Below are 144,179 nucleotides of genomic sequence, written 5' to 3'. Positions count from 1 at the left end.
ATGATTATATTTATTTATTGTTAGGTCCCTCCTCCATACCTATAAATACCCACGTTATTTCCTCATTTTATTCATCAAGCTTTCTTAAGCAACTCTACTCTCTATATACTTCTTCTCAAATATAGTTTTAGTTTTAGTAGTATAAAAATACTACTCCGATAATTCTTATACTCCGGGTAGTACACAAAATGCTCTAGCGAGAAGAAAAGGCTAGGGGTCCAAGAGTGTTCCAATTCGGAGTAAAGCTTCAGATTTAAGGTATGTAAGGCTTTCATAGCATTGGATTGAGTTCGTCCATGCGCCCAATATTTAAATTCATTATAATTGAGTTATAGTTGAGTTTTATCCAAATCTTGAATTCTAAATGAAATAATTCTTCTTCTATTGAGTTTGATATATTTATGCATTAATATTATTATTATTGTTATCTCTCATATTATTGGAATTATTGTTAATGGCTACTTTTCCATAAATCCTAATTGACTTGATGTACATGAATATTTTTACACATGTTTTGAGTAAAGATGTTAGCTTTTTATTATTTTCATTGATAAAAAGAAAGTTATATGAATTAATACTATATATGTATTTTATTGAGTTTTGAAAGAGCAAAAGAGTTGAGTTTGAATAAATTTGAGCAAATGATATTTTGAGCAAGATGTTTTGATGAGATGTAAATAATGTTTTTTGGAAGTATAATGATTGATGAATATGAAATGAGATGAGTTTGATGATTTAAATTAAAGTTCAATGAGACTAGATGATGAGATTAATATGAGCACATATTTTGGGAGTAGTATTGAGCACCGAGTTGGGTAAGAGTTTAATTGACTCAAACCCCAGAACTACGTAGCCAGCGTAGGATGGAGGCTATGCCTCTTAAGTCCCAAAAAGAGGACTTTGATGAGTGGATCCAAATGGTGATGTCCTTTACCCTGGCAAGGTATTAGATGGATGTGACAACGACATCGCTTCGTTGTATCATCGCTAGCTCATAAGTGATGGTTGTCGATTAGAGAAACTCCCAACTAAGTAAGCATTTCTTCTTACTATTATTTTTATTATATTTTAAACTTGCATTACATATTGATGTTGAGATGATGTTGAGTTTTGAGCTGAGTTTTCTTGAGAGGAGTTTGTTGATATCTTTCCTTACCTTCCTACCATTTTACATACTCGTACATTCCACATACTGACGTCATTCGACCTGCATCATTTTATGATGCAGATACAGGTGTTAGAGATCCTCAACAGGTATTTCATTGAAGATCATTATTTTTCAGCTATTTGGTGAGTCCTTCTTGTATTCGGAGGAACTCTTTATCCTTTAATTATTGTTGAGTATTATGTTTCTTTTAAGGTAGCCATGGACATGTCATTGGCACCATCTAAGAGTATTAAAGGCTTCATAGATAGAGTTTGATGAGGTAATCAGAGTAGTTCTCCTTAGAAACTACTTCTTCTAAGAATTATCTATTTTTCCTTTTGATATTAATGATGACAAGACCACATTAGTATTCTTAAGTCTTCCGCTGATGAACAAATGAGTAATGAGACCAAGTGGTTCTCTCGGAAGCCAGAGATGGTTTTTGAGTGCCGGCGACGCCTAGGGTACCCTCTCGGGGCGTGATAAAGCGTTCCTTAGTTTATTTTATAGGTTTGATTAATTCCTTATACTCAGTCGGCTAAAACCTACTAAGTATATGTGAATTGTACTCACCCCTACTTTTCTGTCTCTTTTTGATGTAGATACTAGTCAGGGCACCTCACGTGGCAACTAATATTCTAGCGGATTGTGTATTATTAGATTAGTGGTGAGGTCCCGGAATTTGAATCGTCACTAGTCTATCTTTATTTCTCAGTCTTTTGTATTATTCATAGACTTATGTTGTATCTTCTAACTCGAACCTTGTATTAGATGCTCTTTATACTTATGACACTAGGTGTTGGGATAATTTCTTCATTGTCTTTCTTTTTATTTAAATTGTGGCATGACTTTTTCTTTGGGAGTATCGTATGAGTTTTACTTTTAGGCTTACACATCAGGTTGGGTTTTGGGATGTGTGACATCATGACCTCGATTTTTGGGTCGTGACACCTCACTTCTAACATCAACTTAGGAGAAGTGGAGAAAATAAGAAAATTCGTGACTTAAGTTCTATCCCACGATTTCTCGCTCTGGTGGCCTTATTCCCGCTGTAGATGCACCGTCCTGGCGGGACCATCCCACTTTGATGGGGTGGTGGGACCCAATCAAGTCAAATTCTTGTTATTTTTTTAATCAACTTATTGACGATCCAGGTCGTTACAATATATATATATATATATTATGTATTTATGAATGGTTTGTACTTTAAAAACAACATCAAAGAATTTTTATTTTACATATTAAAGAAAAATGAATAAACTATCATGTCTAGGATAAAAACAAAAATCTATATTGTATTCTCTAACACTAACCTAAATATAAATATTACATAATATTTCATTTAAAATAAGAAACTATCAATATATAGAATTTATATATATAAACAATGCAAAATAGTAATTTATGTTATAAAATAAACTGAACTTAGCAAATTAACAAGAAGGAGAGATAAGAGAAAGAGAGAATTTAGAGAAATTTTCTATTTCTTTCTTTTCATTTTGGGCGGCCTAATTTATAGGCAGACGAAAATGATTGGGAGAGGGGACAACGCATGAAGGGAGAAAGGAAAGAGGAGAAAAGAAAGAAGAAAACGTTATAGGAAGCAAACTTTTTCAAAAGAAAAAGTAAAAGAAGAAAGTGATATCTTGAAAGGGACATCCACTTCTTTTTTAATAATTTTACAACACTCCCCTTTGGATGTTCATAAAAAAATCTAATGAAAGGACAAATATATATATATATATATATATATATATATATATATATATAGTTATCGTGAACATTCATAAATGTTGTGCCTCATTAAAACCTTACTAGGAAAAAACAGTGGGAAAAAGCCTAATGAAGGAAAAAGAGTACACACATCTGGTTATACGCCTTGAGTGCTGCCTCATTACAAACCTTATCAGGAAAACCCAGTGGGACAAAACCTTCGCTAAGAAAAAAAGAGTACAACGCGTATTTTACTCCCCCTGATGAAAATATCACTTAATATCTCAAAGATGATGCATTTCAATTTTGTATCTCAATTTCTCAAAGGTTGAAGTCGGCAATGCCTTGGTAAACATATCTGCTAAATTGTCACTTGAACGAACTTGTTGGACATCTATTTCATCCTTCTTTTAAAGATAATGAGTAAAAAAGAATTTTGGTGAAATATATTTTGTTTTGCCTCCTTTGATGTATCCTCCCTTCAGTTGAGCTATATATGCAACATTGTTTTCATACAATATTATTGGAACGTCTCTTTTCAAAGAAAGGCCACATGTTTCTTGAATGTTGTAACACCCCAAAAATTTCTACACCAAGACCCAAACCATTTTTCATGTACGTATAGGATCGAAATCGATGACTTCTAGTTGTATATATGAGTTAACATCAATTACTAAGTATTTGAAGTGTGTTGTATGTGTTTAGGGGTCATAAGGGATCTCTAACATCAGCCGAGTCCAAAGATTTTCTATCGGCTAAGTTTTCATATGAGATTGTATAAGGGTCAACTTCAAATGACCATATCTCCTATTATATAAGGAATTAGGTGTTCCCTAATGTATAAAATTAAAGTTCTTTAAGTCTTCTTTCCAACGCCACCAAGATTGCAATTTTTGGAGTTCGGAGTCAAAAGTTATGACCATTTTTCTATAGACTATCACTGCATGAATTTCAGGCCTAGGGCTACAGTGGCGCCCGACACCACTATAGTGCCAGAAACTAGTCTCTGAAGTTTGTCACTTGGCACGGCACGCCACTAGCACCAGCAGGGTTTTTAGCCCATTTTCTAGATTTTTTTATGAAGGGCAACTTGGACATTTTCCCTAAATATATATACACGAACTTGGACATGTTTGGGGGTCATTTTTTCAGTCTTTCACCTCCCAAAAACCCTAAACTTCATCCTCCTCTCTCTCAAATCATCCCTTCCAATTTTTCTCTCAAACTCAATGGATTAAAGGCTCCTCATTGAAGATCAAGAATTAAGCTTTCTTAAAGTTTTTCTCTAAGGTATATGGGTTTTCATCCATGGGTTCTTCCACCCATGGAGCCCAAGTATTTTCTCAACTTAGTATTTTAATTTTAGATGATGAAATATTATGGGATTTTACATGATGGTTCCAAATGTATAGATTGTGGTATATTTTAAGTTTATTTACTCCTACTGATATATATATATATATATATATATATATATATATATATATATATATTGACTCTTAATTTCAAGTGATGAGTTTTTTACGGATTGTTCATACTATGATTCCAAATGGATAGAATCTTGATATTTGAAGTTTATTTACCTATATTGACTTATGTTGATTATCATTTACATGAAATGGATGGTTTATCAAGGTTCTTATATGAATGTTTGAAAGGTAGTTTTAAAGTGTATATGGTGGGTTGTTTTTAAGATGTTTGATTTGGTGCATTTTTATCACTCTCATGCATACAAGTATTCCTTAAATGTATTTGAAGGTCTTTATGAAATGAACCCACCTAGTTTCCTATGATAAAATATATTTGAAATGAAGTTTGACTCCAATGAATGTTATGAAGTAAATGTTTATGAAGGAGAGTCTTTATGAAATGATTGATTGATGAAAGGGCTTTTTAGCCAAAGTAAGGTTTCAATGTGAAAGGACAATTCTCACATTGAATCAAATGAAATGTTTAAGGTTATGATATGACATGTATGAAATCCCTATAGGCCGTCAATGCTTTTGAACATTTTTCCAAAAAGGAAGGTCCGATTAGCATGGTACCCGGAATACCATCACTGATGGTAGACCTAATTTTCCTATAAATCAAGCTTCATTAGTAGAACGGTAAATAGGGCATGGCGGCCATGATGATATTATAAACCAAAAGTTTTAATGAGCTATTTGTCACACCCCGAGAGGGTACCCTAGGCGTGGCCGGCACTCAGAAACCATTTTTAGCTTTCGAGAGAACCACTTGGTCTCATTTCTTATTTATTCATCAGTGGAAGACTTAAGAATACTAATGTGGGCTTGTTATAATCAAAGAAAAAATAGATAATTCTTAGAAGAAGTAGTTTCTAAGGAGAACTACTCCGATTACATCATCAAACTCTATCTATGAAGCCTCTAATACTCTTAGATGGTGCCAATGACATGTCCATGGCTACCTTAAAAGAAACATAATACTCAACAATAATTAAAGGATAAAGAGTTCCTCCGAATACAAGAAGGACTCACCAAATAGCTGAAAAATAATAATCTTCAACGAAATGCCTGTTGAGGATCTCTAACACCTGTATCTGCATCATAAAATGATGCAGGTCGAATGACGTCAGTACGTGGAATGTACGAGTATGTAAAATGGCAGGAAGGTAAGCAAAGATATCAACAAACTCCTCTCAAGAAAACTCAGCTCAAAACTCAATATCATCTCAACATCAATATGTAATGCAAGTTTAAAATATAATAAAAATAATAGTAAGAAGCAATGCTTACTTAGTTGGGAGTTTCTCTAACTGACAACCATCACTTATGAGCTAGCAATGATACAATGAAGCGATGTCGTTGCCACATCCATCCAATACCTTGCCAGGGTAAAGAACATCACCATCTTGGATCCACTCATTAAAGTTCTCGTTTTGGGACTTAAGAGGCATAGCCTCCATCCTACGCTGGCTACGTAGTTCTAAGGTTTAAGTCAATTAAACTCTTACCCAACTCGGTGCTCAATACTACTCCCAAAATATTTGCTCATATTAAACTCATTATCTAGTCTCATTGGAATTTAATTTAAATCATCAAACTCATCTCATTTCATGTTCATCAATCATTATACTTCCTAAAACATCAATTACATCTCATCAAAACATCTTGTTCAAAATATCATTTTCTCAAATTCATTCAAACTCAACTCTTTTGCTCTTTCAAAACTTAATAAAATACATATATAGTATTAATTTACATAACTTACTTTTTATCAATGAAAATAATAAAAAGCCAACATCTTTACTCAAAATATGTGTAAAAATATCCATGAACATCAAATCAATTAGAATTAATGGGAAAGTAGCCATGAACAATAATTCCAATAATATGAGAGATAACAATAATAATAATAATATTAATGCATAAATATATCAAACTCAATAGAAGAAGAATTATTTCATTTAGAATTCAAGATTTGGATAAAACTCAACTATAACTCAAATATAATGAATTTAAATATTGGACGCATGGACGAACTCAATCAAATGCTATGAAAGCCTTACATACCTTAAATCCGAAGCTTTACTCCGAATTAGAACACTTTTGGACTCCTAGCCTTTTCTTCTCGCTGGAGCATTTTGTGTACTATCCTAAGTATAAGAATTACTGGAGTAGTATTTTTATACTACTAAAACTAAAACTATATTTGAGAAGAAGTATATAGAGAGAAGAGTTGCTTAAGAAAACTTGATGAATAAAATGAGCAAATAAGGTGGGTATTTATAAGTGTGGAGGAGGGACCTAACAATAAATAAACATAATCATAAAAGATGATCTTGAAAATTCAATGGAAAATTTTGATGTCATGGATGATCTCAAATGGTTCTAGATCTTTCTATAATAGGTGAGATGAGATCTCTTTTAACGGAAAATCCATTTTTGAAACTGCGTTTGAACAAGATAAATTCCTTATTAGGATTTGGTGTCTTCATAAGAATTATAGATATAGAAGTCTAGTTTCATGTAGTTTAAGAATCAACCAATTTGGAGAAACGTACAGTGAGATATGAATTTTCTTCTATAAATACTCAATTCCATCAAAGCACTATATCTTGCAAAGATTAATTTATTTGATCTACTTATACTCTAAATCTTAAGATATGTTCTTTATAAAAGTTGTAGGTAATGATGTTGTGGTTACTCGAAAATTTGAATCACCTAATTTGGACCAACTTAGGAAAAGTTATACCCAAAATACAGAGGCTATATTATTTTCATCGAGAATTGAAATACCGACATACAACATTTTAAGGGTTGTTATAATATCTCCCCCTTGGGATCATTCGTCCTCGAATGAAGATGAAAATAGGAGACATGAAGAATGAATACCATCAATACATCAATTTCTCAAAAACTCCGATACTCAAATGGTCAATGACTCAAACTCAAGAATAACCATCGACTCAAAGGTAGAAGTAAGGAATATTACCTTGAATATCGTTATCAGAAGGCACAAATAGATGAGGATAGTTAGCCTTCATATATTTTTCAGCTTCCCATGTAGCCTCTTCAATAAATTGATTTCGCCATAGGACTTTGACAGATGCCACTTCCTTAGTTCTTAATTTGCGAACCTGATGATCAAGAATTTGAACTGAAATCTCTTCATAACTCAAACTCTCTTTCACCCCAATGCTCTAGGCCCTAGGCTTGGATCGTGACAAATGTGTTGAGTTATTGATCTTAACCAAACACATTTTTAACTTGCTTCATGTATGACTATTATCTCTGCATGATTTGAGGAAGTGACAATCATAGTTTGCTTTGTTGAACGTCATGGTATAGTTGTATCACCACATGTAAATAAATAGACTCTCTCGATCGATAGATAAATATTTCACATCTGCGTAACAATCAATTGTGATGTGGTTTCATTTGAGTAAAATAATCCCATATCAATGGTCCCTCGGAGGTATCTGAATATATACTGAATTTCATTCCAATGTCTTCGTATTGGAGAAGAACTAAATCTTGGTAACAAGCTTATAGAGAAAGCTATATCTGGTCTAGAATTATTGGCAAGATACATTAATGCACCAATTGCACTAAGATATAGTATTTTAGCACCAATAAACTCTTCATCATTTTCATGAGGTCGAAACAGATCTTTATTAATATCAAGAGATCTTACAACTATTGGTGTACTCAATGGATGTGCTTTATCCATATAAATCCTCTTTAAAATAGTTTTTGTATATGTTGATTGATAGAAAAATATCTCATTTGCAAAATATTCAATTTGTAGACAAGACAAATTTTGTCTTTTTGAGGTCTTTCATTTCGAATTTCTTTTTTAGACATTTTACTGCTTTTGAAAGTTTTTCAGGAGTTCTGATAATATTTAAATCATCAACATATACGACTATTATGACAAATTCAGATCCAGACCTTTTCATAAAGACACAAGGGAAATTAAATCATTTTTATATCCTTCCTTTAGCAAATATTCACTAAGACGATTGTACCATATTCACCCTAATTATTTCAGTTCATATAAAGATTTTTGAAGTTTATTTAACAAGTTTCACGGGAATTTTTATATATTTTAGGCATTTTAAATTCTTCAGGAATTTTAATAAAAATATCGTTATCTAGAGAACTATATAAATAGGCTGTAACGACATCCATCAGATGCATGCCAAGTTTTTCATGAACTGCCAGATTTATAAGATACTTGAAAGTGATTGCATCCACCACAGAAGAATATGTTTCCATATAATCAATGTCGGGTCTTTACGAAAAACCTTGTGCCACAAGTCGTGCTTTATGTCTTACGACTTCATTTTTCTCATTTCTTTTTCATACAAAGACCCATTTGTACCCCACTAATTTTATACCTTCAGGTGTTTGGACTATCGGTCCAAAAACTTTGCGGTTTTCAAGCGAAGCTAATTCAACTTGAAATTGCATCTTTCCATTTTGGCCAATCATTCCTCTATCTATATTCATCGACAGATTTTGGTTCAAGATCCTCATTTTGTTGCATTATTTTCATAACAACATTATAAGCAAAACTATTATCGACAATTATATTATTTTGGTTCCATATTTTCCCTGATGAGACATAATTTATCAGAATTTCATTATCATTTTCAAGCTCCTTAACCTCTTTCAAGGTTTTATCAATTATTATGTCTCCTTGCTCTTCTTGAGCAGGTTCTGTCATATCATCATCATTTTTATTATTTGCTCCTTTTTTGAGGATTTTTATCTTTGGAACCGATCGGTGTACCGCGTTTTAAATATGGTTTAGACTCATTTGCATTAATTAATTGTCCTACTGGTACATCAACTCGAATTAGAGCATTAACATCTGGATATGAGATTTAATAACTTTTAATAGGTCGGTGAATACATCTGGCAGTTGATTTATAATATTTTGCAAATAAATTATCTTTTGAACTTCCAGTTCACATTTATTTGTACGAGAATCTAAATGAGATAGTGATTATGCATTCTAATCTATTTCCCCTTTTAGCTGCTTATTTTGTCCCCCTAATGCTGGGTATACTGATTCATCAAAATGATAATCAGAAAATCTTGCGGTGAATAAATCTCCAATCATAGGTTCTGAATATTTTATGATAGAAGGAGATTCATACCCAACATATATCCCCAATATTCTTTGGAGTCCCATCTTTGTGTGTTGTGGTGGAGCAATTGAAATATATACCGCACATTCAAATATTCTAAGATGGGAAATGTTCGGCTCCTAACCAAAAGCCAATTGTAATGGGGAGACTTTATGATAACTTGTGGGTCTGATCAGTACAAGACTTGTTGCATGCAAAATAGTATGACCCCATAATGAAATGAGAAGTTTTGTTCTCATAAGCATTGGTCTAGCAATTAATTGGAGACGTTTAATCAATGATTCTGCTAGACCATTTTAAATATGAACATGAGCAACCGGATGCTCAATTTTATCCCAGTGGACAAACAATAATTTAAATGCTTGAGATGTAAACTCGTCAGCATTATCAAGACGAATTATATTTATTGCATAATCTGGAAATTGTACTCTCAACTTGATTATTTGAGCAAGTAATCTCGCAAATGCCATATTACGAGTTGATAATAAGCATGCATGTGACCATCTTGTAGATGCATCTAATAAACCATATAATATTTAAATGGTCCACATTATGGGTGAATGTACCCATATATATCACCCTGTATACGTTCCAGAAATGCTGGGGATTTATTTCTCACTTTGATTACTGATGGTCTAGTAATCAATTTGCCTTTAGAACATGCATCACAAGAGAATTCTTTAAATTGAAGAATCTTTTAGTTCTTCAAAGAGTGTCCATGTGAACTCTCAATTATTTTGCGCATCATATTAGAGTCGGGATGACCTAGCCGATCATTCCAAATAATAAAATCATTTGAGTTAGTAAACCTTTGGTTTACTATGGCATGTGTTTCAATCATGCTAATACTTGTGAAGTATAAGCCGGATGAAAGAGCGGGTAACTTTTCAAGTATAAACCTTTTGCCCAACATCATTATAGTAATGTAAAGATATTTATTCTTTTCATCATTTGTAATCTCAATACGATAACCATTTTGACGAATGTCCTTGAAGCTTAATAAGTTTCTTTTATACTTACTACAATATCATGCTTCATTAATTGTTAAATTTGTTCCTCCGACAAGTACAACTTTAGCTTTTCCGAATCCTTTAATTAATCTTGTACTACCAGATATTGTATTAACATTAGCTTCTTTCATAAGTAAATAAGAGAAATATTTCTTATCTCTTAAAATAGTGTGTGTTGTGGCACTATCAATAAGACACATATTATCATAATTGATGTTGGATCCAACTGATGACTGGGGAATTTTTATATTCTTCATAAATAAAAAGATACATTATAAGAACGTGAAAAACTAACAACATAAGAAACTTTTAAGAAATTGCATTGCCTTAAAAAACATTTTACGAAGGACAACATAATATCAAATATAATAAAAAAATAATAACTATTTTTATCCCCAGTTAGATGATCAATTCTTTAGTCTACATTCATAAAATCTTCAGCTTCCAAATGAGTAATATTTGATAGATCTTCGAAAGCATCATCTTTATAAGTAAGATTCACCCCAATATCTTCATATTTATTTGAGGGGGTTGCTTCAGTATCATCATTCCAAAAATTTAAGTGTGCCTCTACATTATTATCTCTTCCTTTGAGAGAGGCTTGATAAAATTTCATAAAATGATCAGGCATACGACATTCATGTGCCCAATGACCCTTCATACTACACCGGTGGAAAATATTGAATTTACCTCTCGAAAGATTATTTTGAGAAATTTTATTTTTCTCATGTTTATTTCCATCATGATGAAGATAATTATTTCGTCCTCTACCATATACTCGCCCACGTCCACGACCACTGCTACGGTCGTGGCCGCGATAATTATTTTGTCTTGATTCAGACTGATTATCTGCTGCTACAACATTCACTTTAGGAAATGGAGCAGAACCAGTGGGACAGACTTCATGATTTTTTATCACCAAAGTATTATTTTGCTCAGTCATAAGTAGGCATATAATTAATTTAGAATACTTCTTAAATATTTTTTCACAATATTATTGTTGTAGCAACATATTTGAAGTATGAAAAGTGAAAAGAGTTTTCTCAAGTAAGTCATCATCAGTGATAGATCTCCACATAATTTTAACATGGAACTTACCTTGTGGATAGCAGAATTATGCTCTGTCACAGTTTTAAAATCTTGAAATCGAAGGTGTATCCAGTCATATCGGGCTTTTGATAACACCGTAAGTTTTAGGTGGTGATATCGATCCTTCAAATTAGTCCATAATTCAAAAGGGTCTTTCACAGTTAAATATTAAGTTTTTGATCCTTTATGAATATGATGATGGAGAAAAATCATGGTCTTTGCTTTATCTTAGCTTAATTCTTTATTTTCTTGTTTAATAGTATCACCAAAACCTTTAGCGTCAAGGTAAATTTCAGTATCAAGGATCCATGATAAATAATTTTTTTTAGAATCTCAAGTGCCACAAACTCAAAGTTTTGATAAATTTGACATGATGACAACTGGTATAGAAATTAATTTAGAAATAACAATGACAACTAAAATAAAATTTCTTCAGTAGATACACCTGATATAGAAGTTAATTTATCTGGAGAAAATTAGAGCTTCGTATTGATAACGTGTTATAAAATACACTAGCTTAACAAAATAAGGAGGAGAGAGTAAGAGAAAAAAAAGAGAACAGAAGAGAATTTCGTATGTCTCGCATTTTACATTTGAGAAGAGAAGGCATTTTTATAGCCATCAAAGTAGAGAAGACCAAGGGGGCAACTTGCCCACTTTTAAGTGTGCCCCACATGATAAGAATAATCTACTTGCTCCATAACAAAATTGTCAATTTTCTAATTCTATTCTTTGTTTGGGAATCTAAAATAGAATTGGGGGAGGTAATTGTCACAAAATATTTTCAATTTATCGTGGACATGATATAAGATATGAATGTTTATGTAATAGCATTTACTTTGTTTTCTATTGTCACTTAAGGTTGCTTCATTGCGATATATCTTACCACTTTGTTGTTGGTTTTTTTAGTCTTTTTTGGTAATGTGTTATTGACTTGTTGTGTGACGGGTTTTTCGAAAATAACTTTTATCTCATAAAAATAGGAGATAAGGTCTATATACATTTTAATACCCTTATTAAATTTCACTACTAAATATATTATTGTTATTATTGTCGTTGCTTACCAATCTAAATGACTCTAGAAATATTTTTGTCATTCATTTTTACTTATTGATATATATTTATTTACATTTAATATTTGCATCGAATCAAAAAACGAAATACATGTATTTACACATAAAAGTTTGATATCTTTATCATGGTTTAAGTATTACTATACTTATTCCCACCTCATTTTATCGATCAACTATGATATAATTAATAATATTATTTAGTGTAAATGTCAACAATAATAGCATATATATTTAGTGTAATCATATGATATCTTAAGAAATTCAATGCACACAATTTTCTTCAAAATTTATTTATGAAATTAAATAGAATATGTTGGGGATAATTTCAGAGATTTCTCTTTAGGTTTCATTCTATAATATTCATCTATCCAGTGGTTTATGATATTACACCTATCTCCCTTATTTTGAATTTTTTGTACCATTCTTTAAACCTATTAAAATAAATATAAATTAATTACAATTTAACAAGTTTTTCCTTCTTTAAATTAATTTCTTCGTATTAATGCATGATCTTGGGCACATTTATGAGCCCATGTACCATGTTTGGCCATCCTTTGGTAGGCTTTTGAGAAGATATTGGAGCTAAATTATGTATTTTGAATGGAATATCAATCAAGTGTGCACTAAGGTATATGTTCCAGTATATGCAGGAATTTGGATAACATAAGCAGAGTAATTGTTCTGGGCGCTATAGTGGCGCCCAGCCCCACTGCAGCGCCAATCCCTGCAAAGATTATAGTGGCACGCCGCGTCAGGATGCAAACTACTGAGGCATGTTTTGGGTGCTATAGTGGCGCCCAGCCCCACTATAGCGCCAAACCCTGCAAACCTTCTAGGGGCGCGCCGTGCCAAGTGCAAAACTACAGAGGCGTATTCTGGGCGTGATATGGCGCGATACCCCACTGCAGAGCCATCAACTTTTCAATTGTTTATTATTCTTCCCATCAATAATTGAAAAGGGGGAAGCACTTTAAATAGTTTTTGTACTAGGGTTAGAAGGAGGGCTATGTTTTTGGAGGCTGAAGAATAAGAAGCAAGAAGGGAAGAACAAAAGCATCTTAGGTTCCTTCTCTTCTTTTGTTGTATTTCCTAATTTGTTTGAATTTAATTACTTGGTTTTGTATTTGAATATGAGTAGCTAAACACCCAAATTCTGGGGCTATAGCTACAAAGTCATGGTTTAATAGTATTTGAACTTGGTTGAAGATGGGTTATTGACTTTAATTACTCTTTCATTCTCGTGGTTATGATTTGATGTTTGGCCAACATTAAGATATATGTGTTGTCTATCTTGAAATCGGAAGAGGACAAGTAGATAGAACAAAGAATGGAAGGAATGTGTTCACACTAAATATTTTGGGATGATTAGTATATAGGATGCTTGTGACACATACCTATATACCACATTTGGTTATGATAAAGGATGATAGTTAAATACGTCTTTATTGTTCCATGCCTATCCCCGCTCAACGATATAGTTAGGTTGACAATGAAGATAAGAAATTATAGGTTGGGAGACCATAATTGTATTATTAACCCTTTTTGATCAGTAATTGAATAGCCCATCGAAAACTGAGATTAAATAATAGTAAGCTTGACTTCATATTATTCTATAGCCCTGGAATTTCTCAAAAAATTGATTAATAGACGTGACTACTGTATTGTTTTCATTTGTAGAAGGTTTTCCTTCTTCCAAAGCCATTAACAAATCATCTTAAACCCATTCCACAATTACAATCATTGTAGTCATTTGAAAGAAACTATTTGCCTTATCAAGGTCCTTGTGGGTTCGATATCTGGCTTGATAGAGCTGTTTACTACTTGAGAGACTACGTCTACTTGTGTGTGCAATTATAGACACAACAATGAATATCATAAAAAATAACTTATTTAATAAATATTTTAAAAATAAATCAACATAAATAAATGTTATTCTCATCCTTAAGAATCGAAATTTCTCTTCTATCCAAACTTTCACGTTTCCGTTCAATTTCTCTTAATTTTTCTTGTTAAAAATGGTGGGTTATCGTGAATGAAATCACTAGTGAATTAGTTCACTTTACTTTGCAAAAACTTTTAATTTTTGTTTGGTAATTAAAAGAACATGTGAATATATATATAATATATTATGATACTAACTTATTTGTGTTGATTTATTTTTAAAGTATTTATTAAATAAGTTATCTTTTAATAATATGCATTAATATGAAAAAAATTAATTTAAATAAAAATAAACTGGTCAAATGGTAATTAATTTATATTTATTTTAAATAGATTTAAAGAATGAATACAAAAAAAAATAAGCATAATATTATAAATGAATGTTATAAAGCAAAACCTGTATTGATGATATTTATCTCAACTATCTTTCTTTTTAAAGTTGTAATTAATGACACGATAAAAGTATACATGTGGAAACATGTATATCATAGTGTTTATCATGTGGAAAATACCCAATTAATGTCCAACAAATCAATAATAATTATCGAGATTTTAATTAATAGAGATGGAAACCACTAGCTAGTTCTACTGGACTAAATTGGCATCATTGCCCCCTCTTTCTCTCTCTCTCTCTATATGATTAAGTTCAGAGTTTTATTTTATCTATATATTTAAACTACTTATTTTTCAAGGAGAAAACGTAATATTAATAATATATTTAGTATAATTCTTCAATTAAGATTAGAAAAAGGTAATGTGTATGTCGATCTTATCTCTATTTTGTGAAAATAAAAATATTATTTTTGATAGACCTTATCTCTATTAAAAGTGTAATGCTATTGGTATTTTTTGATAAAAATTTTTTAGTAGCGTAATACTAAAATTGAAGGTTTATAGCTCAAATTCAAATCTAAATACCCTATTGAAAAGACACAATGAAATAGGTTCCTATATAATGTGAACAAGTAAAGGAGATGAAATAAACTAAGTGAAAAAAGTTTTTTTTCACAATATATCTTTTGCATTAATTTTATTTGAATTCCACATTTTGAAAGCCTTTTTCTTTTTAGTATTCATTTAATATTTGGTATTTAATAATTTTAATTAATTTGAATTTGAATTGCATATTAATTCTATTAAAGAGAAAACAATCTTTATTAAATTTTATTTTTATTTTAGAACTTGAAATCAAAACTTCTAATTAATAATAAGAATCTCATTCCTTTCCCAATAATTCTTGATAGTTAAAAGTATTTTTGGATGTATCTGTAATAAACTATTTTTTATTTAAAAAAAAAAAGAAGAAGAACTTTGCTACATTTGTCATTCTCATTGCTTTCTAGTTGGGTCTCTCAACCTTGTTGAGTAGTTATTTGCATTAATTACCTCTTCAAATTCATTTTACGAGTCATTGTCATGTTCTCGCATGATTTTTTTTAAAAAATATTAGTAATTTTTTAAAAGGGAATGAGGAGGTTTACTCTTAATCCTATGAGCTTACAAAAGTTAAGAAGATTCATTCAGGATTAAAAATAAAATTATTCTTCTTTACTTGAATTTTAATGTTAGGCTTGTCAATTATATTATTCTTTAACGCGAATATAATCTTAGAAGGAAAATTTATAACCTCAGGAAAGAAGATAGTTATTTTGGAATGCTCCCCAAAGTTAGCAAGCATATCAACCATGATGTTTTCTAAAGACAAGAGTTATGAGTGAAAGTAAAATAGCATAATTTAATCAAATTATTTTTATTTATTCATAATAAATAATAATAAGGGCTAGAGGCCGACCTTCGAGATACTCGGAGGCACCCCAAGTGCCAGCTACTCCACCTGCACCCACATTAGAGGCAGAATTTCGAGGGGCAATTGCAATGCTCACACAACTAATGGCTGCCCGAAGTGGTAATCAGGGTTCGCCGGCTCTTAGCTCTAGCTCCCAAGAGTCATCTGCTGCCACTAGAATTAAAGACTTTCTGAGAATGAATCCACCGGCATTCACGGGTTCTAAAGTTGATGAAGATCCCCAAAACGTTATTGATGAGATGTGGAAAATTCTAAAAACTATGCACGCTACGGAAATTGAGGGGGTTGAGTTGGTGTCTTATCAACTCAAAGATGTGGCAAACATTTGGTATAACCAATGGGAACAGGGTAGGGGTGAGGATGCTGAACCTGCTAGATGGGATGAATTTGAGGGAGCCTTCCTTGACCACTTCTTTCCCCGAGAATTAAGGGAAGCGAAAGTGGAGGAATTTTTGAATCTGAAACAAGAAGGCATGACCGTTAAGGAGTATAGCCTGAAGTTCATTAGCTGTCCAGGTATTCTCCCGAAATGACCCAAGATATGAGGTCAAAGATGAGGAAGTTTGTCTCCGGTTTGGGGAGACATGTGAAGAAGGAATGCAAAGCGACGTTGTTAATCTCCGATATGGATATTTCAAGGTTAATGGTGTACGCCCAACAGGTGGAGGAGGAGAAGAGAAAGGACAGAGAAGAGCACCTGAGCAAGAAGGCAAAATCAGCGGGCCATGAGAATGAACAGGGGCAAAACAAGGGCAACAGGTCCTTCTTTCAGAAGAGACCTTCCAACTATGCCTCATCTACTGCCAGTTCACCGATGCTGCAGAACAGGTATGATCGGCAGGGACAAGGTTGCTAGAATTTCAAACCCCAGGGTTCTCAATTCCAGGCCAGTATAACTCAAGGTACGAGGGGGAAGCCACCATGCAGCAAGTGTGGTAAGCTCCACTTGGGAGAATGCAGAGCGGGAAGGGTTGGTTGTTATAAATGCGGCCAAATGGACCATTTTCTGAAGGAGTGTCCAATATAGGGGAACAGGACCCAGTCCTCTACCACTGCACAACCAGCTAGGGGTAATCAAAGGGGCACTACTTCAGGTACGAGTGGAGGTACAAACCGCCTATATGCCATGGGTAGTGTCCAAGATCAGGAGAACTCTCCAAACGTCGTGACGGGTATGATTCGAGTCTCTTCTTTTGATTATTATATATTGATGGATCCGGGTGCCACCCTATCTTTTGTGACTCCTTATGTGGCTAGTAAATTCAATAAAATTCCTGAACGTCTTCTTGAGCCTTTTAGTGTGGCCACTCCTGTCGGTGATTTTGTCTTAGCTGAGAGAGTCTATAGAGATTGCACTGTGTCCATTTATCACAGAGATACCTTGGCCGACCTAGTTGAGTTGGATATGGTTGACTTTGACGTGATCCTTGGCATGGACTGGCTCTATGTCTGTTATGCCTCTATTGATTGTAGAACTCAAATTGTCACATTCAAATTCCCGAATGAGGCTGTCATAGAGTGGAAGGGTAGTCTTATTGCGCCTAAGGGTAAGTTTATTTCATACGTTAGGGCCAGGAAGCTAATCATAAAAGGGTGTGTTTATCACATTGTCCGAGTGAAAGATGACAGCATTGAGTCTCCATCCCTTGAGTCGGTTCCGATTATCAACGAGTTTCCGTATGTCTTTCCTGAAGATCTGCCTGGAGTCCCTCTTGATAGGGAGATCGACTTCGGGATTGATGTTCTTCCTGATACCCAGCCTATCTCAATACCTCCATATAGAATGGCCCCAACTGAGTTGAGAGAGTTGAAAGAGCAGTTGAAGGACTTATTAAATAAGGGATTTATTAGGCCGAGTGTCTCACTATGGAGAGCTCCGGTCCTATTTGTTCGAAAGAAAGATGGGTCCCTTAGAATGTGTATCGACTACAGACAGCTGAATAAGGTCATCGTAAAGAACAAATACCCTCTCCCCAGAATAGATGACTTATTCGATCAACTTCAAGGTGCCACTTGTTTTTCAAAGATAGACTTGAGATCTGGCTACCACCAGTTGAAGGTGAGAGAATGTGATATTTCGAAGACTACTTTCTGGACTCGTTATGGCCACTTCGAATTTTTGGTCATGTCCTTTGGGTTGACTAATGCCCCCGCAGCTTTCATGGATCTCATGAACCGAGTGTTTAAACCATATCTTGATATGTTTGTGATTGTATTCATAGATGATATTCTGGTCTACTTCAAGAATGAAGAGGAGCACGCCTATCATCTTAGAGTTGTTTTACAAACTTTGAGAGACCAGTTACTGTATGCAAAGTTCTCTAAATGTGAATTTTGGCTTGCATCAGTGGCCTTCTTAGGCCACATTGTGTCTGGAGATGGTATTCAAGTTGACGCCCAGAAGATTGAAGCTGTAAAGAATTGACTCAGACCCACATCTCCGATAGAGATAAGGAGCTTTTTGGGTTTGGCTGGCTATTATCGAAGGTTTGTAGAGGGATTCTCATCCATATCATCACCATTGACTAAGCTGACCCAAGAGAAGGCTACGTTTCAATGGTCCGATGCTTGTGAGGAGAGTTTCCAGAAATTGAAGACCAAGCTAACCACTGCTCCTATTCTAACTCTGCCCGATGGGACAGAGGGCTTTGTGGTCTATTGTGATGCATCTAGAATTGGGTTGGGTTGTGTACTGATGCAGAGGGGAAAGGTGATAGCCTATGCTTCGAGAAAGCTTAAGGTTCATGAGAAGGCTCCACTACTTGTATGGAGTGCATGTCAACGTATTCACCGATCACAAGAGCTTGCAATATGTCTTCAGCCAGAAGTAACTCAACTTAAGGCAAAGGAAATGGTTTGAGCTACTCAAGGACTATGACATGAGCATCCTCTACCACCCAGGTAAAGCTAATGTTGTTGCTGATGCTCTTAGCAGGTTGTCTATGGGTAACACTGCCCACGTGGAGGAAGCAAAGAGAGAATTGGCGAAGGAGGTACACAGATTAGCCCGATTGGGAGTTTATGTGGAAGAGAACAATGAAGGCGGAGTTACAGTTCAGATGGGTCTACATCCTCACTTATGGCAGAACTGAAGGAGAAGCAAGACTAATATCTCGTCCTTCTCCAATTGAAGGGAGTCGTTCACAAACAAGAGGTTATGGTTTTTACCCAAGGGGGAGATGGTGTATTGTAGTACCAAAATAGATTGTGTGTGCCAGATGTCGATGATGTTCGAGAGAGGATTATAGTCGAAGCGCATAGTTCTATATACTCTATTCATCTGAGCTCTACAAAAATGTACCATAACTTGAGGGAAATCTATTGGTGGAGTGGGATGAAGAGAGATATTGCGGAATTCGTTTCCAAATGCCCAAATTGTCAACAAGTGAAGATTGAGCATCAAAGGCCATGTGGTTTAGCCCAAAACATAGAAATTCCAGAATGGAAGTGGGAGATGATCAACATAGACTTTATTACGGGCTTGCCGAAGTCCCGAAAGCAACATGATTCTATTTGGGTGATTGTGGATAGAGTGACGAAATCAACTCACATCTTGGCGGTTAAGACTACTGATACCGCAGAAGATTATGCAAAGTTGTATATATAGGAGGTCGTCAGATTGCATGGGGTCTCTTTCTCTATCATCTCAGACAGAGGAGCTCAATTCACTTCCCAATTTTGGAAATCCTTTCAGAAGGGATTAGGTTCGAGGGTGAACTTGAGTACAGCCTTCTATCCCCAGACAGATGGCCAAGCAGAGCGCACCATTCAGACATTGGAAGATATGTTGAGGGCGTGTGTGCTTGACTTCAAGGGAAATTAGGATGATCACTTGCTTCTCATAAAGTTTGCATATAACAATAACTATCATGTAAGCATTCAAATGGCTCCTTATGAAGCCTTGTATGGGAGGAGGTGTAGATCACCCATTAGGTGGTTTGAAGTTGGTGAAGCCGAGTTGATTGGGCTTAATTTTTTTCATCAAGCCATGGAGAAGGTACGAGTTATCCGAGAGAGGCTAAAAACAGCCCAAAGCCGCCAAAAATCTTACACCGATGTGAGGAGGAGAGACTTAGACTTTGAGGTGGATGATTGGGTGTATTTGAAAGTGTCACCCATGAAGGGTGTTATGAGGTTTGGAAAGAAGGGGAAACTTAGTCCTCGATATATTGGTCCGTACCAAATTTTGAGGCGGATCAGGAGTGTTGCTTATGAGTTGGACTTACCCTCAGAGCTAGCTTCTATTCATTCGGTGTTCCATGTTTCAATGTTGAAAAAGTGCTTGGGCGATCCCTCGTTAGGAGTCCCCATTGATAGCGTTGGAATTAAGGATAGCTTGTCTTATGAAGAGGCCCCAGTCCAAATTCTTGATCGCAAGATTCGCAAACTGAGGAACAAAAAGATCGCCTCGGTCAAAGTTTTGTGGAGGAATCAACTTGTTGAGGAAGCCACATGGGAAGCGGAGGAATCCATGAAATCTAAATATCCACATATATTCGTGCCTACCGAGGAGAATATTGAAGGTAATGACCATTTCCTCGACTTGAATTTATTTGTGCCTTTTGAGTTTTGATTGATATTTGTTTGAGAATGTGAATGGTTGAATGACTGAAATTTCGAGTGTGATTTGTACCCCGAGTCCATTCTTGGTTGCTCGTCATTCGAGGATGAATGATCCCAAGGGGGAGATAATGTAACACCCCTCAAAAAATTTCCCCTAAGATTCGGGCCTTCTTTGTACACGTGTGGGGACCGTCGTATTTAGTTCGAAGTATGTGCTCGAGTTAAGAAGAGTCCTTGAGAAACTAAAGAGCGTTGGGGGTGATGTGGGGTCATAGAGGACCCCTAGGACCGAGCTAAGCCCAAGAGATCCGTCGTGGCTAAGTTTAGGATGAGTTCATATAAGGGTCGGCTTTTAACGACCCTATCTTTTGAAGGACGTCAATCTGGGTGGCCCACGACCTATCAAATTAAAGGTCATCAAGTCTTCTTTCCAACGCCACCAAGAATATGAATTTTGGAGTTCGGATTCAAAAGATATGATGATCCTAAGACGAACTAGCACGATAGGAATTTCATTTTTGGCCTGGGTTGCAACTGCTGGGGAAATGGCCTTGGCGCTATAAGGGCGCGACGTGCCACTATCGCGCCAGAAACATACTTCAGTAGTTTGGTCCTTGGCGCGACGCGCCACTAAAAGTTGTGCAGGGTTTTTCAGGCCAAATTTCCAAAACCCAGAAAGTTTGGCCTTGGCGCTGTAAGGGCGCGACGCGCAACTATCATGCCAGAAACATGCCTCAGTAGTTTGGTCTCTGGCATGGCGCGCCATTATGAGGTGTACAGGTTTTAGGCATATTCAGCCTGGCGCTGCAATGGCGCGACACGCCACTATCGCGCCAGGTGCATTTTTAGCCTATGTTCAGAACTTTTGAGAAGGGGAAATTTGGGAATTGCCCCAAATTATATATGTATCACCCTAGACTATTTTGGGATCATTTCCTCAGCCCCCACTCTCTCTCTAAAAGCCCTAGAAACCTATCTCTCTCTTTTCTTCTTCTTCTTCTCCATTTCCAACAAAAAAAAAAGAGTCCAAGAGCTTCAAGATTTGAGTCCTCCATTGAAGACCCAACCACAAGGTTTTCTTCAAGTCTTCACTAAGGTATGTAAGGCTATCTAAAAACATGGTTTGAGTCCACCCATGTGCCCTATTCTTGCTTGAGGTTAAATGTTAAAAAAAATAGAGTTCCTTGGTATGGGTTATGATTGAATGAGTTTTGTTTCCTATTTATTTGATTCTATATGTGTCAATTTTGTTGAGCTAAGAGTTTCCAAAAATGAGCCCTTATGTGAGTATGAGTTGATGAAGAAATGAGTTGTAAAATATGTTTTATTTATCTTCTTAACTATGTAGATTATGATAAAGGATGTTACTTTCTTGAAAATGTTGCTCAATATGGAATGTTAATTTAAAGTCTTGAAATTGTGATGAGCCTCAAAGATTTCTCAAATGGATGAAAGAAATGATTGATTATATCTAAATGATGCTACATGTATGCATTTAAATTTCTTTTGGAGATGTGATTGAGAGTGATTGTGATAGAGTTGATGAGTTGACAAGGTTGTAATGAGACTTGTCGACATGATTTGATTGAGTTGATTGGATGGAGTTTTATGAGCATTGAGTCTTGGGAGGAGTATCGAGCACCGAATTGGGCAAGAGTATAGTCCATACTCGAACCCAATACCTATGTTGCCAAACGTAAGGGGGATTGAACCGTTAAAGTCGGATGCTTCCCCGAGAGATTTGTCCTGACATTATAGGACTTTGTTGGATTGGATCCATGAGTGTTTGATTCGTTCATACCCTGGAAAAGTATGGACGGGCGCGGCAACAACGTCATTTTGTTGTACCTTCACTGGCTCATGAGTGATGGTTGTCGGATAAGAGAAACTCCCAAATAGGCCTTGATAGTACTCTGAGTCAGATTGAGTTGAATTGTATGTGATTGGTCCCGTCTAAATCATATTCTTGTTTAGACTTAGGACATTTGATTGAGTTGTTATTCCTCTTGAGTTGAGCTCCCGAGTTGATAAATTCTTCCTTGATGTTCATTGTATTCGGCCATTTTACATACTCGTACATTCCATGTACTAACGCCATTTGGCCTGCATTGTTTTATGATGCAGAGACAGGTACTAGAGATCATCAACCGGCGCTCCTTTGAAGATCCACATACACTTCCAGCCAGTTGATGAGTCCTCCTAGTTCTCGGAGGATATTGAGCCTTCTTGTACAGTTTTGTTGTCCTTTCTTTTATTTAGATTGTTGGTAGCCATGGATTTGTCATTGGCACCTTTTAGACTTGGATAGAGGCTTCATAGACTGGAGTTTGGGGAGGTTGAACGGTTAATTTGAGGAGTCTTATTATTTTTGTTGTTGAGTTGATGAATGTTTGCCTTCGGCCCTCATATTGCGGATAGTATTTCATTAATTGAATTTCCGCTAAGAAAACGTGATTGAATGAATGTGTGACTGGACTAGGTGGTTCGCTCGGAGGTCAGAAATGGCCTTCGGGTGCCGGTTACATCTAGGGTACCCTCCCGGGGCGTGACAGTCCTCTATGGGATCTGGACTGTGACCGATATGACAGACGTGCATCATTCCATTGCATTGCATCACATTTTTTATTGATATTTGTGAATTCGTGTTTACCACTTATTGCTCTGTATATGTTGAACTGAACTTGATATGATTCACTTGATGAGACTATTGATGAGTATTCGTGGACTGTATTATTATTATTGTGCAAAGTGTAGAGTTGGGCTGATTTTTTGCAAGTTGTAGTTAAGGAGGTTCGGTTGGGATGACAAGGGTACTTGTACCTATTGAGTTTTGCTTAGTTTTAGTTGTACACTTGTTGAGTACCGTGTTGTTTGGTACTCAATCCTTGCTTCTACACTTATGTAAATGCATATATAGAATACTTTTAAAAGTGATTAGTTTGATGCTAAATTATACAAAATAATTGCTTGTTGTTTAGTTTATTAAAGAGGAGATACAATATCTTAGAGCTGTAATTGAAGGTTACATATTTTTACTGGATACAAACAAGAATACTATCAATCATGTGTGAAGAGAGCCTAACAAATGTAACTAGGGTTAAAGCTTTTATCGACATTAGTTAATTGTCATTGGATCCAATGTTGCTATATGCTTTAAGTACATTTACAAAAAATAATAATTGCTGCTAAAAATACGTATTTTTAACGATAATTAAACTATTGCCGCTAATTAATTATTGCTAAAAATTATTTTTGATATAGTGTGTACAGATTTTTTGGCGACTAAAACCTACAAATACGAGTATGATTCAATTATTTGAGAGAACTCACCAAAAGAAATGGAGTTTCTTCTCTTTATTGATTTAAGTGGCTTATGAAAGAATTTTTTTAAAACATATTTAGTTGATTTTCTAATGTACCAAAAAAAAGACATTTAAAAAAAAAGAAGGAAAATGTGGAAATGGTTTGGGAGCCAAAGGGGTTGGTTGTTCACCTCTTGCTAAAAGCTTCTTAAATATAAAAACATTATCCCATTTTAAATCTATTTAAGTTTTTGAAAAATTAATTTGTTACAACCCCTCCCCTATCCCCTACGTTTTTCTTTTAGATTTCTCATTCAGTGTCAATATTCGGTTTGATTGAAGCTTTCTGAGAATGAAGAATCCCGGACGGCCGTGGAGGCCTGAAAACAAGACAGGTTCAATTGATGTGAATTCACGTTGAAAGATTTTTTGGGGAGGGGTAAATGTTACCTATTAAAGACGATTCTATATTTAGAACTTAAATTCAAAATCTGTAATTAAAAATGAAGAAGTATTTAATCCTTCAGCACAAACTTCAGTGGCGGGGGCGGAGCCACCTTACAGTCAGGGGGTTCATTCGAATTCCCTTCGATAAAAAATTATATTATTTATATATGATTAAAATAATTTTGTATGAGTATATAATAAATGTCAAATCTCATTTGACTAGTTCATTAATCTACTTTTTCAGTTATTAAACTCTGTTACTAAATATTTGGCTCCGCCGAATATTCGTACTTATCCCTTTTAGTTCTTCTTGGCAATCATTGCTCAACTACTAGAACCAATATTGTATATAACCATAACAACATATTTAAATATTTTGCGTGCTTTAATTATGTTTTTCTATTGAAGTTGAGGCCAACTTGCCAACTTTAAATTCATATCTTGTTTTTGCTGTTTGTAAATTATAAGAGTTCATAATCTCCTTTCTGACTTTTAAATCACATAATTAATACAAAGATTTATTACAATCTCAATGTATATAACTTACTTAATTGCAAAGTAAATAAAAATTAGCTAGGTTGGCATGAGTTGATTATTCGAGTATGTCCTACATGGGGTACTAAATAAGCTAGGCCATTATAATTAATTATGGCAAACTCCTCTAAATTAGCAAGTCAATAATTAATGATCTGTTATAAATTAACTAACTTGACAATTTTATAAAGGAAGAAGAACAAGAGAATATGTATATAGAAAGTGTTAATAGAGAGAGTAGTAATATAGAGAGAGTAATAGCAATTCTTTCTCTTATGTGTTTTGTGTGTTTTTACATTGAAGTTTAAGGCTATATTTATAGCCATATTTACAAGTGGAGGAAAATATTAATGGGCATTTTACCCACTTAAAAAGTAAATGGACTATCCACCATTTTAAGTGGACAACCATTTTACTTGGTTGATATTACTTGGTTGATAATACTTGGTTGATAATACTCCCCCTTGGATGTCCACGAGAAATGTGCCTCGTTAAAACCTTATTAGGAAAAACCCAGTGGGAAAAAGCCTAATGAAGGAAAAAGAGTACACATATCTGATAATACGCCTTGAGTGCTGCCTCATTAAAAACCTTATCAGGAAAACCCAGTGGGACAAAACCTTGACTAAGGGAAAAAGAGTACAGCGCGTATTTTGCTCCCCCTGATGAAAATATCACTTAATATCTCGAAGACGACGCATTCCAATTTTGTATCTCATTTTCTTAAAGGTTGATGTTGGCAATGCTTTGGTGAACATATCCGCCAAATTGTCACTTGAACGAATTTGTTGGACATCTATTTCACCCTTCTTTTAAAGATCATGAGTGAAAAAGAATTTTGGTGAAATATGTTTTGTTCTGTCTCCTTTGATGTATCCTCCCTTCAGTTGAGCTATACATGCAGCATTGTCTTCATACAATATTGTTGGAGCGTCTTTTGTCAAAGAAAGACCACATGTTTCTTGAATGTGTTCAGTTATTGATCTTAACCAAACACATTCTCGACTTGCTTCATGAATGGCTATTATCTCTGCATGATTTGAGGAAGTGGCAACCATAGTTTGCTTTGTTGAACGCCATGATATAGCTGTACCACCACATGTAAATAAATAGCCTGTTTGCGATCGACCTTTATGGGGATCAGATAAATATCCCGCATCTGCATAACCAATCAATTGTGACGTGGAATCATTTGAGTAAAACAATCCCATATCAATGGTACCTCGAAGGTATCTGAATATATGCTTAATTCCATTCCAGTGTCTGCGTGTTGGTGAAGAACTAAATCTTGCTAACAAGTTTACTGAGAAAGCTATATCTGGTCTAGAATTGTTGGCAAGATACATTAATGCACCAATTGCACTAAGGTATGGTATTTCAGCACCAATAAGCTCTTCATCATTTTCATAAGGCCGAAATGGATCTGTATTAATATCAAGAGATCTCACAACCATTGGAGTACTCAATGGGTGTGCTTTATCCATATAAAATCTCTTTAAAATATTTTCAGTATATGTTGACTGATGGACAAATATCCCATTTGTAAAATGTTCAATTTGTAGACCAAGACAAAATTTTGTCTTTCCAAGATCTTTCATTTCAAACTCCTTTTTCAGGCATTTTACTGCCTTTGAAAGTTCTTCTGGAGTTCCAATAATATTTAAATCATCAACATATACTGCTATTATGACAAATTCAGATCTAGACCTTCTCATAAAGACACAAGGGCAAATTGGATCATTTTTATATCCTTCTTTTAGCAAATATTCGCTAAGACGATTGTACCACATTCGCCCTGATTGTTTCAACCCGTACAAGGATTTTTGAAGTTTTATTGAGCAATTTTCTCGAGAATCCTTGTATGCTTCAGGCACTTTGAACCCTTCGGGAATTTTCATAAAAATGTCGTGGTCCAATGAGCCATATAAATAGGCAGTGACCACGTCCATTAACTGCATTTCAAGCTTTTCATGAACTGCCAAATTCATTAGATACATGAAAGTAATTGCATCCACCACAGGGGAATATGTTTCCATATAGTCAATGCCAGGTCTTTGCGAAAAACCTTGGGCTACAAGTCGTGCTTTATATCTTACGACTTCACCCTTTTCATTTCGTTTACACACAAAAACCCATTTGTGCCCTACTGGCTTGACACCTTCAGGTGTTCGAACTATTGATCCGAAAACTTCACGTTTTTCAAGTGAAGTTAACTCTGCTTGAATTGCATCCTTCCATCTTGGCCAATCATTTCTCTGTCTGCATTCATCGACAGATTTTGGTTCAAGATCCTTATCTTGTTGCATTATTTCAATGGCAACATTATAAGCAAAAATATTATCGACCACAATATTATTTCGGTTCCACCGTTTTCCTGTCGACACATAACTTATTGAGATTTCTTCATTCTCATTATTTTCAGGTACTTGGACCTCCTCGGTGGTATCACCATTTGTTGTGTCTCTGGGCTCTTCTTGAGCACTCGCCTCCAAATTATGATCATCTTGATCATTCATTCCTTTCCTTTTTCGAGGATTTTTATCTTTGGAACCAAATGGTCTTCCACGTTTTAAGCGTGGTCTAGATTCATTTGCCTGAATAAGTTGTCCTACCGGGACATCAACTCGAACTTGAGCATTAGCAGCTGGGATATGCGATTTAGTAACCCGTGGAAGGTTAGTAAATGCATCCGGCAGTTGATTTGCAATATTCTGCAAATAAATCATCTTTTGAACTTCTTGCTCACATTGATTTGTTCGAGGATCTAAATGAGATAGTGACAATGAATTCCAATCTATCTCATTTTTCATCTGCTTATGTTCTCCCCCTAATATTGGGTATACTGATTCATCAAAATGACAATCAGCAAATCTTGCCGTAAATAAATCTCCAGTCATAGGTTCCAGATATTTTATAATAGAAGGAGATTCATACCCAACATATATTCCCAACCTTCTTTGGGGACCCATCTTTGTGCGATGTGGTGGAGCAATTGGGACATATACCGCACACCCAAATATTCTAAGATGGGATATATTTGGCTCCCTTCCAAACGCCAACTGTAATGGGGAAAATTCATGATAATTTGTTGGCCTTACGCGCACAAGTGCTGCTGCATGCAAAATAGCATGCTCCCATACTGAAATAGGAAGTTTTGTCCTCATTAGCAATGGTCTAGCTATCCATTGGAGGCGTTTAATCAATGATTCCGCTAGACCATTTTATGTATGTACATGAGCGACCGGATGCTCAACTTTTATTCCAATCGACATACAATAATCATTAAATGATTGAGATGTGAATTCACCAGCATTATCAAGACGAATTGTCTTTATTGCATAATCTGGAAATTGTGCTCTTAACCTTATAATTTGAGCTAACAATCTCGCAAAAGCCATGTTGCGAGTTGATAATAAGCACACATGTGACCATCTTGTAGATGCATCTATCAAAACCATATAATATTTAAATGGTCCACATGAAGGGTGAATTGGCCCACATATATCACCCTGTATACGTTCCAGAAACGTAGGGGATTCAATCCCAACCTTAGTTGCTGATGGTTTGATAATCAGTTTTCCTTGGGAACAAGCAACACAAGAGAATTCCTTAGATTGAAGAATTTTCTGATTCTTCAAAGTGTGCCCATGTGAATTCTCAATAATTCTGCGCATCATATTATAACCGGGATGGCCCAACCGGTCATGCCAAATGATAAAATCATCAGAATCAGTAAACCTTTTGTTTACAATGGCATGTGATTCAACAGTACCAATATTTGTATGGTACAACCCAGAAGAAAGTGCAAGTAATTTTTCGTGCACAATTTTCTTCTCCATATTTATTGTAGTAATATAAAGGTATTCAACCTTTCCTTCATTTGCAGTCTCAATATGATAGCCATTTTGGCGAATAACCTTGAAACTTAGCAAGTTTCTTTGAGACTTACTACAATATAATGCATTATCAATTACCAATATCGTTCCTCCAGGTAGTAATAAGGTTGCTTTTCCAGAGCCTTCAATTAATTTTGTACTACCAGATATTGTATTGACATAGTCCTTTTTCATAATCAAATGACAAAAATATTTCTTTTCTTTTAATATCGTATGAGTTGTGGCACTATCCAAAATGCACATATCTCCATTATTCATCTTGAATCCAATTGAAGACTGATAAATTTATTTATCTTCATAAAATAAAAATGCATTGTAAGAAATAAAATAAGTAACAATTTTGCTAGAAAAACATAAGTCCCTTTTTTTTAAAGTTAAATTATGGTTATTTAGAATTTAAAAAATTATATGATTCAATTATGATGAATGTTACAATAATTTAGTTTATGGAATTATATACTTATTAACCTTAAATAAATATTATACACAAGTATTAAAAACAAATATAAAATATTATAAAACATTAATATAATATTATTCATCATGTATAGATAATTTGTTTATTGACAAAAATAATACAATCATTATATATTATTAATGTCTAAAACATTAACAAGAATAAATAGTTATTATAATGACATTAAATAAGGCGAATATTATTTTTAGTAACAATATGATATTAAGATTAAATAATAGCACACTAATAGTAATTAATTACAACATTGTAAAATAGCACAATGTAATAAATAATATACAATTATCATAAAAATATAACCTTGATTATTATTATTTTTTTCTTCAAATACATAAACATAAAAACACAATAATTCGAAGTACATGATAACATATTAAAAAACATGAAATTAAACATCAATTAAGATCCTTAAAAAAATCTTCAACCTCCAAATGAGTAATATCATTGAGGTCATTAAAATCATCATCCCTTAAGGCCAGATTTGTTTCAATATTATCATTATTCAAAGGCCTTGCCTCAACATTATTTTCGAACGCCAAGTGTGACTCTATCCGAGCATTAGAAGAAGAGGCACCACCTCTATTTGCCTTTCTTTTAAAAGAATTTTGATAAAGTCTTACAAAATACTCAGGCGTCCGACATTCATTTTTCCAGTGGCCTTTCATGCCACAACGATGACAGTTACTTTTTGAAGGGCCATTTTGAGAACTGATATTGTTCTCCCTTTTATGTTGACCACCACCACGACGATTATTATATCGTCCTCTGCCATTGCCACGCCCACGCACATTATTGTGACCTTGATATTTATTATGTCTTCTTTCAGACTGGCCATGTGCTTTTACCATATTTGCCTCCGGTAACGGAGCAGTTCCAGTGGGACAGGCTTCATGATTTTTCATTAAAAGGGCATTATGTTGTTCAGCCACCAGAAGGCATGATATCAATTCAGAGTATTTTTTAAAACCCTTTTCACGATATTGCTGCTGTAATATTACATTAGAGGCATGAAAAGTAGTTAGTGTCTTTTCTAACATGTCCTCATCATTTATATTTTCCCCACATAATTTTAATTGGGAAGTTATTCTAAATACAGCAGAATTATACTCAATTACGGTTTTAAAATCTTGAAACCGTAAGTGCATCCACTCATAACGAGCCCTTGGCAATACCGTTGCCCTGAGGTGGTCATACCTCCCTTTTAAGTCTTTCCACAATTCAAGTGGATCTTTCACTGTCAAGTATTCCATTTTTAGGCTTTCATCTAGATGATGACGAAGGAAAATCATAGCCTTTGCTTTATCCTGACTTGATGCTGTATTTCCTTCAATTATAGCATCACCAAGACCCTTAGCGGTAAGGTGAATTTCAGCATCAAGTACCCATGACAAATAATTTTTACCAGAAATATCAAGTGCCACAAATTCCAATTTTGACAAGTTTGACATGATGAAAATTAATTTGAAAGTAACAAAGATAACTTAAAAATTAAATTTCTTTAGTAGATATACCTGATATAGAAGTTAACTTTCTGAAAAATTAGAGCTTCGTGCTGATAACGTGTTATAAATTAACTAACTTGACAATTTTATAAAGGAAGAAGAACAAGAGAATATGTATATAGAAAGTGTTAATAGAGAGAGTAGTAATATAGAGAGAGTAATAGCAATTCTTTCTCTTATGTGTTTTGTGTGTTTTTACATTGAAGTTTAAGGCTATATTTATAGCCATATTTACAAGTGGTGGAAAATATTAATGGGCATTTTACCCACTTAAAAAGTAAATGGACTATCCACCATTTTAAGTGGACAACCATTTTACTTGGTTGATATTACTTGGTTGATAATACTTGGTTGATAATATGATCTTAATTAACTCCTTATTGTACTTTATAGTATACCACACGAGAGACTAATTTCAAGTGCTTACTCAAGTTTTGGCAAGAAAGTACTATCGATGTAGGTGTTTGGCTTTTATTACCATTAATTTTGATTTTTATAGTTACTAAAAATAATTAGTTCAAAATAAGTAGTTATTATTTTAGAAAATTAAGATTGAATTAATTTTTTTCTTTCCCACCTGTATCCTTACTATACTATAATAAGTGTGATGAGAGATCAATGTGGTGAAATGAAGAGTGATATAATTTAAATTTTAAATAATAAATAAGAGTAATTAGTCAAATTATCTTACATAATATTTCATCCGTTTTAATTTGTTTATCTTTTTTTTTCTTTTACCCCATTTAAAAAAGAATGTCTTTTTACTTTTTTGAAAACTCCTTATTCTAACTTTTCATATTACATATTTAACATCACAAGATTCAACTTTTTTTTTTAAACTTCGTATCAAATCAAAATCAGACAAACAAATTGAAACAAATACAAAGGTGGCCTAGTGATTTGGACTTGAGACTTCCATGTTGGAGATCTCAAGTTCGAAACCCTTTGCCAGCGAAAGCAAGGGGTTTGCTTTCTGGATCGAGCTCATCGTACCGGGCTTGCCTAGTGTGAGTCACTTCTCCTGATTTGCGAGTTATTATATAGAAGCGGAAATTTTATCTTAGGCGCACCCAAAGAATAGTTGCAACGAATTTGCCTTTGTCATAAAAAAACAACAAAAAAGTCCAACTATACTATTACTTTGTTAAGCATTTACTACGGAATGGATGTTTAGCAAATTTTCGTATTAGCTACACAGTAGTTGTGTTATTAGGGGGACCTCCTACTTTACTTTTTTTTTGATTAACTCATTAATCATTTAGACTACTTTAATAGTCTATATTTGTTGGGGGAGGAAGCACCACAACTAAAGTTTGATATGATGCAAATATTGAAAATAAATTGGACACGAGAATTTTACGTGGAAACCCCTCTAAATGATAGAAGGGAAAAACCACGGGGTAGAAGGATCTCACTATATTTTTATGGAGTGCACAGCTCTCAAATACAAGGAGAAAACAACAATTAACACTTCTCTCTTGTAAAAGGAACAACTACTAAAGAGGACAATCAAGACTACAATATTTATCTTGGTGTATAACTCCTTTTGTATTCTTACTCTCTCTTTCTGGGATGATTTTAAATGAGGGCAAGAGACCCTATTTATAGGAGAAAGAAAACGCGTATACGCGTTTTCTTACCGTGTCAAAAAAATTTGCAGCCAACTTTGTCAAAAAAAGTTGCTGCCAACCTTGACCCCTTTTTTTGACTTGCTGCCAACCTTGGCCCCTTTTTTTGACTTTTACATTCTCCCACTTGAAGATTTAATTGAGAATCAATTAAGTCTTCACATCATCCTTTCTACCCAATTACTGCGATGTTACGTTTCTGCTAGGCCAATAGAAGATCGACACCATATGAACTTGTTACTGTTGATCGGCTTCGTAAACATATCTGCCAGGTTGTCATTAGTGTGAATTTTCTGAATATCCACACTGCCTTCTTCCACTTCTCACGAACAAAGTGATACTGAACTCGTATGTGCTTTGTCCTTGAATGAAATGCCAGATTCTTTACAAGATGCAAAGCGCTCTGACTGTCATAAAATAGAGCAACCTTCTCTTGTTTGTGCCCGAGCTCCTCCAGTAACATCTGCATCCATATTGCCTCTTTGCTAGCTTGTGTAGCTGCTACATATTCTGCTTCCGTCGTAGATGTAGCCACGATAGATTGTAGTTTTGAAACCCAGCTTACAGCTCCTCCATCAAGAGTAAACACATAACCTGTGGTGGACTTGCTTTTATCAAGATCACCTATATAATCTGAATCAACATAACCTTTAACAGTAAAGTCTGATCCTCTATAACACATTGTAACATCTGAGGTACCCTTGATGTATCTCAGGATCCTCTTAACAGTATTCCAATGCTCTCTTCCAGGATTAGCCATGTACCGACTAACCACTCCCACTGCTTGTGCAATGTCAGGTCTTGTACATACCATGGCGAACATTAAACTTCCCACTGCTGATGCATACGGTACTCTAGACATCTCCATCCTCTCTGCTTTATTGCTAGGACACATACTTGAGGATAACTTGAAATTAATAGAAAGTAGGGTAGAAATTGACTTACAGTCTTGCATCTTGAAACGTCTCAAGATTTTCTTCAAGTAGTTCTTTTGAGAAAGCCAAATCTTCCTATTATTTCTGTCTCGGTGAATTTGCATCCCTAGAATCTTATTTGCTGGTCCCAAGTCCTTCATTTCAAACTCCCTAGCCAAGTGTGCCTTTAAATTTGTGAGACGATCTTTGTTGGGGCCTGCTACCAACATGTCGTCAACATACAACAACAAAATAACAAAGTCTTCATCACCAAATCTCTTGTAATAAACACAAGGATCTGAACTATGTCTGTTGTATCCAAGGCTTATAATGAAGGAATCAAATCTCTTATACCAACATATCGGCACCTGTTTGAGACCGTATAGAGATTTGTTCAACCTGCAAACCAAGTTCTCTTTTCCCTGTTCTTCAAAACCTTCTGGTTGGAGCATATAAATTTCTTCTTCAAGTTCTCCATGAAGAAATGCAGTTTTGACATCTAACTGCTCCAAGTACAAGTCAAATGTAGCACACATCGCCAGGACCACTCAAATTATTGTGAGTCGAACCACTGGAGAAAATATCTCATTAAAGTCGATACCTTCTTTCTGAGCGAATCCTTTCACCACCAATCTTGTACGATATTTCTCCACTTGATCATTACCATTGCGTTTGATCTTGTAGACCCATTTGTTTCCAATGGCCTTCCTTCCTTGTGGTAATTGAACAAGATCCCATGTTTTATTTTTATGAAGAGCTTCAATTTCTTCTTGCATTGCTGCCACCCACAGAGATGATTCTTGGCCTTTCATAGCTTCTTGAAAGGTTGAAGGCTCTCCATCTTCTGTTAATAGACAGTATGCAATATTACTCTCCATAGAATAATCTGAGTGCCAAGCTGGTTCTCTTCTCTCCCTAGTTGACCGTCGAACTTCTGGAGTTTCGATCTTAGCTTTCTCTTGTTCTTCGTGCTCTGGTGCTGCTTCAGAAGAAACTAGAACTTCTTCTATTTCTTCAACTTCAACTGTAGTAGTCTCTGATTTTTCTTTTGAAGTGCTACCTTCTTTTGTATGTATCTTGTTTTCAACAAATACAACATCCCTGCTGATTACCACCTTGCGGGCTGTGGGATCCCACAAGCGATACCCCTTGACTCCATCAGCATACCCTAAGAAAATGCATTCCCTGGATTTTAGATCCAACTTCGATTTTTCTTGGGTGTTGTACATAACATAAGCAGGACTTCCGAATATATGTAAGCGAGAATAATCAGCTGGTTTTCTTGTCCACATCTCCATTGGCGTTTTCAGATCAATTACGGTTGATGGTGACCGATTGATCACATAACAGGCGGTTTTGACTGCTTCTGCCCAGAATGGTTTTTTCAACCCTGCAGTTGCCAATATAGCTCTTGTCCGTTCCAACAAGGTTCTGTTCATCCGCTCTGCTACTCCATTTTGTTGTGGAGTATATGCCACCGTGAACTGCCGTTTAATACCTTCTTATTTACAGAAGTTATTAAATTCATCACCAGTGTATTCTCCTCCATTATCTGTCCTCAAATACTTGATCTTTTTCTCAGATTCAAGTTCCACCCGCGCTTTGAATTCTTTAAAAACTAAAAAAAATATCTGTCTTCCTCTTGATTGTATACACCCAACTTCTCCTAGAGTAATTGTCGATAAATGACACAAAATATTTCGCTCCTCCTAGAGACTCCATCGGTGCTTGCCAGACATCAGAGTGAACCAGATCTAGTATTTCCTTGCTTTTAGCAGAGGAACTGCTAAACTTCAGTCTATTTTTCTTACTGGTAACACAATGCTCACAAAAGGGTAGTGAAACCTTTTTGAGCCCTGGAAGAAGTTTTTGCTCAGCAAGAATCTTCAAACCTCGTTCCGACATATGGCCAAGTTTACGATGCCACATCATTGTTGATTCTTCAAATGAACTTGCTGACGCGGTTGATGCTTCTCATTCTTGGTGTGTTTCACCTTTAAGCACATATAGATTTGCAGCAAGTTTTTCTGCTTTCATCACTACAAGTGCTACTTTGGATATTCTCATGACTCCACCATAAGTCTTATATGAACATCCATTATCATCTAGTTGTCCTAAAGACAATAGATTTTTCTTCAAGTCTTTTATATGTCGTACCTCCTGGATGGTGCGAATCGTGCCATCATACATCTTTATTTTGATGGACCCAATACCAATAACATCCAAAGCATGATCGTTTCCCATGAACACAGACCCTCCTGAGATAGGATTATATTGATGGAACCATTCTCTCCTGGAAGTCATGTGCCATGTTGCTCCTGTGTCCATGATCCAGACATCAGTGAAACGTTTTCTGCCTTCATTATTTGATATTGCCTCACTACATAAAATATCGCCATCATCCGAGGTATATGCAATATTCCCTTGAGCATTTGATGGCTCAGGATTTTCACTCTTCTTCTTGAACCGACAATCTTTCTTGAAGTTCCCTTTCTTGCCACAGTTGTAGCACTTGATATTCTTCTTACTTCTTGATTGAGATCTGCCATGATTGTGACTTCCACTGGGGCCACGTTCCGTTGGTCTTCCTCTCACCATTATCAAAGCTTCAGCTTGCTGTGAACTTGCTTGTCTGTCTTCCTTATTTTGCTCATATTTTCTTCTTCCAAGACAGCGGCTGCAATTTCATCGAAAACTAGACTGTCTGTATTGTTCGTCAGGTTGATGATGAGTTGATCATACGAGTCAGGCAGACTTTGAAGTAGAAGCTCCGCACGTTCAGTACCCTCTATTTTGCAACCCATTATTGTAAGTTGCAAAAATAGAGTATTCAAAGTATTGATGTGTTCAGTAACTGACATGGACTCTGCCATTCGAAGAGTATACAATCTTCTTTTTAAGAAGATTTTATTATGCAAAGACTTGGCCTCATACAACCCTGTAAGGGTATCCCACATTTCCTTCGCCGTCCGCTTTTCCGCTAGTGCCAAGTGTAGATCAGCAACTGCGTTGCTATCTATGTCGTTCCACTTGCTGTCATCAACAAAGTCTATGGGCCTGCCATCAAATGCAGCTAAGCAATTGTCTTTTCTCAATATCGCTTTTATTTTCATTTTCCACAATGAGAAATTAGTCCCATTGAATTTTTCAACATCAAACTTTGTTATACTCGACATTGTTATTTGCTTCACACCCTTCTAGATCGTTTATGAATATTTTTGCGAACAGTCGTGACAAACTGTACCGTCACCGAAATTTACTATTCACGTGAATAGTACTATTCACCAAATTTTACTATTCACGAAAAGTTACTATTCACAGATAGTATCTTCGCATAAAATAGACAGAATAACCGAGGGCTCTGATACCACTGTTGGGGGGAGGAAGCACCACAACGAAAGTTTGATATGATGCAAATATTGAAAATAAATTGGACACGAGAATTTTACGTGGAAACCCCTCTAAATGATAGAAGGGAAAAACCACGGGGTAGAAGGATCTCACTATATTTTTATGGAGTACACAACTCTCAAATACAACGAGAAAACAGCAATTAACACTTCTCTCTTGTAAAAGGAACAACTACTAAAGAGGACACTCAAGACTACAATATTTATCTTGGTGTATAACTCTCTTTGTATTCTTACTCTCTCTTTCTGGGATGATTTCAAATGAGGGCAAGAGACCCTATTTATAGGAGAAAGAAAACGCGTATACGCGTTTTCTTACCCTGTCAAAAAAATTTGCAGCCAACTTTGTCGAACAAAGTTGCTGCCAACCTTGGCCCCTTTTTTTGACTTGCTGCCAACATTGGCCCCTTTTTTTGACTTTTACAATATTAAGTTAATTATTGATTAGATCGAGTATCGACATATTCTTTTAGAAAAATAAGTTCTTGATAATTAGCTTTTCTAATAAAAATTGAAAAAATAAATATTACGAGTGAGTGAGTGACATTCTATATTGATCTTATCATTCTCAACCTCCAACAATGCAACACGTCTCAATTTCACTTGCCTCTATAACCCTACCCCTACCACCTCATCATTAACCACGACTTTAATATATAGCATATGTCTAAATTAAATATAAATATGATTTAAATAATAATTTTTTATTTACTTATCAAAAATAAATAAATATAAAAGAAAATTTTAGTTTTCTGTAACATATTTCAAGAAAACAATTCCTTCGTATCGAACACTCCCATAATTCTATTTCTTGTTTCTAATGTGTTTTTTTTTTCATTTTTTGTTGTTTGAACAAAGACTGAATTGAATAGCAAAACATGAAAATTTAATTGAGACAATTCAATTCGAACAATAATTGTGCAACAAAAAAAGAAAATTGCTAAGTTAACTCCATAGCCAAATGATTGAAATTGATTGTTAAATTCTCCAAAAAAAAATTATTTTATATATTTGTTTTTACTATTTAATGCGATAAATACGTTTTGCTAGAGTTGGTATCTCCGGTTTCCATATCTTTTATCTTTTTCATATCTATTCTTTGTTCATACACTTGTAGTTACATTTTGCTGACTTTAGACCTTTGAATAATCTATTTGAATAATTTATTAGTCCATACGCGTTTTCGTGGCTTTGGATAGTGATGGTAGACTATGGTCATGTTCTCGCTCGGGGACAGAAATGGGGATGGGGACAGGGCCGAGGGTAAGGAGGGGTAAGTGGGTTAAAGAAGCGTCTAGACTGAGAGTAGGTTCTTGAAACATTAGGAAGTTAACGGAAAAATTCATAGAGCTAGTTAAAATTCTAAAGAAGAGAAAGATTAATATAGCTTGTGTCCAAGAGACCAAATGGGTAGGCTCTAAAGCTAAGGAGGTAGACGGGTATAAGCTTTGGTTCTCTGGTAGATCAAAGTATAGGAATGGGGTAGGCATTTTAGTAGACATTGATTTAAGGGACCAGGTGGTGGAGGTTAGGAGAGTCACTAATAGGATGATGTCGATTAAGGTGGTCATTGAAGGGATCACGTTGAATATTATTAGTGCTTATGCCTGCAAGCGGGCTTAAGCGAGGAGGATAAGAGGCGTTTTTGAAAGGATTTGGATGAGTTAGTGGGAGGCATACCGCCTACTGAGAAGCTTTTCTAGGAGGGGATTTCAATGGGCGCATTGAGTCTACTTCGGGAGGATATGATAATGTGGATGGAGGCTTTGGCTTCGGGGACAGAAATAGAAGAGGAGTTTCACTTTTGAATTTTGCAAGAGTTTTTGGGTTGGTGATAGCTAATTCGAGTTTCTCAAAAAAGGAGGACCACTTGGTAAACTTCCGTAGTTTGGTGACTAAGACTCAGATAGATTATTTACTCCTTAGAAAGAATAATAAAGGTCTGTACAAAGACTGTAAGGTCATTCCGATCGACAACCTTACAACCCGACATAAGCTCTTGGGGATGAATTTAGGAATCAAGATGACTAGGAAGATGAGGGTCGGGGATGATCGACCTAGGATCAGATGGGAGAGTTTGACCACGGTTAGTGCCCTGTAGATGAGAGAGAAATTGAATGATATGGGGGCCTAGGATAGTAGCGAGGATGTGAACAATATGTGGGATATGATGGATAGTTGTATTAGAGTTATAGCAAGGGAAGTATTCGGAGTCTCAACGGATAGTCGTAGTCGGCATCGAGGGGACTGGTGGTGGAATAGAGAAGTGCAGGGGAAGGTGGAAGCAAAGAAGATGACGTATGCAAAGTTGATAGAAAGCAAGGATGAGGTGGAGAAGTGGATAAATGGGGAACTTTATAAAATAGCGAGGAAGGAGGCGAAGTCGGCGGTTTCGACAGCAAAAATGGCAGCTTTTGAACGCCTTTATGCTGAACTAGAAGAGAAAAATGGGGATAGGAAATTGTTCAGGCTAGCCAGGGTGAGTGAAGTGCATTAAGGACGAGCATGGAAAAGTATTGATAGACGAGACCCTCAATAAACAAAGATGACAATCCTACTTCCATAAACTCTTGAATGAAGAAGGGGACAGAGAGATTGTGTTGAGAAATTTGGAACATACAGGGAGGCATCACAATTTTAGGTATTGCGAGAGTATTACGATCGAGGAGGTTAAGGGTGCTGTTCGTAGGATGCGCTGGGGAAGAGTGACCAGACCTGACGAGGTTCCTGTGGAATTCTGGAAGAGCGCGACCTCGGTAGGTTTGGAGTGGCTGACTAGGTTATTTAATGTCATCTTTAGGATGGCAATGATGTCCGAAGAATGGAGGTCGAGCGTAATGATTTTTTATACAAAAATAAGGGGGATATGCACAGTTGCAACAATTATAGAGGTATCAAGCTTCTAGGCCATATTATGAAAGTGTGGGAAAGAGTGGTGGAGATGAGGGTAAGGAGAGGGGTGTCTATTTCAGAGAACCATTTTGGATTTATGCCGGGACGCTCAACTACAAAAGCCATCCATCTTATGAGGAGACTGGTGGAGCAGTATGAGGAGAGGAAGAGGGACTTGCATATGATATTCACCGACCTAGAAAAGGCTTACGATAAAGTGCCACGAGAGATACTATGGAGATGTCACACCTGTGACATACATTAGGGTGATCAAGGACATGTATGAGGGTGCCAAAACTAGGGTAAGGACAGTCAGAGGTGACTCAGAGCACTTCCTAGTTGTGATGGGGTTGCATCAAGGATCAGCTCTTAGTCCTTTTTTATTTGCCTTGGTGATGGATGGATTGACGCGATAAATTCAAGGTGAGGTGCCATAGTGTATGCTTTTCACGGATGACATAGTCTTGATCGTGAGACTCGTAGCAGAGTTAACTCTAAGTTGGAGGATTGGAGACAGACCATGGATTCTAAAGGGTTTAAGCTGAGTAGGACCAAGACAAAGTACTTAGAGTGCAAATTCAGTGAGAAACCTTAGGAGTTTGGCACGGAAGTTAGGCTTGGTGACCAGGCCATCCTAAAAATATTAGTTTTAAGTACCTTGGGTCTATTATGCAAGGCATCGGGGAGATTGGCGATGATGTCACACATCATATTGGGGCAGGGTGGATGAAATGAAGGCTCGCTTCTGGTGTGCTATGTGATAACAAGGTGCCACCACAACTTAAGGACAAGTTCTATAAAGTGGTGGTTAGACCGACTATGTTATATGGGGCGGAGTGTTGGTCAGTTAAGGTATCTCACATTCAAAAAATGAAGTTGCTGAAATAAAAATATTGAGATGGATGTGTGGGCATACCAGGAGCGACATGATTAGAAGTGAGGCTATTCGGGACAAGGTGTGAGTGGCCTCGGTGGAATACAAGATGAAGGAAATGTGACTGAGATGGTTTGGGCACGTGAAGAGGAGAGACACAGATGCCCCAGTACGAAGGTGTGAGAGGTTGGCTATGAATGGTTTCAGAAGAGGTAGGGGTAGGCCAAGAAATATTGGGGAGAGGTGATTAGACAAGACATGACGCGGTTACAACTTACTGAGGACATGACCTTTCACGACCCGAGAGGGTACCCTAGACGTGACCGGCACTTGAAGACCATTGCTAGTCCCCAAGCGAACCACTTGGTCCAATCACACATCCATTCAATATCAATCAACCAATGGAAGTTTAAAATAAAGAAATAATTTAGTGGGTAACTCAAATCATCAATCTAACTCAAAGAATAAAGGCCACGGACCAATAAATCGAACTCCAATCTATGTCGTTAAAAATAGTTTGACAAGAATAATTCAAAGAAACAAAATACTCAATTGACCCATCACTATCTAGTCTATGAAGCCTCTATCACTACTATCTAATTGGTGCCAATGACATGTTCATGGCTACGTCAAATCAAAATGAAAAGGGCTAACTCGATGCAAGAATAACATAAGAGGTGTCCTCTGAATGTAGGGGAGGACTCACCAATACGCTGAGTGTGTATAGATCTTCAATGGTGCTCCTATTGACGATCTCTTAAACCTGTCTCTGCATCATGAAATGATGCAGGTCCAAATGGATATCAGTACATGGAATGTACGAGTATGTAATATGGCAGAATGAAACATACCTCAAGGAAGAGTAACGTTGGTTCAAATATCTCAAATCAGAAAGATAAGAGAGACTCAATCAAAGCGTCATAAGTCTAAAGTAAGAATACATTTTAGACAAAGACCAATCATATACCATACAATCCAATCCAATCATGTACAATACAGTTCAATCAAATTATTTACAATTCAATCCCATCCAATCATGTACAATCCGATCCAATCCAATCATATATCATCCGATTCAATCTAATCATATACAATCAGTTCAATCCGATCATATACTATCCGATCCAATCCAATCATATATCATCCAATTCAATCCAATCATATACAATCACTTCAATCCGATCATATATGATCCGATCCAATCCAATCGTACACTATCCGATCACATATTATTTAATCCAATCCATCACATATCACCTAATCCAATCCAATCATACACAATCCAATCATATATCCTACAATCCAATCATATGCAATTAACTCCACCATAAAGTCAAAGGACTCAACTCAATAGCTATGCAAATTAAATTATGCAATGTTTTACAATACAACTCAATCATCTACAATCGCAATCAAACCAATCATATCAAGCACAATCCATTCAATTGGGAGTTTCTCTAACCAATAACTATCACCATATGAGCAAGTGATAGTATAATAAGCCGACATTATTGCCACGTCCGTTCATACCTTGCCAGGGTAAGAACGAATCAACAATCATGGATCCATAACCAATCAAGTCCTATCATGTCAGAATAATAAAATGGGAAACATCCGACTTTAACGGTTTGATCCCATAGGAAGCATCCGACTTTAACGATTCAATCCTCTCCTACATTTGGAGACGTAGTTTATTGGTTCGAGTATGGACTATAATCTTACCCAATTCAATGCTCGATGCTCGATACTCCTCCCAAGACTCAATATGCTCATATCTATCAAGTGAGTAAAATATTCAAAATACTCATTTAGTCTCATTGGACTCTTTTCAAATCAACTCATTTAGTCTCATTGGACTCTTTTCAAAACTCAAATCAAATCTGGCCTCGTTGAACCTTCTTTCAAATCGACTCACCTCAAATCATCAAACTCTTCTCTTTAAAATTGATACAATCTCAACTCAATCTCAAAATTGACATTTTAAGGTAAAAATGCTCAACTCATTTATACTCAAAATTCTCGTTTTCAAAAATGAGAATTTAAGAGATTTTTTCAAACTCCATTTATGCTTAAACTCTTTCTAAATCAAGAATGAAAATAATCACTCTTTAAACTCAAAATAGTGTATAAATAGTTTATGCAAAAATGTTCACAAATCATTTATTTAAAACTCCTTCTCAAAAGATCATTTATTTTCAAAATGTTCATAAGACTCCAATCAAATTAAATTATGCAAATCACATGTCACATAATCACATTAGACTCCAATCCATTTCATCACACAACATCCTCATCAACATAACCTCTTCATTCATATCATCATCAAATATCATCATTAACATCATCATCAAATATTATCATCACATCATCATCAAATATCATCATTCACATCATCATCAAACATCATCATCATCATCACATCATCATCAAACATCATCATCATCACATCATCATCAAACATCATCATCATCACATCATCATCAAACATCATCATCACATCATCATCAAACATCATCATCATCACATCATTATCAAACATCATGATCATCATCAAACATCTACTCCAAAATCCTTATTTAATTCTATATTCAATTTATAGAGACAAAAGGACATTCTAACTCTACCAATGTTTCATTTCTTTTTATGTCCTTCACATTCATAACTATCCCAAAATTCTCATATAACTAAAAAATCAATTTCATCAAACTCATGTAAAAGAATACCTTATTTTACTATGAAAAATAATTTTGTTTTTATTATACATAAAAACCATCAATCTCATCCTCAAGACAAATTATGACCAAAAAGAAATCTTATCTTGGGTTCATGTGAATGAATACATGAATCCATACTCTCAACAAAGTCAACTCAAGAACATCATTAACACATTTTAGTAATATTCTATAGTTTAGAAAATTTCAAAAAAAATCTTCATAAAAGGTTCAAATCTTTCACAACTTCTATCCAACACATCTATGGGCATATGGAAGAACTCAATCTATATTTTAGGTTAGCCTTACATACTTGGAAATGAAGAACATCCCATCGAAAACCAAAGACATGACTTGAAGATCTTGAATCCTTGAGCTTTGAAGAGGATTTCTTGTTGGAGATGTTTGGAAGAGAAGAGGGGATGAAGAGTAGGGTTTTTGGGAGGTGAGGGGACTGAAAAATGGTCTCAAACGTTCCAAGTGAGGGTATATATAATTAGAGAAAAAGTCCAAGTTGCCCCTCTTCAAAAATATGGAAAACTGGGCAAAAATCTTGCTGGCGCTATAGTGGCGCATCGCGCAAAGCCAAAATAGGCTCAAAACCCTGCACATCTAATAGTGGCACATCGCGCCAAGGACCAAACTACTGAGGTTGTTTTCTGGCGCTATAGTGGCGCTGGGCGCCACTGGAGCGCCAAGCCTAAATTTCCTGCAGTGGTCGCCCAGGCCTGAAATTCCTGCAGTACTAGTCTATAGTAAAATGATCATAACTTTTGACTCCAAACTACAAAAATTGCAATCTTGGTGGTGTTGGAAAGAAGACTCAATGACCTTTAATTTGGTAGGTCGTGGGCCACCCAGTTCACTATATTCTAGGAGATATGCTCGTTTGAAGTTGACCCTTATACTAACTCATCCGAAAACTTAATCGATTGGAATTCTTTGGACTCGGTTTGGTTTTAGAGATCCCTTATGACCCCTAAACACATCTAACACACTTCAAATACTTAGGAATTGATCCTAACCCACATATAAAATTATAAGTCCTTTGGTTCGAGTCTACACACACGTGATGAAATGTTAGAGTCTTTGTGAAAAAGTTTCTGGGGTGTTACATGACCTTAGATAAGAGGGTGTGGAGCACCCATATTAGGGTAGAAAGCTAGTTCATAGTCTCGTTATTCTTCTTTTTTAGTAGACGTATTAGCGCATTATAATTCCTTTTGGTCTGATTTTTGTTATTATCTATTACTTTCTGTTCTTTGATTACTCTATTTTATCTGGGTTGCTTTCGTTATTTGCTTTGTCATATCGCTTTGAACTTTTTATCCTTATCTGACTTCTTTTTATGATTTTACTGAGCCGAAGGTCTTTCGGAAACAGCTGTCCTACCTTGGTAGGAGTCAGGTCTGCGTACACTTTACCCTCCCCAAACCCCACGTTGTGGAACTTCAGTGGGTTGTTGTTGTTGTAATGCGATAAATACGTACAAGGCACATAAATTAAACTAGTCTTTATAATGAGGTGACAATGAATAAAGTTAATTACTACGAAATGATCCATCACGGATCACACATTTAATTCAATTGATCCATCTAATATAAATAATATAACATTATATACATTTTTAATAACAATGTATATATAGACAAATATGTAACACTTTTGAAGATGTATGTACTAATTACATAACAAAGTAAATCCCACCTTTAAAAATCACTAGAAAATGCTTTCAAAGTTTGGTATTTCTAATTACAATGTATTCGTCTCGAAAATGGTACAAATTGTTTCCATCATGTTAGACAATACTAAGCTTCTACATACACCTTTTTTGATATTGCCTCAAAATTATTTGTAACTAATTCACATTATTTTGTGCAGTGAAGATCATAGTCGAGGTGCTCTAATTTATATGAATATCAACAAAAATCATTATTTTGAAATAGGGGTACAAGTCTTACAAGCTTTTCATGATTTAAACCTATATTTAACACATTGATTTCTATCGTACAAATGTTGTAACCCATCATGTCTTTCTAAATTTTATTTTCCAATTCGGAAAGAAGAAATTAAACATAAATTTGTATGGGCAAGATCTGAACAAACTCAGTAAAAACTAAAAAAGTGAAAAATGAAGATTTTGCAATTTTGATCAGTTCCATTGTATGTGCTTTAACTTAATATGATAATAATTGACGTGAACATTAAACTTCCACGAAATTCTGACTTGTGACTTGCAAGTTGCCATTACAAATAGAAGAAAGAAAAACGGGTGTGAACACATTTTCATCACACACACAGAGGGAGATTCACAATTAAAAATACAAAAACACGCAAAACAATAATAATAATTTAGTATAAGATATATTTTTTTAAATCCTCAAGGGCAAGTTTCATTAATATATGATTATTAATGTGAGCATCCAATGCATTTAAGTGTTCACATGTGTAGAGGGAGATAAATATATATACCAATTTTTTTCAAGAGTTAACATGTGCACTTGCACCTCCTACCCTCAACTGATTATAAGCAAAGTTAAAGGTTCAAAATTAAGCAACTAGTTGTCAGAGGCGACTCTACAAGTTTAAAAAAAAAGGCAATTGCCTTACGCCATTAATTTTGAGGGCCTCATTTTTTATAAAAATAATAGGTTTACAAGTATTATTTTTTCTAAATATTGAGTATAATTTGTAGAAAATATAAACTTTCCATATAAGAGGAAAGAAGTAATAGAAGTTTGACAGATCTTGAATACTATATCTCAAGAAAGATTAAATAATTGACTATAATAAACTTCATAAAAAATATATATATTAGAATTTAAGTCCTCCATTCAGATTTGGCTTTAGGCCATCAATTTATTTGAGCCTCTCCTACTAATTGTCCAAAAAATATTTCGACCAAATTGGAAAGAAATGTTATGTGAGTGCATTATTGTTTCACATGAAGATCCAGATGATGGGTATGCTCTTTAATATCCTCAAAGTCAACTGTCATTAATTGACGTATGATTAGTTAATTTATAGTGTTCACAAGTGTAGGGGCAGATAAACAAATTAAATACAAAAAAAAAAAAAGAAGAAGGAAGAAATCATTTGAGTTTCAAGTAATAAGTCTATTAATTCCCTAACACAACCATTTAGAAACCAAAAGAGTAGAAAGAAAATTGAACACCTTCAGCTAAATTTCCGAGTTGATGGCTTCTTCATATGAGTATTTTTCTACAGGGATATATTATGACCTTTCTCGTTTGGAAAAGCTTGGTCATGAATGGGATTTAGGTAACCGAAGCAATATAGATTATACAATTGATGTCATCTATATCAATCTTAAATTCGTAGATATGTTTCTCAGCTTGCAGAGTTTCACAACTGTATGCTACGATGTTACACAGCAAGTCCAAGCTCTTTTTCCTTATGCTGAAGCTGAATTCAAAAGAATCAACTATCCCAACGATGTATTTAATTTAATTACGTTGGAAGAAAAGATTTTGGAGACTAAGTTGGAATTGAGAGGTAAATACTCCTGGCCCGAAGCATCACTACCACTTTCCTCCAACGTTGCTACTCCCGAATTTATAAAGAAATTCAGTGATACTGTTGTAAGAAATATCAGTTATTTATCACAGTTGTCTGATACTTATCCTTTTTGCTTTCCTTCAATTCCTCCCTCCAGATCGGAACAAATAGTAGCGATTGTAGAGGAGTTGAAGTTATTGAGAAATTTTGTCTACTTCATTTCAGACAGATGCACGGATCCTCAAAGCCAACATACCTTCTTCACTCATGTTTTAGTTGTGGCTGGTCATGCAGCAATGATTTCCTGGTTGGGTTTGCCAAGCCATTGGAAAGAAGAATACTCGGCTTCAGCTAAAATGAATGCTTCATTTTCTGACCTTCAAATGAGGATTCAGCCGAGTCAACCATGTATCCGCAAGATCTATGTTGATGTCCTGCAAGCTCTTAAATCAGGATGCCATCCAAATAACCAAGCTGAGCATGTTGCTGATTATAAATATGGCTTTTTGGAGACTCTCGTACACCATTTGGAAGAGCTACCTATTACTTTCAAGGATCAAATGCCAATGCTCAACGATTTGAGAGTCAGTCTCATCAATTTACCAAGAGAGGCCCTTAAAGATCTTGATACAGCAATTATCGATGCAGGGCTTCTAATTTACTCGTTGTATGACAACGTGGAGGAGAAGGAAGACATGGCTGTTGGGGAGTTAAACCAAGTGCCAGTCCTTCACTTCTCAGGTGATATTCAGAGTATACAAGCACTTATCTACCTCATCACACGGAAGTCATTTCAATCCAAATTACCTAAGATTGATGGGCTGGGATCTATTGATATCATTTTAGATCACCTGAAGGAGTTGCTAAGCCGCAACTCAGACGTACTTTCTTCTATAAGGAGCCAACTTCGGACAACTCAGCAGCAACTGGAGCACTTTCAGAAGCAGCATGTTGGATTTGGATCTTTTGCGATGCAGATGATTGCTAAAGCATATGAGGTGGAACATTTGGCTGTTAAGAACAAAGACATTCCTGAGTGGTGTCTTCTTCTCTGGACCGGGGACATCATAGAGGAGATTACACTACTCATAAGGGAAGTAGCGGAGATTCATGAAAATAAACTCTCTGACTTGATATTGCATAATACCACAGATGTTGCCAGTGCTCATACTTCAGAATTTGCTAGGACTACAAGCATAAGAGAAGAGATGGTTGGATTTCAGGAGGTGATGGATACTCTAAGACGGCAGCTAATCAGAGGATCATCACACTTGGATGTCATCTCAATCGTGGGCATGCCTGGATTGGGTAAGACATTTCTAGCTAACAAACTATTTTTTGATCAATTAGTCGTTTCTCATTTTGATGTCCGTGCACAATGTTGTGTATCTCAAGTTTATACACGCAAGGACTTGTTACTAACCATTCTTCGTGGTATTAAGAAGGATACAATTATAAGTGATAAACTACCAGAGAATGAATTAGCAGATAGGTTGCGCAAACTTCTATTGGTTCAGAGGTACCTTATCCTCATTGATGATGTCTGGGAAACTGATGCATGGGATGATCTATACCCTAGCTTCTGGGATGCCAATAATGGAAGTAGAATTATCCTGACAACTCGGCTTGGTGATGTTGCCTCCCATGCAAAACTCGTCAGTGATCCTCATTTTCTTCGATTGCTTACACCGGAAGAAAGTTGGATGTTATTGAAGGATAAGGTGTTCAATACAAGAAGTTGCCCCCCTGTCTTAGAAGATGTTGGCCGAAAGATAGCACAAAAGTGTGGAGGGCTACCTCTTTCAGTTGTCCTAGTAGCAGGTATTCTCGAAGGAAGGGAGAAGGAGAAACATTGTTGGGAACAGGTTGCAATAAATTTAGGTTCACATATCCAGTCTAAGTCAGAGGATTTAATAAATCTTAGTTACCAAGATTTACCATTTCATTTGAAACCCTGTTTTTTGTATTTTGGAGTATTTCTAGAGGATGAAGAGATACAGGTTTCAAAGTTGACATGGTTGTGGACAGCAGAAGGTTTGGTAAAAACTCATAGAGAGAAGCTTTCCGAGGATATAGCAGAGTTTTACTTAAAGAACCTTATTGGAAGAAACCTCGTGATGGTTTCCAAGAAGAGTTCTGATGGTAAGACTAAGGCATGTCGCATTCATGACTTGTTGCTTGATTTTTGTAAGAAGAAAGCCAAGGTGGAGAACTTTCTACAATGCATAAAAGGGTAATACGATCTGATATTCCTCTATTTAGAATCAATTTTATCTTTTAAACATATTCTGATCATACTAATTTCTCTATTAACAGGGACAATGATAATATGTGTCCTCCTTCAATTTCCTATCAGAAGTGTAGCATTCTACAGCGCTTATGCCTTCACTCTCAAGGTAATAATCTTGCAGAATGGAGTTCGATTTGTTCAGATGTACAATCTTTCCACTTGATGAAGGGAAGGCAAATTGGATTATCTTCAATAGGCTATGCATCTCACACTTTTAACAGTTTCAAGTTCCTCTGGGTGTTAAATTTGGAATTCACTGTAATTGATTCTTTCCCAGAAGCGTTAACCTGCTTGAGATATGTTGCTGTTAAGGTCGCTGAAGATTCTTCATTGTCATTCTCGGACAATCTTTGGAACCTTGAAACTTTAATAGTTAAAGGACTTGGAGGACGTGTAACTTTACCAGATACCCTCTGGAAGATGGTCAAGTTGCGCCATTTACACATATACAACCGCGTTGTTTTCAATATAAACAATGCTCTGCGAAAAATGGATGGCTTGAGAACTCTTTCCTCAGCATGGTTTTCTTGTGTGGAGGACACGAACAGGGTCTTCACAAAGATACCAAATCTTCAAAAACTGAGATGTGAAGTTTTGACATGTGATTCCTCTTTCCCTGCATTTAACAATCTTACTAAGCTTGATATGCTCAAGTTTTCTTGGGGTCGTGCAGGGGCATGGACCACCGAGCTGAACTTGCCACCAAGTCTCAAGAAATTAACACTATCCAATGGTCGCCTAGTTAGTTTGGGTCAAGTCGCAACCCTCTCCAGGCTTGTGGTACTCAAACTGCTAAACGTTTCCATTAATAGCGAAGTATGGGAAGTGACTGATGAGCAGTTCCCTCGCCTCAAATTCTTGAAACTACAAAATCCTTCCTTTTTTGAATGGAATGTTTCAGATGATGCTTTTCCATGCCTTGAGCACTTGGTGTTAAGAAGATGGCGACATCTAGAGGAGATCCCTTCTCGCTTTGCAGACATGCCAACTCTAAAATCTATTGAGGTGATGGCATGCAAAAAATCACTTGTTGAATCAGCCAAGGATATCCGGGAAACACAAGTTGAAGAAATGCAAAATTGTGGTTTCAAGCTCTTTATCCAGAAGTAGAACAATCATCATACCTTAGCTTGACCTTCAAATGCCAGCTCGATTTGGTTATCAGGTACGTACCCTGCTGAGCCACTGCAACTGAAGTTAAATGTGTGTCTTTATGTATGTACTAGCTTATGGAGTTCTTCTTTCCTTGACACTTTACGCGTAGCTTAAAAACATTTCTGTAACAATCATTCACTCTTGATCATGAAATGGAAGTACTATAAGCTAAGAAGCACACATTTCTGATAACTGTTCAGCTTTACCAATATCGAAGTTGGACTAAGAACTACGTCTTTTTGCCAATCCATCTAGGAAGCACACATTGCTGGTAACTGTTCTCTGCTAGCGACAGTTCACAGATAAATTATACTAGCATATAATTGGCAAAACATAGTTGTTTGTTTAGTTTACTAATTCCAAATAGAGAACTAACGGGGGGAAGCTGAATGTTATTGTTACATCTCAATTCTCAGCTTCACTGAAATTACTGAATCAATGTTAGATAATACCTAATACAGTGAAGATTAAGCAACATCAGTTGTTAGCAATGTTAAGCTTTCGTGAATGATTGTATTTTTGTCTAAACCATTACCACCAAGGTTTCAGCACACTAATATTTTCGTTCATTTTTTATTTACAGATATTAAGGGGTTATATTAGTGGAAGCAGTTTGGATAATCATGAAGTCTTTGAGGATTGATGTTTTATAAGATGTACGACATGTTAGTTGAATTCCTGACAGATTGTTATTTTGACAAGTATTTATGGATTGCTTGTGGTATTCTGCTTCTAGGGTAGTGCTTTCCTTTACTTTTATGGATTGAGATTGTGTAAAAGCATTGTATTTTCATCTGTCAATGCTTTTACAACATGTTTTTGTTGGAATGTATGCTTCCACTACAGGTCAAGGACCAGGTCCCTTGACAGAACAACAATATAAGAACAGATAATGCACGTAAAGTACACACTATTTTTACATGAAAATCCTCCTTGCTCAAGGAAGGAAAAACCACGACCTGTTTATGGATTGCTTGTGGTATTCTGCTTCTAGGGTAGTGCTTTCCTTTACTTTTATGGATTGAGATTGTGTAAAAGCATTGTATTTTCATCTGTCAATGCTTTTACAACATGTTTTTGTTGGAATGTATGCTTCCACTATGTCACGCCCCGGGAGGGTACCCTAGACGTAACCGGCACTCTGGAACCATTTCTGGCTCCCAAGCGAACCACATAGCCTGATCACACATCCGTTCATTCATTCATTCAGCGGAAAGTTTAAAAATAAAGAATAAATTAGTGGGCAACTCAAATCACCCATCCAACTCAAAGAATAAAGGCCATGGGCCGACAAATCAACTAAAATATTTGTCATTTAAAAGTAGTTTGACAAGAATAACTCAAGGATAAAAATACTCAATCGACTCATCACTATCTAGTCTATGAAGCCTCTATTACTACTATCTAATTGGTGACGATGACAAGTTCATGGCTACCTCAAATAAAAATGGAAAAGAGCTAACTCGATGCAAGATTACATAAGCGGTGTCCTCTGAATGTAGGGGAGGACTCAACAATACGCTGAGTGTGTATAGATCCTCAATGGTGCTCCTATTGATGATCTCTTAAACCTGTCTCTGCATCATGAAACGATGCAGGTCCAAATGGACGTCAGTACGTGGAATGTACGAGTATGTAATATGGCAGAATAAAACATACCTCAAGGAAGAATAACATTGGATCAACTATCTCGAATCAGAAAGGTAGGAGAGACTCACATAAGACGTCATAAGTCTAAAGTAAGAATACATTTCTAGACAAAGACCAATCACACATCATACAATCCAATCCAATCATACACGATACAGTTCAATCAAATCATATATTATCCGATTCAATCCAATCGTATACCATCGGTTCAACCCGGTCATATACGATCCGATCCAATCCAATCATATATCCTTCCATTCATCCCAATCAACCTATCATCTACTCCAATCCAGTCCAATCGTACACTATCAAATCACAATTCATCTAATCAAATGCAATCAACCCGCAATCAACTCAAAGGGCTCAACTCAATAAATATGCAAATTAAGTTATGCAATGTCTTACAATTCAACTCAATCATCTACAATCACAATCAAACCAATCATATCAAGCACAATCCATTCAATTGGGAGTTTCTCTAACCGACAACCATCACCATATGAGCGAGTGATAGTACAACAAGCCGACGTTGTTGCCGCGTTCGTTCATACCTTGCCAGGGTATGAACACATCAACCAATCATGGATCCAATCCAACCGAGTCCTATAATGTCAGGAAAAACATTTTTGGGGAAGCATCCGACTTTAACGGTTCAATCCCCTCCTACGTTTGGCGACGTAGTTTATTGGTTCGAGTATGGACTATACCCTTACCCAATTCGGTGCTCGATACTCCTCCCAAGACTCAATATGCTCATATCTATCAAATGAGTAAAATACTCAAAATGCTCATTCAGTCTCATCGGACTCTTTCAAATCAACTCATTTAGTCTCATTGGACTCTTTTCAAAACTCAATCAAATCTGGCCTCGTTGGACCTTCTTTCAAATCGACTCATCTCAAATCATCAAACTCTTCTCTTTAAAATCTATACAATCTCAAAAGAAAATCGACATTTTAAAGTAAAAATACTCAACTCACTTATACTCAAAATACTCGTGTTCAAAATAATTAAAAGACTTCTCAAACTCAACTCATGCTTAAACTCTTTTCAAATCATAGATGAAAATAATTACTCTTTAAACTCAAAATAGTGTATAAATAGTTTATGCAAAAATGGTTTCAAAATCATTTATTTTCAAAATGCTCATAAGACTCCAACCACATCAAATTAGGTAAATCACATATCACATAATCACATTAGGCTCCAATCCACTTCATCACATAACATCCTCATCAATATACCTCTACATCAATTATTCTACACATATTAAATAAGCACCATTCACGTCATCACTCACATCGTCATCAAAACATCATCATCACATCATCATCATATATTATCATCACATCATTATCAAACATTATCATCACATCATTGTCAAGTATCATCATCACATCAATCATCAAACATCTACTCCAAAAATCCTTATTTTTTTGTCCTATGTTCATTTTATAGAAGCAAAGGGACATTCTTAACTAATCAATTCATTCTTTTCATTCCAATCAATACATATATATACACACAACTATCCATCTCAACCTCAAGACATTTATGATAAGAAATCTCATCTTGAGTTCATGTGAATGAAACATGAACACATACTCTCAAAAAAACTCAACTCAAGAATATCGTCAATACCTATAAATCTATATACAAAGATACATTTGTAGCCAAAAATATGAAAGATAACTATTTAGTAACTCAAGTCATTAAAATCACCAATCAACCATTTATATCTAAAACATTCCATAGTTTAGGAAAAACTTTCAAGAAAACCTTCTAAGAAGGTTCAACTCTTTCACAACTTCTATCCACACATATATATGGGCATATGGAAGAACTAAATCCATATTTTAGGTTAGCCTTACATACCTTGTTTGAAGACTTTGAAGGAACTTGATGTTAGGTCTTCAATGGAAGACTTGGATCCTTGAAACTCTTGAAGGCACCCTTTGTTGGAGATGGATTTGGAGAAGAAGAGGAAGAAGAGAGGGAAAAATATTTAGGGCTTTTTAGAGAGAGAGAGAGGACTGAAAAATGGTCCAAAAACGTCCAAGAATGGTGTATATATAATTTGGAAAAAAGTCCAAGTTGCCCCTCTTTAAAAATCTGAAAATTGGGCAAAAAATCTTGTTGGCGCTATAGTGGCACGTCGCGCCACTGCAGCGCCAAGCCAAAATAGGCCTAAAACCCTGCACATCTAATAGTGGCGCGTCGCGCCAAGGATCAAACTACTGAGGCTGTTTTCTGGCGCTATAGTGGCGCGTCGCGCCACTGGGGCGCCAAGCCTATATTTCGCCCAGGCCTGAATATTCCTGCAGTGCTAGTTCGTAGTAAAATAGCCATAACTTTTGACTCCGAACTCCATAAATTGCAATCTTGGTGGCGTTGGAAAGAAGACTCAAAGACCTTTAATTTGGTAGGTCGTGGGACACCCAGTTCTTTATATCCAAGGAGATATGGTCGTTTGAAGTTGACCCTTAAACTAACTCGTCCGAAAACTTAATCAATTGGAGTTCTTTGGACTCGACTTGGTGTTAGAGATCCCTTATGACCCCTAAACACATCTAACACACTTCAAATACTTAGGAATTAATCCTAACTCATGTACAGAATTACAAGTCCTCCGGTCCGGGTCTACCCACACGGGAAGAAATGTTCGAATCTTAGCGAAAAGTTTTGGGGGGTGTTACAATATCTCCTCCTTGGGATCATTCATCCTTGAATGATGAGTAAACCAATAGTGGACTCGAGGCACGAATAAGAATCGAGACTCAATCAAATCAACCAATCGACCACATCAAACAATCTAGACAATCAACTATTTCGACTCAAGAATAGGCAAACTACTTCAAGTCAAGAATAGGAACATCACCCTCAACATTCTCATCATTAGGCACGAATAGAACATCGAAACTCTATCAACCAAATCATTCAAATATCTACATCCTCAACCGTCGAATTCCAATTCACGAGTGACATTTCCAATCCTCTTCACCATTTCATGAGGTCAATATATTGGTGTCCAAACCTCCCCTCCTTTCCAAGCCTCATAACACCCTTCACGTACCTCCAATCATTTCCCCCAAATGTGATCATTAACCTACTACCATCACTCTCACACTGACAACCATACACTCAAGCTTATCACTCTAACTACCTCACTCATATCTAAGAGTTCCCTAGCTTACTTCAACACTTATACCCTCATCATCGTATGAGCTCTTTCTCGGAGACATAATAACATACTCTTACTTACCTATTGCTCATCACAAGGTCTCATCTCACTCCTCCTCCACACATCTATCCTCAACTAGACAAGTACAACACAACTATCACCATCGGGAAGCACTCACTCTTCCTCATCTACTCTCGCTCAACTCCGTCCACTATCATCTTGGCCAACTCATCACTATCGGAAGCTCAAGACTTACTTTGGCTCATTACCCTATCATCTCCCCCTTAGCTTAAAAGCATCAACTAAAGGATACTAACTAGTCACCCAAAGCAACTCATAAAATTAGAGCCTCATTTAAATCTACACTAGTTCATATACACATCCTAACCCTCTTCTTACCAAATGACTTAGCCTCAACTCACTACTTACATTTGAGGGTCACATACCCCTCCTTTCATGACGCATACTCCTCACAAGTTAATATCTTAATCTCCTGCATATGTCATGTCAAGCCTACTGAATCAAGCCTTAAAATTAGCACTATCACAATCATTCTCTACACCTCGTTATTCACCTTATAGATATTTTACCCTAGTTACCGGCCTCAATCAACCATCATTCTCACTATTTGAGCTTTACTCCTCCAACTCCCTCTTTCTAACTCTCGAATCATCCTGTGAATCATAACTCACCTTTTCCTCGTATCACACTCCATCGAATGGCGATACTAATCACTTAGAGACATAACCTCCCTCTCAAAGATAACGTTTGAATCAAGATTTAGAGATAAGATTCTAGGATACAACTCGCTCTGGCTTAACGCACGATCAATTATGAAATAGAGTACATTCTTCCCAGATCAATAAAGTTAAGTATAACAATCGGCTCCTCTCAAGCCTTGTGCAGTCTCTTCACTTCCTCAAGACTTTATCTTAACTCATCAACAAGAATCTCATATCTACCATTTCAACTACCTTGAGTATGAGGGGTAGTCAAATGGATTTGAGCAACGCACGAATTGGAAGGGAATATTTATAGAGTTAAACTCTATCGCACGAATCTAGAATATGAAAGAAGGGAAACAATTCCTAATGTCCTATAGCCTCCTGATTATAAGTGTGGTGCACAACACACCCATAAGCAAGACTCTACTAGACACGGCTTCATAGACTCCCTAAGACACTTGAACTCTGTGCTCTGATACCATGTTTGTCACGCCCCGGAAGGGTACCCTAGACGTAACCGGCACTCAGGAACCATTTCTGGCTCCCAAGCGAACCACATAGCCTGATCACACATCCGTTCATTCATTCATTCAGCGGAAAGTTTAAAAATAAAGAATAAATTAGTGGGCAACTCAAATCACCCATCTAACTCAAAGAATAAAGGCCATGGGCCGACAGATCAACTAAAATATTTGTCATTTAAAAGTAGTTTGACAAGAATAACTCAAGGATAAAAATACTCAATCGACTCATCACTATCTAGTCTATGAAGCCTCTATCACTACTATCTAATTGGTGACGATGACAAGTTCATGGCTACCTCAAATAAAAATGGAAAAAAGCTAACTCGATGCAAGATTACATAAGCGGTGTCCTCCGAATGTAGGGGAGGACTCAACAATACGCTGAGTGTGTATAGATCCTCAATGGTGCTCCTATTGACGATCTCTTAAACCTGTCTATGCATCATGAAACGATGTAGGTCCAAATGGACGTCAGTACGTGGAATGTACGAGTATGTAATATGGCAGAATAAAACATACCTCAAGGAAGAATAACATTGGATCAACTATCTCGAATCAGAAAGGTAGGAGAGACTCACATAAGACGTCATAAGTCTAAAGTAAGAATACATTTCTAAACAAAGACCAATCACACATCATACAATCCAATCCAATCATACACGATACAGTTTAATCAAATCATATATTATCCGATTCAATCCAATCGTATACCATCGGTTCAACCCGGTCATATACGATCCGATCCAATCCAATCATATATCCTTCCATTCATCCCAATCAACCTATCATCTACTCCAATCCAGTCCAATCGTACACTATCAAATCACAATTCATCTAATCAAATGCAATCAACCCGCAATCAACTCAAAGGGCTCAACTCAATAAATATGCAAATTAAGTTATGCAATGTCTTACAATTCAACTCAATCATCTACAATCACAATCAAACCAATCATATCAAGCACAATCCATTCAATTGGGAGTTTCTCTAACCGACAACCATCACCATATGAGCGAGTGATAGTACAACAAGCCGACGTTGTTGCCGCGTCCGTTCATACCTTGCCAGGGTATGAACACATCAACCAATCATGGATCCAATCCAACCGAGTCCTATAATGTCAGGAAAAACATTTTTGGGGAAGCATCCGACTTTAACGGTTCAATACCCTCCTACGTTTGGCGACGTAGTTTATTGGTTCGAGTATGGACTATACCCTTACCCAATTCGGTGCTCGATACTCCTCCCAAGACTCAATATGCTCATATCTATCAAATGAGTAAAATACTCAAAATGCTCATTCAGTCTCATCGGACTCTTTCAAATCAACTCATTTAGTCTCATTGGACTCTTTTCAAAACTCAATCAAATCTGGCCTCGTTGGACCTTCTTTCAAATCGACTCATCTCAAATCATCAAACTCTTCTCTTTAAAATCTATACAATCTCAAAAGAAAATCGACATTTTAAAGTAAAAATACTCAACTCACTTATACTCAAAATACTCGTGTTCAAAATAATTAAAAGACTTCTCAAACTCAACTCATGCTTAAACTCTTTTCAAATCATAGATGAAAATAATTACTCTTTAAACTCAAAATAGTGTATAAATAGTTTATGCAAAAATGGTTTCAAAATCATTTATTTTCAAAATGCTCATAAGACTCCAACCACATCAAATTAGGTAAATCACATATCACATAATCACATTAGGCTCCAATCCACTTCATCACATAACATCCTCATCAATATACCTCTACATCAATTATTCTACACATATTAAATAAGCACCATTCACGTCATCACTCACATCGTCATCAAAACATCATCATCACATCATCATCATATATTATCATCACATCATTATCAAACATTATCATCACATCATTGTCAAGTATCATCATCACATCAATCATCAAATATCTACTCCAAAAATCCTTATTTTTTGTCCTATGTTCATTTTATAGAAGCAAAGGGACATTCTTAACTAATCAATTCATTCTTTTCATTCCAATCAATACATATATATACACACAACTATCCATCTCAACCTCAAGACATTTATGACAAGAAATCTCATCTTGAGTTCATGTGAATGAAACATGAACACATACTCTCAAAAAAACTCAACTCAAGAATATCGTCAATACCTATAAATCTATATACAAAGATACATTTGTAGCCAAAAATATGAAAGATAACTATTTAGTAACTCAAGTCATTAAAATCACCAATCAACCATTTATATCTAAAACATTCCATAGTTTAGGAAAAACTTTCAAGAAAACCTTCTAAGAAGGTTCAACTCTTTCACAACTTCTGTCCACACATATATATGGGCATATGGAAGAACTAAATCCATATTTTAGGTTAGCCATACATACCTTGTTTGAAGACTTTGAAGGAACTTGATGTTAGGTCTTCAATGGAAGACTTGGATCCTTGAAACTCTTGAAGGAACCCTTTGTTGGAGATGGATTTGGAGAAGAAGAGGAAGAAGAGAGGGAAAAATATTTAGGGCTTTTTAGAGAGAGAGAGAGGACTGAAAAATGGTCCAAAAATGTCCAAGAACGGTGTATATATAATTTGGAAAAAGTCCAAGTTGCCCCTCTTTAAAAATCTGAAAATTGGGCAAAAAATCTTGTTGGCGCTATAGTGGCGCGTCGCGCCACTGCAGCGCCAAGCCAAAAATAGGCCTAAAACCCTACACATCTAATAGTGGCGCGTCGCGCCAAGGATCAAACTACTGAGGCTGTTTTCTGGCGCTATAGTGGCGCGTCGCGCCACTGGGGCGCCAAGCCTATATTTCGCCCAGGCCTGAATATTCCTGCAGTGCTAGTTCGTAGTAAAATGGCCATAACTTTTGACTCCGAACTCCAAAAATTGCAATCTTGGTGGCATTGGAAAGAAGACTCAAAGACCTTTAATTTGGTATGTCGTGGGACATCCAGTTCTTTATATCCAAGGAGATATGGTTGTTTGAAGTTGACCCTTAAACTAACTCGTCCGAAAACTTAATCAATTGGAGTTCTTTGGACTCGACTTGGTGTTAGAGATCCCTTATGACCCCTAAACACATCTAACACACTTCAAATACTTAGGAATTAATTCTAACTCATGTACAGAATTACAAGTCCTCCGGTCCGGGTCTACCCACACGGGAAGAAATGTTCGAATCTTAGCGAAAATTTTTGGGGGGTGTTACAATATCTCCCCCTTGGGATCATTCGTCCTCGAATGATAAGTAAAACAATAGTGGACTCGAGGCACGAATAAGAATTGAGACTCAATCAAATCAACCAATCGACCACATCAAACAATCTAGATAATCAACTATTTCGACTCAAGAATAGGCAAACTACTTCAAGTCAAGAATAGGAACATCACCCTCAACATTCTCATCATTAGGCACGAATAGAACATCGAAACTCTATCAACCAAATCATTCAAATATCTACATCCTCAACCGTCGAATTCCAATTCACGAGTGACATTTCCAATCCTCTTCACCATTTCATGAGGTCAATATATTGGTGTCCAAACCTCCCCTCCTTTCCAATCCTCATAACACCCTTCACGTACCTCCAATCATTTCCCCCAAATGTGATCATTAGCCTACTACCATCACTCTCACACTGACAACCATACACTCAAGCTTATCACTCTAACTACCTCACTCATATCTAAGAGTTCCCTAGCTTACTTCAACACTTATACCCTCATCATCGTATGAGCTCTTTCTCGGAGACATAATAACATACTCTTACTTACCTATTGCTCATCACAAGGTTTCATCTCACTCCTCCTCCACACATCTATCCTCAACTAGACAAGTACAACACAACTATCACCATCGGGAAGCACTCACTTTTCCTCATCTACTCTCGCTCAACTCCGTCCACTATCATCTTGGCCAACTCATCACTATCGGAAGCTCAAGACTTACTTTGGCTCATTACCCTATCATCTCCCGCTTAGCTTAAAAGCATCAACTAAAGGATACTAACTAGTCACCCAAAGCAACTCATAAAATTAGAGCCTCATTTAAATCTACACTAGCTCATATACACATCCTAACCCTCTTCTTACCAAATGACTTAGCCTCAACTCACTACTTACATTTGAGGGTCACATACCCCTCCTTTCATGATGCATACTCCTCACAAGTTAATATCTTAATCTCCTGCATATGTCATGTCAAGCCTACTGAATCAAGCCTTAAAATTAGCACTATCACAATCATTCTCTACACCTCGTTACTCACCTTATAGATATTTCACCCTAGTTACCGGCCTCAATCAACCATCTTTCTCACTATTTGAGCTTTACTCCTCCAACTCCCTCTTTCTAACTCTCGAATCATCCTGTGAATCATAACTCACCTTTTCCTCAAATCACACTCCATCGAATGGCGATACTAATCACTTAGAGACATAACCTCCCTCTCAAAGATAACGTTTGAATCAAGATTTAGAGATAAGATTCTAGGATACAACTCGCTCTGGCTTAACGCATGATCAATTATGAAATAGAGTACATTCTTCCCAGATCAATAAAGTTAAGTATAACAATCGGCTCTTCTCAAGCCTTGTGCAGTCTCTTCACTTCCTCAAGACTTTATCTTAACTCATCAACAAGAATCTCATATCTACCATTTCAACTACCTTGAGTATGAGGGGTAGTCAAATGGATTTGAGCAACGCACGAATTGGAAGGGAATATTTATAGAGTTAAACTCTATCGCACGAATCTAGAATATGAAAAAAGGGAAACAATTCCTAATGTCCTATAGCCTCCTGATTATAAGTGTGGTGCACAACACACCCATAAGCAAGACTCTACTAGACACGGCTTCATAGACTCCCTAGGACACTTGAACTCTATGCTCTGATACCATGTTTGTCACGCCCCGGGAGGGTACCCTAGACGTAACCGGCACTCAGGAACCATTTCTGGCTCCCAAGCGAACCACATAGCCTGATCACACATCCGTTCATTCATTCATTCAGCGGAAAGTTTAAAAATAAAGAATAAATTAGTGGGCAACTCAAATCACCCATCCAACTCAAAGAATAAAGGCCATGGGCCGACAGATCAACTAAAATATTTGTCATTTAAAAGTAGTTTGACAAGAATAACTCAAGGATAAAAATACTCAATCGACTCATCACTATCTAGTCTATGAAGCCTCTATCACTACTATCTAATTGGTGACGATGACAAGTTCATGGCTACCTCAAATAAAAATGGAAAAAAGCTAACTCGATGCAAGATTACATAAGCGGTGTCCTCCGAATGTAGGGGAGGACTCAACAATACGCTGAGTGTGTATAGATCCTTAATGGTGCTCCTAATGATGATCTCTTAAACCTGTCTCTGCATCATGAAACGATGCAGGTCCAAATGGACGTCAGTACGTGGAATGTACGAGTATGTAATATGGCAGAATAAAACATACCTCAAGGAAGAATAACATTGGATCAACTATCTCGAATCAGAAAGGTAGGAGAGACTCACATAAGACGTCATAAGTCTAAAGTAAGAATACATTTCTAAACAAAGACCAATCACACATCATACAATCCAATCCAATCATACACGATACAGTTCAATCAAATCATATATTATCCGATTCAATCCAATCGTATACCATCGGTTCAACCCGGTCATATACGATCCGATCCAATCCAATCATATATCCTTCCATTCATCCCAATCAACCTATCATCTACTCCAATCCAGTCCAATCGTACACTATCAAATCACAATTCATCTAATCAAATGCAATCAACCCGCAATCAACTCAAAGGGCTCAACTCAATAAATATGCAAATTAAGTTATGCAATGTCATACAATTCAACTCAATCATCTACAATCATAATCAAACCAATCATATCAAGCACAATCCATTCAATTGGGAGTTTCTCTAACCGACAACCATCACCATATGAGCGAGTGATAGTACAACAAGCCGACGTTGTTGCCGCGTCCGTTCATACCTTGCCAGGGTATGAACACATCAACCAATCATGGATCCAATCCAACCGAGTCCTATAATGTCAGGAAAAACATTTTTGGGGAAGCATCCGACTTTAACGGTTCAATCCCCTCCTACGTTTGGCGACGTAGTTTATTGGTTCGAGTATGGACTATACCCTTACCCAATTCGGTGCTCGATACTCCTCCCAAGACTCAATATGCTCATATCTATCAAATGAGTAAAATACTCAAAATGCTCATTCAGTCTCATCGGACTCTTTCAAATCAACTCATTTAGTCTCATTGGACTCTTTTCAAAACTCAATCAAATCTGGCCTCGTTGGACCTTCTTTCAAATCGACTCATCTCAAATCATCAAACTCTTCTCTTTAAAATCTATACAATCTCAAAAGAAAATCGACATTTTAAAGTAAAAATACTCAACTCACTTATACTCAAAATACTCGTGTTCAAAATAATTAAAAGACTTCTCAAACTCAACTCATGCTTAAACTCTTTTCAAATCATAGATGAAAATAATTACTCTTTAAACTCAAAATAGTGTATAAATAGTTTATGCAAAAATGGTTTCAAAATCATTTATTTTCAAAATGCTCATAAGACTCCAACCACATCAAATTAGGTAAATCACATATCACATAATCACATTAGGCTCCAATCCACTTCATCACATAACATCCTCATCAATATACCTCTACATCAATTATTCTACACATATTAAATAAGCACCATTCACGTCATCACTCACATCATCATCAAAACATCATCATCACATCATCATCATCATATATTATCATCACATCATTATCAAACATTATCATCACATCATTGTCAAGTATCATCATCACATCAATCATCAAACATCTACTCCAAAAATCCTTATTTTTTTGTCCTATGTTCATTTTATAGAAGCAAAGGGACATTCTTAACTAATCAATTCATTCTTTTCATTCCAATCAATACATATATATATACACAACTATCCATCTCAACCTCAAGACATTTATGACAAGAAATCTCATCTTGAGTTCATGTGAATGAAACATGAACACATACTCTCAAAAAAACTCAACTCAAGAATATCGTCAATACCTATAAATCTATATACAAAGATACATTTGTAGCCAAAAATATGAAAGATAACTATTTAGTAACTCAAGTCATTAAAATCACCAATCAACCATTTATATCTAAAACATTCCATAGTTTAGGAAAAACTTTCAAGAAAACCTTCTAAGAAGGTTCAACTCTTTCATAACTTCTATCCACACATATATATGGGCATATGGAAGAACTAAATCCATATTTTAGGTTAGCCTTACATACCTTGTTTGAATACTTTGAAGGAACTTGATGTTAGGTCTTCAATGGAAGACTTGGATCCTTGAAACTCTTGAAGGCACCCTTTGTTGGAGATGGATTTGGAGAAGAAGAGGAAGAAGAGAGGGAAAAATATTTAGGGCTTTTTAGAGAGAGAGAGAGGACTGAAAAATGGTCCAAAAACGTCCAAGAATGGTGTATATATAATTTGGAAAAAAGTCCAAGTTGCCCCTCTTTAAAAATCTGAAAATTGGGCAAAAAATCTTGTTGGCGCTATAGTGGCGCGTCGCGCCACTGCAGCGCCAAGCCAAAATAGGCCTAAAACCCTGCACATCTAATAGTGGCGCATCGCGCCAAGGATCAAACTACTGAGGCTGTTTTCTGGCGCTATAGTGGCGCGTCGCGCCACTGGGGCGCCAAGCCTATATTTCGCCCAGGCCTGAATATTCCTGCAGTGCTAGTTCGTAGTAAAATGGCCATAACGTTTGACTCCGAACTCCAAAAATTGCAATCGTGGTGGCGTTGGAAAGAAGACTCAAAGACCTTTAATTTGGTAGGTCGTGGGCCACCCAGTTCTTTATATATAAGGAGATATGGTCGTTTGAAGTTGACCCTTAAACTAACTCGTCCGAAATCTTAATCAATTGGAGTTCTTTGGACTCGACTTGGTGTTAGAGATCCCTTATGACCCCTAAACACATCTAACACACTTCAAATACTTAGGAATTAATCCTAACTCATGTGCAGAATTACAAGTCCTCCGGTCTGGGTCTACCCACACGGGAAGAAATGTTCGAATCTTAGCGAAAAATTTTGGGGGGTGTTACACACTACAGGTCAAGGACCAGGTCCCTTGACAGAACAACAATATAAGAACAGATAATGCACGTAAAGTACACACTATTTTTACATGGAAATCCTCCTTGCTCAAGGAAGGAAAAACCACGACCTGTCCCACATGGTTTAGCAACCAACTTCACTAAAGATGCAAGAGTAAAGTAGTCTATTACAACCTGTTGTAATTAGACACTAACCCTCTCCACCCCTTGGCTTGCAATACCTCTATTGCAAGACTTTAAGTCTAAGCAATACAACTATTGTCCACTACCCCAACTAACTCTAGCTGAAGTGGATTTTTAACACTTCGATCAAGGCTAACTCTAGGAAGGACTCGGAAACTAAGCAATAAATTTATTGCCCACTATACAACTATCCCTTAGTTAATGTAGGCTTCAAATCACTGATTCAAGGTCAACACTTAACCAATAACCCAACATATAAAAACAAACTGATCAATGTTCCTTTATAGTGTAGGAACTGATCTTACAATATGTAGCACACTAGACTCAACATTACAACAAAGCAACAACCTAAAAACTATTCTTCAAAAGTAGCTCAATTAGTTCCCTTGCTGCCTTGATGAAGTTGTTTTTTCTTGTGAGCACCTCCTTCATCCTTTTGCCTTGAAAATATGATGTGTAGAACTAAGTTGTTTCATGTCCTAAAGATAGTTTTTAACATATGGACGAAACAACCTAGTTACCTTTGATTGGTTGGACGCCTGCTGTCTTTCAGCTACTGCCCACCAATCACAGCAAGTGGTGGCAGCTTTTACAGCTGGTCCCTATTTGGTCTGTGAGACACATTGTTCATGGGACCAGGTCCGCCAATCAGGTCCCATGATTTGTTGATGTATCAAAATCTGAATTATATTCACTTTTGAATTAACTACACATTGTAAAAGCATTGTATTTTCATCTGTCTGGTTGCTTCCTCAGGATAATTGATAGAAAAAAACATTTTCTCTTGAAATTATCGATCTCTGTCTTCCTCTTGCCATCTGCATGTAACTTATTGTTCCTCTTGTATGCGTAATTTTGTTCTTTATCCACATTGGAGCTTTTTTTTCGAAAGACCTAAGACAATAGGATGAACGTCCAAATGAATAGTAGGTTCACATTTCATCTCCAAATGAAATCATTGAACCAAGACATGAAGAAGTGCAATGCAAAAGAACGCCTTCTTTCTGGAGTCTTCTTACGGTAAGGCCAATGCACCGGCTAGCCAGTGTGGTGGCGAACACGCCATGAGGAGTCAGTCAATGCACAATGAGGAACTACCAACCGGTAACCAATTGACGTCGGATTCTGGTGAAGCGAAAAATGCCACGCACCTCATTAAGATCATATTGACATACTCTTCCAAAAAAAGAAAGAGCAGACCCCATTGAAGAGGAGAGTGAGTTACAACAAGGCCATTTCTGTCCTTTGATTGCGTATAGATCCATGTCTTTCTTGTTCTACTAGCTAAGAAGAAATTCTCACATGTCCCTTTCGTTATTACAACCTTCCTTGGATTGTAATAATGCATACGGAAGATTGATAGAGCTAGCGATGACAACGTTATTGTATCAACGATGTCTATTTTGTACAGATTCCAATAGATCTCTCCAGGGTTCCATGGGCAAGACCAGATTGAATTCCGCGAGTTGAAGTCTTCTAAAAGCTAAGATTCCTTCCCCTCATCTTCTTCATTGAGGAGCAACCTTTTTGGAGGGTTTTGCAGAACGCCTCTAACGTCAACTTGGGAGAAGTGGAGAAAATAAGAAAATTCGCGACTTAAGTTCTATCCCACGATTTCCCCTCTGGCGGCCTTATTCCCGCTCTGGCTGCACCGCCCTGGCGGGGTGGTGGGACCCATTCAAGTTAAATTCTTGTGATTTCTGTATTGCTATTGAATTTGTTCAAGTCTCAAAGAGATATTAATAATGCTGTTTGATTCACCATTAGCTTCATGAAATAGGGAGAATACTAAATAGTAGTACTCGATTTTGAAAACATGGTGAACAAATAAATAGATTACCAAATAAATCTCAAATATTAGCTCTTTTTCAAATGTGAACTATTTTATGAATAGGATGGAGGCCAAGTATTCGAGCTTTCACAAAGTAATTTTTCATTGGAGTTGTTGACAGTGTCTTTTTTCTTGGTTTGTTTTAGGGAACAAGGAAGCAGAAGAAGAAAATTTTGAGTCAATTCTCTATTATGTTATATTTTCTGTGTGCAATCTTTTCTGTGTTTTTGTTCTCCAAAACACATATTCTACTGTGTTGGAGTTCAGAATTTTTATATTGTTATTTAGTAGTGATTAATATATTCCTGTACTGTGATCCAATTTTTGAAGATGACTATATTCTACTGTAATATACAACATTGTATGTGTCTATTCAAATCTCTCTCACATGTTCTGTGCCGTTGTTTTTCAAATTATCATCTATGTCATAAACATCATTTAATGAACGAAACTCTTTCTTCTGTGTATAAATTAACATAGAATTAATGAATAAATATTATACGCAAAAAGGAAGTCAACAAATCAAGGGGGAAAAATGAGTAAATCTGGAGGTGCAACTTGATCCTACCAAGGTTTTAGATCACCAACTGTACCAGCAGTCCAGTTTAAGGCGCTGTTGTCTCCGTATATGGTCTTGTGATGATGGGGTAATTTACGAGCAAGTCCATTCAAGATTTGGTGGAAAGCGTCACCTGGTTGAGCAGGTTGTAGAAATAACATTGCCTGCTTCATTGAAGGATTGGCAAGCAATCTCTGCTTCCTCAGTATTTCTTGTGGTGGAACAGAAGTGAGAATGTTATCCAAATATGGAACATCCTTCTCCGCTACGAACAATCCAATATCTTCCCATGGAATCGCATCAGCAAATGGCAAGACAATGTCATCTGCTATTATAACGGGGATGCATCCGAATACAACGGCTTCAACCAATCTCGGACTCCATGGAGCCCATCCGAGAGGGCACAAGCAAAAGATAGCTCGCTGCATGTCTTCGTAGTATGTAGTTGGATGATCTGTAGAAATATCAAAGAGTGGATTGTCCTTAAAGTTCTCCCACACTGTTGCTCGAGCGCCTCTTGCATAGTACCCGCCTTCAGGATCATTTCTTTTGTCATAAAACAATCCTCGGAAATAGACAAATATGGATCTTGGAGTATCAGGAGAGATCAAGTGGGATTGAATTTTCTTTGGAGGAGCATATGGAGGAATAGTTATCGATCCATCCTTCAAACAAACATGATTCCGTTGTCCAAAAGTTTGAACCAAGGTTGCACGTTGGAGCAACGGAAGAATCCCCCTTTCAATAGCTTTCTCTTCTTGAAAATGGAAACATGCACCAAAATCATGTGGTAGAATGAAGAAGTGATCATCACCCTCTGTCCTGTTCCAGTATGGCCAACTAGAAGCAATATGATGAATCGCGCTTCTCATCATACGCGGTGAGTTGAAAGGTAAAGGATGACCATGTGGCGTCAAGTACTCACAAGTTGTATAAACTGGAGTGTAAAACCAATCTGCCTCCTCTGGATTAAGTGTTCGAACAGGGCTGGATAACAGAAAATGATTCATATATATCTCAGCAGCAAACATGTGATTGAGGCATCGTGAGTCCCTCTGCACCGTTTTCTTGTTATATTTGCCTGGAAGCTCATATACAAAAACTTTCAACCTGCCTGTAGGATCATCCTCCAACACATCGCCAGCACTTCCGGAGATTCTTTCAACGTGTTGATCAATCCTATGAAATTTGAAGGATTCAACTCTCAATATGAAAGCAAGATAGAGAAATCCAAGAAAGTTCCAATTTCTCATCTTGTACTATAGGCTATAGCAGAAAAAATATTGATTCAAAAGAAGAAAAGATGAGTAACTTTAAAAGATGTGTGCTTTACAAATGAACTGCAAAAGTACGATGAGGAGTCAATATATAGTTGCAAATGTGAATAGATAAGTTAGAAGGAATCAATCCGTTGGAGTGTCAGTAGACAAAGTTAGTAGGAATCAACAGTTGAAGTGTCACTAGACAGGGTAGTTAATCCTTATTTTAGTGTAAAATCTTGATCTTAATTAGGGCCGACTAATAAAGAACAGATGAAAAACAAAGATTACAACTCAGGTCAACACTTGTAATGCTTGACAATAAACACTGTAGAATATTTGTCCGAAAAAATGTTTTTCATGACAAGTTTAGGTGACAACTTAAGTATTTTTTTTGGACAAGTTTAGGTGGCAACTTATTTATCTTTCCCTTAATTATTTTGGTTTCTATCATTTCATTCATTTTGTGTTCCAAGATTCTCCCTGATAGTGTGAGATTGGATTACGAATAAAAAATGGACAATGGGTCCACCTGTCTACCTTTCTCCACTTACTCATGACATGCACCTAACCCACACGTGTTGCGCTTTTAACACTACCAAAACCATGGGGGAAGCCTTTTGTAGTAGGATTATTTCTTTGTAATTTATCAGAATTACTTACAATTATTTGGGTGCTTAGTACAAATACTAAACTTCGTTACAAATTTACAATCATTGCTCTGAATAATATGACTATATGCTTCTCTCCAAGGTAAACTTTAAAGAATATGTTGAAAGGTCATATTGAATATTTAGAATTACTAATATCGTACAACGTTTCAAAGAATAATCAATACTGGTTGCTTAATTTTTCTTTAACATAACTAATATTTTGCATTAGATATATTTTTTCTTTTCTTTTGATGGTACTCAGGTGATATAACTAAAAAAATAATCAAATCACAATAGTGATATTTTTGAAGAAAAAATGCAAGGAAAAAAAGGGCCTCTATTTAAAGAAATATTTCAAGCTCTTCAAAGTTTTCCTTTGGATGCATACCTCAAAGATGGTAAAGGTTTATTAGAACCTCAACAAAGCTAAAGAACATAACTTATGATCCTTGAAGGTCACTTCACATTAGCCATGTGAGGATTTAAAATATATTAAGATTCATCTAAAATTAATCAATTTGACAAAAACTAGGCTCAAATCAATCAATTTAACAAGAGATATTGGTATGAGCACTTCCTTTCACTGTTGATGAAAAATTAAATTCGAAAATACATTCCACTCTGCAAACAATATGCTAGACACCGATACATCAACTGGACAAGACATTACATCAGTGTGAAAATTCTACATTCCGGTGTCCAATTTTCTGTTGAGTCCTTGCCTTGTAATCTCAGTAAGAATCAGATAGCTACCAGAGAAGGTGAACCAGGAAAAGCCAACTTGTGCGCAGGTACCAGCAGAATTTGCTGGTAAAGAGCTCACTTACACTAGAAAATAATGAGGGGGAGCAGAATTTGTGATCAGTGACCAAATATTATAAAGGGTTGGTAAGTACAGTATCTCGTAAACAAGATGACTTACACAAGGAAAGACGAGCAACATCTATAATCTGAGTTGTGTATTAGCAGTCATTTTTTGTTTGAAGCTCCAGAAGAAGGCGACGTAAGATCACAGTTCCCCATTTCATGTATAAATATCTGAGGTGGCTCTTCTCTGTTAAATCCAGTAGAACATTTTAAAGGCGTTATACAAGGGAGGATGACGAAGAACATGACCCAATTTTCACAAAATAAGAAAATGATTAAACAAGTTTGCCTTACATTTCGTTAGCTTCTTGGTATGAATAACTGGATGCAACTGCTAAAAGTAATCCATCATGGCTATATGATAGAGAGATGACACTGTTGGGATATCTTGACATCTAAAGAGAGAAACACCGTACAAATTGACTGAGATCCATGAATTGGTTAAAACAAGCAAATAGCTATACAGCAAATCTCAAATGGAAAATAAACAGAAGCAGTAGCTTAAGCGGAATGTGTGATAAAAGTGGATTTAGACATTAACTGACAAGTTTTGCTTTATGTTACTCATGTAAATGATGAGATTTTTTCATTCGATTTCAGAAGCACAAGATTTAACTCAACACCATGACGTCAACCAAGTGATATCAAAACTGCAATTACAAGTTTATAACTCTATTATCACTTTTTGGGGATCTTATGCAATATCTGATTGACAAACGAACAAGAGTACCTCAAATATCCGTTTCCTTCCTCGAGCATCCCAAGGGGTGGCATAGCCATCATTGTCACCAGTAACAAATGAACCTATAATGCTGGGAAAAGAAAAGTTACTATGAATATAACTTCTATTCTAACACTAACAGAAGGCACAAACTGGAAAATCACATACGATGGATTAAATGCAATGTCGCTAACTGTTACAAGATGATGCCTCCCATCTTTAACCTTTGGATGACATCTAAATGCATACCTGTTGGGTTTAATTAATAGGTTAAATGGAAAATGAAGGGAAAAAGAAGTGGAGGAAAAAATGTGTTGCACCCTCTTGCTTTATAAAATAAGCATTTGTCCCACATAGGTGGTGGAAAGAAAAGTTCTCCTACTTAAAAGTAGAAGCACTCCTTCATGTTGCTAAAGGGTCAAGAAAATGGTCTCCCCTCGCGCCATCGTCGTCGCTTGCCTCGGTTTTAAAATATTTTTTTTTGAAAGGTTGCAACCTTTTCTGAAAAGTTACAAACAGGCTATATATTTTTGTTGATCCTCAGAATTGTTCCGTACGAAAAATTTCTGATAATCATCCTCTTCTTCTTTTCTGCACTTCTTTAAAAAAAAACTCATGTGATATACTGCCTTCGAGTGGTTTGCAGTCACCTTAATTTGTTGTACCGTTATTCTGGTGAGTAAATCGTTCTATCGAAAGATTCCAAAACATCGGGTACATTGAGGGGGATAATTTCCTTGAGGACACACTGTGTATTCAGTGGGATCGATTTCTGTTCTTACATATTTTTTCAGACACTGTTCTTATTTATCAGTTTCTGTCCAGTTTCTGTCTTTTAATTCCAGAAATTGTTGTTGTTGTTGTTTCAACATTTGTTTTCGATACAGAATATTAACAATCTTAAGGAAATTATTATTTTGTTTTTTTTCATATTAAACTATATTCTATTTTGGAGACTAAAATCTGTGTGATTTTCTACTCCGTATGAAATGAATATTCTGACTTAAAGAGTATAAAAACTTGGTTGAAATATTAAAGTTCATACTTGTACAATGATTTGAAGAATATAAAAACTCCATTGTTGTTGTTGTAAAATGTTTGATATTCTGAAGTATTAAGACGGTTTGTCTATTTCGATAGTGAAAAGAAATGGTAAGTGAAACTGCTACTACTTCTGCGACTGTTGCTGCAACAAGTCGCACTACTGTGCCACTGGCGGAAAAAACAGGGAAATTTTCTGGATCCAACTTCAAAAGATGTAGCAAAGAGTGTTCTTTTGGCTTACCACTCTTGGTATGAAGAAATTCACCAACGAAGACCCTCCTGTTCCTGCTACTGATATGCCGGTGAATGAAAAATTTATGATTTCTGAGGCATGGACACATGCGGATTTTCTATGCAAGGGCTATATCCTAAGTGTTTTGGATGATGATTTGTACAATGTCTACAGTGCTATGAAAACTTCAAAAGAATTGTGGGATGCACTTGAGAAGAAGTATAAGACTGAAGACGCATGCTTGAAAAAATTTGTGGTTGCTAAGTTTCTAGACTATAAAATGATAGATAACAGAACCGTTGGAACCCAAGTTCAAGAGCTTCAACTTATTTTTCATGACCTTATTACTGAAGGCATGGTAGTTAATGAAGCATTTCAAGTGGATGCATGATAGAAAAGTTTCCTTCTTTGTAGAGAGATTTCAAAAATTATCTAAAGCACAAGCGCAAGGAAATGAAGTTGGAAGATCTTGTGATTCGCCTCAAGATTGAGGAAGATAACAAAAAACATTGTTGAAGAAGCTTCTCCAAAGAATCAGAAAAGGAAGAAATCTTTTAGAAAAAGTAAGGAGCAGAACAAGAAAAAATTCAAGGGCAACTGCTATAATTATGGGAAAGCTGGCCACAAAGCCCCAGATTGTCGTCTCTCGAAAAAGGACAAGGAAAGGGACAAGCCAATATGGTGGAGAAAAATGATGGCATGGATGATCTGTGTGCAATGCTATCGGAATGCAATTTGGTTGGAAATCCAAATGAGTGGTGGCTTGATTCTGGTGCCACTCTACATGTATGCTCTGTAAAAGAAGCATTTGCAACCTATGCTCCCGCTGGACCCGAAGAGAAATTGTTTATGGGAAATACTGCAACAGCCAAGGTTGAAGGATATGGGAAGATACTTCTGAAGATGACTTCTGGCAAGGTGCTGACTCTCAATAATGTTCTGCACATTCCAACAATTAGAAAGAATTTAGTTTCAGCAGGACTACTCATCAAAATGGGTTTAAGTGTGTGCTGGTTAGTGAGAAAATTGTAATAAGTAAGAATGATATGTTCATAGGAAAGGGCTACCTCACTGAGGGCCTTTTCAAATTCAATGTAATGGTTGTTGACAGTATTAATAGGAATTCAGCTTCGTCTTACTTATTGGAGTCAAATGATTTATGGCACGTTCGTTTAGGACATGTTAACTACAAAACCTTGTGAAAATTGATTAATTTAGAAGTATTGCCTAAATTCGAGTGTAATAAATCAAAATGTGAAATTTGTGTTGAATCTAAGTTTGTTAAACATCCATATAAGTCTATTTATAGGAGTTCAAATCCTTTAAACTTAATCCACACAAATATATGTGATATGAATTCAATACCATCTCGCGGTGGGAAAAAGTATTTTATAACTTTTATTGATGATTGCTCTTGATATTGTTATACATATTTACTTAATAGTAAGGATGAAGCAATTGATTCATTTAAGCAATACAAGAACGAAGTGGAAAATCAATTGAACAAAAAGATAAAAATGATTAGAAGTGATAAGGGTAGAGAATATGAATCTCCTTTTGCAGAGATATGTTTAGAATATGGAATTATTCATCAAACTACTACCCCCTACACACCACAATCAAATGGAATTGTGGAAAGGAAAAATCGAACATTAAAATAAATGATGAATGCTTTATTAATAAGTTTCAGTTTACCGCAGAACTTGCGGGGGGGGAAGCAATCCTTACAGCTAATCGAATACTCAATAGGGTGCCCCAAATCAAAACACAATGTATTCCATATGAACTATGAAAAAAAAGAAAACCCAACTTGAAATATTTCAAAATATGGGGTGTTTAGCAAAGGTCCAAGTTCCTTTGCCCAAAGGGGTAAAAATCGAACCAAAGTATCACGACCCAGCCCCGTGGGCCGCGACTGGCAACCTATTTGGATACCCAAATGAACTCATATACCAAATCGTCATACTGCAGAATAATTCAAATTTAATATTTGTTCCAATCAGAACAATAGATGATCATTATGTTAACGAGTTGCGCGTGCAAAAAATAACATATCAAACCAAAAAGGGGCGACGGAAGGCGCGTAACTGGATACGTATATATATACAAACATATGGGACATTTTGGCCTTATAACAAAAGGGACCGCATTAAGATACAAGTCATAAATGAACGAATATACATGACCCATGACCCACACCTATGTCTGCGGGTCTCTACCAAAATGGAACACAAAGCCCAAAACATATATACATAACCCACATCACAAGTCTACAGACCTCTACAGAATGATAGCATAATCATATGATGGGATAGGTCCGTCCTCGCCATACCCAAATGGTCAGATATACAAGAATATGTACATAGGTAAGCCATATAGCGAAGTGAGACTCCGAGTCAAAGGAGCACTCTATAGTAGCAGAAGGTGAGTAGCCTACACTGACGGGTCACGAACGTCTGTACCTGTGGACATGAAATGCAGCCTCCGAAGAAAGGGGGTCAGTACGAACTTTGTACTGAGTTTGTAAAGCACAAACATAAAGAATATAGATCGTAACTGAAAGGAAAGGTACAAGTAGGGGTGCTCACGGTTCGGTTTGGATCGGTTTTTATTTAAAAAATAACCAAACCAATTGAGTCGGTTATTCAAATTGTCAAACCAAACCAAACCAAACTATATCGGTTTTTACTATTTGGTTTTTGTCGGTTTTTATCAGTTTTTTTGGTTTTTGTCGATTTTTAAATCACCTTGTAGACACTAGTCACTATTTTAATTTAAACTTATTTGAAATAGTATTGCCAAGAATAGTCACTCCTAAAACTAAACTCAGGAGCATAATTATTCTTAGCAATGATGATATGAAGTCCACATTTTGTTTACTTTTACTTTGGGTCCAACCATGCAAGATGAACTCATTTCATTAGAAGTCCATCAAAATATTTTGACCCAATCTAGTATAATTCAAAAGCATGGCCAAGATTAAGAATATAAAAATTCAATATAAATTATATTTTTTTTCATAAAAAAATTAAAATACACACACATATATATACAAATTTAATTTTTAAAATATATATATATAAAGTCGGTTTGGTTCGGTTTTTTCGGTTTTTTTAGAGTTGAAACCAAAACCAAACCAAATATAGTCGGTTTTTAAATTTAAAAACCAAACCAAATCAAACAAAATAAATGTCAGGTTTTTTTTCCAGATTGGTTTGGTTATCGATTTGGTTCAGTTTTTCGATTTTTCGTGTTCAGCCCTAGGTACAAGGACTACATACCAAACCAGGACATCAAAATCTGTATTGAAAACATATGTACATAATGCAAATAAAAATCATGAATAAGGCTCGGGAACGTGGTCACCACCCTGACGCTAGTACCACAACACATCATACTCCGAAAGGTTTCAAATCTTCATACAAACCCCAAACACATCATATCATCACAATATGTCATATCATCAGAACATCTTATATGTCATATCACATCATAACACCATAAATAATACCCGGCCCTATGGCGAGGTCTCAGGACCCGTAACACATTATACTATCGAGTATATTATAAGGCGCACGATTATAAAGTCGACTCGGGTTCCAGCGAATGAAGTCATAGTGGTATGCACTAGCGGAGTAGTGAGAAACTAATGCAACACATATAGATACAAAGCATTCTAAAATCATATTGGTGGCCCCAAAATGGGTATTAGATCATAATAGAACGATTTGGACATTATTCTTTAGTAGGGAAAATCGTAGACAAAAGTTACCCCTTTATGTTATACAAGAATAAACTAAATAGGACAACATAGGTGAGTTTCCGAGTTAGTAGGCCCACCTCCGGCCAAGCCGAGGTGGCATACATGAATTTCAAACATTTGGCTTTATGGAGTCATCTATCAAGGGTATAGGATGATCCAGTCTCATAAGTAGAAGTTATGGATATTTGCACATTTCTTTCCAACATAGATGAGTTTTTAACTCAATTTCACTGAATGGATTTATAGGAAATTCAAGCTCGGATTCCTATGAGCAGAATTTTTCTCGAGACTCAAATTACAACCTACTACACTTAGGATATGCCAAAAGAAGAAAAGAAAGAGCTTTACATACCTTATCCGCTTCTTACGCTCACTCAAAGTCAAATCCCATTTCCTCTAAAATCTACAAATGGTCACAATTACCAAATGTAAATTATAAGACTTTAAGAGTTCAATTTTTTTCCCTTTACTTGCCTACAAAAATTTGGGCAGGACCTTCCCTATAAATTCAACATCCCCGAGAATTTAACTCGGCTAGAATATCAACAACAACACCCACAAGCATACCAACAACATCAACAATTACTACAAAGCACAATTTACACTAATAATCTTTCTTCTTCTTCTCTTTTGTCACATAAAGCCACAAGTTCTACTCCACCTCACCTTCAAACTAATATCAATATTTCATATTCATTTACTAGATCAAGACCACGTAATCATAATTCGAAAGAAATTAACATTATTCCATACAATATACAAAAATTCCACCAAAATCATAATCCACCCAAAACTTCTATGAATGTAACAAAACTACCAAATTGCATTGTCTCCTTCTAAATTCATTAAGAATAACAATAATTCACATACTAGAATTCTATTTCCATAATTACACAAAAACTATACTAAAATCACATAATTCTGTATAACAACATATAACCAATTTTAATGCGGTCTCGAATTATTAAACTTTTAGTTACACCATAATCGCCATAACGACACCACTAAAAGGCTAAATAAATTTCAATTCCTCTTCTCCCATCCATCACCCCACACGGCCTGTCACGCCCCGGGAGGGTACCCTAGACGTGGCCGGCACTCGAAAACCATTTCTGACCTTCAAGCGAACCACTTGGTCCAATCACACTTTCATTTAGTTACATTCTATCAGCGGAAGACTCAAATCATAAGAATACTATTCATAATAAGCCTCTATTAATAATATAGAAAAAAATAAAACTAGTCATAACGAAACACTTCAGCATCATCCACACTCTAGTCTATGAAGCCTCTATCAATAATATAAGAAGTTCCAATGATAGGTTCATGTCTACCACAAATCAAAATAAAGGAAAACTAACTCAAAGCTGAAAAGATAATTGCGGTATCCTCCGGAAACAAAAGGACTCACCAACTAGCTAGAAGTGAATAGATCTTTAACGGTGCGCCTGTTGATGATCTCTAGTACTTGTATCTGTATCATGAAATGATGCAGGCCAAATGGCGTCAGTACGTGGAATATACGAGTATGTAAAATGGTCGAATGAAACATGCATCAAGGTGGGATCAAATCAACTCAGAATCTCAACTCAGAAGAAGGTACAACTCAATCCAGATGTTCTGAGTCTAAACAAAATATAATTTAGATAGGACCAATCACATACAATCCAACCCAATCCATCCCAATCCGACTCAGAGTACTATCAAGACCTATATGGGAGTTTCTGTTATCCGAAAACCATCACTTATGAGCCAGTGATAGTACAACAAGCCGACGTTTTTGCCACATCCGTTCATATATTGTCAGGGTAAGAATGAATCAACAAATCATGGATTCATAACCAATCAAGTCCTATTATATCAAGATAGTAATTTGGAAAACATCCGACTTTAACGGTTCAATCCCTTCCTACATTTGGCGACGTAGTTATTGGATTCGAGTTATTACTTACTCTTACCCAATTTGGTGGTCGATACTCCTCTCAAGACTCAATGCTTATAAAACTCTATCCAATCAATTTAATCTAATCATATCGACCAGTCTCGTTTGGACCTTTGTCAATTCATCAATTCTATCCCAAATCAAGCCTCTTGACCAATCATATTATCCAATCAACCCTAATCTTATATATTTTTTAAAGGCATGTAAAAGACAATGGCCTAGTCTATATCTCTTTTTTTTTTATTTTTAGGAAATCTCAAGAATATTGCTTACTTTACTTTCTGTCATCACCTTTGACTAGAAAGAATGTCTTTCCATAGTGTTCTTTTGCCAAACATTATTATTTAATAACTATCCAAGTTGTCCCAAACCAAACCAAACACTTCACATGAAATTAGAAAATAAATGATAAAGTTTAGCTTTTGCTTTCTATATTATTAGAATATATCAAAGTGGAAGTATTGTATGAATATACAAATAGAAATATAGTTTTTTCTTAAATATAATTTAATTTCATAATGCTAATGGAATTCCATTGAGGCATCAACTCACAGAAATTGGATTCATGTTATATAACTAAAAGGGTAATCAAATATTGTCCCCATCTTGTTTCAAGCAATTTGGATTTGTGAAGGTGTTAAACTAATGAAAACATCCTAACCAACATTTTAGTATTCTTTCTATGTTCCATCATTTGGTAATTGAATTAAACTGTAACGTACCAACGGATTCCAAGTTACTGCAAGCTAATTATCTATTGCTAATATAACAAAAATATGTCTAACAACTCATATCAATCAACTCTTAGACATAACAAAATATGTATAACAACTCATATCAATTAACTCTTAGACATAACAAAATATGTATAACAACTCATATCAAACATAAAGCATTTATCAATTTCTCAACTTATCAATATCAATATAACAAAATCAAGTTAATAGATGTATTAACTCATTAGGACATAAATCTATCAAGAAAACCCAATTCCTATGAAAATTCAATCTCAAAGAAGATGTAGGGCATATGGTGAATTTAATCTATGTTTTTAGTAGCCTTACATACCTTAGTGTAGATTTTGAAGAAACCTTGATGTTAGGTCTTCAAAGGGAAACTTGAATCTTTGAGTTTGAGAGGATTTTATTGGAGAGAATTTGAGAGAGAAGGAGATAAAGACTAGGGTTGTTTGGAGAGGCAAGAGACTGAAATTATGATCCAAAATACGTCCAGTTCTGTATATAGATATTAGGTAATTTTACCAAAATATCCCTACAAAATCTTAAAAATTGGCCAAAATTTCCTGCAGGTCCTCTCTGTTCAACCAAGCATAACGTTTGACTCCGAATTCGAAAAATACAATCTTGGTGGCGTTGGAAAGAAAACTCAAAGACCTTTAATTTTATAAGTTATGGGACACACAATTCGTTATATTTTAGGAGATATGGTCGTTTCAAATTGACTTTTATACTAACTCATTCGGAAACTTAGCAAAAGGAATTCTTTGGACTTGACTTGATTTTTTTGGGATACGTTATGACCCTAAATCACATCTAATATACTTTAAATACTTATGAATCAATCATAGATCATATATACAATTTGAAGCCTTCGAGTTCGATCTTATACGTATATGAAGAATGGTCCGAATATTAGTGGAAAAAAAAGTTAGGGTGTTACATTATCTCCCCCTTGGGATCATTCGCCCTCGAATGATAAGTAAACCAAGGATGGACTCGAGGTACAAATAAAAATCAGAACTCAATCATTTAACCAATCAAATTCTCAAAATAATTTACTATTCAAATTCAAAAATAGACATACTAATTCAAATCAAGAAAATGGGCATTACCTTCAACATTCTCATCGATAGGCACGAATAGATGCAGATATTTGGATTTTATATCTTCCTCAGCTTCCCGTGTGGCTTCATCCATAAATTGATTTCTCCACAAGACTTTGACTGAGACAATCTCCTTGGTCCTCAATTTGCGAACCTGACGATCAAGAATTTGGACCAAAATTTCTTCATAGTACAAGCTATCCTTAACTCCAATACTATCAATGGGGAATACCAATGAAGGATCGCCCAAGAACTTCTTCAACATTGATATGTGAAATACCGGATGAATGGCGGCTAGCTCAGAAGGTAACTCCAATTCATAAGCGACACTCCCAATCCTCCTCACAATCTGGTAAGGACCAATATATCGAGGACTAAGCTTTCATTTTCTTCCAAACCTCATGATGCCCTTCATGGGTGACACTTTTAAGTACACCCAATCATCTACCTCAAACTCTAAGTCTCTTCTTCTCACATCGGTGTAAGATTTCTGGCGACTTTGGGCTGTCTTTAGCCTATCTCGAATAACCTTCACCTTCTCCATAGCTTGGTGAACAAAATCAGGCCCAATCAACTCAACTTCGCCAACTTCAAACCACCCAATTGGTGATCTACACCTCCTCCCATACAAAGCTTCATAGGGAGCCATTTGAATACTTGCATTGTAACTGTTATTGTATGCAAACTCTATGAGAGGTAAATGATCATCCTAATTTCCTTTGAAGTCAAGTATATATATGCCCTCAACATATCCTCTAATTTCTGGATGGTGCGCTCCGCTTGGCCATCTGTTTGGGGATGAAAGGTTGTACTAAGATTCACCCTTGAACCTAGTCCTTTCTGAAAGGATCTCCAAAATTGGAAAGTGAATTGAGCTCTTCTGTCTGAGATGATGGACAAGGGAACCCTATGCAATTTGACAATCTCCTGAATATATAATTTTGCATAATTTTCTGCAGTGTCAGTAGTCTTAACTGCCAAGAAGTGAGCTAATTTAGTCATTCTATCCACAATTATCCAAATCGAATCATGTTGTTTTCGATACCTCGGCAAACCTGTAATAAAGTCCATATTGATCATCTCCTATTTCCATTCTAGAATCTCTATATTTTGAGCTAAACCACATGGCCTTTGATGCTCAGCTTTAACCTGTTGGCAATTCGGGCACTTGGAAACAAATTCAGCAATATCTCTCTTCATTCCACTCCACCAATAGACTTCCCTCAAGTCATGATACATCTTTGTAGAACCAGGATGAATAGAGTATCTAGAACTATGCACTTCGGCCATAATCATTTCTCAAACATCATCAACATTAGGGACACACAATCTATTTTGGTACCTTAACACACCATCTCCCCCTTTGGTGAAAACCATCACCTTTTGTTTGTGAACAACCTATTTCAACTGAAGGAGGACAGAATCTTGGTATTGCTTCTCTTTCACCTCTTCCATAAGGAAGGATGTAGACCCATTCTAAACATTAAGTCCACCTTCATTATTTTCCTCAAGCTAAACTCTCAATCTAGCTAATCTATGCACCTCTTTAGCTAGTTCTTTCTTTCCCTCCTTTATATGGGAAATGCTACCCATAGACAACCTACTAAGAGCATCTGCAACAACATTAGCTTTACCTGGGTGGTAGAGAATACTCATGTCATAATTCTTGAGTAACTCTAGCTATCTTCTCTGCCTTAGGTTGAGTTCTTTCTGGCTGAAGACGTATTGGAAACTCTTATGATTAGTGAACACATCAACATGCACTCTATACAAGTAGTGACGTTAAATTTTAAGAGCAAATACCATAGCTGCCAACTCAAGGTCATGAGTTAGGTAATTTCTCTTATGAATCTTAAGTTGTCTTGAAGCATAGGCTATTACTTTTCCCCTCTGCATCAACACACAGCCTAAACTAACACTAGACACATCACAATAGATTACAAAATCCTCTGTTCCATCGGGCAAAGTCAAAACAGGAGCAGTGGTCAGCTTGATCTTTAATTTCTGGAAACTCTCCTCACAAGCATCAGACCATTAGAACTTAGCCTTCTTTTGGGTTAGCTTGGTCAATGGTGATGATATGGATGAAAATCCTTCTACAAACCTTCGATAATAGCCAGCCAAACCCAAGAAGCTTCGTATATCTATTGGGGACGTAGGTCTGGGCCAATTTTTTACTGCCTCAATCTTTTGAGTATCAACCTGAATACCGTCTCTTGATATAATGTGGCCTAGGAAAGCCACTGATGCAAGCCAAAATTCACATTTGGAGAACTTTTCATACAATACTTGGTCTTTTAGAACTTGCAAAATGACTCTAAGATGATAGGCGTGCTCCTCCTCATTCTTAGAGTAAACCAAAATATCATCAATGAAGACAATCATAACCATATCAAGATACGGCTTAAATACTCGATTCATGAGATCCATAAAGGCTGTAGGGGCATTAGTTAACCCAAATGACATAACCAAAAATTCAAAATGGTCGTAACGGGTCCAAAAAGTTATCTTTGGGATATCACACTCCCTCACCTTCAACTGATGGTAACCTAATCTTAGTCTATTTTTGGAAAACAAGTGACACCCTGAAGTTGGTCAAATAAATCATCTATTCTGGGAAGAGGGTATTTTTTTTATGGTGACCTTATTTAGTTGCATGTAATCAATACACATTCTAAGAGACCCATCTTTCTTTCGCATGAATAGGACAGGAGCTGTAACACCCCCTAAATATTATTGATTCATGGATCCTTTCTTTCATGAAGTTCAAATGAATTATCAAAGTTTTTTATTTAATTTAAGGATGAAATTTTATGGATTTTTCATATCATGATTCCAAATGCATAGATTATTAAATATTTAAAATTTAATTACCTATCTTATATTAACTTATATTGGCTTTTAAATGCATTAAATTGTTGATTTATCAAAAGTCTTTATATGAAGGCATGAAAAGTTTTTGATCATGTTCTAAAGTATTTTGATCATGTTCTAAAAGTATTTTGATCATATTCTCTCATGCCTAAAGATTTGGATCATGTTCTAAAGTATTTTGATCATATTCTAAAAGTATTTTGATCATGTTCTCTCATGCCTAAAGATTTTGATCATGTTTTAAAAGTATTTTGATCATATTCTCTCATGCCTAAAGTAATTTGGGCATAACTTTTTATAGGATAGTCCAAATTAGGTGATTCAAATTTCTGAGTAACCGCAACATCATTACCTGTAACTTTCATGAAGAACATATCTTAAGATTCGGAGTTTAAATAGATCAAATAAATTAATCTTTGTAAGACATAGTGTTGTGATGGAATGGAGTATTTGTAGAATAAAATTCATATCTCGATGTAGAATGCTCCAAATTAGATGATTCTTGAACTAACTGAAACTAGAATTCTATATCTACAATTCTTATGAAAACACCAAATCCTAATAAGGAATTTATCTTATTCAAACGCAGCTTCGAAAATGAATATTCCGTTAAAAGAGATTTCATCTCACCTACCATAGAAAGATCTAGAACCATTTGACATCATCCATGACATCAAAATCCTCCATTGAATTTTCAAGATCATCCTTTATGATTATGTTTATTTATTGTTAGGTCCCTTCTCCACACCTATAAATACTCACCTTATTTCCTCATTTTATTCACCAAGCTTTCTTAAGCAACTCTTCTCTCTATATACTTCTTTACTCCTTCTTAAATATAGTTTTAGTTTTAGTAGTATAAAAATACTACTCTGGTGATTCTTATACTCCGGATAGTACACAAAACAAACCGGCGAGAAGAAAAGGCTAGGGGTCCAAGAGTGTTCCAATTCGAAGTAAAGCTTCTGATTTAAGGTATGTAAGGCTTTCATAGCATTGGATTGAGTTCGTCCATGCTCCCAATATTTAAATTCATTATAATTGAGTTATAGTTGAGTTTTATCAAAATCTTGAATTCTAAATAAATTAATTCTTCTATTGAGTTTGATATATTTATGCATTAATATTATTATTGTTATCTCTCATATTATTGGAATTATTATTCATGGCTACTTTCCCATGAATCCTAATTGATTTGATGTTCATGAATATTTTTATACATATTTTGAGTAAAGATGTTGGCTTTTTATTATTTTCATTTATAAAAAGAAAGTTATATGAATTAATACAATATATGTATTTTATTGAGTTTTGAAAGAGCAAAAGAGTTGAGTTTGAATGAATTTGAGCAAATGATATTTTGAGCAAGATGTTTTGATGAGATATAAATGATGTTTTTGAAAGTATAATGATTGATGAACATGAAATGAGATGCGTTTGATGATTTAAATTAAAGTCCAATGAGACTAGATGATGAGTTTAATATGAGCACATATTTTGGGAGTAGTATTGAGCACTGAGTTGGGTAAGAGTTTAATTGACTCAAACCCCAGAACTACGTAGTCAGTGTAGGATGGAGGCTATACCTCTTAAGACCCTAAAAGAGGACTTTGATGAGTGGATCCAAGATGGTGATGTCATTTACCCTGGCAAGGTATTGGATAGATGTGGCAACGACATCACTTCGCTGTATCATCGCTAGCTCATAAGTGATGGTTGTCGGTTAGAGAAACTCTCAATTGAGTAAGCATTGCTTGTTACTATTATTTTTATTATTATATTTTAAACTTGCATTACATATTGATGTTGAGATGATGTTGATTTTTGAGCTGAGTTTTCTTGAGAGGAGTTTCTTGATATTTGTCCTTACCTTCCTGCCATTTTACATACTCGTACATTCTATGTATTGACGTTATTCGACCTGCATCTTTTTATGATGCAGATACATGTGTTAGAGATCCTCAACAAGCGTTTTATTGAAGATCATTATTTTTCAGCTATTTGGTAAGTCCTTATATTCGGAGGAACTCTTTATCCTTTAATTATTGTTGAGTATTATGTTTCTTTTAAGGTAGCCATGGATATGTCATTGGCACCATCTAAGAGTATTAGAGGCTTCATAGACAGAGTTTAATGATGTAATTGGAGTAGTTCTCCTTTGAAACTAGTTCTTCTAAAAAAGTTTCTTCTTTCATTAGATATTGTTAATGGAGAGCCCATATAAGTATTCTTATTAAGTCTTCTGCTGATAAATGAATAAGTGATGAGACCAAGTGGTTCTCTCAGAGGCCAGAGATGGTTTCTGAGTGCCGGCCACGCCTAGAGTACCCTCTCGAGGCGTGACAAACTTGGTATCAGAGCACAGAGTTCAAGAGTCCTAGGGTGTCTATGAAGCCGTGTCTAGTAGAGTCTTGCTTATAGGTGTGTCGTGCACCACACTTATAATCAGGAGGTTATAGGACATTAGGAATTATTTCACTTCTTTCATAATCTGAGTTCGTGCGATAGAGTTTAACTCTATAAAAGCTTCCTTTCTAATTCGTGCGTTTACACATTTCAGACATACCTCCTAAACATTCAGCTAGTCAGAGGAACGCTGCCAGCACTGAGGTTCCATAGTCAGTGATGCCTCCATGGAGAACTAGGGGTCGACCTGCAAGGTTTACTGAGGTACCCCAAGTACCTACTGTTCAGACCACTCCTACTTTTGAGGAATATTTTCGAGGAGCGATTGTTATGCTCACCCAGTTGGTGGTTGTTCGAAATAGTAGCCAGAGTTCACCAACTCCTAGCTCTAGTTATCAAGAGTCGTTTACTGCCACGAGGATCAGAGATTTTCTGAGAATGAATCCGCCGGTCTTCACGGGTTCCAACGTTGATGAAGACCCCCAAATTTTCATTGATGAGATGTGGAAAATACTAAAAGAAATGCATGCTACAGAGATTGAGGGGGTTGAATTGGTGTCTTATCAACTCAAAGATGTGGCAAATGTCTGGTATAACTAGTGGGAAGAAATTAGAGGTGAGGATGCAGAGCCTGCTCTTTGGGATGAGTTTGAAAGAGCATTTCTTGATAACTTCTTTCCCCAAGAGCTACGTGAAGCAAAAATTGAGGAGTTTGTGAACCTCAAGTAAGAGAGTATGACTGTGAAAGAGTATAGTTTGTAGTTTATTCAGTTGTCCAAATATGCCCCAGAAATGATTCTTCATATGAGGTCTAAGATGAGGAAGTTGGTCTCTAGCCTAGGCAAACATGTAAAGAAAGAATGTAAGGCAATCTTAATGATTTCTAACATGAATTTTTCTAGATTGATGATGTATGCTCAGCAGGTTGAGGATGACAAGAAAAAGGACCGAGAGGAACACCTAAGCAAGAAGGCTAAGTCTGCTGGGCATGAGAACGAGCAGAAGCAAGGGAAGGGTAACAAGTCCTTCTTTCAAAAGAGGTCTTCTAATTATGTACCTTCCCCAACAAATGCTTTTACACCTAATACCAGGTATGATCAGAGGTCGCTGAGTCACCAAAACTTCCGAGCTCAAGGTTCTCAGTCGTAATTAAGTGTGGCTCAAGGTTCTAGAGGGAAACCACCATGTTCTAGATGTGGGAGGCTCCATTTGGGAGAGTGTCGTGTGGGCACCAATACTTGCTACAGATGTGGAAAGACAGGTCACTTCCAGAATGAGTGTCCTTCAAAGAGACAGGGAGATGGAAGTAGTAGAGCTCAGTTTTCTTCTACAGCTCCACAGAATAGAGGTAATCATAGAGGTGCAGCTTCAAGTGCAGGTGGGGGAACCAACCGTCTGTATGCTATGGGTAGTCGCCAAGACCAAGATAATGCACCCGATATTGTTACTGGTATGCTCCGAGTCCTTTCTTTTGATGTGTATGCATTACTTGATCTAGGTGCTACATTATCTTTTGTGACTCCTTACTTGGCTAGTAAATTTGAGATCCTTTCTAAGTGTCTTCTTGAGCCTTTTAGCGTGTCTACTCCTGTTGGTAAGTCTATCTTAGCTGAGAGGATCTATAGAAATTATACTATGTCAATCTATCACAAGGATACCATGGCTGACTTAATTGAGTTGGACATGGTTGATTTTGATGTGATTCTTAGCATGGACTGACTTTATTCTTGTTATGCTTCAGTTGATTGTAGGACCCAAATTGTCAAGTTTCAATTTCCAAACGAGCCTATCTTAGAATGGAAGGGGAGTTCTGTAGTGCCTAGGGGTAAATTTATTTCCTACCTTAAGGCCAGAAAATTAATCTCCAAGGGATGTATATATCATATAGTCTGAGTCAAAAATATTAAGGATCAGGATCCATCTCTTGAGTCAGTTCCCATTGTGAATGAGTTTCCTGAAGTTTTTCCTGAGGATCTCCCCGGAATCCCTCCTGATAGAGAAATAGACTTTGGTATTGATATCCTTCCTGATATACAACTTATCTCCATTCCTTCTTATAGGATGGCTCCTTCTGAGTTGAAAGAGTTGAAAGAACAACTGAAAGACCTCCTAGATAAGGGGTTTATTAGGCCAAGTGTCTCACCTTAAGGCGCTCTTGTCCTATTCGTGCGAAAGAAAGATGGGTCCCTTAGAATGTGCATTGATTACCGACAACTAAACAAGGTCACCATTAAAAACAAGTACCCTCTCCCCAGAATAGATGATTTATTTGACCAACTTCAGGGTGCCACATGCTTCTCTAAGATAGACCTCATATCAGGCTATCACCAGTTGAAAGTGAGAGAATGTGACATCCCGAAGATGGCTTTTGGAAGATATTCCATTTTGGCCCAAACCTTTGGCACCTATATGTATACATTGTGATAGCCAAGCGACAATATGTAGGGCAAGGAGCGCTATGTATAACGAAAAATCAGATCACATTCGACGGTGACACAATATTGTTAGACAACTACTCTTTAGTGGTATTATCACTATTGACTACGTATAGTCAAGAGATAATGTATCGGATCCACTAACAAAAGGCGTATCTAGAGAAGCTGTTGAAAGATCATCGAGGGGAATGGGGTTAAGGCCTAGGACAAGTCAACATGGCGGTAACTCTACCTAGTAGACTGGAGATCCCAAGAACTACATTCAAAGAGATCAAACAAAGTTATGATTGACGGTTCAACATTGTCAAATAACTCAACCCATTCTCGTGATGATGACAATGTTCAGAAACAAAGGATAAAGCTTTAAAGGTTTTTTAATGATTATCTAAATCTGACGGAAAATGACTAGATAGTGTGTCTATAGGACTACACGTTTAGAAATCACCTATGTGAATGTGAAGTATAAGCCGCTTCTAGGGGAATGACGGTAAAGGCCCATTCTCTATGCATTCACGAAACCAGGCGGTGTTCATGGCTGAAACAAACACAACCGTGAGAACTATAGATGGTTGATGATTAATTGTGTGACTTATGTTGTCTAGTTATACAACAAAGTTCGACGGTTCAAAGATATCGCATCTACCGATTGATTGAGTATATCCTATATAAGTTCACTATGGAAAGTTCAAAGGGAAACCTACTTATCCAGATGCAATTAATCTTCGCTTGTATATCACACACTTATCCGTGCATTCCTTTATCTTGTAGACATTCCCCATTCATGTGGGGGATTATTGGGTTTAATTGATAGTTTGAATGGGAAATTGAGGGAAAAAGAAGTGGAGAGGAAAATGATATGTTCTCTCTTGCTTTATTAAATAAGTTTTGGTCCCACATAGGTGGTGGAAATGAAAAGTCTCCTACTTAAAAGTAGAAGAACTCTTTCATGTTGCTAAAGGGTCAAGAAGAGGGTCTCCCCTCGCGCCGTCGCCGTCGTCGCTCGCTCGGCTTGGCTCGGCTTCGGCTAAGGCTTCGGCTAAGGCTTCGGCTTTGGATTTGGATTTGGATTTGGTCAATTGATATGATTGATTGATAATCTTTTTGGACCAAATTTTCTTTAAATTTTTAATTAATTAATATTATTTATTTATTTAATTAATTAAGTGAAAAAATCCTGACCCGCGACCCGTTTCTTTCCCGGATTAATTTAAAATTTCCCTCCGTTTTTTCCAACGGATTTTTGAAAGGTTGCAACCTTGTCCGAAAAGTTGCAAATCTTTTCTCAACAGGCAAACCTTTTCCCAACAGGTGCCTTTTCTTAAAAGGTGTAAACAGTCTATATATATCTGTTAATTCTCAGAATGTTCCATACGAAATTCTGAATATATCATTGTCTTCTTCTTTCTGCACTTCCTAAAATTCGTGTGAAATACAGCCATCAAGTGGTTCGCAGTCACCAAAAATTAGCAGTACCTCTACTTTGGTGAGTAAATCGTTCTATCCTGGGAGGAAAGATTCTAAAACCTCGCGTACTTTGAGGGGAATAATTTCCTTAAGGACACACTGTGCAATTAGTGGGCTCGATTTTGTTATTGCATTAATTTTCCAGATTCTGTATTTTATTACTTTTAGTTGTTGTTACTGTTTTAATATTTTCCAATACAGTTTACTAACACTACAAACTTTCATCTTTTCAAACAAGAAACAGTATTAGAAACATTTACTGACCCCTCATTTGAGTTGGATAAGCAGATGTACTCTAGAAGAACTCGCCCTTCAATTGATCCAATAAGCAATCCTGCACAAAGAGGTTATCCAGAAGGAAGTTGATGAATTAATTGAAATAAGGTAAGATAAAATATAAGCAGGAGATAGAAACATGCGATGGAGGAATATTTTTGCCTGTTGTCAAGCCAATATAAGATGGATAATACAGAACACTGAAAAAACAAGATAAGTATACCCTTCTGCAGTCATTTATATTCTAATTTGTTAAAATTGACAAAATTCTAAATAGTCTTAATGTAGTAACTTGGTAGGTGAAAGTTTGGTAAACTGTGACATCTTGACAAAATGTGATGTCATGAATGACATCAAGAGCAAGAATTTATTCCTATAAATAGGTAGTTCTTGATTCATTTGAAACACACCTTAAAAACATTTCTCTCCTGTCTTCTCATATTCTAAGGCATTTGCAAAATACATTAGAAGTGTAGAGAATTAATGGAGCAATTCTCTAAGTTGTATTTGGGATCTCTCCCATTTCTTTGTTAATATAAAGGCAGTTGTTTTCTGGTGGACGTAGGATCATTCTGATTCGAACCACATTAAATATTGTTGTTCTTCCTTGTTCTTTATATTTTCACGTTTTCGCTAACAATTGGTATTAGAGCCAAGGTTCTATTTAAGTATGCTCTATGGTTACAACATAGTCTGAACTTCCACATCATAAAAGAATTACTTTGATTTTCTGTATTTCTAACTAATTTGTAGTAGAAGAGGAAGAACAAGTAAAAATGAGTTCCATGAAGTTAGAAATTGATAGATTTAGTGGGCGCAACAACTTCAATATCTGGAAAATCTAGATGATGGTGTTACTGCAGAGGGAAGGTTCAATCCACGCTATTGACAAAAAGTACCCCGATAACACATCAGTTTTCGACAAGGCAAAGATTGAATGAGATGCATTAAGTGTAATCCAATTATCCCTTGCACCGAACGTGCTCTGTAAAGTGAATACAAGTACTGAGGAGATGACCAAACAATTATGGGATAGGCTGAAAGGGCTTTACCAGGACTGGTTGGTTACAACAAGGATGTTGTTACAATGGCATCTTCACACATTTAAGATGGAGTCGGGTACTTTGTTTCAAGACTATCTAGATGCATTCAATAAACTTGTGATTGACTTACAGATTACAGAAATTAAGAAGGATGAGGAGACGCTTGCATGTGCTTTGCTATTTTCATTGACTTCAAAATACCATGATATTGAGAATTCAATGATGTATAGCAAGGCGCATATCACTCTTGAGCAAGTACAGCAAGCACTTTACTCTTGTGATGTGTGGAGGCATTTTGAAGAAGACAAAGATGATGAAACTAGTGGGCTCTTTGTAAGAGGTCGTACTAGCTAATAGGGAAGAAGAAAATCAAAGCACAGATCAAAATTTTATGTGAACAAGAATAATGCGGAGTGTGGTTGTACAAGAAGGGACACTTTGAATGAGATTGTCCTATGTCAAAGTCCAAAGAAAAGGCGAATGCATCCATTGTTGAGAAGGTACATAATTTTGATGATGAATATGTACTAACAACATCATGCAATAGTGGAGTCTATGACAATAAATGGATGTTAGAATTTGGTTGTACTCTGCATATGATATTTCGAAGAGATTGGTTCAGCAGCTATGAGAAAAGTGGAGGAACTATAGTAATGGGCAATAATGCAACTTGTAAAATAGTTGGCATTGGTTCAATTCGGGTTCGCTACCATGATGGAATCATGATGACTATTACAGAAGTCTGTCATGTTCCTGATCTGAAGAAGAATTTGATATCCCTGGGTACTCTAGATAATCAAGGTTACAAGTACTCAGTGAAGGAGGTACAATGACTCTTTAGTCATGTTGAAGGCCAAGCTGGAAGATGGCCTCTACACACTAGCAAGAAGCACCATTGTTGGCTTTGTTAATACATCTACAGTACAGCAGTTATCTAATGAAGACAAGGCAAGATTATGGCATATGAGATTGGGCAATATGAGCGCACGAGGGCTGGAGATGTTGAGCATTGCATCCTAAGGAAGTAGAAAAAGGTCAGTTTTAGCACTGGCAAGCATAAGATGGGAGGAGTGCTAGTCTATGTTCATTCAGATTTATGAGGTCCCTCTCAGCTTCCATCGAAGGGAGGAAAGAGGTATCTTCTCACATTCATTGACGATTTTTCACAAAAGGTTTGGGTGTGTTTCTTAAAGGCAAAAAGTGATACTTTTGAAGCATTTAAAGAATGGAAAATTTTGGTTGAGAATCAAATGGAGAGAAAAATCAAGTATCTTCGCACAAATAATGGCTTGAAGTATTGCAGTGAAAAGTTCAATAATTTCTGCAAGGTTCATGGGATCGCAAGACATAAGACGGTCAGGCACACACCACAGTAGAATGAAGTTGCTGAGAGAATGAACAAAACTCTTTTTGTGAAGGATCATTATATGCTCTTACAAGCCAAAATATCCAAAGTGTTTTGGGCTGAAGTAGTTCACACTACTTCTCATATTGTCAATCAATCTCCATCATCAGCGATTGACTTTAAGACTCTGAATAAGGTATGGTCAGGTGAACCCTATAACTATTCATACCTACAAATATTTGGGTGTCCGGCTTATTATCATGTTAATGAAGGAAAGCTTAAACCAAAGTCTAAAAAGGCTATATTCGTAGGGTATGTAGATAGAGTAAAAGGGTACAAACTTTGGTGTTTATCTTTACTCAAATTTGTAGTTAGTAGAGATGTTACCTTTGATGAATCCTCTAAACTTCATCCTCATAAAGTTTTTGTGGAGTTATCAAGAAATAAGAACAATGAGCAGGTGGAGCTACCGGTGGAGCATATCAAGGAAAAAGATTAAGAGACTCAATTTGAAGAGTCAAAAGATGCAGATCTTGAAGAACATGCTATCAATAAACCATATGCAATTGTGAAGGGAAGGGACAAAACAAAGATACGGAAATCGGAACGTCTTATAGAGCAAGAAAATTTGATTGCATACGCGCTTTTAGCTGCAGAAGAAGTGATTAAAAACCTCGATCCCTCTTCGTATGTTGAAACAACTTCTTGTAAAGATGCTGCACAATGGAAGTTCTCCATGATGGAAGAGGTGGAGTTTCTTCAAAAAATGAGACATGGGTCTTACTTGAAAGGCCAAAAGGGAAGAAGACAGTTGGATGCAAATGGATCTATAGAAATAAAGAAGGTATTCCATAAGTGGAAAATGCTAGGTTCAAGGCGAAATTGGTTGCAAAGGGTTTCAGTCAGAAGGAGGGAATTAACTATAATGAGATCTTCTCTCCCGTCTTGAAACATAGCACAATTCACGTGCTACTTGCATTGGTTGCACAATTTGATTTAGAGCTTCAACAGCTTGATGTCAAAATTGCTTTCTTACACTGTAATCTAGAAGAGACAATCTATATGGAACATCCGGAAGGTTTTTTAGTTAAGGAAAAAGAAGATCATGTATGCCAACTGAAGAAGTCTTTATATGGTTTGAAGCAATCCTCTAGACAGTGGTACAAAAGGTTTGATGCATTCATGACTACACATGGATTCTCGAGGAATGCATTTGATAGTTGTGTGTATCACAAGAAAATGTCTAGTAACTCTATGATTTATTTACTATTGTATGTTGATGATATGCATATTGTTGTTAACAACATCACAGTGATAAATATTTTGAAGAAATTGTTAAGCAAGGAATTTGACATGAAGGATTTGGGAGATGCAAAGAAAATTCTTGGAATGGAGATTTCAAGAGAATATGGTGTTGTACATCTTTCTCAGAAGAGATACATCGAAAAGGTTCTTGAGAGATTCAATATGCAATGAGCAAGCCTGTAAGTATACTATTAGCTTCTCATTTTAATCTTTCAGAGTTACAAATGCCTCAGTCTGGGGATGAGGTAGAGCAATGGTTAAAATTTCCTTATACTAGGACAGTTGGTAGCATTATGTATGCTATGGTGTGCACACGTCCAGATATTGCTCATTCTGTAAGTGTGATAAGTAGGTAGATGGCCAATCTAGGAAAAAGGCATTGGGAAGCTGTCAAGTGGATATTGGGATATCTCAAAGGATCTTCTGATGTTGGCCTAACCTTTCAAAAAAGTGAAGGTATTTCAGTTCTCGGTTATGTGGATTCTGACTATGCAGGGGATCTTGATAGAAGAAGGTTTATAACTAGATACATCTTTACTCTCGTTGGCGGTGCCGTTAGTTGGAAATTAACTTTACAATCGATTGTCGCTTTGTCAACAGCAGAGGCAGAATATATGGCAGTCAAAGAAGCTATCTGGTTGAAAGGTTTGGTGGCAGAATTGAGTTTGATTCAGCTGGAATCAACTCTAAGATGTGATAGTCAAAGTGATATTCATTTGATTAAAAATCAAATATTTTATGAGTGCACCAAACATATTGATGTCAGATTCCATTTCATTTGAGATTTCATTGAAGAGAGAGCTATCAAGATCGAGAAGGTTATCACAGACGATAACATTGCAGACATGCTGACCACGATAGTCCCGCTTGCCAAGTTTGCACACTGCAAGGACTTGGCAGAAGTATGCATCAGCTAATGCAAACTCTGGAAAAACAACTGCTAGGTGAAGCTAGTGTGTTCAACAAAGGTTTGATTCTTCTTGTTTCTTACAACGGGTCATGTTTTCTGAAAACAAACAAAGGTTCAAAAAAAAAAGGATAGGTGCAGAGACTCAATGGAAGCTATTCTAACAAATGGAGTTAAATGCGTTGGTAGATGACTCTTTACATCCAAAATTCAGAAAGAAAAAGAATGAAGTGAAGGATAAACGTATATACAAACGTATTGAATACTATATCAAATGATTAATGACGACCCAAATCCGTAGTTTTTCTATAGGTTTGATTCTTCTTGTTTCTTACAACGGGATTGCCCAGTAAGCTTAGAAGTTTTGGCCGGAGTTGTTCATACGCATGCTCGGAACGCAAACCATAGTGGAGATTGAAAGAGTTGAGGTTGAAGACACATTCAAAAGTTGCTGAAAGAAAGTTGAAAATGGAGAATCTTGCCAAGGTGGAGATTTGTTAAAATTGACAAGATACTAGATAGTTTTAATGTAGCAACTTGGTAGTGAAAGTTTAGTAAACTTGGTGGGTGAAAGTTTGATAAACTTTGACATCTAGACAAAATGTGATGTCATGGATGACATCAAGAGCAAGAATTTATTCCTATAAATAGGTAGCTCTTGATTCATTTGAAACACACCTCAAAAATATTTCTCTCTTGTCTTTTCATATTCTAAGGCATTTGCAAAATATATTAGAAGAGTAGATATTTGATAGAGCAATTTTCCTAGTTGTATTTGAGATTTTTCCCCTTTCTTTGTTAATATAAGGCAGTTGTTTTCTGATGGACGTAAGATCATTCTGATCCGAACCACATTAAATATTGTTGTTTTTCTTTGTTCTTTATATTTTCACGTTTCCACTAACATACTTTAAACACAACCAACCATTTCAACATAAAACAAATTTTTGTGTTGTCCATTGAATCTTAGAAGAGTCAAATAGCCATCACTGTCTCATCCATTGTGAACATAAACTAAATAACTACTAGTAAGGTATTCATAATTAACTAGCACATATGATAAATCATATGACTAACATCTCATGAGGTGGCTATTATTATTTGTTAAAAGAAAAAAAAGTAAAACAATATTATCCCAAGAGCAACGAATGAGTTGGTAGAAGATGAGTATGTTCTTTATATCCTCAAAGTCAACTGTCATTAATTAATGTATATGATTAATTAATGTTAATGCATTTAGTGTTCACGTGTGTAGGGGCATATTAACAATTTAAATACAAAAAAAATTGAGTTCCACATGATGATCCAGATGAATATGCTCTTTGTCCTCAAAGTCAACTGTTATTATTGTATGATTAATTAATGTTAATGCATTTAGTGTTCGGGCAGATTAACAATTTAAATACAAAATATTATTCGAGTTCACATGGGAGAAATTAGTAAAGAGTTGACTTGCTGGTTCAATGTACTAAACCGAAAGCACTATTAATTCCCTAACACACCATCCTACTCATTCATTTTCTAACTGTTATCACAAACTTGTGTAAAAAAAAAAAAAAAAGAGTGATGCCTTCTTCAAATGAGAATTTGTCTACAGGGAGATATTGTGATCTTTCTCGTTTGGAAAAGTTTCGTCATAAATGTGATTTAGACATCCCAAAGAAGTCTACAATTGATCACCTTTATATAGATTTTCAATTCCTAGACATGTTTCTCAGCTTGCAGAGCTTCACAACTGAATGCTGGGATGCTACACAGAAAGTACAAGCTCTTTGGGATGCAGCTGAATTCGAAAGAATCAACTGTCTCGACGATGTTAAATCCGTGAACGATAAGTTGGACGAACAGATCTGGGAGACTAAGTTGGAACTCAAAGCTAAATACTCCTTTCCCAAAGCACTTTCTTCCAACATTGCTACTCCCGAATTTGTAAAGAGATTCATTGATACTGTTGTAATGAATCTCACTGATTTACCGAAGATATCTCATAGTTATCTTTGGTTTAAATTTGTTCCTTGGCAACAAATAGAAGAGATTGTAAAGGAGTTGAAGTTATTGAGAAATTTTGTCTACTTTATTTCAGACAGATGCACTGATCCTCAAAGCCAACATACTTTCTTCACTCATGTTATAGTTGTGGCTGGTCATGCAGCAATGACTTCCTGGTTTTGTGTACCAAGCAATTGGAGGGATCCCTTCCGTTCAATTAAAATGAAGGCTGCATTTTCTGACTTTCAAATGAATATTCAGCCCATTCAACCATGTATCCGCAAGATCTATATTGATGTCCTGCATGCTCTAAAATCAGTATGCCATCCGAAAATCCAAGCTGAACATGTTGCTGATTATAAAGCTGGATTTGTGGAGACTCTCGTACACCATATGGAAGAGCTACGTCCCATTACTGATAAGCACAAAGAGAGAGTTTCTTTCAAGGATCGAATTACAATGCTCAATTTCTTGAGAACCAATCTCATCAATCTACCAAGAGAGGCCCTTGAAGATTTTGATACAGCAATTATTAATGTAGGGCTTCTAGTTTACTCGACATTTGACATCGTGGCTGTTAGGGAGTTAAACCAAGTGCCAGTTCTTGATTTCTCAGGCGATACTCAGAGTATACAAGCACTGATCTACTTCCTCACTCGGAAGTCATTTTGCTCCAATTTACCTAAGATTGATGGACTGGGATCTATTGATATCATTTTAGACGACCTGAAGGATTTTCTAAGCCGCTACTCAAACTTACTTCCTTCTATAAGGAGCCAACTTTGGACAATTCAGCAGCAACTGGAGCACTTTCAGAAGCAGCATGACGGATTCAAATATTTTCGGATGCAGGTGATTGACATATTATATGAGGTGGATCATTTGGTTGTTGGTTTTATAAACAAAGAGATTCCTGAGTGGTGTCTTATTCTCTGGACAGCGGACATCATAGAGGAGATCACAAAACTAATGAGGGAGGTAGCGGAGATTCCTGAAAAGAAAGTCTCTGAATTAGTATTGCATAATACCACTGATGTTGGCAGTGCTCATACTCCAGAATTTGCTAGGATTACAAGCATGAGAGAAGAGATGGTGGGATTTCAGGAGGTGATGCACACTCTAAGACGGCAGCTAATCAGAGGATCATCAGAATTGGATGTCATCTCAATCGTTGGCATGCCTGGATTGGGTAAGACATTTCTAGCTAACAAACTAATTTTTGATCAGTTAGTCGTTTCTCATTTTGATGTCCGTGCACAATGTTGTGTATCTCAAGTTTATACACGCAAAGACTTGTTACTAACCATTCTTCGTGGTATTAAGAAGGATACAATTATAAGTGATAAACTACCAGAGAATGAATTAGCAGATAGGTTGCGCAAACTTCTATTGGTTCAGAGGTACCTTATCCTCATTGATGATATCTGGGAAACTGCTGCATGGGATGATCTATACCCATGCTTCTGTGATGCCAATAATGGAAGTAGAATTATCCTGACAACTCGGCTTGGTGATGTTGCCTCGTATGCTAAACTTGTCAGTGATCCTCATTTTCTTCGATTACTTACACCCGAAGAAAGTTGGATGTTATTGAAGGATAAGGTGTTCAATACAAAAAGTTGCCCCCCTGTCTTAGAAGATATTGGCCAAAAGATAGCACAAAAGTGTGGAGGGCTACCTCTTTCAGTTGTCCTAGTAGCAGGTATTCTTGAAGGAATGGAGAAGGAAAAACATTGTTGGGAACAGGTTGCAATAAATTTAGGTTCACACATCCAGTCTAAGTCAGAGGATATAATAAATCTTAGTTACCAAGATTTACCATTTCATTTGAAACCTTGTTTTTTGTATTTTGGAGTATTTCTAGAGGATGAAGAGATACAGGTTTCAAAATTAACATGGTTGTGGACAGCAGAAGGTTTGGTAAAAACTCATAAAGAGAAAATTTCCGAGGATATAGCAGAGTATTACTTAAAGAACCTTATTGGAAGAAACCTCGTGATGGTTTCCAAGAAGAGTTCTGATGGTAAGACTAAGGCATGTCGCATTCATGACTTGTTGCTTGAGTTTTGTAAAAAGAAAGCCAAGGTGGAGAACTTTCTACAATGCATTAAAGGGTAATACAATCTAACTTTTTTATTTGTTGAAGCAATATATATTTTAATCGTATTCTTATCATACCGATTTCTCTATTAACAGGGACAATGATCATATGAATTCTTCTTCTATTTCCCATCAGAAGCATAGCATTCTACGGCGCTTATGCCTCTACTCTCAATTTGATAATCTTTCAAAATGGATTTCAATTTGTTCAGATGTACAATCATTCCACTTGATGAAGGGTACACAAATTGCAGCATCATCAATACACAATGCATCATACACTTTTAACAGCTTCAAGCTTCTGAGGGTGTTAAATTTGGAATTCACTGTAATTGATTCTTTCCCAGAAGCGTTAACCTGCTTGAGATATGTTGCTGTTAGAATTTCTGAAGATTCTTCATTATCATTCTCGTCCAATCTTTGGAACCTTGAAACTTTGATAGTTAAAGGAATGGGAAGACGAGTATCATTACCAGACACACTTTGGAAGATGGTCAAGCTGCGCCATCTACATGTATATAACAGTGCTATTATCCCTATATCCAATGTTCATGAAGAGCTCCTTAAGAGTCCCCCAAAAATGAACGAGTTGAGAACTCTTGCCTCAGCATGGTTTTCTTGTGAGGAGGACGCGAATAACATATTGGTAAAGACACCAAATCTTCAAAAACTGAGATGTGAAGTTTTGAGATGTCATGACTATTCCCCTGCATTTAACAATCTTACTAAGCTTGAAGTGCTCAAGTTTTCTTGGGGTTGTTTGGGGACCTGGGCCACCCATCTGAACTTTCCATCAAGTCTTAAGAAATTAACACTACTCAATGGTCCTGTATTTAGACCTGATCAGGTTTCAACCCTCCCCAGCCTTGTGGTACTCAAACTGCTAAACGTTTCCATTAAAAGCGAAGTATGGGAAGTGACTGATGAGCAGTTCCCTCGCCTCAAATTCTTGAAACTACAAAATCCTTCTTTTTTTGAATGGAATGTTTCAGATGATGCTTTTCCATGCCTGGAACACTTGGTGATAAGAAGATTGCGACATCTTGAGCAGATCCCTCCTCGCTTTGCAGACATGCTGACTCTAAAATCTATTGAGGTGATATCATGCAAAGAATCACTTGTTGAATCAGCCAAGGATATCCAGGAAAAACAAGTTGAAGAAATGCAAAATTGTGGTTTCAAACTCTTTATCCAGAAGTAGAACAATCATCATACCTTGACCCTCAAATTCAAGCTCGATTTGGTTATCAGGTACGTACACAGTTGATCCACTGCAACTACAGTTAAACGTGTGTATTTATATATGTAATGTTAGGTTTAATTGATAGGTTAAATGGGAAATGGAGGGAAAAGAAGCGGAGAGAAAAATGATTTGTTATCTCTTGCTTTATGAAATAAGCATTTATCCACATTGGTGGTGGAAAGAAAAAGTCTCCTACTTAAAAGTAGAAGCACTCCTTCATGTTGCTAAATGGTCAAGAAGAGTGTCTCCCCTTGCGCTATTGTCGTCGTCACTCGGCTTTGGAATTGATTGATAATCTTTTTGGACCAAATTTCCTTTAATTTTTTAATTAATTAATATTATTTATTTATTTAATTAATTAATTGAAAATCCTGACCCGTGACCCGACCCGTTTCTTTCTTTCCTGGATTAATTTAAAATATTTCCCTCCGTTTTCCCAAAGGTTGCAACCTTGTCTGAAAAGTGACAAACTTTTTCCCAACAGGTACCTTTTCAAAAGACTGCAAACATGCTATATATATCTGTTAATCCTCAGAATTGTTCCTAGAAAATTTCTGTGAGACATCTTCTTCTTCTTTTCTGCACTTCTTAAAACTCGTGTGATATATTGTCTTCGAGTGGTTCGCAGTCACCATAATTTGCTGTATCGCTATTCTGGTGAGTAAATCGTTCTATCCTGGAAGGAAAGATTCCAAAACCTTAGGTACATTAAGGGGAATAATTTCCTTAAGGACACACTGTGCAATCAGTGGGCTCGATTTCTTTTCTTTACATTATTTTTCAGACAATGTTCGTACTTTCAGTTTCTGTTCTGGTTCTGTCTTTTATTTCAGAATTATTGTTACTGTTTCATTATTTGTTTTTCACTACAGTTTAATAACATGTAATACCTTCTAGAGTTCTTTTTCCTTGACACTTTCCGTATTAGCTTAAAAACATTTCTATCCATTGTTAGAACTTAGCTTAAAAACTTTTCATTCACTCTTGGATTGATTAGTAATTTGACAGTTTTTACCACACACTAATAGAATCATGAAGGACCAAATTTTGACAGGATTATTTTCCGTTCTTTCTTCTTCTTTTCTTTTTTATGCTTTAGTTTCTTTTAGATCACTACTAAGTTTTGAACTTTCTGTATTTCTATTGAATCTGTTCTCGTCTCAAAGAGATATTAATAATGCCGTTTGATTCACCATTAGCTTCATGGAATAGGGAGAATACTAAATAGTAGTACTCGATTTTGAAAACATGGCGAACACATAAATAGATTACCAAATAAATCTCAAATATTAGCTCTTTTTCAAATGTGAACTATTTTATGAATAGGATGGAGGCCAAATATTCGAGCTTTCACAAAGTAATTGTTCAATGGAGTTGTTGACAGTTTTTTTTTTCTTGGATTGTTTTAGGGAACAAGGAAGCAGAAGAAGAAAATTTTGAGTCAATTCTCTATTATGTTATATTTTCTGTGTTCAATCTTTTCTGTGTTTTTGTTCTCCAAAACACATATTCTACTGTGTTGGAGTTCAGAATCTTTATATTGTTATTTAGTAGTTATTATATATATTCCTGTACTGTGATCCAATTTTTGAAGATGACTATATTCTACTGTAATATACAACATTGTGTGTGTCTATTCAAATCTCTCTCACATGTTCTGTGCCGGTGTTTTTCAAATTATCATCTATGTCATAAACATCATTTAATGAACGAAACTCTTTCTTCTGTGTATAAATTAACATAGAATTAATGAATAAATATTATACGCAAAAAGGAAGTTAACAAATCAAGGGGAAAAAAAGAGTAAATCTGGAGGTGCAACTTGATCCTACCAAGGTTTTACATCACCAACTGGACCAGCAGTCCAGTTTAAGACATTGTTGTCTCCGTATATGGTCTTGTGATGATGGGGTAATTTACGAGCAAGTCCATTCAAGATTTGGTGGAAAGCATCACCTGGTTGAGCAGGTTGTAGAAATAACATTGCCTGCTTCATTGAAGGATTGGCAAGCAATCTCTGCTTCCTCAGTATTTCTTGTGGTGGAACAGAAGTGAGAATGTTATCCAAATATGGAACATCCTTCTCCGCTACGAACAATCCAATATCTTCCCATGGAATCGCATCAGTAAATGGCAAGACAATGTCATCTGCTATTATAACGGGGATGCATCCGAATACAACAGCTTCAACCAATCTCGGACTCCATGGAGCCCATCCGAGAGGGCACAAGCAAAAGATAGCTCGCTGCATGTCTTCGTAGTATGTAGTTGGATGATCTGTAGAAATATCAAAGAGTGGATTGTCCTTAAAGTTCTCCCACACTGCTGCTCGAGCGCCTCTTGCATAGTACCCGCCTTCAGGATCATTTCTTTTGTCATAAAACAATCCTCGGAAATAGACAAATATGGATCTTGGAGTATCAGGAGAGATCAAGTGGGATTGAATTTTCTGTGGAGGAGCATACGGAGGAATAGTTATCGATCCATCCTTCAAACAAACATGATTCCGTTGTCCAAAAGTTTGAACCAAAGTTGCACGCTGGAGCAACGGAAGAATTCCCCTTTCAATAGCTTTCTCTTCTTGAAAATGGAAACATGCACCAAAATCATGTGGTACAATGAAGAAGTGATCAGCACCCTCTGTCCTGTTCCAGTATGGCCAACTAGAAGCAATATGATGAATCGCGCTTCTCATCATACGCGGTGAGTTGAAAGGTAAAGGATGACCATGTGGCGTCAAGTACTCACAAGTTGTATAAACTGGAGTGTAAAACCAATCTGCCTCCTCTGGATTAAGTGTTCGAACAGGGCTGGATGACAGAAAATGATTCATATATATCTCAGCAGCAAACATGTGATTGAGGCATCGTGAGTCCCTCTGCACAGTTTTCTTGTTATATTTGCTTGGAAGCTCATATACAAAAACTTTCAACCTGCTTGTAGGATCATCCTCCAACACATCGCCAGCACTTCCGGAGATTCTTTCAACGTGTTGATCAATCCTATGAAATTTGAAGGATTCAACTCTCAATATGAAAGCAAGATAGAGAAATCCAAGAAAGTTCCAATTTCTCATCTTGTACTATAGGCTATAGCAGAAAAAATATTGATTCAAAAGAAGAAAAGATGAGTAACTTTAAAAGATGTGTGCTTTACAAATGAACTGCAAAAGTACGATGAGGAGTCAATAGATAGTTGCAAATGTGAATAGATAAGTTAGAAGGAATCAATCCGTTGGAGTGTCAGTAGACAAAGTTAGTAGGAATCAACAGTTGAAGTGTCACTAGACAGGGTAGTTAATCCTTATTTTAGTGTAAAATCTTGATCTTAATTAGGGCCTACTAATAAAGAACAGATGAAAAACAAAGATTACAACTCAGGTCAACACTTGTAATGCTTGACAATAAACACTGTAGAATATTTGTCCGAAAAATTGTTTTTCATGACAAGTTTAAGTGACAACTTTAAGTATTTTTTTCGGACAAGTTTAGGTGGCAACTTATTTATCTTTCCCTTAATTATTTTGGTTTCTATCATTTCATTCATTTTGTGTTCCAAGATTCTCCCTGATAGTGTGAGAGATTGGATTACCAATAAAAAATGGACAATGGGTCCACCTGTCTATCTTTCTCCAATTACTCATGACATGCACCTAACCCACACGTCACGTGTTGCGCTTTTAACACTACCATACCAAAACCATGGGGGAAGCCTTTTGTGGTAGGATTATTTCTTTGTAATTTATCAGAATTACTTACAATTATTTGGGTGCTTAGTACAAATACTAAACTTCTTACAAATTTACAATCATTGCTCTGAATAATATGACTATATGCTTCTCTCCAAGGTAAACTTTAAAGAATATGTTGAAAGGTCATATTGAATATTTAGAATTACTAATATCGTACAACGTTTCAAAGAATAATCAATACTGGTTGCTTAATTTTTTTTTAACATAACTAATATTTTGCATTAGATATATTTTTTCTTTTCTTTTGATGGTACTCAGGTGATATAACTAAAAAAATAATCAAATCACAATAGTGATATTTTTGAAGAAAAAATGCAAGAAAAAAAAGGGCCTCTATTTAAAGAAATATTTCAAGCTCTTCAAAGTTTTCCTTTGGATGCATACCTCAAAGATGGTAAAGGTTTATTAGAACCTCAACCAAGCTAAAGAACATAACTTATGATTCTTGAAGAAAGGAACATATGGGTTGTTGACACCCAATTTTGACCATCCACAACGCAAATTAGCTATCGAGTTTCTTTGAATTCGAACATTTTGAAATAATTAGCTTTTATAAAAATAAAAATAAATATATATATATATATATATATATTATTCTTAACTATTTTTATCTTTATATAAATTTTAGTATAACATACATATTTCTATATAACTATATCTTTGATTACTATTTATGTGATTATTCGAAAATTATCTCAAAAGATTTTATTTTTTTACTAAATACAATTTTAGTTAGGTTAGTTCAATTATGGTTTGTATTTTTGAAATTTTTAATTTTTTTTTAAAAAAAAATAATAAAAATAAAAAATAAAAAAAAACCTAAAACTAATCTCTTCTTTTCTCTTTCCATTATCAAACAACTATCCCTCTCTCAAAACTCTCTTCTTCACTATCTCTCTCAAAAAACTCTCTTCTTCACTATCTCTCTCTAAACTCTCTTCTTCAGGATCTCTCTCAAAAATTCTCTTCTTCACTATCTCTCTCTCTCTACACTCTCTTCATCTTCTCAAAAACAAAAAAAGAGAAAACAAGACAAGTTACCCTCCTCACCATTCTCTCCCCTCATCTCTCAAGCTCTCTCCTCTTACTTCTCCGGCGAGAGCTCCGACGAACCACGCAGGAAAAGCCACCAAGCCGCCGCTAGACTAACAAGACGAGAGGTTTAAGACGGATCTTTACAAATCCGTCTTGGTATGGTTTCGTTTAACTTTATTTTACTATATATGTTGTGTTCTTTTAGATCTAAAAGTTCATTCTTTTTTTTTACGATTATTGTGTATATGTTGGGTTGATTACATCTTGTGTTTGGTGTTCTTGATAAGTTTTCTTGCTTGGAAGATTTAGATCTTTCTCATGTTAGACTCCTTTTACTGATTTTGTTTTCATAACAAATGTTGGGCTGATTAATTACTCTAACCATTATTGTTATTTTCTTGCTTATAAGATTCATATTGTTCACATATTACTACACCACTTTAGTTCTTTATTTTTGCTACAAATGATTTGATAAACTCGAGATTCAAAGATTTTTATTCATTCATAATTGATTAAGATTGCAAAGCATATTTATGTTATTTTTGTTTTTGTTGTTGTTGTTGTTGTTGTTTTTCATGTTCATGTTCATGTTTATGTTCATATTCATGTTCTTACATTTTAATTATGTTCATGTTTATATTCTTGTATTTAATTAAGGTTTCATGTTCATATTCATGTTCTTACATTTTAATTATATTCATGTTTATATTCTTGTATTTAATTAAGTTTTTTTACGGTGAGATTGTTATTATTTGCTATTGTCTAAATGCATATCTTTTAATTTGGGTATCTATTTGATTAGCTAATTGATAACCGATATTTTATTTTCTTGATTTAGATTTAGAAAATGTTTAATATTTTGTTAATCGAGCATAATTTGTTGATTGAAATATTTGACTGTTAGGAAATAATTATAGTATATTTTTTATAAAATTTGCTAGCATGTAGTAATTATTTTGGCATTTATCACAATTAATCTTGTCTCCCTTTATTAAATTTGAAATAAAGTTATTACCCTACTACTTTAAATAAAGTTATTACCCCACTACTTTAAATAAAGTTGTTACCCTACTACTTTAAATAAAGTTATTACCCCACTACTTTAAATAAAGTTGTTACCCTACTACTTTAAATAAAGTTATTACCCCACTACTTTAAATAAAGTTATTTCACCACTACTTTAAATAAAGTTATTACCCTACTACTTTAAATAAAGTTATTACCCTACTATTTTAAATAAAGTTAGTACCCACTTCTTTCAAATAAGTTTTAAAATAGTTTTTATTATTTGGAGGAATGATTACATGTCTACTACTTATGTAACAGACTTTATTTTGGCCAATGAAAAAATCTCTCCGTCGGGTTTCGAGGCCTCTCCATTTTAAAGACAGAAATTTTAATTTTAGTTTACATTATATATTATATGTTACATGTTGAAATGGCCGATGAAGAAATTATCGTTGCTTTCCAAGGTCTCTCATGTTCATAAGATGGTTTTTATTTTTGTATTATTATTATTATTATTGTTATTATTTTATTTATTACTATTCATATTATTTATTATTAACATGTTTACTAAGTATTTCTATAGGCGCTGGAGCAAAATTGACTGATATGCAATTTTATGTATATCTGATATACAAGAAAATTGTTGGTTGTATGCACCAATATACAGTGTATATACGGTTGTGATATACATCAGAATTGGCCCAAAAGTCCAAAACGCAGGTGGTCCAATAGCTTAGTCCAGGCGTACAGAAACTAAGTGTCGGGCCATATTTTTATATATTCATTACTTTTTTTTATTTATTGTTATTTTATTAATTCAGTTTGTAATAATTATTTTATTTATGTCGTTCATGATTGCTTAGATATCAATTTTTTTATTTTTTTTCTAAAAAATAATTTCAAAGTCTTCGTTTTCTTTTAAATTAATATTTTTCAAAGTTAGTCAAATAAATTTCAAATCATTGGATAACCGCATGTTAGCGGCTATTTTAAGTGCTAAAACCTTCTTAAAATAATAATATGAACCTCGTACCCTTTTTCTCTAAATTTTTAAGACTTAAATCTATTAGAGTCTTTTGAATTAAGTTTTCTTAATTTCTTTAAAAAATTAAGTGGCGACTCCTTTTTTACTAAAATTGATTTTTTCTTATAAAGATGAAATTAATTTTGCACTTAAACCGTCTTTTTTCGATATAACATGGGTCACTTCACATTAGCCATGTGAGGACCTAAAATATATTAAGATTCATCTAAAATCAATCAATTTGACAAAAGCTAGGCTCAAATCAATCAATTTGACAAGAGATATTGGTATGAGCACTAACTTTCACTGTTGATGAAAAATTAAATTCGAAAATACATTCCACTCTGCAAACAATATGCTAGACACCGATACATCAACTGGACAAGACGTTACATCAGTCTGAAAATTCTACATTCCGGTGTCCAATTTTCTGTTGAGTCCTTGCCTTGTAATCTCAGTAAGAGTCAGATAGCTACCAGAGAAGGTGAGCCAGGAAAAGCCAACTTGTGCGCAGGTACCAGCAGAATTTTCTGGTTAAGAGCTCACTTACACTAGAAAATAATGAGGGGGAGCAGAATTTGTGATCAGTGACTAAATATTATAAAGGGTTGGTAAGTACAGTATCTCGTAAACAAGATGACTTACATAAGGAAAGACGAGCAACAACCATAATCTGAGTTGTGTATTAGCAGTCATTTTTGGTTTGAAGCTCCAGAAGAAGGTGACGTAAGATCACAGTTCCCCATTTCATGTATAAATATCTGAGGTGGCTCTTCTCTGTTAAAGGCAGTAGAACATTTTAAAGGGGTTATACAAGGGAGGATGACGAAGAACATGCCCAATTTTCACAAAATAAGAAAATGATTAAACAAGTTTGCCTTACATTTCGTTAGCTTCTTGGTATGAATAACTGGATGCAACTGCTAAAAGTAATCCATCATGGCTATATGATAGAGAGATGACACTGTTGGGATATCTTGACATCTAAAGAGAGAAACACCGTACAAATTGACTGAGATCCATGAATTGGTTAAAACAAGCAAATAGCTATACAGCAAATCTCAAATGGAAAATAAACAGAAGCAGTAGCTTAAGCGGAATGTGTGATAAAAGTGGATTTAGACATTAACTGACAAGTTTTGCTTTATGTTACTCATGTAAATGATGAGATTTTTTCATTCGATTTCAGAAGCACAAGATTTAACTCAACACCATGACGTCAACCAAGTGATATCAAAACTGCGATTACAAGTTTATAACTCTAATATCACTTTTTGGGGATCTTATGCAATATCTGATTGACAAACGAACAAGAGTACCTCAAATATCCGTTTCCTTCCTCGAGCATCCCACAAGGTGGCATAGCCATCATTGTCACCAGTAACAAATGAACCTATAATGCTGGGAAAGGAAAAGTTACTACGAATATAACTTCTATTCTAACAATAACAGAAGGCACAAACTGGAAAATCACATACGATGGATTAAATGCAATGTCGTTAACTGTTACAAGATGACGCCTCCCATCTTTAACCTTTGGATGACATCTAAATGCATACCTACAAAAGTAGAAACAAAACTAATTAAGAGATCTACAAAACGGGAATTTTTAGGATGAGAAATCCATAGTAACCATATACAGAGAAATTTCAGTCCCTGAATTATTTCATTCTTCTACAGAATGTCTGATTTGTCACTTAAAAGAGAAGTTATAGTTTCACCAATGTGCAACCCTACCCATAAACCAAAATAGACAAGTGTAAAAGAATTATGGAAATATGAAGGCTTAAACCAAAAGATACATGGCCAGGGAAGACGATTCCCACTGCTTTTACATTTGCATTGATTAATTGTCAATCTTTCTTTTTGTTTTAATCAGATTTGGTTTCCAACAAGTGCCTTTTTTTTATCTAAATTAAAGATACGAAACCAAAATCATCTTATGTTGGCCTACTGTTGACTGATACAAGGACCTAAGAAGAAGCCCTTTTAAACTTTCCATTTCTTCTAAATTCTCAACTAATGTTCAGAATCATCATCCTTCCCGCACAACTTCCCTTTTATAGAATGCTAAACTATTTTCTATGGTGGAACTTGGAAGTCTAGAAACGGTCCGTCAAACTTAAAAATGGCTTAGCAATAATGATTTTGCTATGTATAAGCAGCAGCATCAAACATCTACCTACATCTCTTACATAGTGATTGCACTTCAGATGAGATCATTCTTAAGCTACGAGTAAATTATTACTCCCCCGTCCCAATTCGGAAAGAAGAAATTAAACAGAAATGTGTGTGGGCAAGATTTGAACAAACTCAATAAAAACTAAAATAGTGAAAAATGAAGGTTTTGCAATTTTGCTCAATTTCATATTTCTCTTTTTTTTCCTCAATCTTTTTTTATTTAAAATGACCATATAGGTCACGATGTATTTTTTTCTTTTTATTCAGATATAATCTATCATATATAAGTTGAACACTCATAAATAAGTATAGCGGGAGGTCACGAGTAACTGGTAAAGTTACTGCCATGTGACCAGGAGGTCACGGATTCAAGCCTTGGAAACAGCCTCTGGCAGAAATGCAAGGTAAGGCTGCGTACAATAAACCCCTTGTGTCGGGCCCTTCCCCGGACCTGTGCATAGCGGGAGCTTAAGTGCACCGGACTGCCCTTTTACTCATAAATAAGTACATTATTTATTTTTGATTTTTCATCCATAATTTAATATTCAAAGCTTTATGAATGTGCAGAGAACATAATCAATATTGTTTGCCACTAACTAACTTATTTCCTTAAAAAAGGAAAACATATGAGTATTTGTCCACAGGGAAAAATTATGACCTTTCTCGTTTGGAAAAGCTTGGTCATGAATGGGATTTAGGTAACCGAAGCAATATAGAGTATGAAATTGATTAATTAATTTTCAGCTTTTCCAACATATCAAAAAAAATATTTTTATATATATTTTACCCTCATCAACATTAATTTGTTTCTCAGCTTGCAGAGTTTCAGAACTGTATGCTACGATGTTACACAGCAAGTCCAAGCTCCTTTTCCTTATGCTGAAGCTGAATTCAAAAGAATCAACTATCCCAGCGATGCTTTTCTCGTGTACTATAGTCTATAGGTTGGTAGAAAAGATTTTGGAGACTAAGTTGGAATTCAGAGGTAAATACTCCTTTCCCGAAGCATCATTACCACTTTCCTCCAACGTTGCTACTCCTGAATTTATAAAGAGATTCATTGATACTGTTGTAAGAAATCTCACTGATTTATTAGAGATGTTTGAACCTTTTACTGGATCTCCTTTAGTTCCTCACTCCAGCCGGCAACAAATGAAAGTGGTTGTAAAACAGTTGAAGTTGTTGAGAAATTTTGTCTACTTTATTTCGGACAGATGCACTGATCCTCAAAGCCAACATACGTTCTTCACTCATGTTTTAGTTGTGTCTGGTCATGCAGCAATGATTTCCTGGTTGAATTTGCCAGACCATTGGAAAGAAGAAGACTTGGCTTCAGCTAAAATGAATGCTTCATTTTCTGACCTTCAAATGAGGATTCAGCCCAGTCAACCATGTATCCGCAAGATCTATTTTGATGTCCTGCAAGCTCTTAAATCAGGATGCCGTCCAAATAACCAAGCTGAGCATGTTGCTGATTATAAATATGGCTTTGTGGAGACTCTCGTACACCATTTGGAAGAGCTACCTATTACTTTCAAGGATCAAATGCCAATGCTCAACGATTTGAGAGTCAGTCTCATCAATTTACCAAGAGAGGCCCTTAAAGATCTTGATACAGCAATTATTGATGCAGGGCTTCTAATTTACTCGTTGTATGACAGCGTGGAGGAGAAGGAAGACATGGCTGTTGGGGAGTTAAACCAAGTGCCAATCCTTCACTTCCCAGGTGATATTCAGAGTAATCAAGCACTGATCTACCTCATCACACGGAAGTCATTTCACTTCAAATTACCTAAGATTGATGGGCTGGGATCTATTGACATCATTTTAGACCACCTGAAGGAGTTGCTAAGCCGCAACTCAGACGTACTTTCTTCTATAAGGAGCCAACTTCGGACAATTCAGCAACAACTAGAGCACTTGGATTTGGATTTCAGAAGCAGCATGTTGGATTTGGATCTTTTGCGATGCAGATGATTGCTAAAGCATATGAGGTGGAACATTTGGCTGTTAGGAACAAAGATATTCCTGAGTGGTGTCTTCTTCTCTGGACCGGGGACATCATAGAGGAGATAACACTACTCATAAGGGAAGTAGCGGAGATTCATGAAAATAAACTCTCTGACTTGGTATTGCATAATACCACAGATGTTGCCAGTGCTCATACTTCAGAATTTGCTAGGCTTACAAGCATAAGGGAAGAGATGGTTGGATTTCAGGAGGTGATGGACACTCTAAGACGGCAGCTAATCAGCGGATCATCACATTTGGATATCATCTCAATCGTGGACATGCCTGGATTGGGTAAGACATTTCTAGCTAACAAACTATTTTTTGATTAGTTAGTCGTTTCTCATTTTGATGTCCGTGCACAATGTTGTGTATCTCAAGTTTATACACGCAAGGACTTGTTACTAACCATTCTTCGTGGTATTAAGAAGGATACAATTATAAGTGATAGACTACCAGAGAATGAATTAGTAGATAGGTTGCGCAAACTTCTATTGGTTCAGAGGTACCTTATCCTCATTGATGATGTCTGGGAAACTGCTGCATGGGATGATCTATACCCTTGCTTCTGTGATGCCAATAATGGAAGTAAAATTATCCTGACAACTCGGCTTGGTGATGTTGCCTCCCATGCTAAACTCGTCAGTGATCCTCATTTTCTTCGATTGCTTACACCGGAAGAAAGTTGGATGTTATTGAAGGATAAGTTGTTCAATACAAGTAGTTGCCCCCCTGTCTTAGAAGATGTTGGCCGAAAGATAGCACAAAAGTGTGGAGGGCTACCTCTTTCAGTTGTCCTAGTAGCAGGTATTCTCGAAGGAAGGGAGAAGGAGAAACATTGTTGGGAACAGGTTGCAATAAATTTAGGTTCACACATCCAGTCTAAGTCAGAGGATTTAATAAATCTTAGTTACCAAGATTTACCATTTCATTTGAAACCTTGTTTTTTGTATTTTGGAGTATTTCTAGAGTATGAAGAGATACAGGTTTCAAAGTTGACATGGTTGTGGACAGAAGAAGGTTTGGTAAAAACTCATAAAGAGAAGCTTTCCGAGGATATAGCAGAGTATTACTTAAAGAACCTTATTGGAAGAAACCTCGTGATGGTTTCCAAGAAGAGTTCTGATGGTAAGACTAAGGCATGTCGCATTCATGACTTGTTGCTTGATTTTTGTAAGAAGAAAGCCAAGGTGGAGAACTTTCTACTATGCATAAAAGGGTAATACAATCTAATATTCCTCTATGTAGAATCAATTTTATCTTTTAAACATATTCTGATCATACTAATTTCTCTATTAACAGGGACAATGATAATATGTGTCCTCCTTCTATTTCCTATCAGAAGATTAATATTCCACGACGCTTATGCCTTCACTCTCAAGGTAATAATCTTGCAGAATAGAGTTCGATTGGTTCAGATGTACAATCTTTCCACTTGATGAAGGGAAGGCAAATTGGATTATCTTCAATAGGCTACGCATCTCACACTTTTAACAGTTTCAAGTTCCTCTGGGTGCTAGATTTGGAATTCACTCTAATTGATTCTTTCCCAGAAGCATTAACCTTCTTGAGATATGTTGCTGTTAAGGTTGCTGAAGATTCTTCATTGTCATTCTCGGACAATCTTTGGAACCTTGCAACTTTAATAGTTAAAGGACTTGGAGGACGTGTAACTTTACCAGATACCCTCTGGAAGATGGTCAAGTTGCGCCATTTACACATATACAACCGCGTTGTTTTCAATATAAACAATGCTCTGCAAAAAATGGATGGCTTGAGAACTCTTTACTCAGCATGGTTTTCTTGTGTGGAGGACACGAACAGGGTCTTCGCAAAGATACCAAATCTTCAAAAACTGAGATGTGAAGTTTTGACATGTGATTTCTCTTTCCCTGCATTTAACAATCTTACTGAGCTTGATATGCTCAAGTTTTCTTGGGGTCGTGCAGGGGCCTGGACCACCGAGCTGAACTTGCCACTAAGTCTCAAGAAATTAACACTATCCAATGGTCGCCTAGTTAGTTTGAGTCAAGTCGCAACCCTCTCCAGGCTTGTGGTACTCAAACTGCTACAAGTTAGCATTCTTTCCAAAGTATGGGAAGTGACCGATGAGCAGCTCACCTCAAATTCTTGAAACTGCAAGATCCTTCTTTTTCAGAATGGAATGTTTCAGATGATGCTTTTCCATGCCTTGAGCACTTGGTGTTAAGAAGATGGCGACATCTAGAGGAGATCCCTTCTCGCTTTGCAGACATGCCAACTCTAAAATCTATTGATGTGATGGCATGCAAAAAATCACTTGTTGAATCAGCCAAGGATATCCGGGAAACACAAGTTGAAGAAATGCAAAATTGTGGTTTCAAGCTCTTTATCCAGAAGTAGAACAATCATCATACCTTAGCTTGACCTTCAAATGCCAGCTCGATTTGGTTATCAGGTACGTACCCTGCTGAGCCACTGCAACTGAAGTTAAATGTGTGTCTTTATGTATGTACTAGCTTATGGAGTTCTTTTTTCCTTGACACTTTACGCGTAGCTTAAAAACATTTCTGTAACAATCATTCACTCTTGATCATGAAATGGAAGTACTATAAGCTAAGAAGCACACATATCTGATAACTGTTCAGCTTTACCAATATCGAAGTTGGACTAAGAGCTACGTCTTTTTTCCAATCCATCTAGGAAGCACACATTGCTGGTAACTGTTCTCTGCTAGCGACAGTTCACAGATAAATTATACTAGCATATAATTGGCAAAGCAAAGTTGTTTGTTTAGTTTACTAATTCCAAATAGAGAACTAACGGGGGGAAGCTGAATGTTAATGTTACATCTCAACTCTCATCTTCACTGAAATTACTGAATCAATGTTAGATAATACCTAATACAGTGAAGATTAAGCAACATCAGTTATTAGCAATGTAAAGCTTTCGTGAATGATTATATTTTTGTCTAAACCATTATCACCAAGGTTTCAGCACACTAATATTTTTGTTCATTTTTTATTTACAGATATTAAGGGGTTATATTAGTGGAAACAGTTTGGATAATCATGAAGTCTAAGAGGATTGATGTTTTTATAAGATGTGCGACATGTTAGCTGAATTCCTGACAGATTGTTATTTTGACAAAGTAATTATGGATTGCTTATGGTATTCTGCTTCTAGTGTAGTGCTTTCCTTTACTTTTATGGATTGAGATTGTGTAAAAGCATTGTATTTTCATCTGCCATTGCTTTTACAACGTGTTTCTGTTGGAATGCATGCGTCCACTACAGGTCAAGGACCAAGTCCTTTGACAGAATAACAACATAAGAACAAATAATGCACGTAAAGTACACACAAGATTTTTACGTGGAAAACCTTCTTGGGAGGAGTATCGAGCACCAAATTGGGTAAGAGTAAGTAATAACTCGAATCCAATAACTACGTCGCCAAACGTAGGATGGGATTGGATAAAGTCAGATGTTTCCCAAATTTTTGTCCTGACATGATAGGAATTGATTGGTTATGGATCCATGATAGGTTTATTCGTTCTTACTCTAGCAAGGTATGAACGGATGTGGAAACAACGTCGGCTTGTTGTACTATCACTGGCTCATAAGTGATGGTTAACGGGGCGGGAATCGAAGTGGGGGACCCCTCTACCGTCTGTGTCTATCTCCTGTCAAGTATGCTCCCCAGACATAGACTACGTCGAATAAGAGAAACTCTCATATAGGTCTTGATAGTATTCTGAGTCTGATTGGAATGGATTGGGTTGGAGTGTATGTGATGGGTCTTGTCTAAATCATATTTTGTTTAGACTCCGAACATCTTGATTGAGTTGTTTCTTCTTTTGAGTTGAGATTCCGAGTTGATTTGATTCTACCTTGATGTCTATTTCATTCTACCATTTTACATACTCGTACATTCCACGTACTAACGTCATTTGGCCTGTATCATTTCATGATGCAGAGACATGTATTAGAGATCATCAATAGGCGCATCGTTGAAGATCTATTCACTTCCAGCTAGCTGGTGAGTCCTCCCTATTTTCGAAGGATACCGTAGTTATCCTTTCAAATTTGAGTTTGTTTTCCTTTATTTTGATTTGTGGTAGCCATGAACCTGTCATTGGCACCTCTTGGATTGTTGACAGAGGCTTCATAAACTAGAGTGTGGATGATGTTGATTTATTTCATTTTAACTAGTTTTATTCTTACTAGTTGTTGATTGGATATGTGGATGGCCTTTGGCCTTAATTATGAATAGTATTTTTGTGAGTTGAGACTTCCGCTAATAGAATGTGATTGGATGGAAGTGTGATTGGACCAAGTGGTTCGCTTGAAGGCCAGCAATGGTTTTCAAGTGCCATCCACGTCTAGGGTACCCTCTCGAGGCGTGACAGGTATCTTCTGAATATAGGAGAGGACTCAGCAATAAGCTGAGTGTGAATAGATCCTCAATGGTGCGCCTATTTATGATCTCTTAAACCTATCTCTGCATCATGAAATGATGCAGGTCCAAATGGACGTCAGTACGTGGAATGTACGAGTATGTTATATGACATAATGAAATAATTTTTCTGCCATATTACATACTTGTACATTCCATGTACTGACGTCCATTTGGACCTGCATCGTTTCATGATGCAGAGATAGGTTTAAGAGATCGTCAATAGGAGCACCATTGAGGATCTATTCACACTCAGCGTATTCGTGAGTCATCCCCTATATTCAGAGGACACCGCTTATGTTATTCTTGCATCGAGTTAGCCTTTTTCATTTTGATTTGAGGTAGCCATGAACATGTCATTGGCACCAATTTGATAGTAGTGATAGAGGCTTCATAGACTAGATAGTGATGGGTCGATTGAGTATTTTCTTTCCTTGAATTATTCTTGTCAAACTATTTTTAATGACCAAGATTGGAGTTTGATTTGGATTGCCCGCCAAATATTCTCTTTATTTTAAGTTTTCCGCTGATTGAATGAATGAACGGATGTGTGATCAGGCTATGTGGTTCGCTTGGAAGCCATAAATAGTTTCTGAGTGCCGGTCACGTCTAGGGTACCCTCTCGGGGCGTGACAAGCTCAATTGGTGAAAGGCGATCCCTTTAAGGAGGATGTAAAGGAGCCAGAGGTTCCAGGTTCGATACCCCGTAGCGCTGTAGCGTGAAGAGGGCCGAAGATGTGAACTGGCTGACCCTGGCATAGACAATACCTGAGTATGTGGGCCCTAAGAAGGGGGTCGTCATAATTTTGAGGGCAAATCTTGTTGGAAATGAATTGAGAGAGAAGAGGGTGAAGGTTAGGGTTCTTTGGAGGTGAAAATGTGCAGAATTTGATCCCAAAATATTCCAAGTTCATGTATATATGTTTAGAGAAAATGTCCAAGTTGCCCTTTATTAAAAATTTGGAAAAATGGGAGAAAAAACCTGCAAGTGAAATAGTGGTGTATCGCGCCAAGGGCTAAACTACTGAGGCTAGTTTCTGGCGCTATAGTGGTGTCGGGCGCTACAGGAGCTCCAGGCTTGAATTTTCTGTAGTGATAGTCTATAGTAAAATGGTCATAACTTTTGACTCCGAACTCCAAAAGATGCAATCTTAGTGGAGTTGGAAAGAAGACTCAAAAACCTTTAATTTGATAGGTCATGTGACACCCAATTAGTTATATGCTAGGAGATATGGTCATTCAAAGTTGACCCTTATACGAAGTCATCCGGAAACTTAGCCGATAGAAATTATTTGAAGTCGGCTTGGTGTTAGAGATCCCTTATAATCCTAAAACACATATAATACACTTAGAATATTTAGGAATTTATCCTGGCTCATATATAAAATTACAAGTCATTCGGTTCGAGTCTACACACATGTGAAGAAAGGTTCGAATATTTGCAGGAAAAAAAAACTGGGTGTTACAAGTGAATAAGTCTCTATTCAATGGTTCAAGGTATCTAATGGAGGGTGAGTCAAACCCAACATAAATGCCCAACCTTCATTGAGGGCCTATCTTTGTACGTTGTGGTGGTGCTACAGGCATATATACGGCACAACAAAAATTCATAAATGGACTATAGTTGGCTCATGACCAAATACTAATTGTGACGGAAAATATTTATTATAATGTGTCGGTCTGAGACGGACAAGTGCTGCTTCTTGTAAGATAGCATGACCCCAAACAGTAATTGGCAATTTTGTTTTCATTAGTAGAGGTCTTGCTATTAATTGTAGGCGCTTAATAGATAACTCTGCAAGGTCATTTTGAGTATGAACATGAGCAACATGATGTTCAATTTTTATCTCAATTGATAAGCAATAATCATCAAAAGCTTGGGATGTAAAATCTCCAGCATTATCAAGGCGAATGGCCTTAATTGGATGATCTAGGAATTGCACCCTTAATCTTATTATTTGTGCTAACAACTTCGCAAATGTCAGGTTGCTAGATGATAAAAGGCACACATGAGACCATCTAGATTATGCATCTATGAGGACTATAAAATATCTAAACAATCCACTAGGTGGATGAATAGGTCGACATATATCTCCATGTATATGCTCTAAAAATATAGGAGTTTCGATGCCAACCTTCAGGGTCGATGGGCTGACAATTAATTTGCCTTTATAATATGACACCCCGGAATTTTTTTCGCTAAGATTCGAATATTTCTTCACGTGAGTGTAGACTCGGACCGGAGGACTTGAAATTTTTCACATGAGTTAGGATGAGTTCCTAAGTAATTAAAGAGCGTTAGAGGTGATGTGGGGTCATGAAGGACCCCTAGGACCAAATCAAGCCAAAAGGTTCGTCGTGGCTAAGTTTGAGGAGGGGTTTGCATGAGGGGTTGACTTTTAACGACCCTATATTTTGATATATGACGATCTGGGTAGCCCACGACCTATTAAATTAATGGTCATCGAGTCTTCTTTCCAACGCCACCAAGAATGTAAATTTTGGAGTTCGAAGTCGAAAGATATGGCGATCCTAAGATGAATGAGCACAACAGAGATTTTCAGGCCTGGGGTTCAACTACTGGAAATCTGGGCTTGGCGCCGTAGTGGCGCAATGCGCCACTATCGCACCAGGAACATGCCTCAGTAGTTTGGCCCCTGGCGCGATGCGCCGCTAAAAGTTGTACAGGGTTTTCAGGCCAATTTTCCAGAACCCAGAAATTTTGGCCTTGGCGTTGTAAAGGCGCGACGCGCCACTATCGTGCCAGAAACATGCCTCAGTAGTTTGGTCTGTGGCGCGGCGTGCCACTACGAGGTGTGCAGGTTTTAGGCGTAATTGGTCTGGCGCTGCAATGGCGCGACGCGCCACTATCGCGCCAGGTGCATTTTTAGCCTATTTTCAGAACTTTTGAGGAGGGGTAATTTGGGAACTTACCCAAATTATATATGTATCACCCTAGACCATTTTGGGATCATATTATTACAGCCTCTCTTTCTCTAAAAATCCCTAGGAGCTTCTCTCTCTTCTTCTTCTTCTCCATTTCCAACAAAAAGAGTCCAAGAGCTTCAAGGTTTGAGTCCTCCATTGAAGACCCAACCACAAGGTTTTCTTCAAAGTCTTAAAACAAGGTATGTAAGGCTAACCCAAAATATGGATTGATTTCTTCCATATGCCCATAGATGTGTTGGTTAGGACTTGTAAAAGAGTTGCACCTTCTAGAAAGGTTTTCTTGAAAGTTTTCCCTAAACTATGAAATGTTTTTAGATACAAATGGTTGATTGATAATTTTAATGACTTGAGCTACCAAATAGTTGTTTTTCATATTATTAACTATAAATGTATCTTTGTATATAGATTTATAGGTATTGACGATATTCTTGAGTTGAGTTTTGTTGAGAGTATGGGTTCATGTTTCATTCAAATGAACCCAAGATGAGATTTCTTGTTATAAATGTCTTGAGGTTGAGATAGATAGTTGTGTGTATATATGTATTGATTGGGATGAAAAGAATGAATTGGTTAGTTAAGAATGTCCCTTTGCTTCTATAAAATGAACATAGGACAAAAATAAGGATTTTGGAGTAGATGTTTGATGAATGATGTGATGATAATGTTTGATGATGATATAAATAATAATATATGATGATGATGTGATGATGATGTTTTGATGACGATGTGAGGGATGACGTGAATGGTGCTTATTTAATATGTGTAGAATGATTGATGAAGAGGTATATTGATGAGGATGTTATGTGATGAAGTGGATTGGACTCTAATGTGATTTTGTGGTATGTGATGTGCATAATTTGAGTTGATTGGAGTCTTAGGAATATTTTGAAAATAAATGATCTTTTGAGGAGGAGCTTTAAATAAATTATTTGTGAACCTTTTTGCATAAACTACTTATACACTATTTTGAGTCTAAAGAATTATTAGTTTCATCTTTGATTTAGAAAGGAGTTTAAGTATGAGTTGAGTATGAGGAACCTTTAAATGAGTTGAGTATTTTTACATTAAAGTATCCATTTTGAGTTTGAGTTGAGGAGTTGGAATTATATTTTAATGTACATAATATTTTCTGCATTCATTGAGTTGAGATTGTATAAATTTTTAAAGAGAAGAGTTTGATAATTTGAGATGAGTCAATTTGAAAGAAGGCCCAATGAGGCTTGATTGAGTTGAAATGAGAACAGAGTTGATGAGGTGGCAATGTACCACATGAAACTAGCCGTGAGGGCTTGTTTGAGATGATTGGAGGAGTTTTATGAGCATGGAGTCATGGGAGGAGTATCGAGCACCGAATTGGGCAAGAGTATAGTCCATACTCGAACCCAATACCTATGTTGCCAAACGTAGGGGGGATTGAACTGTTAAAGTCGGATGCTTCCCCGAGAGATTTGTCCTGACATTATAGGACTTGGTTGGATTGGATCTATGATTGGTTGATTCGTTCATACCCTAGCAAAGTATGAACAGACGCGGAAACAACATCGGGTTGTTGTACTTTCACTGGCTCATAAGTGATGGTTGTCGGTTAAGAGAAACTCTCATTTAGGTCTTGATAGTACTTTGAGTCAATTGAGTTGAGTGAGTTGCTATATGCTTATGAGTTAGTCCTGTCTAAATTATTTCTTGTTAGACTTAGGACACTTGAGAGAGTTGTTACATATTTATGGAGTTGAGTCCTTTGAGTTGAGTTGTAAAACGTTGCATAATTTAATTTGCATATTTACTGAGTTGAGTCCCTTGAGCTGATTGTTGAGTTGAATGTTGAGTTGATTGTATATGGTCGTATTGGATTAGATGAATTGTGATTGGATTGAATAGAATGGTATGTGACTAGATTTGATTTGATTATTGAGTTGATGGTTGAGTTGATTGTATATAATCGGATTGTACATGATTGAAAGGGATCGAATTACAAATGATTTGATTGAACGGTATTACACATAATTGGATTGGATTGTATGGTATATGATTGGTCTCTGTCTAAACTGTATCCTTACTTTAGATTTACGACGCCTTATTTGAGTCTCTCTTATCTTTCTGATTTGAGATATGTGGACCGATGTTATTCTTCCTCGAGGTATGTTTCATTCTGCTATATTACATACTTGTACATTCCACGTACTGACGTCCATTTGGACCTGCATCATTTCATGATGCAGAGACAGGTTTAAGAGATCGTCAATAGGAGCATCATTGGGGATCTATTCGCACTCAGCGTATTGGTGAGTCTTCCCCTACATTCGGAGGACACCGTCCGTGTATTCTTGCATCGAGTTAGCCCTTTTTGTTTTGATTTGAGGTAGCCATGAACATGTCATTGGCCCCAATTAGATAGTAGTGATAGAGGCTTCATAGACTAGATAGTGATGAGTCGATTGAGTATTCCTATCCTTGAGTTATTCTTGTCAAATTATTTTAAAGACAAATATTTTAGTTGATCTATTGGCCCATGGCCTTTATTCTTCGAGTTGGATGGGTGATTTGAGTTGCCCGCTAAATTATTCTTTATTTTTAAATTTTCCGTTGAATGAATGAATGAACGGATGTGTGATCAGGCTATGTGGTTCGCTTGGGAGCCAGAAATGGTTTCTGAGTGTCGGTTACGTCTAGGGTACCCTCCCGGGGCGTGACATATAACAAGCAGCACATGAAAATTCATCATTTGTAAGAATCTTCTGGTTCCTTAACGGATGTCCAGTTGAATTTTCAAGGATTCGTCTCATCATTATTTATCCAGGATGACCTATTCGATCATGCCATAACACAAATGTATTTAGATCAGTAAACTTCTGCTTTACAATCATATGTGCTTCAATTGCATTAATTTTTGCATAATATATGCCAGATGACAAAGTTCGTAAGTTTTCCAAAATATAGTTATGGCCTGAGACATTTTTGGTTATGCCAAGATATTCAGTATTCATTTTATTTAGTGTCTCAACATGATATCCATTTTTGCGAATATCTTTAAAACTTACAAGTTTCTTGGGGATTTAGAAGAAAATAGTGCATCTTCTATAACATTTTTTGTCCCCTTAGGCAGAATTATAGTAGCTCTTCCCGAGCCTTTAATCATTTTTGAATTACCAGATATTATAGTAACATTAGCTTTTCTTTTAAGCAAATTGAAAAAATATTTCTTGTCTTTGAAAATAGCATGAGTTATTCCACTATCAATTATACAAATATCCTCTTGATTGATCATTGATCCAAACAAGATTTGAGGCATTTCCATATTTTCTTCAATAAGTATTAAAACAACACAAATTTTATTTATTTACATGGACAATAAAAATACAAACATAATATTTAGTACAGATAAATAAATAAAAAATTATTTACATATTGTTAATATTATCGATATTCATATTTTCTTTTGAAAAATTAAAGAAATCAGTTATATACAAATGCATAGGCTCAATATTATCCTCAGAGATAAAATTAATCTCTCAATTATTTTCTTCCCTTTTCAAGAATGTCTGATATATACCTGAACCAAGCGTTTTGACGACCGGCAAGACCGCGATGAGTGCCCACACCTCCATATCTATGACATACACTTTCTGAATTTTTCTTTGGTAAAGTTTCTAGATTTCCCTTTTCAAGGATGCCTGATATACCTGAACCAAGCGTTTTGACGACCGACAAGACCGCGACGAGTACCCCACACCTCCATATCTATGACATACACTTTCTGAATTTTTCTTTGGTAAAACTTCTAAATTTTTACCCTGCCTTTTATATTGTTGATCATTTCTCGGTGCCAGCCGAGTATCATGATTATAATTTCTTTTTCGTCCATGACTACGACCACGACTCGGCCATGACCTCTTTCTCGTTGGTTATAATTTGCTTGATTCACTTCAAAGGAGTGGCAAAGAACCAACGGCCCGACTATCATAATTTTTCATTAATAATTCATTAATGTCGTTCAACAATAAGAAGGTGAGATAGTAATTCAGAATATTTTGTAAAATGTTTTTTGCGATATTGCTGCTGCAGGAGCATATTCGTGGGTGGAAATGAGAAGTATGGTTTTTTGAGTTTATCTTGCTCAATGATTTCGTCTCCGCATAAATTTAACTGAGCAATAATTCTAAGTAAGGCACAATTATATTCAATTATATTTTTGAAGTCCATTAGTCTCAGATTTAACCAGTCATGACGTGCTTGTAGAAGCATGACCAACTTCAAGTGGTCATATCTTTCTTTAAAAAAATTTCACAATTTCAGGGGATCCTTTAATGTAAGATATTGTAATTTGAACCCCTCGTCAAGATGGTGGCGGCAAAAAATCATAGTTTTTGCACGGTCTTGACTAAATGCCGTGTTATCATCTTTGATGGTGTCTCTCAGACCCATCGATTCTAGATGAATTTTGGCATTTAGTGCCCATGAGGAGTAGCCTTTTCCAGAAATGTTCAAAGCCACAAATTCAAGTTTTAAATTATTTATCATTTTATGAAAATAAAATTGAATAAAATTTTTACCACTTTTTGTTACCTTAAAAAAATAGCCGGAGCCTTGTGCTGATAATGTGCTATAAAATTAACTAGCTGGACAATTTAAGAAATGGAGAATAAACGGGGAAAAAAAGGAAGAATGGAAAACCGAAAAAATGTAAATGTAATGCAAATGTTCTTCCGTTTGTATCTCATTTCAATGCCAAAAATTGATATTATATAGACGAAGAAATAATTAGAAAAATAAAAACTAGTGGGTTGCCCACTTTTAATAATCCTCACTGAATAAAATAAGTTAACTAATGGACACCAATTCTCCATTTAGTTTCTATAAAATGCATTATTGTTTCACATGAAGATCCAGTGATGGGTATGCTCTTTAATTATCCTCAAAGTCATCTGTCATTAATAAGTCTATTAATTCCCTAACACAACCATTTAGAAACCAAAAGAGTAGAAAGAAAATTGAACTCCTTCAGCTAAATTTCCGAGTTGATGTCTTCTTCATATGAGTATTTTTCTACAGGGAGATATTATGACCTTTCTCGTTTGGAAAAGCTTGGTCATGAATGGGATTTAGGTATCGGAAGCAATAGACAGTGTGAAATTGATGTCATCTATATCAATCTTAAATTCGTAGATATGTTTCTCAGCTTGCAGAGCTTCACAACTGTATGCTACGATGTTACACAGCAAATCCAAGCTCTTTTTCCTTATGCTGAAGCTGAATTCAAAAGAATCAACTATCCCATCGATGTATATGAGTTGAGTAAGTTGAAAGAAAAGATTTTGGGGATTAAGTTGGAATTGGGAGGTAAATACTCCTTTCCCGAAGCATTACTACCACTTTCCTCCAACGTTGCTACTCCCGAATTTATAAAGAGATTCATTGATACTGTTGTAAGAAATCTCACTGATTTATCAGAGATTTGTGATCGTGATACTAGATCTCCTTTAGTTCCTTGCTCCAGCGGGCAACAAATGGAAGAGGTTGTAAAGCAGTTGAAATTGTTGCGAAATTTTGTCTACTTTATATCGGACAGATGCACGGATCCTCAAAGCCAGCATACCTTCTTCACTCATGTTTTAGTTGTGGCTGGTCATGCAGCAATGATTTCCTGGTTGGATTTGCCAAGCCATTGGAAAGAAGAATACTCGGCTTCAGCTAAAATGAATGCTTCATTTTCTGACCTTCAAATGAGGATTCAGCCGAGTCAACCATGTATCCGCAAGATCTATGTTGATGTCCTGCAAGCTCTTAAATCAGGATGCCATCCAAATAACCAAGCTGAGCATGTTGCTGATTATAAATATGGCTTTGTGGAGACTCTCGTACACCATTTGGAAGAGCTACCTATTACTTTCAAGGATCAAATGCCAATGCTCAACGATTTGAGAGTCAGTCTCATCAATTTACCAAGAGAGGCCCTTAAAGATCTTGATACAGCAATTATTGATGCAGGGCTTCTAATTTACTCGTTGTATGACAGCGTGGAGGAGAAGGAAGACATGGCTGTTGGGGAGTTAAACCAAGTGCCAGTCCTTCACTTCTCAGGTGATATTCAGAGTAATCAAGCACTGATCTACCTCATCACACGGAAGTCATTTCACTTCAAATTACCTAAGATTGATGGGCTGGGATCTATTGACATCATTTTAGACCACCTGAAGGAGTTGCTAAGCCGCAACTCAGACGTACTTTCTTCTATAAGGAGCCAACTTCGGACAATTCAGCAGCAACTGGAGCACTTTCAGAAGCAGCATGTTGGATTTGAATCTTTTGCGATGCAGATGATTGCTAAAGCATATGAGGTGGAACATTTGGCTGTTAGGAACAAAGACATTCCTGAGTGGTGTCTTCTTCTCTGGACCGGGGACATCATAGAGGAGATTACACTACTCATAAGGGAAGTAGCGGAGATTTATGAAAACAAACTCTCTGACTTGGTATTGCATAATACCACAGATGTTGCCAGTGCTCATACTTCAGAATTTGCTAGGCTTACAAGCATAAGGGAAGAGATGGTTGGATTTCAGGAGGTGATGGACACTCTAAGACGGCAGCTAATCAGCGGATCATCACACTTGGATGTCATCTCAATCGTGGGCATGCCTGGATTGGGTAAGACATTTCTAGCTAACAAACTATTTTTTGATCAGTTAGTCGTTTCTCATTTTGATGTCCGTGCACAATGTTGTGTATCTCAAGTTTATACACGCAAGGACTTGTTACTAACCATTCTTCGTGGTATTAAGAAGGATACAATTATAAGTGATAAACTACCAGAGAATGAATTAGCAGATAGGTTGCGCAAACTTTTATTGGTTCAGAGGTACCTTATCCTCATTGATGATGTCTGGGAAACTGCTGCATGGGATGATCTATACCCTTGCTTCTGTGATGCGGATACAAATAAACGAAGTAGAATTATCCTGACAACTCGGCTTGGTGATGTTGCTTCCCATGCTAAACTCGTAAGTGATCCTCATTTTCTTCGACTGCTTACACCGGAAGAAAGTTGGATGTTATTGAAGGATAAGGTGTTCAATACAAGAAGTTGCCCCCCTGTCTTAGAAGATGTTGGCCGAAAGATAGCACAAAAGTGTGGAGGGCTACCTCTTTCAGTTGTCCTAGTAGCAGGTATTCTCGAAGGAATGGAGAAGGAGAAACATTGTTGGGAACAGGTTGCAATAAATTTAGGTTCACACATCCAGTCTAAGTCGGAGGATTTAATAAATCTTAGTTACCAAGATTTACCATTTCATTTGAAACCTTGTTTTTTGTATTTTGGAGTATTTCTAGAGGATGAAGAGATACAGGTTTCAAAGTTGACATGGTTGTGGACTGCAGAAGGTTTGGTAAAAATTCATAAAGAGAAGCTTTCCGAGGATATAGCAGAGTATTACTTAAAGAACCTTATTGGAAGAAACCTCGTGATGGTTTCCAAGAAGAGTTCTGATGGTAAGACTAAGGCGTGTCGCATTCATGACTTGTTACTTGATTTTTGTAAGAAGAAAGCCAAGGAGGAGAACTTTCTACAATGCATAAAAGGGTAATACAATCTAATATTCTTCTAAGTAGAATCAATTTTATCTTTTAAACATATTCTGATCATACTAGTTTGTCTATTAACAGGGACAATGATAATATGTGTCCTCCTCCTATTTCCTATCAGAAGATTAACATTCCACGACGCTTATGCCTTCACTCTCAAGGGAATAATCTTGCAGAATGGAGTTCGATTTGTTCAGATGTACAATCATTCCACTTGATGAAGGGTACACAAATTGCATCATCATCAATACACAATGCATCATACACTTTTAACAGCTTCAAGTTTCTGAGGGTGTTAAATTTGGAATTCACTGTAATTGATTCTTTCCCAGAAGCGTTAACCTGCTTAGGATATGTTGCTGTTAGAATTGCTGATGATTCTTCATTATCATTCTCGTCCAATCGTTGGAACCTTGAAACTTTGATAGTTAAAGGAATGGGAAGACGAGTATCATTACCAGACACACTTTGGAAGATGGTCAAGCTGCGCCATCTACATGTATATAACAGTGCTATTATCCCTATACCCATTGTTCATGAAGAGCTCCTTAAGAGTCCCCCAAAAATGAACGAGTTGAGAACTCTTTCCTCAGCATGGTTTTCTTGTGTGGAGGACGCGAATAACATATTGGTAAAGACACCAAATCTTCAAAAACTGCGATGTGAAGTTTTGAGATGTTATGAATATTCCCCTGCATTTAACAATCTTACTAAGCTTGAAGTGCTCAAGTTTTCTTGGGGTTGTTTGGGGACCTGGGCCACCAATCTGAAATTTCCATCAAGTCTTAAGAAATTAACACTACTCAATGGTCCTGTAGTTATACCTGATCAGGTTGCAACCCTCCCCAGCCTTGTGGTACTCAAACTGCTAAACGTTTCCATTAAAAGAAAAGTATGGGAAGTGACTGATGAGCAGTTCCCTCGCCTCAAATTCTTGAAACTACAAAATGCTTCTTTTTTTGAATGGAATGTTTCAGATGATGCTTTTCCATGCCTGGAACACTTGGTGATAAGAAGATTGCGACATCTTGAGCAGATCCCTCCTCGCTTTGCAGACATGCTGACTCTAAAATCTATTGAGGTGATATCATGCAAAGAATCACTTGTTGAATCAGCCAAGGATATCCAGGAAAAACAAGTTGAAGAAATGCAAAATTGTGGTTTCAAACTATTTATCCAGAAGTAGAACAATCATCATACCTTGACCCTCAAATTCAAGCTTGATTTGGTTATCAGGTACGTACACAGTTGATCCACTGCAACCAAAGTTAAATATGTATCTTTATATATGTAATACATTCTAGAGTTCTTTTTCCTTGACACTTTCCGTATTAGCTTAAAAACATTTCTGTAACAATCATTCACTCTTGGATTGATTACTAATTTGATAGTTTTTACCACACACTAATAGAATCATAAAGGACCAAATTTTGACAGGATTATTTTCCATTCTTTCTTCTTCTTTTCGTTTTTATGCTTTAGTTTCTTTTAGATCAATACTAAGTTTTGAACTTTCTGTATTGCTATTGAATCTGCTCAAGTCTCAAAGAGATATTAATAATGCCGTTTGATTCACCATTAGCTTCATGGAATAGGGAGAATACTAGATAGTAGTACTCGATTTTGGACACATGGCAAACAAATAAATAGATTACCAAATAAATCTCAAATATTAGCTCTTTTTCAAATGTGAACTATTTTATGAATAGGATGGAGGCCAAGTATTCGAGCTTTCACAAAGTAATTGTTCAATTGAGTTGTTGAATTATTATTTTTTTGGTTTGTTTTAGGGAACAAGGAAGCAGAAGAAGAAAATCTTGAGTCAATCCTCTATTATGTTATATTTTCTGTGTTCAATCTTTTCTGTGTTTTTGTTCTCCAAAACACATATTCTACTGTGTTGGAGTTCAGAATTTTTATATTGTTATTTAGTAGTGATTATATATATCCCTGTACTGTGATCCAATTTTTGAAGATGACTATATTCTACTGTAATATACAACATTGTGTGTCTATTCAAATCTCTCTCACATGTTCTGTGCCATTGTTTTTCAAATTATCATCTATGTCATAAACATCATTTAATGAACGAAACTCTTTCTTCTGTGTATAAATTAACATAGAATTAATGAATAAATATTATACGCAAAAAGGAAGTGATCAAATCAAGGGGAAAAAATGTGTAAATCTGGAGGTGCAACTTGATCCTACCAAGGTTTAAGATCACCAACTGGACCAGCCGTCCAGTTTAAGACGTTGTTGTCTCTGTATATGGTCTTGTGATGATGGGGTAATTTACGAGCAAGTCCATTCAAGATTTGGTGGAAAGCACCACCTGGTTTAGCAGGTTGTAGAAATAACATTGCCTGCTTCATTGAAGGATTGGCAAGCAATCTCTGCTTCCTCAGTATTTCTTGTGGTGGAACAGAAGTGAGAATGTTATCCAAATATGGAACATCCTTCTCCGCTACGAAAAATCCAATATCTTCCCATGGAATCGCATCAGCAAATGGCAAGACAATGTCATCTGCTGTTATAACGGGGATGCATCCGAATACAACAGCTTCAACCAATCTTGGACTCCATGGAGCCCATCCGAGAGAGCACAAGCAAAAGATAGCTCGCTGCATCTTCGTAGTATGTAGTTGGATGATCTGTAGAAATATCAAAGAGTGGATTGTCCTTAATGTTCTTCCACACTGCTGCTCGAGCGCCTCTTGCATAGTACCCGCCTTCAGGATCATTTCTTTTGACATAAAACAATCCTCGGAAATAGACAAATATGGATCTTGGAGTATCAGGAGAGATCAAGTGGGATTGAATTTTCTATGGAGAAGCATACGTAGGAATAGTTATCGATCCATCCTTCAAACAAATATGATTCCGTTGTCCAAAAGTTTGAACCAAGGTTGCACGTTGGAGCAACGGAAGAATTTCCCTTTCAATAGCTTTCTCTTCTTGAAAATGGAAACATCATCTCCCATCATCTTGTTTGAATTGGTGGAAAGTTGATAAATGGAAAAGAAGGTAATATTCATGATTTATATATTGATATTGGGTTGTATACACGGAATACAGGTGGAAAACAATGTCGTATACATTGATATACAGTATCTATATAGTCTGATATGCAAGAAAACAATATTGTATTCACTGATATACAGTGTAATATACAGTGATGTACAACAGATATAGGGAACAAACAGATGGTATATTGTATATAGTTTATATATATTCCGATATACAGTGTGTATACAGCTGCGATATACAGTGGAATTGTGCTTAAGGCCCAAAACACAGATGGCCCAACAGCTTAATCCAGGCGTACAGAAACTAACTGTCGGGCAATATTTTCATGTGTTATTTATTGTTTATTTATATTAATTCGGGTTGTAATAATTTATTCACTTATGTTATTTATGCTTGCTTAGGTATTAATTTAATTTGTTTTAACTTAATTAGATTCTCCTAAAGATAAACCAATTCATGTTAATTTACTCTTTAGATGACTTTCTACCTTTACTTAGGCATTTGGTTAACTTTACTTTTTTTTATACATGTATATTATTTTCAATGTTTAAGTTTGATCATTATTTTTTAAAAAAATATTTTAAAGTCTTTGTTTTCTTTTAAATTAATATTATTTTTTTTAGTCAAATAATTTTCAAATCGTCTGATAACCGCACGTTAGCGGCCACTTTGAATGCTTAACATCTTCTCAAAGGAGAAATAAGAACCTCGTACCTTTATCTCTGAATTTTTAAGACTTAAATCTGTTAGGGCCTTTTAAATTAAGTTTTCTTAATTTCTTTAAAAATTTAAGTGGCGACTCCTCTTTTCTAAAATTGATTTTTTCTCTATAAAGTTGAAATTAATTTTAAACCATTTTTTCCGACATAACACCATGATATAGCAGTTCCTCCATGTGTAAATAGATAGCCTGTTTGAGATAGAGTTTTATGTGGTCTGATAAATAACCTGCATATGCATAACCAATAAGGTCTGCACAACCTTTGTTAGTATAAAACAAACTCATATCAATAGTACCCTTTGCTGCATATTGAGGGGAAGACATGCTGATGACAAATCAGGTTGACCAAACTTGCAGCGCAGTTTAGATTTTAAAGAACAAGTCAAACAGAGGTTACAAAATACAAACAACTTTGTCCATTAAAATAAAAAAATTACACATTCAAACTAAACTAACTAGAGAATTCATAATATAATCAAAAGTACTTCGACCATCTTCCTTAGCATAAAAGAAAAAGAGATAGTAGGGTTTTTACGTTTTACCCTTATGTTGATTAGTGCTTAAGACTTATTAGAATTTAGAGTTGGGCTTGTATTGTTGGACTTTGACATATTATTTTAAGACATGGCCTTAAAATAAGTAGATCAAAATTAAATAAAAATTAAAAGGAATAAAATATCTTTAATTATTTATGAAAAGCTAATATTATACATATAAATAATTATAAATTTTATGTATATAATTATCCGTTTGGTTCGATTATTTATTCGGTTATTTTTTACTATAACCATAACCAAACCAAACCAAATATTATCGATTTTTCAAATTTAAAACCAAACCAAACCAAATGTCGATTTTTTATTCGGTTTGGTTAAATTTTTGGTTTGATTTTGGCTTTAACCAAAACTGTGAACATCCCTAAATGCATCAGGCATTTGATTTTCTATTTGTTGTAAGTGGATGAACTTCTGAACCTCCTGCTCACATATGCGAGTGCGTGGATCAAAATGAGATAGTGATGAAACTTTCCACGCAATTTCTTTTTATTTTCCGGTTCCCTTTTCTCTCCCTCTAATGACGGAAAAGTTGTTTCATCAAACCGACAGTCAGCAAATCGAGCAGTGAATAAATCCTGAGTCAATGGTTCAAGGTATATGTTACATCTCGCACCTTTGCGCATTCGGAAAGAGGAAAAAATATTTTTGGGTTGCAAAGAATGATGTTGTGAATTATTTTATTTATTTTAATTAGTACCGGTGTGATGTTCATGGAAAAAAAATTGGTGTGAAAATACGGAGGAAGGCCGAGGGCAAAATTGGGAATTTTGGAAAACTAGTTTTGTGAATTACTAGTAAGACTTACAGTTTTGGGCTCCAAACAAAATAATAATAATGATAAGAAGAGTTGAGGCCCAAATCAAGGAAGGCCCATTACCCATATATCACCTATATATATACATCATTTACTTATTAGAAGCTTCAAGAAAAATCAAAGTCATCAACTAGAGAAAAAAAAAGAGCCAAGACTGAAGCTAGGAGAAGAAAGAGGAAAAATTCCAAGTTCTTCACCTTTGATCCAAAAATCTTGTCTTCTTGAATTCTTGTCAAGTTCGAGGCCCTCTTCAACGTGGCATAAGTAATTAAGAGAGAAAACTACGTTTGTGGCAAGTGAATTTGAAGATTAAGGTAAGAATTCTATCTTCTCATGTTATGAAAGAAGTGGGTGTGTTGTAGCTAGTAGAATTAAGTGAAAATCATGTACTTGTGATGTATGTGTGTGTGACCATGTGGGTGTGCAAGTGGGTGTGTGTGGCAGTGTGGTGTGATGGTTGGGAGAAGAGGAATTGAACCGTATTTAGCTTGTTAGTGGTGTCGTTATAACGATTATGGTGTAACTAAAAGTTTAATGATTCGAGACGGCATTGAAATTGGTTATAAGTTGTTATAGAGAATTATGTGATTTCAGTATAGTTTTTTGTGTAATTATGGAAATAGAATTCTAGGATGTGAATTATTGTTATTCTTAATGAATTTGGAAGGAGACAATGCAATTTGGTAGTTTCGTTACATTCGTAGAAGTTTTGGGTGGATTATGATTTTGGTGGAATTCTTGTATATTGTATGGAATAATGTTAACTTCTTTCAAATTATGATTACGTGGTCTTGAGCTAGTAAATGAATATGAAATATTGATATTAGTTTGAAGATGAGGTGGAGTAGAACTTGTGGCCTTATGTGACAAAAGAGAAGAAGAAGAAAGATTATTGGTGTAAATTGTGCTTTGTAGTAATTGTTGATCTTGTTGGTATGCTTGTGGGTGTTGTTGTTGAAATTCTAGCCGATTAAAATTCTCGGGGATGTTGAATTTATAGGGGAGGTGCTGCCCAAATTTTTGTAGGCAAGTAAAGGGAAAAAAATTGAACTCTTAAAGGCTTATAATTTACATTTGGTAATTGTAACCATTTGTAGATTTTGGAAGAAACGGGACTTGAGTTTGAGTGAGCGTAAGAAGCAGATAAGGTATGTAAAGTTCTTCCTTTCCTTCTTTTGGCATATCCTAAGTGTAGTAAGTTGTAATTTGAGTCTCGGGAAAAACTCTACTCATGAGAATCCGAGCTTAAATTTCCTAGAAATCCATTCAGTGAAATTAAAAAAAAATCATGTATGTTGAAAAGAAATGTGCAAATATCCGTAACTTCTACTTATAAGACCGGATCATCCTACAACCTTGATAGATGACTCTGTAGGGCCAAATGTTTGAAATTTATGTACGCCACCTCGGCTTGGCCGGAGGTGGGCCCACTAGCTCCAAAATTCACCTAGTTATCCTATCTAGTTTATTCTGATATAACATAAAGGGATAACTTTTGCCTATGAGTTTTCCTACAAAAACTAAAAATAAAATAATAATATCCTAATCGTCCCCTTATGTTCTAATACCCATTTTGGGACTGCAAACATAATTTCAGAAATGTTTGATATATATATGTGTTGCATTAGTTTTTCACTACTCCGCTCGTGCATACTACTATGATATCGTTCGCCGGAACCGATCGGCTTTATAATCGTGCGCCCTATAATATACTCGGCAGTATGATGTGTTACGAGTCCTGAGACCTCGCCATAGGGCCGGATACCGTCTATGGTGACATGATGTGATGTGGCATATGATATGTTATGATGATATGGCATGCTGTGATGATATGATGTGTTTGGGGTTGGTATAGAGATTTGAAACCTTTCGGAGTATGATGTGTTGTGGCACCAGCGTCAGGGTGGTGACCACGTCCCTACGCCTTATGCATGATTTTATTTGCATTATGTACATATGTTTTAAGTACAGATTTTGATGTTCTGGGTTGGTATGTGCTCCTTGTACCCTTTCTTTCAGTTACGATTTATATTCCTTACACTTGTGCTTTGCATATTCAGTATATATTTTGTATTGATCCCCTTTCTTTGGGGGCTGCATTTATGCCCGCAGGTACAGACGTTCCGGATCTGTCGGCATAGGCTTCACACCTTCTGCTACTACAGAGTACTCCTTTGACTCGGAGCAGCATTTTGGTATATGTCTTTTTGATGTACACACTCTTATGTATTTGACCATTTGGGTACGTCGAGGCCAGTAGACATCGGTGTGGGTCATGGGTCGTGTATGCGTGTTTGTCTATGACTTGTGTCTTAATGCGGCCCCTCCTGTTATAACGGCCAAAACAGCCTATATGTTTGTATATATATGCACATATCCGGCAATACATGTTCTGTCGCCCCTTTTGGTTTGATATGATATTTTATGCACGCGCGACCGCTTAAAATAAAATTTTCCTTTTGTTCTGATTAAAAAAAATACTAAACCGGAATTCTCCCGTGATATGATGATTTAGTATGTAAGTTTGTTTGGGTGTCCAAATAGGGCACCAGTCGCGGCCCCGGAGTTGGGTCGTGACAATATCGAATTATGTAGGGTGAGTCAAACCCAACATAAATGCCCAACTATTATGTTCCGTATTTTTACATCTTGGACTATTCGTGAGCTAACGAATATAAATTCAAGGACTTTTAATTTTGAATTTTAAAATGGCATGATTTGTTGTAAATGCCAAGTTATATGGATAATGTATGTGAAGTAAAATACATCTCAAGAAGGTTCCTTGAGCCAAATCAAAGTAGAAGCCATCAAATATTTTTTTCTTAAAGTCACGTTTTCGGGTAAGCTGATTTCGGGAGGCCATAACCCCTTTATAAGTTAGTAATTTGGGAAAACTCTCGAAATGAAAGTTATAGACAATTCAAATATATTTCCAACCATAGGTCGTGGGTCTAGAAGTGACATCGGGATAAGGAGATATAGATATTTTAATACATAAGGGTCAAGCTGAATAGTGAATTCGGCATAACCCGATTCTAACTCGGGTCAGGCCCAATACTCACATTATTAAGAAATGTTTTAAGCTTTCTTCTTCATTCTAAAACAAGGAAATATCCAGAAATTTCCAGAGAGAGAGATAGAGGAAGATCTTAGAGAGAAAAACCAAATCCGACCAAAATCCGAGTCCCAAAATCCGAAGCTCATAAAGAGAAAAGTGATGTACGTCATATTGCCTTCAATTTGAGCTAAATATCAGCCAATAAGGAGAAGATTAAATGTGGATGCTGAACACTTGAGGTAATATTAAAGTCCCTTTTTCATTGTTAACAAGTTTATTTAGAGTTGTAACGGATTAGAACAGAGAAAATAGCGTTATAAACTCGTTTGGTGATTTATTGAGATTGATGGGTTAAGGGGCTGTTTTGGATGGATTCAAAGGATGTAATTAGCTTAGTGATGATGTATAATAATGGTTGATATTGTTTTGATGTTGTTGATGAGTTGTTGTTCTTGAATTTGGAGGAATAAGGTGTATGGAGATTGTAAGTGTTCAAATCCGTTTTTGGAATTGTGTAGCTTGTACTAATTCTTGAATATCTCATTGTGTAGACCTTTGATTTTAGAAAATAAATATGTTTTAGAAAGCAAATTCACGTACCTAAAACTCTTATGTTTATGTCGGAGCCTATATCTGCTGTTATTATATAAAAACAAGAGGATGAAGCATAAGATAAGTTCTGTCTAGATTCTTGATTGAAACATTTCTCATGTATAGCTGTTAGTGGTTTGATGATATATTTTTGTACAAAATGATTTTTGTATTGATTCCTTTTGGAATGAAAGCTTAATACAGAGATCTAAAAGTTTCATAAAGGTCATCAAGTCCATGTTTTCCGTTTTCAATTTCAAAATTTAGATACAACTTGAGGTATTCGGCTTTCCGAATTTACTGTTTTTGGTAACATAATTCGGGTGGCAACATTCTAGGCTTATTGTCAATAATAAATCTTGTTTTATGTCAATATTTTGGATTGTTTATATCACTTGATGATTATATGGATGATTTGGAAGTGGGGAAAGTGAGCGGTATAGGGGAGGTGCTATCCAATGTTTTTTAAAAATAACCTACTAACGATAAAGTACGTTTTATTCCTATCCATAGCTTAACCATAGTACTAAACATTTTAATATAGGTTGAGACAATATTGGGCAGCATATACGTATAAACTATAAAGGTATGTAAAGCTAACCTTTCTCTCTTTTGGCATAATCCATATGAAATAAACAAATGACAAAAGTATAAATTCCAAAGAAACTCTTATTCTTAGATATGCTATGATGGCTAATGTTCTAAATTTTCAGAATGTAGATCGTTATACCTTGACTTATATGTATGGTTCCAGCCATCCTAGTTGGTAAAATTCATATTTTAGTACAATTCATGCTTTGGTATAATTCATATTTGGCATGATTTATAACGGCAATCGAAAGTTACTTGAAATGACTATTGGCTTGATTTTCAAATGATGACCATTTTAATTATTGTATTGAGTCTCAAATGATTATTTAAATGCATATGGTTACTCACCACTCTACTCGTACATGCCTTAATGTATCTTTCACTCAGTCCCCGGCCGGGTATGTATTCGTGCACAGTTTCACTGTATTGTTCACCGAGTCCCTAACTAAAGGGCCGGGTACGGTATATATATATATATATATATATATATGATGATATAATATGATGACATGATGAGGTGATGATGGCGCCGAGCCCCATGATGGGCTGAATATGATACAATATATGAAAGATTCACCGAGTCCATAATGGACAGGATATGATATATAATTTAAGCATGCATGATTTTATTTCATAAGGCACAGGTAAAGTGATTTTTGAGTATCATAAGTGTCTCCTGAATCACTACTTCAGATGCGATCTCATTTGTGATATGTTATGCTTTATATACTCGGTACATATTTCGTACTGACCCCCTCTCTTCGGGAGGGCTGCATTTCATGCTCGCAGGTACAGATTTTATTTCGGAAATCCGTCAGCTTAGGATTTCCACTCAGCTATTTTGGAAGTGTACCATTGTCCTGGAGCCTAGAATTTCGATATAGATATTTTGATGTATATATTTATTTATCCATGGGTACGACGGGGCCCTGTCCCATCATATGCTACTGTTGGTATTCTTAGAGGTCTGTAGACATATATGTGGGTGGTATATAGATGTTATCAAGTTGTACTAGTATGACTTATATTTTGGAACATTACTATTCATAGTGGCAGCCTTGTCGGCTTGCGTATATACATGTATATTTTGGAATGTGATGTGTAGTGGCAGCCTTGTCGGCTTACGTACCACATTACCTTTGACGTTATAACTCCTCAGCAGACAGGTTGCTTTAATATATATAAACATGGGACAGTTTTGATATGACATCCTACTTCCTTAAGCCCCATATCATGTTTAGTTGTTGATTGATTATAGATAACAGACATACATGAGTGTCCAGTTCGGGCACTAGTCATGGCCCACGGGGTTAGGTCGTGACACCAACCTTCGTTGAGGGCCTATCTTTGTACGTTGTGGTGGTGCTACAGTCACATATACGGCACAACCAAAAATTCGTAGATGGACTATATTTAGCTCATGACCAAATACTAATTGTGACAGAAAATATTTATTATAATGTGTCGGTCTGAGATGGACAAGTGCTGCTTCTTGTAAGATAGCATGACCCCAAACAGTAATTGGCAATTTTGTTTTCATTAGTAGAGGTCTTACTATCAATTGTAGGCGCTTAATAAATGACTCTGCAAGGCCATTTTGAGTATGAACGTGAGCAACATGATGTTCAATTTTTATCTCAATTGATAAGCAATAATCATCAAAAGCTTGGGATGTAAATTCTCCAGCATTATCAAGGCGAATGACCTTAATTAGATGATCTGGGGATTGCGCCCTTAATCTAATTATTTGTGCTAACAACTTCGCAAACGCCAGGTTGCGAGATGATAAAAGGCACACATGAGACCATCTAGATTATGCATCTATGAGGATTATAAAATATCTAAATAATCCACTAGGTGGATGAATAGGTCAACATATATCTCCATGTATACGCTCTAAAAATATAGGAGATTCGATGCCAACCTTCAAGATCGATGGCCTGATAATTAATTTGCCTTTATAACAAGCAGCACATAAAAATTCATCATTCGTAAAAATCTTCTGGTTCTTTAACGGATGTCCAGTTGAATTTTCAAGGATTCGTCTCATCATTATTGATCCAGGATGACCTATTCGATCATGCCATAGCACAAATGTATTTAGATAAGTAAACTTCTGATTTACGATCATATGTGCTTCAATTGCATTAATTTTTACATAATATAGGCCAGATGACAAAGTTGGTAATTTTTCCAAAATATATTTATGTCCTGAGACACTCTTGGTTAAGCCAAGTATAATGACCTTGAGGGTCATTTTTCGGAAATTTGTGTACTCAACACGCGCGAACAGTAACACGCGTGAACAGTAAATATTTGGGCAGAAAATGCCCCTTTCTTCCCATTTCAATATTTTTCACCATTTGCATGAGTTCTTGAACTTTTTGAGGTGATTTGAGAAAAGATTTTTGAGGCAAAGTGTTGGGTAAGTGATTTTTGACCTAAAACCTTCCTTTTTCATTAATGATTTGATGATTTTAACTTCTAAATTTTTGTTTCAAACCCCCAAAATCTTTGTTTCTTTCCTAATCCGAATTTAAGGAAAATAGAGATTTCTAACTCGTTTTGAACTCTATTTTTATGGGTTTTTCAACCATGAGTCTCTTATTACTAGTAGAATGTGATTGTCCAATAAATTTCCAGATTTGACCCTTTTTAGAAAGAGTTAATTTTTGGACCATTTTACCCTGGGTTCTAAAACCTATCAATATGGGTGTTATTGGACTCATTATGATGTGTATATCTTATTGTTAATAGTGGGTTGTTATTCTGGGAGCTGAATTCGAGAGTTGCTTGTTCGGTGAAGGTATTCGAGTGCGGTTTCGGCAATTGAGGTAAGCTTGACTATCCTTCTTTGAGATTAAGATGGGGTAATTAGTCATTCATATGTTATAGACTTTGGAATGGGGTAGTAGTATGAGTTGAGAATGTTATATATATATTGTGATGCCCGTGTAGGGGCTTATTTATTAATGTGTTGCCATGTGGGGGGTTTATTTGTATTACATAGCCCGTGTGGGGGCCTTATTTGTTATCTTATTTGCTTTGAGAGTATGTGATTCGTGATTTGCCTAAGAAAGAGGCTTGAGTATATTATTTGACTTGTGATGCTCGCATGAGAGGTTGAGTTGAGGGTTTTGAGAATGCTTGATTATTGAAATATTATTGAGAAAGGGGTGAATATTTAAATGAAAGTATTTCCTTCCCATTACTATTTATTGAGAGTCCCACATTGTGGGATTATACTGGGTTTGTTATTGTTGTTGTTGTTGTTGTACTATTTATTGAGGGTGAATATCATGTGTACGTTAAGTTTTGAGAACTTTGAATATTCTACCACATGTGAGTTGAATATTACTTCCATGCCATATGTGTTTTGATGCATTCATCCTCATTCATCATATCATGAAATATGGGAAATTGAGAAATATAGAAATTCTTTTTGAGAAAGAAAATGAAATACCTTTAAACTTTTGTATCTTGAGTCTCTGATCGAGGCAGTTTTACGGTAGGGTAGTGGATGCATTGTGATCCCTTGACCACGAGGAGGTGGCAAGGATGATGAGATATTGTGATTGAGGTATATGGTCTGCGAGACCCCCATGGGTCCTGCTTGTTACCACATCTCGACAGGTGTATACGACAGGCTGTGCGACAGTCTTAATTCCACCGTACCACCACATCATCATATTGAATTGCATTGCATTGCCTTGATATCTGTACTGCTTGGATTATCTGGGTAATTGTGATTATGAGTTGTTATTATGAGTTTACTTTACTCCCGTCATTATATATATATAAACTGGCGGCATCAATGCCGAAGTGGGAGTTTTTTGTATGCAGGTGGAAGCGTTCCTTAGTTTATTTCATAGGTTTGATTAATTCCTTATACTCAGTCGGCTAAAACCTACTGAGTACATGTGAATTGTACTCACCCCTACTTCTGTGTCCCTTTTTGATGCAGATACTAGTCAGGATACCTCACGTGGCAGCTGATATTCTAGCGTATTATGTATTCTCAGATTAGTGGCAAGGTCCCAGAATTTGGATCGTCACTAGTCTATCTTTATTTCTCAGTTTTTTGTATCATTCAGAGACTTATGTTGTATCTTCAGATTCGAACCTTGTATTAGATGCTCTTTATACTTATGACACCAGGTTTTGGGATAGTTTCTTTATTGTCTTTCTTTTCACTTAAATCATGGCATGAATTTCCCTTTGGGAGTCTCGTATGAGTTTTATTTTTTGGCTTACACATCAGATTGGATTTTGGGGATGTTTGTCATCATGACCTCGATTTTTGGGTCGTGACACCAAGATATATCAAAAATCGATTTTTGGGTCGTGACAGATATATTAAAAATAATTTTAAAATAATGACTTTTGATTAGAAAAAAAATGGTCATTAACTTTATTTAATTGGTCACTTTGATACATTAGCGGCAAGTGTATTACATACACTTTAGATATCTGGGTGATTGTAAAAACAAGTGTCAAAATGACACATCAGAACCTTACTTGAGGTGTCTAAAATGAACAAAGCTTAGTTGAGGTGCCTAATTGAAAGTTGGTGCCAACTTTGAGGGGGCACCGATGGGTTCCGTCTATTCATTATTCATTTCATTTAGTGTCTCAACATGATATCCATTTTTGCGAATATCTTTAAAACTTAACAAGTTTCTTGGGGATTTAGAAGTTTTTGTCTCCTTAGGCAGAATTATAGTAGCTCTTCTGAAGCCTTCGATCATTTTTGAATTACCAGATATTGTAGTAACATTAGCTTTTCTTTTAAGCAAATTGGAAAAATATTTCTCGTCTTTAAAAATAGCATGAGTTGTTCCACTATCAATTACACAAATATCCTCTTGATTGATCATTGATCCAAAAAAGATTTGAGGCATTTCCATATTTTCTTCATTAAGAAATAAAATAAGTATTAAAATAACACAAATTTTATTTATTTATATGGACTATAAAAATACAAACATAATATTTAGTACAGATAAATAAAAAGAAAAATTATTTACATATTGTTAATTTTATCGATATTTATATTTTCTTCTGGAAAATTAAAAAAATCAGTTACATCCAAATGCTTAGGCTCAATATTATCCTCAGAGATAAAATTAGTCTCTGAATTATTTTCTCCCCTTTTCAAGGATGCATGATATAGCTTAACCAAGCATTTTGACGACCGGTAAGTCCGCGACCAGTGCCCCACACCTCCACATCTATGACATACATTTTCTGAATTTTTCTTTGATAAAGCTTCTACCTTTTTACCCTGCCTTTTATATTGTTGATCATTTCTCGGTGTCAGCCTAGTATCATGATTATAATTTCTTTTTCGCCCATGACCACGACCACGACTAAGCCATGACCTCTTTCTTGTTGGTTATAATTTTTCTGATTCACTTCAAAGGAGTGGCAAAGAACCAACGGGCCGACTATCATGATTTTTCATTAATAATTCATTATGTCGTTCAGCAATAAGAAGGTGAGATAGTAATTCAGAATATTTTGTAAAACCTTTTTCGCGATATTGCTGTTGCAGGAGTATATTCGCGGGTGGAAATGTGAAATATATTTTTTCGAGTTTATCTTCCTTAGTGATTTCGTCTCCGCATAAATTTAACTGAACTATAATTCTAAATAAGGCAGAATTATATTCAGTTATATTTTTAAAATCCATTAGTCTCAGATTTAACGAGTCATGACGTACTTGTGGAAGCATGACCAACTTCAGGTGGTCATATTTTTTTTAAAAAAAAATCACAATTTCAAGGAATCCTTTAATGTAAGATATTGTAATTTGAGCCCCTCGTCAAGATGGTGGCGGAGAAAAATCATAGCTTTTGCACGGTCTTAACTAGATGTCGTGTTATCATTTTTGATGGTGTCTGCCAGACACATCGATTCTAGATGAATTTCGGCATCTAGTGACCATGAGGAGTAGCCTTCTCCAAAAATGTCCAGAGCCACAAATTCAACAACAACAACCTAGTGAAATCCCACAACGTGGGTTCTGGGGAGGGTAAAGTGTACGCAGACCTGACTCCTACCAAGGTAGGACGGTTGTTTCCGAAAGAACCTCGGCTCAGTAAAATCAAAAAAGAAGTTATATAAGAATAAGAAGTTCAAAGCGATATAAAAAAGCAAGTAACGAAAGCAACCCAAATAAGATAGAACAATCAAAGTAGAGAAAGTAATGGAAGTAATGAAAGTAATAGATAATAGATAATAACAGACGTTAGACCACAGGAAATTATAGTGCTCTAATATGCCTACTAATAAGGAAGAATGACAAGACTATAAACTAGCCTTCTACCCTAATGTGGGTCCTCCCACCCTCCTATCTAAGGTCATGTCCTCGGTAAGTTGTAATTGCGCCATGTCCTATCTAATCACCTCTCCCCAATATTTCTTCGGCCTACCCCTACCTCTTCTAAAACCATCAATGGCCAACCTCTCACGCCTCTGCACTGGGGCATCTGTGTCTCTCCTCTTCACATGCCCAAACCATCTCAGCCACATTTCCCGCATATTGTCTTCCACCGAGGCCACTCCTACCTTGTACCGAATAGCCTCATTTCTAATCATGTCACTCCTGGTATGCCCACACATCCATCTCAACATTCTCATTTCAGCAACTTTTATCTTTTGAACGTGAGATACCATAATTGACCGACACTTCGCCCCGTATAACATAGCCGGTCTAACCACCACTTTGTAGAAGTTGCCCTTAAGTAGTGGAGGCACCCTCTTGTCACATAGCACACTGGAAGCGAGCCTCCATTTCATCCACCCTACCCCAATACGATGTGTGACATCATCGTCAATCTCCCCGCTGCCTTGCATAATAGACCCAAGGTACTTGAAACTACTTTTCTTTTGGATGGCCTGGTCACCAAGCCCAGCTTCCGTGCCAACCTCCTGAGGTGTCTCACTGAACTTGCACTCTAAGTACTCTGTCTTGGTCCTACTCAGCTTAAACCCTTTAGACTCCAAAGTCTGTCTCCAATCCTCCAGCTTAGCGTTAACTCCGCTACGATTCTCATCGATCAAGACTATGTCGTCCGCGAAAAGCATACACCATGGTACCTCACCTTGAATTTGTCGCGTCAATCCATCTATTACCAAGGCAAATAAAAATAGACTAAGAATTGATCCTTGATGCAACCCCATCACAACTCAAAAATGCTTTGAGTCGCCTTTGACTGTCCTTACCCTGGTTTTGGCACCCTCATACATGTCCTCGATCACCCTAATGTATGCCACATGTACACTTTTAGCCTCCAAACATCTCCATAGTATCTCTCGTGGCACTTTATCGTAGGTCTTTTCTAGGTCGATGAATATCATATGCAAGTCCCTCCTCATCTCCCTATATTGCTCCACTAGTCTCCTCATAAGATGGATGGCTTTTGTAGTTGAGCATCCCAGCATAAATCCAAACTGGTTCTCTGAAATAGACATGTCTCTCCTTACCCTCATCTCCACCACTCTTTCCCACACTTTCATAGTATGGCTTAGAAGTTTGATACCTCTATAGTTGTTGCAACTTTGAAGAGGAAGAGACGCCACTATTAAGGTTAATTAACAGACATGACTTTTGTATTTTTGGGGGGTGGGAATTAAAAAAAGGAGTATATACAGGAAAAAAGATAAATAGACAGGACAACGAGATATTCCACAAAGCCACAAATTCAAGTTTTGAAATATTTGTCATTTTATGAAAATAAAATTAAATAAAATTCTTACCACTTTTTGTTAACTTAAAAAAATAGCCGGAACCTCGTACTGATAACGTGCTATAAAATAAACTAGCTGAGCAATTTAAAAATGGAGAATAAACGGGAAAAAAAAGAGTGGAGAACCGAAAAAATATAAATGTAGTGCAAATGTTCTTCCGTCTGTATCTCATTTCAATGCCAAAGATTGGCATTATATAGGCAAAGGAATGGTTATAAAAGTAAAAACTAGTGGGTTGCCAACTTTTAGTGGGCCTCACTAAATAAAATAATTTAAGTAGGGGACACCAATTCTCCACTTAGTTTCTAACAAATTCATTATTGTTTCACATGAAGATCTAGATGGGTATGCTCTTTAGAGCCCGTTTGGATGGGCAAACCAACTTATAGGCCCTTTTTAACTTATTGTGGTGTTTGCCTAATGTCAATTTTAAGTCATAAAAATTTTAAAGTCAGCCAAAAATGAGAAGGTAGGATGCATAACTTTTTTTCTAAGTGCTTAAAGCTATTTTCTTTGACTATGGAAATTACTTTTATATTTCTTATATTTTAACTAAATTCCCAAACTGTTATCAACCAAATTAATGGTTGTCCACTTTGCATTAGTGGATGATCCTCTATCTTGTTTTAGTGGGCAACTTACCCATTAATGTTTTATTTTCTTCCATTTACATATGGCTATAAATAGCCTTCTTCAATGTAAAGATGATAGAGATATACTACATATACATAGTAAAATTTCTCCTTTGTTCTTCTTTCTTATCTTTTACTCTTGCTTCCTTGTTTTGTTGTATTTCATAATACGTTATCAGCACGAAGTTCTAATTTTCTCCAGAAAATTAATCTCTATATCAGGTATATCTACTAAAGAAATTTTATTTTAGTTGTTTTTTCTATTTCTAAAATTAATTTCTATCCCAGTTTTATCATGTCAAATATATCAAAACTTGAATTTGTGGCACTTGACATTTCTGGAAAAAATTATTTATCATGGATCCTTGATGCTGAAATTCACCTTGACGCTAAGGGTCTAGGTGATACTATTAAACAAGATAATAACGCATCAAGCCAAGATAAAGCAAAAGCCATGATTTTTCTCCGTCATCATATTCATAAAGGATTAAAAACTGAATATTTAACTATAAAAGACCCTCTTGAATTATGGACTAATTTGAAAGATCGGTATCACCACCTGAAACTTACGGTGTTACCAAAAGCCCGATATGACTGGATTCACCTTCGATTTCAAGACTTTAAAACCGTGACAGAGTATAATTCTGCGATCCACAAGGTAAGTTCCATGTTAAAATTATGTGGAGACTCTATCACTGATGATGACTTACTTGAGAAAACTTTTTCCACTTTTCACGCTTCAAATATGTTGTTACAACAACAATATCGTGAAAAAGGATTTAAGAAGTATTCTGAATTAATTACATGCTTACTTGTGGCTGAGCAAAATAATACTTTGTTGATGAAAAATCATGAAGCCCGTCCCACTGGATCTGCTCCATTCCCTGAAGCAAATGTTGTAGCAGCGCATAATCAGTCTGAATCAAGACAAAATAATTATCGCAGCCACGGCCGTGGCTGTGGTCGTGGCCGTGGGAGAGGACGTGGTAGAGGACGAATCAATTATCGTCATCATGTTGGAAATAAACATGAGAACAATAAAGGTCCTCAAAATAATTCTTCTAGAGGTAAATCCAATTTTTGTCACCGGTGTGGTATGAAGGGTCATTGGGCACGTGAATGTCGTACGCCCGAATATTTTGTGAAACTTTATCATGCCTCTCTCAAAAGGAGAGATAATAATGTGGAGGCAAACTTGAGTTTTTGAAATAATGATGATGAAGCAACCCCCTCAAATAAACATGAAAATATTGAGGCAAATATGGCTTATAAAGATGATGATTTCGTAGATCTTCCAAATATTACTCATTTGGATGCTGAAGACTTTATGAGTATTGATTAAGGAATTTATCATCTGACGGGGAATATATCTTATAATTAGTAACTTTTACAAAGAGACATATAGTTTGTACTAATGTGTAAAAG

At 36.1% G+C, this 144,179-nt stretch overlaps 5 protein-coding genes, 2 long non-coding RNA genes and 4 pseudogenes across 10 annotated transcripts; 6 read left to right on the top strand and 5 right to left on the bottom strand.

Moving 5' to 3' along the window:
* Positions 1 to 46,635: 46,635 nt before the first annotated feature.
* On the top strand, positions 46,636 to 51,238 carry LOC129880127 (putative late blight resistance protein homolog R1B-16). Of its 4 annotated transcripts, none has more exons than XM_055954016.1 (4): positions 46,636 to 49,302; positions 49,386 to 49,465; positions 50,033 to 50,524; positions 51,098 to 51,238. In XM_055954016.1, exons 1-3 carry the CDS (start codon positions 46,748 to 46,750, stop codon positions 50,467 to 50,469), a joined length of 3,072 nt encoding a protein of 1,023 aa, XP_055809991.1. In that variant the 5' UTR covers positions 46,636 to 46,747; the 3' UTR covers positions 50,470 to 50,524; positions 51,098 to 51,238. The 4 variants fall into 4 exon arrangements, with proteins under 4 accessions (XP_055809991.1, XP_055809989.1, XP_055809990.1 ...); XM_055954015.1 differs by having other exon boundaries at positions 46,743 to 46,832; positions 46,906 to 49,302; positions 49,386 to 50,524; XM_055954017.1 differs by having other exon boundaries at positions 46,945 to 47,066; positions 47,227 to 49,302; positions 49,386 to 50,524.
* Positions 51,239 to 67,145: 15,907 nt separating this feature from the next.
* Positions 67,146 to 68,689, bottom strand: LOC129874778 (probable beta-1,4-xylosyltransferase IRX10L). The gene has a single exon (XM_055950135.1). The coding sequence runs from the start codon at positions 68,578 to 68,580 to the stop codon at positions 67,333 to 67,335; it is 1,248 nt and encodes a 415-aa protein (XP_055806110.1). The 5' UTR covers positions 68,581 to 68,689; the 3' UTR covers positions 67,146 to 67,332.
* Positions 68,690 to 70,199: 1,510 nt separating this feature from the next.
* Positions 70,200 to 70,867, bottom strand: LOC129874771 (uncharacterized). Its single transcript, XR_008762956.1, has 3 exons — positions 70,837 to 70,867; positions 70,401 to 70,501; positions 70,200 to 70,293 (listed from the first exon to the last, which is right to left on the bottom strand). It is a non-coding gene; the product is annotated as an uncharacterized LOC129874771 (long non-coding RNA).
* A 1,109-nt stretch (positions 70,868 to 71,976) lies between these two features.
* LOC129879822 (uncharacterized) lies at positions 71,977 to 89,196 on the top strand (annotated as a pseudogene).
* A 686-nt stretch (positions 89,197 to 89,882) lies between these two features.
* On the top strand, positions 89,883 to 92,970 carry LOC129879821 (uncharacterized; annotated as a pseudogene).
* A 2,302-nt stretch (positions 92,971 to 95,272) lies between these two features.
* On the top strand, positions 95,273 to 99,517 carry LOC129879820 (putative late blight resistance protein homolog R1B-16). Its single transcript, XM_055953548.1, has 2 exons — positions 95,273 to 97,809; positions 97,892 to 99,517. Exons 1-2 carry the CDS (start codon positions 95,273 to 95,275, stop codon positions 98,994 to 98,996), a joined length of 3,642 nt encoding a protein of 1,213 aa, XP_055809523.1. The 3' UTR covers positions 98,997 to 99,517.
* A 1,349-nt stretch (positions 99,518 to 100,866) lies between these two features.
* Positions 100,867 to 102,114, bottom strand: LOC129874763 (probable beta-1,4-xylosyltransferase IRX10L). The gene has a single exon (XM_055950116.1). It carries the CDS (start codon positions 102,112 to 102,114, stop codon positions 100,867 to 100,869), a length of 1,248 nt encoding a protein of 415 aa, XP_055806091.1.
* A 4,030-nt stretch (positions 102,115 to 106,144) lies between these two features.
* LOC129874756 (uncharacterized) lies at positions 106,145 to 107,424 on the bottom strand. The gene is made up of 5 exons (XR_008762954.1): positions 107,335 to 107,424; positions 107,176 to 107,257; positions 106,740 to 106,840; positions 106,502 to 106,633; positions 106,145 to 106,407 (listed from the first exon to the last, which is right to left on the bottom strand). It is a non-coding gene; the product is annotated as an uncharacterized LOC129874756 (long non-coding RNA).
* A 1,010-nt stretch (positions 107,425 to 108,434) lies between these two features.
* On the top strand, positions 108,435 to 113,158 carry LOC129879819 (putative late blight resistance protein homolog R1B-23; annotated as a pseudogene).
* A 9,260-nt stretch (positions 113,159 to 122,418) lies between these two features.
* Positions 122,419 to 127,013, top strand: LOC129880126 (putative late blight resistance protein homolog R1B-16). Its single transcript, XM_055954013.1, has 3 exons — positions 122,419 to 125,006; positions 125,090 to 126,244; positions 126,799 to 127,013. The coding sequence occupies exons 1-2, from the start codon at positions 122,449 to 122,451 to the stop codon at positions 126,192 to 126,194; spliced, it is 3,663 nt and encodes a 1,220-aa protein (XP_055809988.1). The 5' UTR covers positions 122,419 to 122,448; the 3' UTR covers positions 126,195 to 126,244; positions 126,799 to 127,013.
* A 202-nt stretch (positions 127,014 to 127,215) lies between these two features.
* On the bottom strand, positions 127,216 to 127,975 carry LOC129874747 (probable beta-1,4-xylosyltransferase IRX10L; annotated as a pseudogene).
* Positions 127,976 to 144,179: the final 16,204 nt, after the last annotated feature.

Source organism: Solanum dulcamara, chromosome 2 (assembly GCF_947179165.1).
Source record: "Solanum dulcamara chromosome 2, daSolDulc1.2, whole genome shotgun sequence".
Lineage (NCBI taxonomy): Eukaryota > Viridiplantae > Streptophyta > Magnoliopsida > Solanales > Solanaceae > Solanum > Solanum dulcamara.
The sequence above is the reverse complement of the archived record's forward strand: the minus strand, read 5'-3'. Positions and strand labels throughout refer to the sequence as shown.

Coding starts and splice junctions, on each gene's coding strand:
- LOC129880127 (XM_055954014.1), top strand. CDS start 46,748: ATGGCTTCTTCATATGAGTATTTTTCTACAGGGATATATTATGACCTT. Junction 49,303..49,385: donor TTTCTACAATGCATAAAAGG/GTAATACGATCT, acceptor CTCTATTAACAG/GGACAATGATAATATGTGTC.
- LOC129874778 (XM_055950135.1), bottom strand. CDS start 68,580: ATGAGAAATTGGAACTTTCTTGGATTTCTCTATCTTGCTTTCATATTG.
- LOC129879820 (XM_055953548.1), top strand. CDS start 95,273: ATGCCTTCTTCAAATGAGAATTTGTCTACAGGGAGATATTGTGATCTT. Junction 97,810..97,891: donor TTTCTACAATGCATTAAAGG/GTAATACAATCT, acceptor CTCTATTAACAG/GGACAATGATCATATGAATT.
- LOC129874763 (XM_055950116.1), bottom strand. CDS start 102,114: ATGAGAAATTGGAACTTTCTTGGATTTCTCTATCTTGCTTTCATATTG.
- LOC129880126 (XM_055954013.1), top strand. CDS start 122,449: ATGTCTTCTTCATATGAGTATTTTTCTACAGGGAGATATTATGACCTT. Junction 125,007..125,089: donor TTTCTACAATGCATAAAAGG/GTAATACAATCT, acceptor GTCTATTAACAG/GGACAATGATAATATGTGTC.